This window comes from Trichosurus vulpecula, chromosome 7 (genome assembly GCF_011100635.1).
Source record: "Trichosurus vulpecula isolate mTriVul1 chromosome 7, mTriVul1.pri, whole genome shotgun sequence".
NCBI lineage: Eukaryota > Metazoa > Chordata > Mammalia > Diprotodontia > Phalangeridae > Trichosurus > Trichosurus vulpecula.
In genome coordinates, this window is record NC_050579.1 from 70475605 (window position 1) to 70619783 (window position 144179).

The window sequence follows — 144179 nt, forward strand, 5'->3', positions numbered from 1 at the left end:
AAGACTTGCTTAGACACAGGTGCTGAGACCTGGTTCTCTTGGGAGAGAACATTAGAGCCTTTGCTCAGATGAACTTATAACTTTTCCTTGGGACTCTGCTTATGTATACTGACCTAGAAGAAGGTAAGGGACAAGGAAGAGAAATTTTTAAAGATTCTAACATGAAGGAGATAAGCTCTTCAATTTATGAATATAGTTAAGTACTGATATACATATTCATTCCATAAAAAGCAATATTAGTTCATTTAGGAAGGCTGAATTTGTAGTTACAATATTCTAAATACTAAAAATATCCTTATACATACATTAAGTATAGTGCTATAAGACTCTGGACTTCATTGCAGCACAGTTTAAGGGGGTGTCGTCAGCTTTTCGGGGGGCTGGGAATAAGATTGCCCCTAATACACCTGCATCAATTAAATCAAGTATGGATAAATGTGGAAATAAATGATCTCCCTGAATACAGATCTGAAACTCATTCATAACTTAGACATAAAGAGTTAGGGAGAGATTAAATGATTTTTCCATGGTCAAACTAATATTTTTCAGATATAGGTTGTGAATCCAGGTATTCTAAACTCTAAGGACAGCCCTCTTTTTACTATACCATGCTGCCCCACCCCACATACATAGTACATGTGTTCATTCATTCAGCTGACACTTCTTGCTACTGTCAATGTGCATGCCTCTATCACCTAATGATTTTTAATTTGTTATTTTTATTCAAAAACCAGAAAGAGGCCATCTGATGTGTTTATAGTATTGGATACGGAAGGATCTGGATTCAAATCCCTTAGTCTGTAAACTATAGGCTATAATACTATCAAATATGGTAAATATATTAAAATTATATGTAAAATTAAACTAAATATGTCCTTATCAAGGAAATTCTAAAAAGCTTTATGGTATTATAACAACAATGTTACTAGCAGCTGCTGTGGAGGTATAAGACCAACAACACCACCACACAGGAGGGCTGCTAGCACAGATTCTAAGGGAAGCAACTTTAAAGGGTTTGCAATCTTACTTTAATTAAATTAATTCACTTAGTTCAGGGGGCAAAGCCAGCACACTGAACTTCAGAGAGTATACAAACAGAAATTTCAAGCATACATTATATAAACAGAGCAAATAAACACCAACCAGTTGTCTGGCTTCTAATCGTCTAACTATAGCAATACATACAGTTACCAGAGAGAGAAGTTTCAAGATCTGGGTTTTCAGATCTGGAGGGGCTCCATGATGGCTATCCAGAGTCTCATCTGTTCAAATCACACTACACTCTTCCAGTAAGAGCCCCAAAACAAAACACCAACCTCAGATCACATATACTCTTCTCAGGGTCAGAGGGCATCACAACCATGGGACTCAAACCCATGTGACCTAATCTTTCTTGTTTCTTAAGCAGGTCATCAAAGACTCTTGATTCAATCAAAGACTCCCAATTGAAACAAAGGCAAGATTCTTCAAAGGCATTTGATTATCTCAGTGCTAAGAAGGACTCAAACAAAAAACAGCAAAAAGTCCTACTTTGCTTGCCATTACATTTGAAAGGCAAGACTCAAAGGTATTTGATTACCTTAGCACTGCAAAAGAGAAAACAGTAAAAAAACAGTCCCACCCTTCTTACTATTACAGGTATGAATTGTATATTGTGTGTTTCCTTTACAAAGACTTTCACACATACACACACACACACACACACTTTTCCTCATTTCCAAGTTCATCATTGTATTCAACACAGTTGAGTTTACCACACAAGCGATCTCCTGATAAGTGAAAGGTACTGTGCTCAGTAAGTATTTATGTAGTCATATAATCTAGTCCATCACAGGATGTTGAAGTCAGGAAACCAATAAACCCAGAGTGATGTTTGTGGTGCCACAAATCACCTAAGGGCAGATAGTTTCATATTGATCGCTGACAGCAATAGCTAAGAGAAACAAATATCCTTAGTCATGGGTCACCAATGCTTTTGTCTAGAGGAGTTATTGTGATTTCTTGAGGACCAGAGAGAAATGTGTTGGGAGGGTAGAATTCTCCCAACTTCATTTTGCTATTCGAAATGCCAGTGAGCTTTGAGGAAGATAAAGTGGAGGCTAACAATCCACAATTGACTGATCTGGGTTCCACTGCTGACTGGTCAATCACAATCAATCTCTATTCTAAACAAGAGTCAATGACTCTATGATGGCTGAATAATCATGTTCAATTTGGCGCTGTAGCAAAACAGATATGACTAATGTGAATTCAGCAGCATTTGGTAAAGTTGTCCATAGTGTTCAACAGGTGCCATTTATATATTATATTCTCTGCCTTTGCAAAAACACTTGACGGAAATAGGTAAAATTTTTTTATTTACTTGGTCTTTCAAAGTATGCTTAGATCCCAGTTCTTCTAGCATTAATACTTCAATGGCAAAACTGAAGTAGTGCTCTGCATATTTCTATATGCAAGGAAGATTTTATAGCCATCTTTGTGTCATTTCCACAAAATAAGTGTACACTTACTGCATTCAAAATATGCCAAGTTAATATATTTTAATTTCTTGGATCCAAAAACCTAAAGTTGAACTGAACACCTTATATCCCAACCCTGGGAGATTTTTGCAAATTAAAACGCAATTCATATGCTTCCTCCTCTTGCCCCTCCTGCTGGCTCCCTGTAGGTTCACATGTCCAAGTCATTAGCCCCAGCAGGGCAGAGTGAGTCAATTTTACAGAATGCCATTATCCCTTAAACCTATTAAAATACAATAATATTGCTTTTCTTCTTTGAAATACATATGCTTGGTCCTTATTCAGGTCTTTAAGTTAGGAAGAAAAGTAAATGAAGCAAGTCAGGCAGCCAACACTCAAGTGTTCAGTTGAGATCATTATTTAAAACAACTTTAATATTGGAATCAATCATAAGTGATCATTATATGCTACTATTTAAGTTGTAATAATTGTTATACAGGGTACATATAAAATATTAATAAGAATGGAAGAATTCTTATTTATATAATGTACAGATGTTAACTTAAGTACTATTAAATACACTTTAATTTTTGAAGCCTATTTAGAGCAACTATATTTAATTAACATTTACCAGATTTTAAAATGCAAATTGCATTCCGAACGTACTATGACATTTAACCAACTACATATGATTTTTATGAAGTAAAAGCAAAGCATTTCAAAAGGTGCTAATTTGTAAGCTGAATGTATGTGTCATTACACATTTTCCCTCTTGTAATATCTATTGATTCCATATTTAAATTATGATGTTTACACAAGCTCAAAGCAAGTCTTTTCTTTTGGCGGAAAATTAATAGAGTAGGCCCATTTAAACAAATATTTTCCTTTTTACCATTAGTTCTCACAACAAAATACCTTTCAACCCAAATCAATGTTTCTTTTGATGAAGACAGGAAAGTAGCAGAATTTTCTACTTCCAACAGAGCAATAGCTTTTTACAAGTACAACTAATTTTATTATCTTCATTGTGATTTACTACACACACTTAGCATTCCTTAAATATAGCTTTCAGGAAACCAGAGGCGTTTTGTTTATCTGACCATATTTTCAGTACAGGAATAAACAGTTATCAGTATTGCAAATATTGATAAATGTTGATGGCTGGTAACATATGATTGCTGTTTCTTCTTTTGCATGGAAGCTGAAATGTAAACAGCTTTGTTGAATATAATGGAGGATCATTGAACTGACTCTTTCAACAAGACTACTCACAAATAATAGGAACGTTAAAAACAACAGCGTGAAATGAAATATAAAGAAGTTCAGTTACTTAATGAAAGGCCTTCATTTTTCTTGCTTCTTTCCTTCCTTTCTTTTTTCCCTTCTTCCTTGCTTTCTCCCTTTTTTCCATCTTTCTTCTTTCTATCTTTCCCTCTCCTCTTTCTTTTATCCATTCTTCTTGTTTCATTTCCTTTTTCCATTTTTATTTCTCCCTCTCTTTCTCTTTCCTCCCTCTTCTTTCTTTTCCTAGTCTTCCTTTTCATTGTCCTCCATATCTTCATCTTCATTCTCCTCCCTCCTTTTCCTCTCTCTTTTTCTGTATCACTCTGTCTCTATTTCTGATTTTCTCTGTCTCTGTGTGTCCCTCCCTTTCCCTTCTCTTCTTTCAAAAAAAATAGCCTACCATTCTTACAGTCGTGGAGATCATTCTAAAGGTGAAATTGCTTCAGGGAGACTTCTTAGGATCCTCTGAATTTAAATCTTGGAACTCGATGAACTTGTCAACTCTTAGTTTACATTAGAACTCTAGGTCCGAGAATCATTTATTTAGAGCTGGTAATGACTTCAGGGATTATTTAGTACAATTCTACAATTTTACAAATGAGGAAACTGTAGGGCAAAAAGGTTGTTACTTTCCCAAAATCATGCTGATAGTAAGAGGCATGGCCAGGATTTAAACCTTACTTCAGATACAGCACCCTTTCATCAAACTAAACTGAATGGTAATTAAAAGTATCAAGCAAGGTTTCTTAGTAAAAACACTAGTCCATAAGAATGTTAGATATATTGGGGGATTATAATAATAGGGAGTGAAATTTTACACTTCTTTGCACTCAAAAAAGAAAACTTGGAGACATATAAAGCTTCTGCAAGAATCAATGTGCACCTGAATGCTAGACTTCAGTCTATTATAATTACCGTGGAATATAATTCTGCATTTGAATATTATTTCTAAATTATGTGATGTTCTCTCCCCAAACAATATGACAAGAATAAAAGTATATAAAGTTTTCTTATATTTTTTTCCATTCTAACCTAGAATTTCTAGTAATTCTAACTGGGATATATGGATATAGGTGTATTAGGAGGGCAGAGTTTATAATCTCAAAGAGGATCATATACATGTCTGAAAGGTTCGGAACCGCTGGATATAAAAAACTCTCAAAGTAGAAGGCAGAAGAATCAAAACATATATTTAGGCTCCACAGTAACCAACCCATGAACCAGCAACCCCATTTTGATATATTGATGAAAAGCTTCCAGGCCCAATAAGTACGCCTTGAAAGAGTAACCAGGAGGCTACAGAGAAGCATGATTGCGTAAAGCAAAATCATGCTTCCCCCTCTATGGTAAAAAGATTACCCACTGGCCTGAAGTCCTTGTTCAGCTTCCTCCCGTAGGTCAGCTCTGCCACTGGCAGCTCCTGCTTCGGCTGTGGCTGTGGCTGTGGCTGTGGCTGTGGCTGTGGCTGTGGCTGTGGCTGTGGCAGCCTCTGGCTCCAACGGAAGCTGTTTTTAACCATCCAGCTTCTGCGGGGGGGGGGGGGGGGGGGGGGGGGGGGGGGGTGTAAGGTATGCCGGGGAAAGCACAGGTTCTTTCAATCTGCTTAAGCAAGGTGAAGGGGTTGACCAGGAAAGCACAGGTTCTTTCCATCAGCTTAAGCAAGAGAAGCAAGGTGAAGGGGCTGACAAGCTTACTCCAGTCCAACATACAAACAGCATTCAGTTCAGGGGAAAAAGCCAAACTAGTCAAGGCCACTTGTTGACTAAGTGCTAAGGAGCCCATTTTTGGTTGCCAACACAATAGGCATGTGTCCATATACATATATTCACATATACACACATATATATATGTAACTTTGAGAAAATTCTGCATAGTAAGTATTTATTAGAAGCAAATCCTTGTAAGAAAGGAATAGGCACCATTGGATATGGAATAATAGAGTCAGAAACAAGATTATGAAATCCACAGCAGAGTTGAATCTATACAACCTGGATAGATGTTCAATGCAGTAATTTGGCAATAATGTTGTTATATCCATTCACTTCTCTCTCTACCTTACAGTCACCACCTTAGTTAAGCCTCTGTGACCTCGTGTCTAGACTATTGTAGCAGCTTCCTAATTGGCTGCTCTGCATCACACTTCCCCTTTCTCCAATCCATATTCCACTAAACTGTCAAATTGATATACCTAAAGCTACGGTATGACCATGTCATTCCCTAGCTCAAGAAATTTCAGTGGCTCCTTATTTCCTCTAAAATAAATTACAAATTCTTTGACACTGACTACCAAATCTTCATCATAACAACAACTATATACTACTTTAAATTTGTAAAGTGCTATATAAATATTATCTCATTTGATCTTCACAACAACCCTGGAAATTAGGTGCTATTATTATCCCCAGTTTACGGATGGTACAATTAAGGCAAATAAAGGCTAAGGGTCATGTCCAGGTTCATGCAGTTAGTAAGTCTCTGAGGCTAGATTTAAACTCAGATCTTCCTGACTCCAGATCCAGCACTTTTTAAGTATTTAGTAAATGCTTGTTGGCTGACTTTACAACCTGGCTCAAAGTTTTTTCTTCCAGAATGACCTCATACTATTACCCCCTAAGTTCCAACCAATTTTGGCTAATTATCATTCCTCTTCCACGTCCATCCATTGTTTTGTTTATGGCGCTCTCTCTCTCTCTCTTTAGCTTTCCCTCTTCATCTCCGGCAAAGAATCACTAGCTTCCTCTAAAAGCACAGGACAAATGCCATCTCCTACAAGAGGCTTTTCTGGATCTCCCTGATAGTTGGTGCTCTATCCCTCCCCACAAATTACTTATTATTTCCTCTGTATATATGTTTTTGTCAGCTTAGACGTGTGAATTTTTGTTTTCTCTGAGAAGAATGTAAGCTCCTTGAAGGACTATTAGGATTTTGTCTTTTAATTCCCAGTTCTTAGTGTGGTGCCTGGAATATAGTAGGTCTCCAATAAATGCTAATCAAATATATTTGAGTTGAATTGCAGATAAATTGTCAGAGTATGTTTTGTGTGTGTGTGTGTGCGCGCGCACGTGCGTATGTGTGTGTGAGAGAGAGAGAAAGAGTTGGGGTAGCTCTTTGTCTCCTCCATCTCTGCCTTTCTCTTTCTGCTTCCTTGACTGCCTGTCTCTGTCTCTATCTCTGTCGCTGTCTTTGTCTCTGTCTCTCTCTGTATCTCTGTTTCTGGCTATCGCTCTGTGTGTCTCTGTGTATCTCTCTCCCTCTCTCTGCATGTGTCTATCTGCCTCCGTGTCTCTGTATGTCTCTGTCTCTTTGTCTGTCTCTGGTTCTCTTTGTCTTTCTGTCTCTTTCTCTCTTGCCCTTTGTCTCTGTCTAGCTGTGTGTGTGTGTGTGTGTGTGTGTGTGTGTGTGTGTGTGTGTGTGTGTGTGTAGTGATGACTAGTGCTCAACGTGGGATGAGAGTTAATACCAATGTCATTTTTATTTACCTACTCACTGAGAAGCCTATCAACAATCACAGGAATTTCCTGGAAATGGAAAGATAATACCAGAAAAAGACTTGAAATACGTCATAGGAGTTGGTAAGATTTATGTATAGGTTCTGATTCACTAGTGAGACACTTCTGACTAGTGCATTTTATCTAGGTCTTAACAACACAATGCATTTTGCAGCCTTATTTGTGCATATCAGAAAAATTTACCTTTATCTACATATTCAAATATATGGTATCATGACTGAGTAGGTACAAAATTCTCATGCACTGTACATAGGGTTCTGACTTTAACAGATAACACTTGAATACTGACAGTTTTAATTTTTTTTCTCATCAGACTTGTAATCACTTAAGGATGGGATAACATTTTCAAGTGTGTGATAACTTTCATTAATCAGACAAGAGCAGCATTTTGAAAAACCTTTATAAATGAGATTACATACCTTTCCCTAGCTACTTAAGTAGGAAGGGTATCAATTTCCAGGTCTTAGGGAAACACAGATTTGGAAAAATTCAGAAAAGACAATTAAATACAAGCCCATGTACAAAAATTCTAAAAGGGAAGGACATTGAACAATGAGAGTGACCCAAACATGAACTAAAGAAGGGAAAAAGGCTTAGAAAGTGGTGCCAAAGACTCTGATTTTCCTGAACTTGTGATGCATATACATCATAGCCAGATTGTCTGCGTGTCCTTTATCCCTAATACTTGGCCCAAAGGACCTCACAGCCAATAACTCATGATATGAGGAAACACAACCACACTTGAAAGAGAAACCTGTCCAGGAATATCCTTCCTCCAAAGCTACAATCATCCAATTTGGTCAACATCTTTTCTTCACTCATGGTGTTTACATTCTGAACAGGAAATACAACTAATTGATAGAACTTTGGATTTGAACTTAGGAAGACCTAGGTTCCAGCTCCAACCCCAAACACTAGCTCTGTGACTCTGGGCATAACACTTAAACTCTTACAGCCTGGTTCCTCATCTTTAAAATAAGGAGTTTTGGACTCAGTGAGGTCTAAGGCTCTAAATCTATGATCCTGGTGTTGCTAAAAGCAGCTGTGGAAATCCTTTAATTTCCTTATTTTAAGTGTCACCTGTAGGTAGTTTTAGAATAAGAGAAGTGACACCTCCTTCCTCAGAGCTGGGGACTAAAAGAAGCTGCCTTCCTACTCCCACAGTTTGACTGCCTCAACTGCTTTATTGTGTTAACAGTGAGCTTCCAAAAATATGAAATTCTAGCAATATAGTCCAAATTATTTCTGTGGAGAAAGTAAGAACAAAGGGTTACTTGATAGAACTAATTCATTTCTAGCCCTTCTCCTTGCTGTCCAAACTTTTTCACCTCTTTGTCAGGAGTCTAATCTTCATGGAAACCTCATTCTCTCTGACCTGGGTCTGCCATATCTCCTGACATTTTAATTATGTTTTATGTCTTGTTTCACTTCACTATAAGTTCTTAGGGGGTAGAGACTGTCTATTTTGCTTGCATTTGTTCCCTGACGCTTAAGACAGTACCTAACACATAAACAAGTCACTTAACAAAGGCTTTATTCATTTATCTATCTAAAATTCATCTGGAGGAAAAAATCAATAAGTTCAAAGGAAATAATGGCAATAAATCAATAAATGGGACCTCAGGGTACCAGACATGAAATAAATTACAAATCTGCAATTGTCAAAATGAATTGATGCCTATTAAAAGAAAGCGTGATCAATGAAAAACATTAAGTAAATAAGAACCAGCGTAAAATAAACACATTAGTATAATGTTTGAAAAAAATTTTGAAAAAATCCAAGGATATCAATTATCAAAAGAAGAACTCACTATTTTAAAGTATCAGAGAGAACTGGAAGATATTTGGGAAAAATTAAGTTTAGAACAGTATCTCATACTATATACCACTGTAAGTTCCAAATCAACATTTCCTGAATATAAAATGTTATATTGGTAACAAATTAAAAGAAGAGAGAAGGCAACACTTTTCACAGATTGAGTGGGAGAGGGAGATGTTTGACCAAATAAAAGATTTATTTTGACTATATAAAATTGAAAAGAAATTTAAAATGCTTAAGAACTCTTACAAAAGCAATAACCAATCAAAACATCAGAAAGCTGATGATGAAGCATGCTTCCTATCTCTCAACAGAGACATGATGTGCTAGAGATGCAGAAAGAACATATGGATATTGCCAATGTATTAATTTGTTTTTCTTGAATGTACTTACTTTTTAAGGGAGGGTTTCTCTTTTGGGGAGAAGGGGTGAGAAGGCAGCTTGGTGGATAGTGATAGTGATGCAAAGATTATAAGAAAAGAAAATAATTATCAATGAAACTTTAAAAAAACACAACAGAAAAAACAAGTGTAGAAGGAAACAGACAAGCAGGACCATTTTGTTACTATCATGTTAAATATTTTATGTATTTTAAAACGAAACTATATATAACAGAAGTCATATAGGCTCAAAACCTAGGTGTGTCATCCTCAGTTCTTTACTCTTTCTCACATCTCTATAAAATCAGTTTCCATGTCCTATTGATTCTAACTTTATAACATCTCTTGAATATACCCCCTTCCCTACACTGAAAATTCTACCACCCTTATGCAGGCCATGATCAATCTTATGGCTAGCCTATTGTAATATTTCTCCATTTTATCTCCCTGCCATAAGTCTCTTCCTACTCCAGTCAATCCTCCACTCAACTAAGTGATCTTCCTGGCCATGTCTTCTCTTATTCACTAAATTCCAATAGCTCCCTATTAATTTCAGAATGAAATATGAAATACTGTGTTTGGATATTAAAACTGTGCATAACATATTCCCTTCTGACCTTTCCAATATTCTTATATCTTACTCCCCTCCACATACTCTGGCCACCTTGCTCTTCCTAACACAAAACATTCCATCCCCCACTTCCTTTCATTCATAGTGGCTGTCCCCCATGGCTGGAATTCTCTGTTTTCTACTTTCAACTTCATGATTTTTCTGGCTTCCCTCAAATCCCAGATCAAATGTCATCTTCTAAAAGAATCCTTTCCTTATCCCTTTAAATGCTAAAGTTTTCCTTCTGTGATTATCTCCAATTTATATCTTGTATATATCTTATTTTTACATAGTTCGCTATGTATTGTCTTCCCCTATTACAGTGCTCCCTTGGGAGCAGGGACTGTTTATTTTTATTTTTGACTTTCTTTGTATCTCCTGTTCTTAGCACAGTGCCTGGCCGATAGTACACACTTAATGAATGTTAGAGAAAGATCATTCTATGCATTGATATGTGTTGTTTCTTAGGGAGAGAAGAAGAATTCTTCAAAAGATCAGATTTAGAGAAGTTTTTATCCACTTTAGAATAAGGGCCATTGCCTGTTTTTCACTATGAGAGTTTAGTGCTATTTCATCCTGAAGCTGGAAAGGTTGCTGTGGAGAAATGAGTCTGTCTGGACAGAGGAATAGCTTGGAAGCTGAGAACCAGAGAGGTTACGACGTAGACTGAGTAGTTTTCCTGTAATATCATTTGCAGTGAGGTGATAAGTACAACATGGATTAACTAGGTTTTAGCAATGGAATGTCTGTTCACCAAGAAGTTAAGTTTGTGGGTTTTCCTCAATCATAGGTTTCCCTATTATCTTTCCATAACAAGGGCCCACTTTTGCCTACAGACGCTGACTGAGTACATTAACGGAATAGTAAGACTCAGTTGTGTATACATCCTTGGATGTAGTCATTATGCCTTCATTTGCCTTTGTTATTGTGATCACTACTTTTTTCCTTACTGTTAAGTATGTTTTTACATTTTAGATCTAATGTGTTAAAATTGTGAATGGCTGGATTAGGGGAAACAGAAGTGTATTGGTAGAAGTTCAAGAGTTAAAATGGCAAGAAGGGGGAAGTATACCCCCCACAAAGGGTTAACCCTAAGCTCTTGAGGGAGTTTGAGCATATGATTACGGTCTTTCTCTGGGACCCCTTTCTGGCCAGTTTGAATGTGGGCTGGGATGAGTGAGTGAGTGTGGAATCCATGCCAGTCATGCCACATAGAAGTTACATTGGTAAATGACAGTGGAAAAAAGTGGAATTCCTAAACTTCTATTTTGTGTCTGTCTTGTTCTTTAAGAAAAACCATTTTCAAATAGATTAAGATTCAATTGAATTGCATAAAATTTTCTCATTTAGAGGAAACCCCCTCATGTAGAAAGGGGGTTAACTACATAGTCTTTAAATTCCCTGTCAGCTTAATTTATGATCTTACGAATTATTAAGAACACACAACTAGGAATACAAGGATGAAAACAGACCGGTCCTTATACTCAAGGAGTTTATGTGTTTTTCAATGTACAGCTTTTACAGAGCTAAATAAATACGAGGCAATTAAAGGAGGAAGTGTGCATTAACTACTGGGGGATCAGGAAAAGCTTCACAATAGTACAAAATAAAACAAAATCAGCACATCAAACATGTCTTAAGGGCAGACTATCTGTAAGAAATTGTGCCAAGTATTAGGGATACAAGAAACATAACACAGTCCCTATTCTCCAGTCACTAAGAATCTAGTTGAAAAGACAAGGTGCATATACAGGAAACAATAGAATTATAGTACACCCAAGTCAGATAGCATTTTAGAGGTCAACTACTCCAACCTCCTACCCAATGCAGGAACATCATCTGCAACATGACTAATAGGTAGTCATCTAATCTCTGAATATTTCTAGTCAGTGCTTCATGGGGCAATCTATGCTGGCTAACTCTAATGGTTATAAAGATGATTCAATCAATATATTAGTGTGGCATAGTCACTAAATGCTTTAAGGAGAATGGAGGGTTCAGAGAAACCCTCTATGAGGGTTATGAGCAAGAATAATTTCAGAGTTTAGGAGGAGGAGCTCCTTAGGCAAACTTTGAATAATTTAGATAGGTTGAAAAGGGTGAGGAAGAGAATTACAGCTTAGCATCTTGACAATGCACCATAAGCAGAGCCGAGGAAAATGTGTCCACAGCCGTAATAGAAAAAATAGGCAGGCTGGATCACAATTCAATTCAATTCAGTTAAGAAGACATTTATTTAACCATCTACCAAATGAGAGGTAGCATGTGTGATGCTCGAATAAAAAAACAAAAGCAAAACAGCCTTTGACCTCAAGGAGCTTACATTCACTAGGGAGAGGGGAGAGGTGGAAAAAGGATGCCAGGGGAAGGAGGAGGGAGTAAGTAATACAATGTGTACATGGCTAATTATGATGTATGTACAAAATAACAGGAAGAAATTCTAAGGGGGAGAGAAGAGAGTACTAATAACTAGAAGGAAATAGGAAGGCTTCATTGAGGAGGTAAATCCTCTGTGACCAGAGAATTTATAGAGGTTAGTAATGGGAAATAAGGATAGACAGTTTGAACTGAATTAGATAAAGGAGAACTTTGAATACCAGCATAAGGAAATTGGAACTGATCTCATAGCCAACAAGAAACCATTAAATAGCCGGACACAGGTAAGTGATGATATAATCTTAGTCTTTTGTCCTGAGAGCGAACCACAAGAGACATACTTCCCAGGGAAAATGTAAATACGTTTTTATTAAATATAAAAAAGTCTTTAGCATCAATACCAAGGACATAATTGGACCTCAGCAAAGCTGCAGGGAACCTCATCACTAAGGAGCTAGCTCTCCACAGGAGCCCAGAGTGAGATAAGCTATCAACCTTATGATTTCCTGACATTGGACACCAACAGCTGGAGATCAGAGAATGAAAGAAGACCTTCCTTCATCTTTTATATTCATTTCTCTCCCCCTTCATTTCACCTCAGGTGATGATCTCCAACTCTTCTCTTCACCCACTCCCATATTAAAATCAGTTACAGTAATGAGAGGAACCTAATTTGAGTATGAGAAGTACCAGGCAAAATAATGTCTTCAGGCAATGCCAGAATAGTTTACAGACTGGAATTTGTAGGAACACTTGGGTCAAAGGGAGTGAGTAAGGCTCGGGACTGGTATTCTAGGTGGCATATCTGGGGCCCATTTAAACGCAAAGGAAATAATGAACAATTTCATACCCACTTTATCTTCAGAGATACATGAATTATATTCCATGGTGAGATACTTGCAGATGAAATTAAATGAAGCTTAGTATATAGAGTGTTGGACTAGAATAAGGAAGACCTGAGTTCAAATCCTGCTTCATCTACTTGCTGTGTGACCCTGGGCAAATTATTTAATTGTTCCTTCTCATTTCCTCATCTGAAAATTGGTTACAATAATGGCACCTCCCCATTGCATTTGCTGTGTGATCATCAAATGCAATAGCCTGTGTGAAAAGTTGTACAAGCTTTCAAGCACTGTATATAAGTGCTAAAGATTATAAAAGGCAATATAAGTAATCTTTACAAAAATCATAGAGAGGAAAAGATGTGGTAAAAAAATGAGAGATGTACAAATGCTGTCCATTACTTTCTCCTTAGTGAAGGTCATGATGTTCTGTCATAAAGCATAAACTCAATTTGCTTCAATTAAAGATATGTATTAGTTATCTATTGTGAGCTAACTATTGGGGAATATAAAAGTATGGGTAATATGTGTGCTTTCCTCCTGGGAATTCATAATCTATTAGGGATTATTTTAATATAAATTAATGAAATTAATAAATTAATTAAATTTTAATATAAATAAAATAATATACAATGCTATATGATAAATGCATGACAGAGATTGGGCTCTACAAAATGCTCTGTGAAATCTGAAAGGTGCAGCAGAGAGCAATCAAGGGTGATCAGTAAAGGCTTCATAGAGGAGGTGGCACTTGAAATAAATTTTGATGGATGCAGTTGAGAAACTAGGTGATGAACATGGGAATGGTGGTGAACACAAGGGCAGCTAGGTGGCACAGTTGAAAAAGGGCTGGGCCTGGAGTCAAGAAGATTAATCTTCTTGAGTTCAAATCTGGTCTCAGATACTGACTAGCTGTGTGACCTTGGGCAAGTCACTTAACTCTGTTGACCTCAGTTCCCTCATCTGTAAAAAGAATTGGAGAAGGAAATGGCAAACCAGTCCAGTATTTTTGCCAAATGGGGTCAGAAACAGTCAGACAGAACTTGAAAAAGACCAAACAACAACAGTAACAGCCTGTTCTATGACAGAAACAAACAAACAAAAAGAAACCACCTCAGGAGCCAGATATTTTACTTCCACGCACTTGTGTTACCTGGCACAATCTCTCATTGAATTCTCCCTCACATTTCTAATTTTAATCCTAACTTCTCTTGTCCCTACTATGAATATAGAAAACAAATAAAGATAATTTTAGAGTTGAAACAGGCCTTACAGATGGCCAAATCTCCATACTTTACTTAGGATGAAATTAAGGCTTAGGTTGGATGCATGGCATGCCTAGTACCACCCAGGTAATGGCAGAGCAGGGCCCAGAAACCATTCTCTCATTCCCAGTCCACTGTGATTCCACCCCATTCTGCTGCTTCCTTCCTCTTTATCCAAACAATAGCCAGACACTGCTTCTATATTTCCCACCCTCCAATTTGAGTTGAAAAAAACAAGAAAAAAATGATTTCCCTACATAATTCCCTCTCCCTGCTACTTTTCCCCACTACTTTGAAATGGAACAACAGCTGCTCTGGGAGAATCCTCTGGGGGCTTAAGAGCATCAATCAGTTTCTCAGCAAAAAGCAGAGATAAAAGTACAAAAATTCTTCCTTTACAGTGCTTTCCTAATATTTTTTTCATTATAACTTTGTTGTTTTTACATTAGGGACACTTTCTTTCCCCTGTAAAGTTAATGGCCTGAGGCAGGATAAAGAAAGGGTTAAATTCAAGGATCAGTGAGCAGCACCTTCCTGATTGCCAACATAGGTAGGTACAGTAAGTTAGCATTTTAGCTGCCTTCTTCTTCCATGGGCTTTCACCTGCCTTCCTTTCAAACAGTCGCCAAACAGCAACCACTTATTAAGTACTCAAACTTTGAAAAAAAATGATATAGTCACTGCCCTCAAATAATTTACATTATATGGGAGAAAAAGAACAAATACACACACACACACACACACACACACACACATACACATACACACATATATAGATATGGGGGAGGGAGGGAGAGGGGTTGAGAGAGAGATGGAGGGGCAAGAGGGAGAGGGAGAGAGAGGTGGGGAGAAGGAGAGGGAAAGGGAGGAAAAGGGAGAGAGAGGGAGAGGGAGAGAGGGAGGGAAGGAGGGGTGAGGGAGAGAGAGAGAGAGAGAGAGAGAGAGAGAGAGAGAGATAGAGAGAGAGAGAGAGAGAGAGAGAGAGAGAGAAATGAAGGAGTTGCTAACTTGGGGACATCATGAAAGACCTCATGTAAGAGATGGGATTAGGGAGGGAAGGAATTTCAATCAGGGGCTCAGCGTATGAACAGGGACTGAAAGGAAAGATAGGAAGTCCTGTGTGAAGGACAGAAAGTAACAAAATATGACTGAACTGTAACCTTCAGGAAGGGAAGAAATGTAAAATAAGTCTGGACAGGTAAGCAGGAAAAGTAGTATAAAAAGTTGTAAATGCCAAACAATAGTTTATATTGGAGATCTATTTTCAGTTTTTCCTGTTTGTTTGTATATTGTACACAACTTATTTGTCCATAAATCATTTGCATGAAATCATAGGTGTCTTTGGTATGACAAGATTAATACTATAAATTGTAGTCATCTCTGTTTGTCTCAGCTTTATCAGACTATCGGCTCTATGGGGGCAAATACGTTTTCTAAACTTTTTATCTTTTCTGGTGTCTTAGCAGTGTTCTATGTACAATAGGAGTTTAATAAATATTTGATGAACTGAGCTAAATGTTTAACTTTCCACAGGCAGGCTTAGCTGGGATGCTCATTTGGGGTACTGGTGATCTTCAAACACTTAGGGGAGCAAAAAAACAGCAAGGTGTTAAGGTCATAACTGTTGTCTAGTTCTGCTGTATCTAGGTGCTTAAGTCTCTCTCTGTCTCTGTCCATCTGTCTCTGTCTCTCTCTTTCCACTCTCTTCTCCCCCTCCCCAAATATATTTACATGCAAACATTAATACTTTCACATAGGCAAAATTGCACTTCTCGCACAACATGCCTTTACTTCATCAATTTATCATTCTTTCCTTGTGTTTAATGCAGGCAGTTAGATGGCATAGTGGATAGAACATCAGACCTGAAATCAGGAGTACTTGAGCTGAGTTTGAAACCTGCTTTAGACACTCACTAGCTGTGTGACCCTGGAAAGTTACTTAACCTGTCTCAGCCTAAGTTTTCTCATTTGTAAAATGTGGAAAATAATAGCTCCTACCTCACAGGGTCGTTATAAGTGTTAGATGAGATGCATCTGTAAAGTCCCTTTCAAACCTTAAAGCATTATATGCATGTTAACTATTATTAGACTGAACTCTCATCAATGTTTATGGATCTCATTTAGAAGACTAAAAACTTTTAGGGCTTGATGCAATCAGCATGGTGCTATTTTAAAACAGGAGTATATTACAGACAGGGCATGAGCAAATGCTTTTGTTGAACATAAATCTCTCTGTCTTGTGATGGCATGATACTAATAATCAGAAGATCATTGAACACAGTAATTTCTGTTGTTGAAATTTTCGAGGAATCGTTTAGTCTTACTATATGTAGGAGAAACATCGTGTTGGAGGATATGCTTTAGGCTTACAATTTATTCTATCGAATCAAATGGTTTGTTTTTGTAGTCAACAAATAAGTACAACAGCATGCTACCTTCTCTGGACCATTCATTCAATTGTGTGACAATAAAGACTTGGTCTGTTATAGAATATAATTTTCTTAGACTTGCCTATTCTCTTATATCTTCATGAAAGATGCCCTTAATACGTGCGTAGCTACTTACAATTTTCTATAAACTTGTTTTCTTTTATCTCTTTTCTACTTCTGACTGTTTGGTGAGACCATATCTACTCTCCTGTTCCATAATATCTTACAACTGAGCTTTCCTACTAAGCTTATATTTCCCTTAGCTGCCATAGTGACACTAGTTTCATTTGTCAGAGATGAAGTGTTGTCTTGTGTTTCTTTCTGTCTAAAATGTTTTTTTAATTCTTTCGTGCTTTCTCATTGTGGGAATTGCCTTAGATTAGATAAACGTCCTTAGGAAAGAGTAATAATATGTCAATGTCTGTTCCTTTATCTGTTTCACATTTTTCAAAATTGATTAAATTCTTTAAAGAAGTCTGGTTAGAGCTGTCTTCAATATAAACCATATCTTCTGATTTTTATTTTCTATCTTGGTGTTAATTTTTATCTTTACCCTCACAAATCTATCTTCTGACACAGACAGTTTATTCTGAAATGATTTTAATATTAGTAACCATTTGATACCTGCCTATTAAGAGAGTTAATTCTATCTTTTTGCATGTTATTATGGTGTTTGCTATTTTTAATACCTCAGTACTTTGTTCAATTTTTTTCATGATATAAAGGTTTAAGGCATCTGTGTTCTTTACAGTCTTTGGCCTCTATTTTACTGTCTTAAGCCATATTTTCTAAAATTTGTTTTATCTCCTTCCTCAAAAAGGAAGGAGATGTTTAGATTGTTCCATGTTTTGTTAAAGATAGACACATAGTTTTAGTTGTGAAAGGTCTCTTAGGTAGCTTTTATTTTTTTTTAAATTGGCAAGCATTTGTTTTTTCTCCTGCCAACCTCCCCTACCTGCTGAATTAAAAAAAAACCTTGTAAATTTGCAAACAAAATTAATTTCCACATTTGCCATATCTAAAAATATATGTCTTATTCTGCACCGAGTCAATCACTTCTGTGAATAAATGGTACATTGTTCAGTCCAATTCTAAACCATAACTTCTACTTATAAATCCTAGCTCCATTTTTTGGTGTAGTTCCCATCATACTACTTTTCTGAGTCCTTTTTAGTTAATAAAGTCCCAAGTGTTTGAATATATAAGAATGGTCATTAGAGGGTAAGAGAAAAGTTACCTAAGAATTTGAATGTAATACTTAGAGGCATGCATTGATCATGGTCCTGCTGTGCCAGCACAACAGGGTATACCTGGCCCAATCTCCATGAATGCTTATGGAAATACTATCACTCCACCACTTTACATTCCATAAGGAGCAGTGAATATTTGTATGCCATACAAGAATACAGAATATTAGAGTGGTAAGCAAACTCAGAGGTCATCCAGTCCAACTTGAACTTGACCAAGAACCTCCTCTATAACATATTAGGTATATAGTCTTTCAGCAAATTCACAAGTAAATCTTCCATATGTTAGATTCTTTATTACATTTTATAGTCTAGGTTTCAGGGTTCCAGGAGCTAACTTCCCTCAAACCCTCCTCCTGAATAAAACATAGACACACAGACACAGACACAGACACAGACACAGACACAGACACAGACGCAGACACAGACACAGACACAGATGCAGACAAAGGCACACGTACACACACACAACCTGTTGTAAAATATTTATTGTAACATGAAATTATACTCCTCTATTATGTGATAGATTCAGTAGAAAAGGAATTCCTGTGATGCCATATGCTAATATTATTTGCATTTATCTATTAATCCTCCCAATCAATTTTATTTGCTTGTTAATTATTTACGAGAGATTTACACTGTTAAAAAAAACCTATAGGTGCAATAAAAGAACAGGCTACTCTAAAAATCTAATGAGTAAAAATATTAATCAATATATTTTAGCAGCCTAAGAGCATTATTGCACTGTTATATGGTAGGTCATATGTCTATTGATCTGGGTGGAGACTCTAAAAAAGAAAATAAATATTTAGTATGATTTAAGTTTAGAGAAAGGCTTCCCAAGTTATTAGATATAGTGGCTAATTGTCTACTGTTTTCTCTAGGCCTTGGGTTTTATGGAAAATAAATTTCACATATGGATATAGAAACAGCTAAATAAAGTGGAGGTATTGATTAAGGTCCCAAACAAAACCTTTGGTAATTATAAAGTGGTATGGTCCTGAATTAACTGTGTTTCTTATCTCCACAGTCTAAATTGAAGAGAGTTTCTAATTCTTCCACTTAGTAAAGCAGAGAGCTGGAAATTATTCCAAATTTGGACTGTGTAGATGATCATTTGGACTGTGTAAACCTGAATCCCAGTTATTGCATTGTTCATAGTCAGGGTCAGTCAGAGATTAGGGTCACTGGCTTTTTACTTTGCTTGGATGCCATTTATAAATCAGTCGAACTTGATGGCATTCCACTAAGCTCTTGCTTGTTTTTGTTGTTTTCATCCTGGCTAATGATACCACTATTTTCCCCTGACTTTCAATCCTATATTCTTCTAAAGAAGCTATTCTTTTTTGGACTGATAGTTCATTAATAAGTGTAACTGCCATCTGCCTTGTTGCATCTTAAATTATCTAGTAATTACTTTGTGTATTCATTTGCAATTTTAGAAATTAAGCTTTCAAAAAGACTTTTTTCCTTTATTGTCAGGTGGAGCTTCAAGTATAATCTTTACTCATTCAGGCTCTGAAACTCACTTTCAACTTAGCTGTCAACTCACTGGGATACAAATGAAATATTATTTAGCTCTAAGAAAGGACTGTTACTTGTTTCAAGGTCTAGGGAACTTACCAGCTTATACTATCATCTTTACTGGGTTCTGTGTTTCTTGAATTTTGGGGCAAAAAGGATCAATAATTGTCCATCTTTCCTCCTTTGCTTAAAAAACACAGGAAACATTTGAATTCAGTTTAAAGTAGTGTTGGAGATTTTTGTTTGATGTACCCTAGATTCTGGGTAGAAGTGGGGAAGATTTGAAAGTATTTCAGTAGTCAACCTAGTTTAATTCTGTTTACAGAAGTCATGGGCACCTACATGTCTATAAATATGTATCCCTTTCAATTTCATCAAAGATTTCTGTCCATATCTCCTGCCAGAGCCGCTTAAGAAAAATCTGTGTCTTTGGCAACAAAATCCTGAAACAAACAACTCCCGCACATTCCTTTGGGACTAAAACAATATTCTGTCTTCTTGTAACCAGGTTCCTTTCCATATGAATACCATTAATACATGTCTTGTACTCTGCTTGAATTCTTATTAAAATATACATATCATATGGAGGGAAATGGCATACAATTCCTTTTATTTGGGGCCTAATCTTTGGGCATAATGAGAGATTTTCAAGAAGTTTTTTTGTCAGCATTGTTCCTAATACATTAATCATGCTATTACATTACAGAACAATGTGATATGATAGAAAAGAGTATTAGATTTGTGAACTTAGAAACTGAATTTGGATCATGGTTTTGCTATATATTACCTGTGTGTTATTAATGTTCAGTCATTTTCAGTCGTGTCCAACTTTTCGTGACGCCATTTGGGGTTTTCTTGGCAAAGATACTGCAGGAGTTTGCCATTTCCTTCTCCAGCTCATTTTACAGATGTGGAAACTGAGGCAAACAAGGTGAAGTGACGTACCCAGGGATACACACTAAGTCTAATGCCAGATTTGAACTCAGGAAAATAAGTCTTCCTGCCTCCTGACTATCCATGTGCCACAAAGTTGTCCGATTAACTGTGTGATCTTGGATAAATCACTTAACCCATCTGGGCCTGAGTTTCCTTATCTATAAAATGAGAGGGGATGGATTACATGATCTCTAAGACCCCTTCAGTTGTAAATCTACCTTCCTATTAACTGAATCCTATGAAATAGATTATAGAAATTTATATCTGGGAGAGATGTTTGAGATCCTTAATGTAGTCTAATGTCTATTTTATCAATGAGAAAACAGACTTTAAGATGTTAAGTGACTTGCCTCAAATCACAAAGTAAATATCTGAGCCAGGAACCCACTTGTCTCTGGACTCCAAATCCAGGGATCCACTGCATAATGTTACTTCTCTGTAAACTTCAGTAGCTCCCTATTAGCTCTAGGATCAAATATAAACTGTTCAGTTTGGCACTTTAAGTCTTTCACAATTTGACCCCTATCAACTCATCTAGTCACATTATATTTTAATCCCCTTCGTGCATACTTTGGTCTAACCAAAGTGTCTTTCTTGCTTTTCTTTATACATAGCACTTCATCTCTCTCCATCCTTAGGAGATTTGCAAAGGTTTTCCCACATACTTGGAAGGAGGAAGGGAATAAGCAGTTATATAGAGCTTACCATAAGCCAAAGGGGCAGCTAGGTGGCATAGTGGATAGAACACCAGGCTATGGAGTCAGGAAGACCTGAGATCAAATCTGGCCTCAGACACTTGCTAGCTGTGTGACCCTGGGCAAGTCATTCAACCCTGTTAGACACAATTTCCTCATTTGTAAAGTGATCTAGAGAAAGAAATGACAAACCACTCCAGTATCTTTGCCAAGAAAACCCCAAGTGGGATCACAAAGAGTAGGATATGACTGAAACAACTGAACTATAACAATAAAATATGCCCAGCACCATGCTAAGCACTTTACAAATGTTACCTCATAGGAGCTCATTATTAATTTCTGACTCTTAAATCTCCATTTATCTCCAAAGGGTAGCCCACACACTATCTCCTATATAAAATCTTTTCTCATCCTCATTCAGCTGTTAGTGACCTCTCCCTCTCACAAAATAAGCACATATTTACTTTGTATGTACTTATATACTTTGTTCATACTTATATGCATTCATATGCCATCTCCCCCTGTAGACTATAATGTCCTTGAGGGCAAAGATTTTTATCTCTGTCTTTGTATTGCCAGCCTTACCATAGTGCTTGGTATGTAGTAGGTGCTTAATAAATGCTTGGGGGCTTGATTGATTGAAATTGACTGCAAGTGTCATAAATTCCCTGAAACTACATAAGTTAAACAATTTAGGGTACCTTTTCCAAAGAAAATACATATTTAATCAGGGGCCACCATTCTCTAGAGCACTTATACATAGCTATTATTTTGTTAGCATTATAGAAATCAACAATTTTATAACTAGAACAATTAACCAGTCAGCATTGAGTTTTATTCTATTCCTCTTTGGCTGTTAAAAGAACAAAGAAGAAGCAAGGCTTCAGGAAGTTTGCATTCTCATAAAAAACTATCTATCTACACATAGATGATATCTACATCCAGCTGCCCTAGACTTTTTTTCAGCTTTTGTTTTTGTGCTCTGCCTAAAAGCTGTTTGTTATGTCCCCAAAGACAAAATGTAGATATTAAGTTTGCAGCATAAAATGTGCACTTTGGCGGTCTTCCACAAAGGTGGATTTTTTTTTTAAGGATAAAGAGCAGCTGATTATATTCATATAACCCCCAGTGTGGACACACTGTTGGTGGTAACTGAGTATATAGTACAGCTTGGGGGATTTTTTTTCTCCTCCCTCCACCCAAGTGTTGATAATTACCAATATATTAGGAGGGGCTTTGTGGTCAAGCCAAATTTCTCTTAGGCAAGGGAGGGAGCTGTATACTCTACTAGGGGGTGAGGGGGCGTGCTTTCCCGGGTGATTAGATCTGGGAAAGTGAATCTGTTTTCATTCTGGAGATGTGGAGTGCTGCAGTCACGCCTCTCACTGCCAGCCCCGCACCAGGATCATAATCAGTCACTATGAAAACTCATTAGCTCCACAGCCATGAGTCCTCCACTGCTGAAGCTGGGTGCTGTCCTCAGTACCATGGCCATGATCTCAAACTGGATGTCCCAAACTCTTCCATCTTTAGTGGGACTGAACACCACCAGGCTTTCCACGCCAGACACTCTAGTAAGTAACTCGACCGTGTTTAGAGATCTCAGGGGGTTTCTGGTTGTTCAACTCTTTTGCTATTTGTGGTAAACCACAAAGATTGAGGTTGTCTATTTGCAGGTCTGCTTTCTAGCTGTTAATTTCTAGACTGTAACTCTATTCATGCATGTTTCTCTGTGACCACTTTACAGTTTTATACTCACACGCACACACATAGACAAATGTGGACTGATTCTTTTATTGTAAAAGAGAATATTAAATTAGGCTCATTAAATTCTTACAAACAAAAAGGTTCAACAATACTGATTGGAAGTTTGGATGTTTAATTTTTTTTAAAGAAATAGAGTGTTTGTTATTTGCTTTATTTTTTTCCTTCAATCAAACAAGTATATGCTGTTTTCTTTGAGTGTGAGGCATAGTACGATACCTTAGACTTTTTTTTCAGCCTCTTGCTTTATGTAGTTCTATTATTTGCAGCAAGTTCCTTCACAGGATGTAATGCCTGAATTCCTTTGCAAAGATTTCAAGGTAATCAAACTCATGGTAAATAATAATAAATGTAACTAAAAACCTCAGTAATTCTTAGTCTGTCCTTAAGACCTTTAAATAGACTAAGGAATAATACAAGTGGGAGGTGATTCATTTTTAAGGAGAGTCCTCTATGAATGTTTGACTCTTTAAAAATATCTTTACATCTACAATCTCAAGAAGTTTCCTTTCACCGAAAATGAAATGAAAAGTATTTTCATAACCCTTTCCACATCCTTGGAAAAAAACCTGAAAATGTGCTTTAATGTTCAATTAACTACACTGTAAATCTTACAGAAGGAAAATGAAAACCACAGCTTATTCAAACCAGATCACTTTTAGAGCCTTTCTCCAACCCCACCATTCAACCATACAAACACACAAATTTTGGATAGACAATTTCCCTGTTGCTGAATGAAGGCTAAAGAACTAGTGAAAGCTCTGTGGATGTTGTTCCCATCCTGACATTCTAGTTTGTCAGAAAAAAAGTTAAATATTAAAGAAAAAGTGACCTATGGTTTCCAAGACTGATGGCAGCTCTTAATGATGATAAATTTATCAATCAATATTTAATTAACAAATTGAGTATAGTCAGACCAAACTAATTGCATAATATGTCAGATTCCCCCATGTTTGAGGCACAGTCTGGGTATCTAATAGATGTTGGATTCTTAAGTTTCTTTTTCAGGTCACTTGGGGTAAGCAGAGCCAGGTGTACAGCCAGGTTGGGCAGAAAAAGAAGATACCTCACTAATGGACAGGTGTGAAGTAAGCAGGGCTAGAATCAAAAACAGTTTGGGGGCCCAAATGACTAAAGATCTAAGTTATAGGCACCTGAAATTTTAAAGTCAATATAAGTAAATTTGAAACTTACTGAACCAGATTCTTTCATTGCCAAAACATAAGATTAAACATATTAAGTGCTGAATTAACTCCTTCTAGCCAGCTGTCTATAATTATCCATATATTTTTCCACTGTTTTAAACTGACAGCTAAGTTCTTAGGATGTGTGTGTGTGTGTGTTTCCTTTGATTTTGCTTGGACAGTTAGGAGGAGGCTAGATATGGGATAGAAGAGATAGGATAAAATGTTAAACTGTAGATTAAGGAAAAATTAATTTTAAAATGACTATCATTAGTTGACTAGAACCCCTAGGATATTTGCGAGCACCATGGAGTTATTTTTTTCTCTCATTTTTCATTAGCTCACCTTTGGATTGAATAATAAGAGGCAATGTATTATTTCTGTGCATAAACTAATTTTGAATTATGACAGTCCTTTGAGCCAGGAAATACCAATAACACATAAATCATCGGATATGGATTGAGTGGTGGATGGTACTTTACATATAGTAAAGCCCAACCTCCTCATTTTGCACATGAAAAAACTGAAGGCCAGGAAGCTTAATTGATCTGTCCAGCATCACACAGGCAATGTGTGGTAGAGATGAGATTCAGACAGTCAGTTAGTCAATAAGCTTATTAAGCATCTCCTACAGGCCAGATACCTTGCTATGCACTAAAGACAGACAGAAAGGCAAAAGACAATCCCTTGCCCTCAAGGAGCTCACAATCGAGACAGCAAGTAGAAAATTATGTACAAACAAGCTGTAAACAAGATAAGTAGGAAATAATTAATAGCAAAAAAGTACTAGAACTAAGGGTTGGGGATGATTCAAACCCAAGACATCTGATTCTAAAGTCTTTCCACTATGGCACACTGAATAATAAGTAGTCGCTGTCAGAATTGGAGATGGGATACCAAATTAGAAGAGTGTTCTTTTGACACAACTTGTGAAAATATACCACCTGTGAAGCTGAATTTTCTTGGCCAATCAAGAAAATATCTTTGGATTCAAATGGTGGAAGTATTTAGGAATTCATCTTTCTTATAGCCCTAGACATGGAATCAAAATGCTAGAGTTGTAAGAGAATTTGAGAAATCATACAGTCTAATTCCCTTAATTTGGGAAACAGAAAACTGAGGCTTGTAGTGAGATGTTTTGCCTCAGATCCCACAGATGGTTAGTTAATAGCAGAATCCAGATTTCCTGACTAGGCTAGTATTCTTCTCACTGGACCATGTTGCCCTACACAAAATTGCAGGTTAGAGAGCTGATCTTTTGTGCTCCCACTCTCCCTCTTAGGCAGGAGTCAAATGATCTTGTTGCGCTAAATTCAACTCATCATCTCCACTCCTCCTGTATTGCTTTGTAGATCAAAATGATTCAATTATTTCTTCCTTCCTTTCCCCATATACCTCCCCAAACAAATATTTCCTCATCACACAAGAAACACATTTGCATTGTGTAAATTATGCTTGATTAGGAGTCAGAAGACCCCAGTTCAAATCCCAGTTCTGACACCTATGGAACCTTGGGAAAGTCGCTTCCCCTCTCTGTCTCAGTTTCCTCATCTGTAAAATAAGGGCTTTGAGATTTTGAGTAGATGACCATTCAAGCAGGTAGCTTCTTGCTTTTAATCTGTGGTCCTATAGTCATTCAGCTGACGTGAACTGATTGAAAACAGCTTAATATGTAATACCTTCTGATATTTGCCTTATAAAAGAGGGATGAATCTCTGTGGTCATGGAATTTCAGGTAGTGTGCCATGTGAATGGGTGAAATACTTTTGGGAGAGGCAAGATGGTGTCAACTTCCAGTAGAATATAAAATCCTTTAGTACATCCAGGTCTCTCTCTCTCTCTCTCTCTCTCTCTCTCTCTCTCTCCTCTCTCTCTCTCTCTCTCTCTCTCCCTGTCTCTCCCTGTCTCTCCCTGTCTCTCCCTCTCTCTCCCTCTCTCTCCCTGTCTCTCCCTGTCTCTCCCTGTCTCTCCCTCTCTCTCCCTGTCTCTCCCTGTCTCTCCCTCTCTCTCTCTCTCTCTCTCCCCCCTCTCTCTCCCTCTCTCTCTCCCTTTCTCTCTCCCTCTCTCTCCCCTTTCCTTCCTTTCTCCTCTCTCCCTTTCTCTATTCCTTCTTTCCCTCTTTCTCTCCTTCTTCTCTCTCTCTCTCCCATTCTCTCTCTCCTTCTCTTCTCTTCTTCCCTTTCTCTCTCCCTCCTTCCTCCTTTCCCTCTTCTCTAAATTTCTCTCCCTCCCTCCTTCTTTCACCCTCTCTCAATCTCCTTCCCTCTTCTGTTTGTCCTCTCTCCTTTTCTCTCTTCCTTCTTTCCCTCCCTCTTCCCTTTCTCTCTTTCTTATTCTCTCTCCCTCCCTCCCTCCTTCTTTGCCCCTTTCTCAAGCTCTCTCCCTTTGTTTGTCCTCTCTCTTTTTCTCTCTTCCTCCTTTCCCTCCCTCTTCTCTTTCTCTCTATCCCTCCCTCCTTCTTTCCTCCTTTCTCAATCTCTCTCCCTCCCTCTCTCCCTCATTCTCCTCTCTCTCCTCTCTTTCTCTCTCCCTCTCTCCTTTCCTCTTCATTTTCTCAGCATCTTGCAAACTTGGCTAGGTTATTTCATCCTCCTGTTGGGCTCTGGGTATTCATATTTCTATCTATATACTCTGGTATATCAGTATTCCATCTATGTTGGGGTGTGAGGAGGGTAGAAGGGAGGATTCTGCAGCTACCCTTCAGCTCTTATGCCTTCTAGCGCTGGTCTGTGATCATGCAGAAGGCAGAGTAACTTCCTCTCGAGGCGGGGCCTTAGTGCCAGCTCCCATGCTGGGGCCTCCTCACAGGGAAAGAACCGGCAAAGAGCAATTAAAAAAGAGAGCAAACATTCAGCAGAAGCCAGCTGTTTTCAGGAAGCTAGCTATACCACTGTGGAGAGAAGAGGCTTCAGAGAAACCTAATGGCAAACTCTATTTATTTTGGCCTTTTTAATAAATTTCATCCCTTTCACCTCAAACCAATTCTATCCTAATGAGTTTAACAACTTTCATAGGTAGAAAATAGTTATGAATGCCCAGGAACCAACCAAAAAAACATCTGCCCTTTCTCATTTCTTCCCCACTGAATATTCTTCAATCCTAGATCACCAGGCCTATCTTTACCATTTTTTTTCAGGCACAGTGAAGCTCTTTTGTTTTCTAAATCATTAGGAAAATCATGTGAATGTAGAAGCAAGGAATGTTAGTGGGGGAAAGCCCTCAATTTGTATTTGGTACATTTCATGGTAGTATTTTTCTCCCCCACTGGGTATCTTCTTAGGGAGGAATACAAAAGCCAGCATTGGTGTAATATAAAGAGACCTGGAATTGTAGGATTTAGGGAGGTGGTAGGCTCAGTGACCCACAACAGAAAGGGAACTCGGTCGCCCTCTTGTCCAACCCTTTCTGTTTGTAAATCAAGAAACTGAGGCCCAGAGAGGTCAAGTGACTTACTAAGGTCAAATAGGTAATAAAGATCAGAAATGGTCATTGAACCCAGGTCCTCTGAATCCAGAGGTCTGAGGAAAATGTGAGGTAAATAGGAATTATTATTAATTATAAGGAATTGGAAGACAAATTAGAGATCATTTAGTCAGAGGTTCAAAGATCCAGGGCTGGAATGGATCTGGGAAGCGATCAAGCCCAATCTGCCCATTTTACAGGTGAGAAAACAGAGGCTCAGTGAGAAGAGATGATTTGCCCAACGTCACATGGCAGCAATTGCTTGTGGTTGATTCTGCTAGGTCCTCTGCCTCCAGAGCTATGATGCTTCCATTGTACTAGCCAGACAAGCGTTTCACTTTACCGATGAGGAAACAAACCCACATAAGTTATGTCTTGTCCAAGGTCACACAGCTAGCAGTAGATACCTCATTCCCTTCAAAGCTGCTTTGAGGACAAAATGAAATGAAATCTTTTTAACTGCTTGGAAAGCATAAGATACCAGACAAATGTCAATAGTCATCATTAAAGTATGTGATAAATGTGTATATTCTCATTGAAGTTGAAGTGGTCTAAAAAAAAAAGAAGACAGTGTTAAATCTGAAAACATCCTGATGGACAGATAAGTGGTATCTATTTTAAGATTTACATAACCACATTTTGCTTCATCCTCACCTCTGTGTAAGTCAGGTATTATATATATATAATATTTATATATATTATATATAATATTTATATATACATAATATATATGCCTTACAGGTGAGAAAACTGAAGCTAACAGAGCTTAATAGTCATATATGTTGTAAAGACCAGGGACAAAATTTGAAGCTAAACCCTTGCAGATTCCAAAGCTAGCCTTCTCTCCACTATTCCACACTGATTCATTACATCCTCTTAGAACAAATTGCTCCTTAACAAAGTTAGCATCAGTAAGAATAAGTTTGAGGAAAGTTCAGTTTCCTCTTGGCTACATGATGCTTTTTGGAAGAAGTGTAATTCTGAAGCTGCCTAAAGGACTGAACGATTCATTGTGGCTCCCCCAACTCTTGATAGGACCACTCAGAATTGCAGAGCACATAACACCAGCAATGCATATGTATATAATGGTATACTGGTGAACACATATTGAACATATTTCTGATTTCTCTACTTGTTACAGATCCTGATGCCTTTTGCATGAGGCAGTCACCACTGCCTTGATAAGTTCTCATGAACTCATCTACCCCACCCTCTGTCGTGCTATAGGCCAAGTATCAGCTGACCCTCTAAGTTACTGTGAGGGACCTACACCTAGGAATTGAGTATTATAGCCTGATAATTAAAATGCAAGCAAAGAATCCAAACCCAAAATCCAGTTGTTAAAAATATAATTTTAATTCTGCTTAGAAGCTCCTTTAAATATTTCATGAGTTTCTTAATATTAAAAGCTACTGAATAGTTCATTGGTTCTTCTAAATAACACACAAGGTTCAAGGGGAACAGCATCAGCAATAACAAAGATTAGGCATATGTGGAGGTAACAGTGCCCAGTTCCTCATAAGTACAGATACTACTGTTAGATTCCATTACCCACAGATGATAAAAGTTCTCAAGCACTTGGAGAATGCTAAGAGACTGACAGAACTTGTCTCCAGTTTTTACACTGTTTCTGCCAGATAAACTGAGGTGAGTTTAGAATTTTACTGGCTCTTCAAATGGAATAAGTCTTTGAAGCTGGAATCTTGTCAGAATTTCATTTGCTCCTCCCTTTTTCAGTGTTATAAGTACCCTAAGAAATGAGGCTAGATAGAGTCATAAAAGTGGCATTATTTATTGGTGATTCCTAATCCTATCCCTTCCTCAAACACCACAGCCCTGTCAGGAACTTTCCTACTACCTTTGCCTCTCTCAGTTTTTCTTTCCCTTGGTAGAGAGGATTTCTTTTAATCATCTAGTCTAGACTAGAGATTGGCAGACAATTGCCAGGGGGACCATAATTTTCAGGCACCTGGTTTATATCATTCAACTAACTAGAAGAAGGGCCATTGCTTTCGCTAATTACTTTTACAGTTGGATATTTGGAAGAACCAATGAGGTCATTACTTTCTTCAGCAGACACTTGAGAGAATGATTAATGAACATGAACATTGTTTACCTTTCCACTTTTCCATTTACCCTCAATCTCAAGAGGAACTGCCACTTTCCCTTGGGATAATATGCCATGTGCTAAAGGATATAAAACTTGGCAAGTGAGCATTGCTATTCATGGTTGCTGAGTGGACTCACCTGTATATTTATAAATAGGTGATTCTTATCCCCTCCTCACAAAGGAAATCTCTTCAAATAACTGGTAATTATTTCTGAGGTTTTTGAAATAGTATATCTAATCATAGGAAAAGATATCCATACTCTCACATTTCTACAAGGCATCTAGCCATATACTCAGGACATATTATCATCAACCTGTTTCTGCTGGTCTTCTTAACACTCTCTGAACTAATGTCCTCTGTACTAAACCTTTGTATCCTGGACATCCAGAATCCATGCCCCCATTCTCATTCATCTTTAAAGAACCCTTCCTAGGACCCAACTATCTTGACTGACTATAGGCTAGTCTATTTAACCCACTCTATCTACCAGGTGGCCCTAGGTTCCGGATGATGCTTCACCTTCACACCCATTCCAGTCAGCCCTCTGGGCCACCTTGACATCTGTTTCCTGTCACATTTGAACCATTTTTTCTTGTTCTTGAAACAATAAAGAAAACGATAGTACTATTGCTTCTGGAGAGTGAATATCAATTGACTGCCCTTTACATCAACTCACTATCTCTGTTTCTCAGACTAAAACTGCTTTTTCTAGCTATTTCACCCATATATGCTGTACTTTCCTATTAGAATCTAAGCTCCTTGAGGGCATTATCTGTATTTTTTCTCTCTGTATCCAAAAGTACGCCAGAGCTAGTATGTAGTAAGCTCTTAATAAATGCTTTTTCATTCCAGGAAAAATGATCACTCCAATGTTTGCCTCAATAGACTATATTAACATGCATTTACAGAAGCAAAAGTATTTCTATTGAGACATTTTTTCAATTACCTTATTGAAATGACACTATAAAACCAGTTTTATGCCTACAGTGTGACTATTTTTCCATATCCTTTTCTCTCTCTTTAAATTAAGTGATAGAGAATTGATCATGCAAAACAAGCTGGGAGATAACTGTAAGATTTGGCTTGTTTATCAGATGAGAAGATGCTTATTTGTGCGTGTATTTGTATGTTATATAATATACATATACACATACATGTATCTACTAGTACATATCAATCTTAGCCATATTATTTGCATTTGTTTGGGTAATTTAATTATATGTTTCTGGATATGCCATTACTGAGTCCATAACTTGAAAGTAAGAAAAAGCCGTTTAACAATTTCTGGCTCCTGTCCTTTGACTGACACTATAAAGAACAGTTTGCATATTACAGATTTTAAGAGGAAACTAAAACTAAAAGTGATACCATAATGTTTGCAAGGTGGTTAGTGTCAGCACAGTGCCTGGCACATAACATGTGCTTCATAAGCATTTATTGACATGGCTTGACTTGACTTATGTGAAATATTAGACCTGTTCTTCTTGCCTCCAGAGGGCAAAAACTAGGATCGGTGTGTGGTAATTACAGAGAGGCAAGTATTGACTAAATATAAGAGAATGTTTCCTAATAATTAGAGCTATCAAAAAATGAAATGGGCTACCTTGAAAGATGGTGCATTCCCTGTCACTGGAGATCAAGAGGAATGTTGATAACCATTTGTTGGTGATCCTGAGCAGGTGATTCATGCTTTGAGTAAGAAATAGACCAAATATCTCTGAGGCTCCTTTCCAACAATAATTCTATGACTCTACAAACTGAGGCCAATGTTTGTGTGTGGTTTATATAGATCAGAGATGCATTGTATTATAATAATTATAATAGTTGACATGTATATGTGGTTACAAAATTATTATATATGCCCCATAGGCAAATAACAAATAAACAAATGATTTAGCTATGTAATCTGACTTATAATAAGCTGAAAGCTAGATAATTGAAATTCTATTTTCTAAGACTATTATGGATTTTTTAAACCAAGATCACAAAGCCAGAAATGGTGAAATTAGAATATGGAACCATGCTTTCTGTCTATTGTCCTTTCCACTTCCTCAAACTGCCTCATATAACAAATGGAATTCATTAAAATTTATGAAAACAGAGATATAGCTGTTATATGTCTCTATAATAGCTATTCAGCGTGAGTGCTTAACTTATAATACATTCAAATCATTTAAATGGGTTCTCCTCCAAGAGGCAAAAGGGGAGAAACTCAGGCAGATGCAAAAGTAAAACAATGCATTTTTCTAGCTGGAGGTAACTCAATATTATATTTATTTTATAATCCATTCATCCATTATGTTCAAATGACAGTGTATTTTAGGACTATAAGAGTAAAGCCCAGAAACAGTGGCTGTGTCCATAGGAAACCAAAGCACCCAAATGAAAACTGAAATGTCATCTGGAAGTTGAGTTTTCACAATCCCAAACAGCTATAAACTTGAAATACACAGATGGCTGCCTGAGGCTTTTTGTTTGTGTTTTGTTTTTGAGTGAAAAAACATCTATGGATATTATTGCAGGGTATGTCAATTTCTACTACTACTAAACCGCCCCACACAGCACTCAACAAAAAGAAATTGAAAGGCTCCAGGGAGGGGTGGAAGGAGTTTCCATCTTCCCACACACACGTGTCAGCATCAAAAAGTTGTCATGTAAATGGCACTGTTATGGATTTTATAGACTATGAAAGCATAACATTTTTACCCTTAAATAATTTGTAACATAAGGTATCACTTTATATTTAAGTTCAGGAAGAAATGAGAAGGGTTGTTCTACTTTAACCGTGAGTCCAGAGACAAAGAAAAACAAAACTATGATGTTTACTAGGGAACCCAGTGCATAAAAGTGACCACATGCTGAATAAAATGACCGTTCAAATACTCCATTAAGGTATCTATCATGAGAATACTGTTATCCTCATCACCACCATCATTGTCATCACCACCATCATCATCATCTGAACAATTTCAATTCAATAAATATTTTAAGGTACCCGTCTATGATACTGAAAAGTGAGGATTAAATACGTGAAATACAATCTTATTCCTTAATCATGCCTAAGGAATAGGACTATATACTCCAGAAACAAAAAGGTATGAGTTAGGCCTCTACCTGTAAGATATTTACAACTACATTGTAGAAGAGCCATTTATATAAAAAGATCAGTATTTTCTTACATATTATCCTCCTCACAAATTCTACAATCCAGGCATACATATTGGCCCGCTTGTTCCTTACAATACCCCTTCTCCTTTCTGTCCTCCACGCCTGGGATTCTATTCCTCTTCACTTCCTCCTCTTATAACTCCTTGTGTCCTTCAAAGCTCAATTCAAGTGTTCTCTTTTACATGAAGTATTCCCTGAATCCTCCAGCTTCTCAAACTACTTAGTAGTCATTTTCCATATATATATTTTCCTTCTATACTTACATATGCATATGTTTTGTCTCATAAGCTCAGGAACTGCTTCACTTTTTCATTGCATCATCTGCTAGCACTATGGGCTTCATGCTTATTGATTAAATGGTTGAATACAAGTTAGTACAAGGGCCAAATGAGTGGTACATCCAATAAATACTAGAGAAATTGAGGGCTGGGTGATTAAGTAAGGCATCCTGGGGCAGGAGCGACTTGAGCTGAGCCTTCAAAAAAAAGTTAGGATTCAAATGAGGAAAGGAGGGCAGCTAACAGTTAAGGAGGCACTTTAAGAACAAAAAGGTCATTAGCTAAGGTCCAGAGAAAGTAATACAGATAGGAACAGTGAGTGCATCAGTCTGGTGTTTAAAACATTGGGCTCTTTATGGGGTTAGTAGAAAATAAAAGAAGTGGAGAGTTATATAGAGCTAGGTTGTGTAGGAGCCATGGACGGAAGGGCAAGGAATTTGGACTTTGTTGTTTTGTTGCCAATGGAGAATTACTGAAAGTATTTCAGAAAACATCTAACACATTATCAGGCAAGATTGATGTGTTTACTTTTTTTTAATCAACTACCTTGCCCCCCCCTTTCTTTTTTTAACTCTTTGTTATAAGGGTTAGTTTGCTGGTAAGAGGAAGGGAAAGGCATAAATCGGTAAATGAAGATAACAGGAAAAAAAGATCTCTAAGAACTAGACCTATGTGATTTCATTGATTTAACAAAATCCCAGGTGATCCCATAGTCTCAGCTGGTGTAATCTATCTAGCTTAAGGAGAAAAATCAAAACCGAACAAAACACACTTTTGTTGGAACTGGAAGGTCTCTGGCAAAGATGTGAGCACTGTAGGATATTTTATTTACACCACTTAGAAAATAATTACTATTAATTGCTACATGCTTTGAAAAGCCTTGGCCAACACATCTCCTTGTGTAAAAGTACTGATGGTGTATGCACTTGTTTGCTTCAGGAAACTTTAGAGACTTCTTTTGTCAGAAACTTCCCAAGATTCATTGAAGTGTCAAAGATATGACAAAAATCACAGGGGAATTCTCTAGGATTGGTAAACAGTTTGTACTATGTTAAATGGCAAGTCTAAGTCCAAAAGGGAAAATTCAAACTTTGAGGGACATATATGGAGTAAAATGTGTCTGGGCTCTTGACAAAGTTGTTGATACAAAGAATGGCAATTTCATCTTTGATTACTCTTTGGAACCTTTGCCCTGTCTTTATCCTATTAACTGAGTTCTGTGTTTCTTGTGTTTGTCTTTGGTTTCCCTAGACTCAGATTAGCCCAAAAGAAGGGTGGCAAGTGTATAGCTCAGCCCAAGATCCTGATGGACGATGCATTTGTACAGTGGTTGCACCAGAACAGAACCTGTGTTCCCGGGATGCGAAAAGCAGGCAACTTCGACAACTGCTGGAAAAGGTAGGCATATTTGAATCTTTAACTAGGGTGGAGCAAACAGCTTTTTCCCAGGGGTGCCAAAATTTAGAGGGTGCAGTCTTTCAGCAGATAGAAACAACCAAGTACTCTTTTCTTCACCCTCTTCTTCCTCCTCCTCTTTTGCCTTCCCCTCCTCCTTCTCTTCTTTTCTCTATAAATTGAACACACACACGTGTGTGTGTGTGTGTGTGTGTGTTTAACTAGACCTGTAATTTTTTTTAATGGCAGGAGGAGCTTCCTCATCAATTTATATCAACACCTTCTCAACAAGTTATGGTGAAGCACCATATGCAATAACATATGCACCATAACCTGATGCAATTACAGGTTAAATGACTTGCCTAGGAACTGACACATCTAGTCCTATAGAGGGAGGGTGGGGAGTGAGGAGGCAACAGTTACATAGATAATTGAATAAAAGTAGAATAGAAAGTATAAAGCTTTCAAGTTTCACTTCTTTCTCCCAGTGGCCTCAACCCACCTTGCCTGATCTCCTCCCTGCTCTGGAGGCTTCCTCAACAATAGCTTTGGTGCACTAGAGACTCTCTATCCACCACAAGAACAGTGCCTTAGGATTTTGTCTTCCAAAGTGCTTTATGTTCTGAGTTCAGAAGTCTCCCTAGACAAGAACTCTCCTTCTCCTTCCCTCATATGAATGTGTCTTAAAAGGTCAGTTGATGAGTAAGCCAAAGCCTGTAGAAGAGCTATGATAATGAGCCTAACTTCTTTTCTGAGGGTGGAGAACAATGGCTATGAAATACTGCACTTACTGTTGGGCTTGGTTAGTTTTGCTGAAAACCCTTTTTTTCTTTTTTAAATTTTTGTCACAAGTAATCACTCTCTGAGTGGGAGAGGGGCAGGTCATATTGGACATAAAAAAATTAAAGATAGTAATAAAAATGTAAAATAATTTTTAAAGGTCATTTGAGGGTTCCTTTCCTATCTTTTGTACTGGGTACCAGAATGTTTCTCTGCCCTTCCTGCAAACCTGAGTCCCTCATCTCCAATATGACCAAGAAAAGCTGATTCTCTGTTAACATTCACTTCTGAATTTGGATCTCCTTCCGAAACTGCAGCCTGCACCTTTAGAGTAAAATTAAATGAAAATGCTATTTAAGCTCCCTGCTCCAGGAAGGTAATCACATCCATTTCTTCTTTCTCTCTGCCTCCAAACTCTTTCCCTTAATAGGAATAACTCTTTACCTTATGTCTCAATATCCAAGCAGTTGTTCCTTCAAAAAAAAGGAGGGGAGAGGAGTGAGCTCCAAGTCTGAAGCAACACCAGGAATTAAGCCTCAGCCTCAGATCACAGTAGGCCCCTTGAGCTCATTCTTTTGAATCATATTAACAGCCCTGCAAGGGAGATAAAATTATGGCCTTCAGTATGCAAGCGATTTGGAAGATAATGAATAATTCCAAGTATTTACCATCTTCCTCTAAGTCATTCCTTTGAACATTAGGACTCTTCAATTTCAGTCAATAGTCTCCCCCTTCTTGTAATTTGCTTAAACCAGAACCATAACAATTAGATGCCAAAACACCCTCGAACCCTTGATTTATTTCCCTCTACAGATTAAAAAAAAGTATTATAAAAGGTTATTTGTGCCAGGAAAAAAGGGAAAGATTCTTTCAATTATAAAGACAGGGGTTTGTACTAAACATTTTCCCCCCAATTTTAACAGTTTATGTTGCCTTGGGCTTTGGGTAGGGAAGACCAGTAAAAAAGGGGTGTGTCAATTTTGAGTACTTTAGGGAATCTCAAAAAGATAGATACACTCTGGCCTTGGAGGACATGATCTTCACTGAGTCACTGGCATGAGGTCAATTAATGTCATGTGCCTTCAGTGGCCCAGTCAGGCTAGTGTAACAATAACCATCATGGACTTTAGAGGAAATGTCAGGAGTGGAAGAATCAATCAAAGCAATGTCGGGAAACACGTTGAATCCTAGAATCCTAAAAGTCAAGTTCAGATCATTTTAAATCATTTCATTTCCTACTAGCTGAAAATATAATCATTTTCCTACACTTTAATGAGAAATAGCTTTCCAGTAAAGTTAAGACAATTGAAGTCATTCTTTCTCTGAATTTTTAAAAAGATATGATATGGGTATATAACAGTGAGGATAATAATAGATAACATTTACAGAGAACTTGAAGGTTTGCAAAATGATTAAATATATGATTATATATTATAAATGTAAATGAAATTATAATACAGATGTGAGTATATACACACACCTGTATAGAGTCATCTCATTTGACTCTCACAAAAATCTTGGAAGGTATGTAATATTATTTTCCCCATTTTACAGAGAAAGAAATTGAGGCACAAAGAGGTTAAGTGACTTAAATAGTACTATGAGTATCTGGGGCAGCTAGGTGGCATGGTAGATAGAGTAATAGGCCTGGAGTCTGGAAGACTCATCTTACTGAGTTCATATTTGGCTTCAGACACTTACTAGCTGTGTACACCTGGGTAAGTCACTTAATCCTGTTCACTTCAGTTTACTCATCTGTAAAATGAGCTGAAAAAGGAAATGGCTGGACAAGACCAGAAAGGACTGAGCAACCACAACAATACATGTTTGAGGCAGGATTTCAACTCATTTTCCTTACTCTAAGTTGAGTACTCAATCTACTATTCCATCTAGCTGCACCCATAAGGATCATAGAATTGGAAAATACTATAAAGGTCATTGAGTCCTATCTACTACCCAATGCAAGAATAACCTTTATAGTATCATTGACAGATAGTCATCCTATATTTTCTTGAATACCTGCCACGACAGGTTGCTCAATACTTCCAAAATCTATTTTCAATTGGGAGCAATTGTAATTGTTAAAGAGTTCTTTAAAATGAGCTAAAATCTACTTCCCGGGAAATTCACAGAGTCACAGAAGTAGAAATTCAAGGCCCTCTAATCCTATCCCCTCAATAGATAAGGAAAAAAAGTCTCAGAGAGGTTACATGACTTGCTCAGAGCAGTGCCCAAGCCCAGAACCCAAGTCTTCTTGTTTCACCATTTCTTCTAATTCCAGATCCCAAACTCTTTCCATCGCATGATGGTTGCCTGCAGTTCTACCCTGTGGGCTCAGTTCTGCACTGTGAGGCCACACAATACAAATCTATACCATTTTTCACATAGCAATGGAAAAATACACACTCCCTCATCATTTTTCAAGGATTAATGGTCTGGTAAATTTGCATTTGAATCCAGGAACAATAACACATCTGTGTCAAATTGGTATCCATAATTGAGCCCAGGGCTGTCCAAAATGCGGCCCACGGGCTACATGTGGCCCGTCAGTGGAATTTATGTGCCCTGCCTACAAGCATAGAAATTTACCTAAATGCTTTAGTAAACAAAGCCGAGCTACCGCAGAGCTCTCCCTAAAATGGCAAATCAAAATACATTGTCTGTTGTTTCAATAAAAACCTAAGGTTGGACAGCCCTTATCTAGTCTATTGGTTTCCAAATTGTATCCTTTAGAACTTTGGAGTGCCACCAGAAACCTTTGTGGTTTGGTGGAAGAAGGGAGTGAAGGATGAAGGACCTTGGTGCCAAAACATACTATAACCTTGTACTTTTATTATCTATAGACCATGTCCAAAATTGCTTGGCATTAGGTTGTTTGAGTTACAAATAGCCAATGTTGCAGGTGGTGATACCCTGCTCTAGAGAACAAGCCAGGAGCGATTTTAGCTGATAGAAGTCAGAAAGGCTGTACTAGAACTGGATCTCATAGCCCTGCTTTTTATCATCACAACAAGACAAGGTCTAACCAATACCAATATCCATTACCCCACCACACTACAAGGAAGATAATGAAGACCAGTCTTCTGCCATAACTCAACACCCCTCCACTACTTACTCTTCCTCAACATTGACTCTTCTGTAACCAAGTAATCAATACATTCTACCCTCATCTGCAAAGCCACACTGAATTGTCTTTGCTTTCAGCATTATTTACAAACTAATAGCTTTCCCTGATACCCGAAGAATACCCCTGTAGTCTCCTTACTCCTTGACACATCATCACTTCAGAAACCCAGTAACTCTCTGAAAAATGATACCACATTGGCAAGGGCTGCAGAGGGATCTTTTCCTTCTTTCTGAGAATGCCAACATCTCCTTGTCTTGCACACCCCATGCCACTTCCCATGAGGGTCAATGCAGTATAGTAAAAAGAGCGATAGATTTGGAGGCAGAGCACATGACTTTATAACTTAACTCTGATGCTTACTCCTTGTGTGACCTTGGACAAGTTAGCTAAGCCCTCTGAGGGGTTTGGACTAGATAGTCTCTACAGATCTTTCCAGTTGTGGACCTGTGGCTCTGTGCAAGAAGTTGAGATTCCAAGCTATTTAAACCTACAAAACCTTAAAAAGAGTTTGAAAAGTACTGACATAGAACATAACTTGCTAAATGCTTATAAAGCAGTTAAGGATGCTTATTTGTGTTTAAAGCACTTTGCAAATCTTAAAGCCTCTACAAATGTCAGCTTTTAGTATAGTTGTACTTTTGTTTTTATTACTCAACAAATCCAATATAATCTCATTACAACAGTATAGGTTCAATTGGCCAAGCACATTAACATTAGCAATTTGGGAGATATAATTCTCCTAGTGATACAGCAAATAATCAAGAGGAGCACTTTTCAGATTATTCTAGAACATATTAGATCCCCAACTGCAGCAAGGATAAGCAGAGTCACCCCAGTGTAACTGGGTAAAGTTTGATGTCCTTCAGTATTCACCTTTTTTTTTTTACTTCTCTGCTATAACTATCAATTTTATTTCTTTTTCTATGTAAGGAGCATAAGTAATACCATTCTGGGTCAGGTCTATTGTATATCCACTCTAGTACTGTGTCCCCATCAATGGACACCCAGGGACATATTGTGGAAAACAATTCTGTCCACTTTGAAATCAACCTCAACTATTAGTCATCAGGTCTATTGTATATCCACTCTAGTACTGTGTCCCCATCAATGGACATCCAGGGACATATTGCGGAAAACGATTCTGTCCACTTTGAAATCAACCTCAACTATTAGTCAGGGACCCCTAAACATAAGTTCCACTACTTTACTTAAACTGTTGGGTATTTCAGCTGAATTCCTCCTACATTCATTCTTGTCATGTTCCTGCTAAGAAGAATACTTTGCTGTTGTTATTTTGATTGCAAGATTAAGAGAAGGTTCTGTGACTTCATCATCATGGGGAAATGTCTACTATAAGAAGTCCTTCCAACAAAATGCAATCCATCATTGACTCAGCAGATCATAGGGTCCCAGATTAGAGTTGGAAGTGACCTTAAAGACCACCTAGTCCAATCTCTTCATTTTACAGTTGAGAAAACTGACTTCTAGAGCAGTTTAGTGATTTGTCCATGTCCGCATAGACAGATAAGTCCTAGGAAGTTATCTGAGGTACAGGAAGGAAGGAAGGAAGGAAAGAATAAAGGAAAGAAGGAAGGAAAGTAAGAAAGAAAAAAGGAAGGAAGAGAAGGAGGAAGGAAGAGAGGAAGGAAGGGAAGAAAGTAGGGAGGGAACAATGAAGGAAGGAAAGAAAGGAAGGGAAGGAGGGAGGAAGGAAACAAGCATTAATTAAGTGCTTGCTATTTGGTGCCAGGAACTGTGTTAAGGACTTTAAAAATATTATCTCGTTTGGTCCTTACAACAATTCTGGGAGATAGATATTATTATTGTCCCCATTTTACAGTTAAGCAAACCAAGGCTGATAATGATTATGATTTGCCAGGGTCACATAGCTAGTAAATATCAGAAGTGGAATCTGAACCCAGATCTTCCTTATTCTATCCTCAATATTAATGCACTATGCCAGAGTATATCTTTTATATTGAGTAGTATCCTTTCTGGTTTCTTTACTAGGGTTTCAGATCCAATGCAATGCATTGGGTAATTATGGTTATTTTCTTACACATTTATTAATTCCTTTACTCATGAAAATTTGAGAGCTAAATCTCAACAGTTTCAGCAATATTATAATGCCACAGAGAAAATGAAAAATGCATATTTCTCATTCTGTGACAGGTAAATGGGAGGGCAGTTCAGCAAGATAGCCCATCAGTATGTATATCTTAGACAAGCATTGCAGTTGGATACTCAGCTGGACCCCAAATTATCAAGGAAAACTGCCCTGATATTCTAGAACCAGAGGGTAAAATAGAAATGTCAAGAATCCACAGATCACCTCCTGAAAGAGATCCCAAAAGGAAAACTCCTAGGAATATTGTAGCCAAATTCCAGCGTTCCCAGGTCAAGGAGAAAATATTACAAGTGGCCAGAAAGAAATAATTCAAATATTGTGGAAATACAATCAGGATAACACGAGTTTTAGCAGGTTCTACGCTAAGGGATTGAAGGGCTTAGAATATGATATTCCAGAGGTCAAAGGAGATAGGATTAAAACCAAGAATCACCTATCCAGCAAAATTGAGAATAATATTTTAGGGGGAAAATGGAATTTCAATGAAATCAAGGACTTCTAAGCATTCTTGTTAAAAAGACCAGAGCTGAATAGAAAATTTGACTTTCAAATACAAGAATCAAGAGAAACATGAAAAGGTAAACAGGAAAGAGAACCCATAAGGGATTTATTAAAGTTGAACTGTTTACATTCCTACATGAAATTTGTAACTCAAGACCTTTTTCAGTATTAAGGTATAGGTAATGTGTGTGTATGTATGCATGTATATGTTTATGCATGTAAGCATATACATGTGTACATGTATGTGTATGTATATGTGTGCATATATATAGACAGAGTGAACAGGGTGAGCTGAATATGAAGGGATGATACCTAAAAAAGAAAATTAAGTGTTGAGAGGAATGTACTGGGAGAAAGAGAAACAGAGAGGTAGAATATGGTAAACCATCTCACATAAAAGAGGCAAGAAAGAGCTTTTACAACGGAGGGGAAGAGGGGGGAGGTGAGAGGGAATAAATAAGTCTTATTCTCATTGGATTTGGCTTATGGAGGCAAGAATGTACACCCTCAATTGGTATGGAAATCTATCTTACTTACTGATATTATACTGATAGTATACATCAAAATAGATTCCATTTTATAGATGGCTATATTTTCTATACTTAGGATTGCAAGTTTTAACAGTTTTAGTAGGGGGGAAGGGGATAAGAGAGGGGAGATAATAGAAGGGATGGCTGATTCAGGGAAAGGGCAAGCAGAAGCAAACACTTTTGTGGAGGGACAGGTCAAAAGAGAGAATAGAAGAAATGGAGGGCAGGACAGGATAGAGGGTAATATAGTCTTTTACAACAGGACTGTTATTGAAATTTTTGCATGACTACACATGTATAACCTATTGAATTGCTTGTTTTCGCAATGAAAGTGGGTGGGGAGGGAGGAAGAGAGGAACGTGGAACTCAAGGCTTTAAAAATGAACGTTAAAAATTGTTTTTACATGCAACTGGGAAATAAGATAGGCAGGCAACGGAGTATAGAAATCTGTCTTGCCCTACAGGAAAATAGAAGGGAAGGGTATAAGAAAAGGGGGTAGGGGTGGGGGGGTAATAGAAGGGAGGGCAGATTGGAGGAAGGAGTTATCAAAATACACACTGTCCTGGGGTGGGGGGAGTGGAGAGATAGGGAGAAAAATTGGAATTCAGAATCTTGTGGAAGTGAACGATGAAACTGAAAATAAATAAATTTATATCCTAAAAAAGGTAAAAAGGTGTACATGACATTATCTAGTCTAGGGCATGTACATCCAGAAGATTGTGTTGTGAGGAGGCGTTCGTTTAGTGGGAATGACAAGAAGCAGACCACATATCACCCCAGGATATGATGAAAGCTTAAAGCATGTCTGATGGGTGCTCTATGGAAGATAAATGGAAAGGCATGGACAAAATTCACAGAGGACGAGAAAACATGAAAAGACAAAAAATTGCAGCAATGGGAGGAGTAGCCATGTGGATGAAATCATGTTTCCATAATTATGATTCTTTCCTTCATCTTCTGTCTGAAAAATGTGACTATAATCAACTTTCTGATTCAGTTCCATCCATGCAGGGCCAGAGAGGACTAAGTGAGTCTTTGAAATCTTCCTCATTTTATATTTATACCTCCTGATTTGGCAATACTTTTCTGTTTTGAAAATATATAAGATAATATTCTATTTACAAATATTAATGCATACTAGGTTATATGTAACAATTAAAATATTACATATAGTAATTAAAATATTTATTGAATTTATGTAAATTTAATTATTTTGTGGACTGGGATTAGGGAAAGGGGAAAGAAGCTAACCTATTATTTCTTTGGCACAGGGACCTGTTGGTATGGAAACTCCATTAATACAGATTAGTAACTCATCTCTAAGTTAGAGAATTTACTTGAAGTTACTGAAATAGTGACTTGTCCTTAGATACTTTGCTTGTACGTATCAAAGGCAGGCCTCGAAGTTAGGTCTTTTTCAGACTTGTCCCTCTGTATACTTTAGCAGGTTGCTTCTCTAAATTATTTATCACATCACAAGAAATGAAACAACAAATCATATGTACCTGAAGAATCCCTTATAGAAATGAAATGGGAAATGACTGATAAGCTTTGGAGGGATCAATATAGCTCAGACTAAGACTTTTATGCAAGGGAGAACAGATATCAACAAAGCTATTATTGATGGTGGTGTCTTCTAACCCTAAGATAATATATGCCTTCTTTCTGTTATATTATCATATTCTTCTCCTAACACAAATAGATAGTATACATCAAAATAGATTCCATTTTATAGATGGCTATGTTTTCTATACTTAGTAGGATTGCAAGTTTTAACAGTTTTAGTAGAAGAAAATATGTACATGTCATCAAGGTAGACAGTATTAATGGCTCAGACTATATGTTTTCATGAAGTATCTTTGTTATGTCCATGTGTTGTTGAGAGCTTCTTGTACTATTTATGTAATAAATCATAGGTTTTTTTTTTTACTTTCTAGTTATGGTTTTGACTGATCTAGTAAACCTTTGCTTGAATATCACCTACATGATAGGTGCCATTTCCATATTTCCTCTGTAAGGAGCTTTATCTCATACCAACAATGTTATAGGACTTGAACATTTGGGGGCTTCGCATATATATATATGTATGTATGTATGTATGTACATGTATGTGTGTATATATGTGTGTATACATATATATGTATATATGTATATACAGCTATATATGCCCAGAGTTCCAATACCTTTTGTGGTTATGATGATATTCATTATAGTCAGATTCTGACTCTTAGAAAATATGATTCATTTTGTGTTGCTGGTTATTCTGAAAGCAATGGATTTTGTCTTTTGTTTTAGTTTTTATTTTTAGCAAAATTGATTTTAATAGCTATATAATTGCTACAAACCCTGAGGTTTTTTTTTATTCTGGAGACTTTCTGGACACAATGTTATGAGGACTAGACATCTCTAATTGGTATAGCAACCCTCCAAGAAAAGAAACTACCTCTGCCAACAAGGTCAAATATCTCCACAACTAAATAATCTTAGAGTTGCCTAGAATACTGAGAGGTTTTGACTTGTTTGGGATCACACCGCCGATGTGTTTAATAATCGAGACCTGAGCTAGCTTTTTTATCCATTGTGCTATGATGCCTCTCTATATCATTCCAAAAATATGGTGCCCCCTACTGGTAAAAGATTATAGGTATGGTCTGACCAAGGTAGAAAGCAGCAGATCATCGTAGACAGTGTGGCTCAGTGGAAAGGGCATTGACTCTGGAATTAGTGGACCTGGATTCAAATTCTGCTTTTGATGCTTACTACACGACCTTGGACAAGTTCCTTCCTTAACCTCTCTGCATCTCAGTTTCTTCATCTGTAAAATGTGAAGGTTGCAGTAGGGAGCTGTAAGGTTCTTTCCTAATTGAAATCTATGTTCCTATAACTTTCTTATCCTTAAATCTTTCTTTGCTACTTTATCATACTGGATTCGTTGAGGGCCACCTCCTCCCAGACCCAAATGAAATACAACTGAAACATGTACCAAGTATAGAATATGCATTTAACAGTTGAGCCCAAAGAGTGTCAATTAATGGATCGATGTTAACTCAGAGCAGGCATCTTTAATCTTTTTGTGTATCACATACCGTTTTGACAGCCAGGTGAAGCCTACAGGCCCTTCTCAGAATAATGTCAAGAGCATAAATTAAAATACATAGAATTAAAAAGAAAACAATTATATTGAATTCAATTATCAATTTTTTGTTTAAAAGTTAAAGAACCCCAGGTGAAGAACTCTTAGAGGAAGTGTTTAGTGGAGTGTTATTTTTATCAGCAACTTGGAAAAAAAAACAATGCTGGATGACAAAATGGAGATCTAAAAATATCTCATCAGAATACAAGCTCCCTGAGATGAAGCACCTTTTGTTGTTGTTTTTTATTTATATACCAAGAAGAGGCAACAATGTGGGGCACTTAATTACTTCTTATTGATTAGATGATTGGTTGATCCAGATAGTCTTAAACAGGGGACAAAAATCTAACAACATAAACGTGGTAGAGATAGATGTTAAGATATCTGCCACATTTGAAAAATTCATCTTTACAAGTACAAAATAGAAAGCTGCTTAATAAAGCCCACAATATTTTGGTATCTTTCAAAGTCAAAATTAGTTAAACATGTGGCATGGCAGCCTAATAAGCTTTGTCCTTAGGCTGCATTGATGGAGTACATCATCAGGAACAATGGAAAGACACTGAGGCATCATGGAAAGAACCTTGGATTCAGAAGTAGAGTAATAGAGTGCTGTGGGAAGATGGATGGAGTTGAAGTCAGAGAACCTGGCTTCATATTTGGTTTCTACCACTTACTACATTTATATATCTTGAGAGTGATGCTTGACTTACCTGTGCCTCACCTTCATTTCTAAGAAATGAGGTTAGATTAAATTACTTCTAAGGTCCCTTCTTCATCCAAAACTTTGAGCCTATGAGTCCTGGGTTTGAATCTTGCATCTCCTACCATAATGTGAGGATGTTAAAATAAATACTCTTTGAATTCCCCTCAAGCTTTAAATTTTATGCTAATCCTATGATGCTCTTCCTTGGTCACAACGTAACTTGAGCATGACATTCATTTCTTCTTGTTGCTTATATTAGAAAGGACATTAATGCTAGATGTGTTATTGCATTCCTGAAACCCCTGCCATTAGAGCAAGTTCAGGTTGGTGGATCGCTTGAGTTTGGGAGTTCTGAGCACCAGTAGGGCTAATTCATCTAGGGTGTTTGAACTAAATCTGGCACCAGTGTGGTGGAACCCAAAGAACATAAAGCTTCCAGGCTGCCCAAGGAATAGTGAATGGACTCAAGTCAGAAATGTAGCAAATCAAAATTTCTGTGTCAATCAGTAGTGAAACTGGGCTAAGAGTGGCATCTGTGCTTCCAGTCTGGACAAGATTTGGTATCTTCTAAAATTTCACAAAGGCACACACACACACACACACACACACACACACACACACACACACGTATGTGTATCTATATATATATATATATATAGATAGATAGATAGATAGATACACATATATATATATGTGTGTGTGTGTATATCTATATCTACATCTATCTATCTATCTATCTATATATATATATATATATATATTCAGTTGTGTTTTTAAGAATATCAGCTGTGTTGGGCTTCCTGTCTTTGGGAAGGAGTGGCACAAAGACCTTCAATTTGGAAAATCCATAATTTAGATTTGTTTGCCCTCTCCTGTTCCTTGGTTTTGGCCACCTGCCACCTCTCCAGTACCTCCCTCAGGTCTTCTATGGAGGTATAGGTGTCCAACAGTGCCCACTTTTAACTTTATTTCCCTTAATGTAGCACAGCATCTAGCCCATAGTAAATGATGGATACATTCTTTTTTTAATGAACGATTGAAAAGAAGAGGTATGAAGGTTATTCTGTTTGTACCAAGAGGACAAAGCAGGAAGTTTCGTCATAACATAAGGACGAACTTCAGTCTAAAACTGCAGGGAAAGATCCTATGGTGGAAGTAAGTGCCCCAAACCTGGATGCTTTCCAGCGGAAGACCTATGATCACTTGTGTGAGATGTAAAGAGCCCTCATGGTTCAGCTAAAGGTTGATCTAGATAATTTCCAAGGCTCTTTCTTGCTCTATACTTTTATGAACTCTTGAGGTGATAAGATTATCCATCTTTTGGGGGAATCTTTATCTTGGGAATATTGTGTTATTATGTAGTTTTTGTTTCCTTAACTATTCATAGCTTCCCAAAATGTGTTTTAATTTTTATAGATTTGCATGGTGATAGGTTTTTTTCATTCATAATCATTGTTGGTTCTTCCTTAATTTATCTTCATCATTCTGGGAGCAATGATGAAGGAAACTACGAGGAAGCTAGCCTGATGGAGGTTAGGTGACCCTGTGCTTGGCGCACCATCTAGCATATACTATGCACTCAATAAATATTTATTGACTGACTGTCTTGTTCAAGGTCATATAGATAGTAAGTGCCTTAAGTTGAATTTGAATTCCGATCTTTCTGACTCCACGTCCTGTACTCTATTCACTGTACTACGTAACTTTCAGCTTCAGCTAGTTAGTAATTAACCCTCCACTCATCACTTTAATAGGTGCTGGGGTTGAGGCTGTACATCAGGAATATAAAAGTCATCTTATTATTTATATGACCTGATGTTTCATGAAACTTAATTTTAGTTACAACAAAAATCATAGAATCATAACATTTTACAGTTGGCAGGGACCTAAGAGATAATCTTGTCCAAGCTGCCCTTCAGTGAGGAATCCCTTCTGTAGAATCACTGACAGATGGCCCTCCAGCCTCTCTGTGTGAACACTTCCAGTTAAGAGGAACTCATGCCCTCATGTAGTAGCCAGAGCAGTAATTTACTATTGAACTGCTTCCTTTTTTATTTTTTTTCTTTAACTGAAGGATAAATTATCACAGTAACTAGCTAGCATTTATATAGTGCTTTGAGGTTTGGAAAGTACTTTACAAATATTATCTCATTTAATCCCCACAACAACCCTTGGGAGGTGGGTACTATTATTATCCTCATTTTACAGAAAAGGAAATTGAGACATAAAGAGGTTGTCACTTGCCCAGGGTCACACAGACAGTTGGATGTCTTAGGCAGGACTTGAACTTTAGGTCCTATGCTCTCTACTGTACCACCAAGCTGCCTCCTAAAAAAAAAAACTCAGATTCACTTCCACATTAAGCTTTTAATTAACCCTGTGATGTAGGTAGTTCAAGATCTGCTATCTCCAGTTCTTTTGCTAAAGGCTGATCTTGTCTTTCTGATCACAATGCAATATGCTAAAGCTTGTCTAGGTCTTTTAAAGCATTTATAGAGTGCTTACTAGGTGCCAGATACTGTGCTAAGCATTTTACAGCTATCATTTCATTTGATCTTGACAATCACCCCAGGACCTAAGTGCTATTACTATGTTCATTTTATAGATTAGGAAACTGAGGCAAAAAGAGGTTGAGTGACTAGCTGTGACAGGGTCATACAGCTAGTATTTGAGGCCAGCTTTAAATTCAGTTCTTCTCATGTCCAGACCTATTACTCCATCCGCTGTGCCACCCAGTTACCTCCAAAGAAAAATAATATGATGCTATTTGTAAAGTTCATTGAAACTTCAGATAGAAAGTGTATAAATATTTGTTTCTTTTTAATTCAGAAGCATTTAACTTGCACATACAGAAAAAAAAATACTTGATTATTCTTTGTGCTATAAGCATTTGCATTTTCTTATATGAAATATATTCTTTTTGTATTTATGTTTACAAGAATTTATTAACACTCCACTTCCCTCCAATTGATCAACAAAATAAAAATATAACCCTCATAATAAATATGTGCAGTTAAGGAGACAAAAACAATTCCCAGATTTACCACATCGAAAAAAAAGGTTGCCCAATTCTGAATTTTAAGTTCATCACTTTCTGGCAGAAGATTAAGTAATATACCTCATCTGTAGTCCTCTGTCACTGAGGTTTATCATCGCATTGATCTGAATTCTAAATCTTTCAAAGTGGTGTTTCTTTATAATGTCATTGAATAAATTGTTTCCCTAATTCTGCCCTCTTCACTCTGTATCATTTCAGATGAGTTAGGACTAATCAATCTATTACTTCTAGTGAGGTGGAAGACCACCAGGTCTTATTATCTATTGTTTAACTGCTTCCTAAGATCCTCTAGGTTTTACCATCTGACCTGCCTCAATGACTTTCAGACCTTAGTCACTATCATTTGACCTATTCCTAAAACCTAAGGGCTCTATTTGTCCCATCACCATACCCTTTAAGACTTCTAAGCCTTTCTGTCTGCCCTACTGCCAAAATTTATTTTTAGCAATGTCCGCCCCGCCCCCCACCAATGACAGTGTAAGCTTCTTGAGAATTTCCATTTTAGTACTTGGCACAGGGTTTTTTATTATTATTCATTCATTAATAAGCATTTATTGAATAAATTGAGTATCATCATGCAGAGCTACCCTCTTCATTATTGTAGGTTTCTTAACCTTTTATGTTCTAGCCCATCCAATTTAAAGATGATTATTTTTAGGGTAGTGAAAAGAAAATCTAAATTAGAATTGAGTAGCCCTGTCTTCTCCTTATCATACACTATTATTATCTCATCCACCACAAGCAGTGTTTATGTCATCTTCCTCCTGCTTCTGACTTCAATCAATTCAGCAATCATTTATTGCTTTTTTTGCCCCCAGATCAGCCTCATTTATTCTACAAATTAGTCAATTTCTGCCAAAGTCCCAACATATAAAGGAGAAAGTCTCAACAGCTGTTATCTGAAAAACAAGATTATGTAGTAATTCAGTAATTCCTTCCTTTCTTTTCTTTTCTCACTGCTGAACCTACTTTAGAAACTTTGTACATGATTTTTCCGCTTTACCCTCAGTATCTTCATTCATTAGAAAGTGTTCTCCCTCTTAGTATTCCTTCATTTTATTTTTCTGTTTCTCTTCTTGTTTTCTCCTCTCTTGTTTTTTTTTCCTTTTTTCTTGTTTTCTCCTTTTCCTTCTTATTGTCATTGTTTATTGGCTGGGTTTTTTGGACTTCAGGTTAAACTGTTAGTAGGCATAGAAAGGGATAAACATTCTAAAAGTCACCTTGATCAGAAGCTCCTGTGATTCAGAAAATTACAGCACATAAATGATGGGAATTTCCCTATATTTTTATGAGCAAGTATGCAAGGAGACTTTAAATTAAATAAAATTCTTTGAGAGAGGAAACTGACACTCTACCTTGTGAGCTGTTGGCCAAAGAGTGAGTAAAGTGGGACTCCTGGTAGTACATTTAGAGAGTTTGCTAAGCAAGTCACAGGGGATCTTTTCATGTAAGTTCAGACATGAAAATAAAGAAAAGGTAATACTTATTATTAATCATATTTATTATTTTTAATTTATTATTACCATATTTGTCATTATTAGTTTGCAAAGCTCCTTATACAAATTTTACCCTTTGAGTTATATATTCCAACAACTATATAAGGAAGGTTGCTAGTATTACACCCATTTTACAGATTTTCAACTAAAGTTCAAAGGTTTTAAGCAACTTGATCAAGGTCATAGACTTAGTAAATATCTGGGATAGGTCTGAACCCAGGTACTGCTCATTCTAAGTCCAGAACTCTGTCCAAGTCCAGCACGCTATGCTGTCTCTCTTGGGTCATGTGTTTCCTCTTACAATGGTCTTTTCTATTCTGATGCATTTTGCTTACTTGCTGTATCAATCAATCCAGAATATTTGGTGAACTAACAGCAGTGGGGGTGGGGTGGGAGTTCAAAATAGTAATGTATTCTATTCGGGTTCATTTCTGTTGTCCACTTACTAAGGCCTCTGGACTGCCCCACTCTGGAATTTAGCTATTTTTTCTTTTGTCAAAACAGGACACTTTGATCAATTTACTGTTTCTTTTATTTCCTCAGTGCACCTAACCTTTGGTCAGGGTCACTCCTTTCATTGTCATAAAATCTGGAACTGATTTCCAGTGAAAATAATGGCTTTTTGCCCTTCTCTCGCCCTCTTTTGCTTGACATTGTCAATCATACTATTCAGTTTTGCCCAAACCCCACAAGGGGGCAGTGCTACAAGACCTCACAGAGAGCTATAACTAGAGAAAAGTAACTGGGGCTTTGCCAATGGGTGCAAATTAGAATTTAGAGGCAGCACTTGCAGTCTTTCTGCAATGCAAAAACAACAGAGTGAAGCACATAGGTACCAAGAAGAATTAACTAAAATAGAAAGATAGATGGCCCATTTCTTTTCTTGGTTTCTGTACTCTCCTTTAGCAACTTCCTCAGCGATGTTACAATATATTCACCATAACCCCCTCCTACCCTCTTCCCACCATTATGGCAAATCTAGGAATGTCCCCAGGGTCTCTACTTCCGTACCCTACCTCCCCAGCTATGTCCCAGGATGCTTATCTATTTCCAATTGAATAAAGGGTGCCATTTTGGTTGGTTAGTACTGGGTGCAAAAAAACTGCTAATTATGGTATGATTTCAAATATTGCTATCTCAGTATATAGAAGAAGAAAATAACATTGAATTATGACAGCACAATACGAAATGTCTAGTAATGATGTCCAATATTGTATATTCCAATTGTTATGAATTCCCTAATTTCATTTGGATTTACAGGAATGATTTATAGAGTATATAGAATGGCAGCCAAAAAGAAATATAAAATGATATTAGGGTGTATTAAGAAAAACATAGTATCAAGGATGAGGGAGATCATTTTTTGAGGTATTCTGTCCTAGTTAGACTACATTAGGTTTCTTGCGTTCTGCTCTGGTTGGCACATTTTGGGAAAGCGTTTGACAAGCTAGAGTCCACATAGAAAAAGGTCACCACTGGAATGAGGAAATTGAAGACAAAGATTGATTGACAGAACTAGGACTGTTTAGCTTAAAAAGGAAAAGCCTTAGAGGGGGCACTTGATAGCTGTCTTCAAGTATTTAAAAGATTGCTATGTATAAGAGGGGTTAGTCTTGATTCTCTTGGGTCTTTAAAGCATAAATAGAAGGGATATATGGAAGTTGCAGAAAGATATTTTATCTCTCTCTGTAAGGAAAACCTTCCTTAAAAAATAGAGTTGTCTTGGTGGAACGAGCTGCTTTATAAGATAATGACTTCCTCATCCCTGAAGATCTTCAGGCAGAGGTCAGATGATCCCTTCCTCATGGAAGTTGTAAAAGATTCCCATTGAGGTCCAGGCTGAGCTAACTAAACTAAGTCCCCTCCAGCTCTAAGAATATGTGATTCTTTGAATGTCCAAGATATTATTCATGAAGAAGTATTTAACTACTGTTTTCAAGAAGAAGAAATAAAAGTTTCTCAAGAATATCTTACTCATAACAGCGCCAGCTTGGACCACCAGGATGATAAAATACTGCAATTATGTAATGCTGAATTGAAAAGAGGCATAATTCTTAATATGTTTCAATGACTCCCCAGGAAGAAGTATCACACTCTGACATCATGGGAGCAAAATGGTCACATGTACCAGAAGGATAAGACATAACCAGGGCAACTAGGCAGTGTAGTAGATAGTGCACCAGCTCTGGAGTCAGGAGGAACTGAGTTCAGATTCAGCCTCAGACACTTGCTAGCTGCATGACCTTGGGCAAGTCACTTAACCCTGATTGCCTCTCCCCCCCCAAAATAAATAAATAAATAAATCAGCCTGCTAAAAAAAGACACTTCTAAAACTCAGAATCTGATCTTTTAAACAACAGATTCAATTTAAGCCAAAAGATAGATTTAATTTTACATTTTGATAACATTCTAGCTGTGCCCACATAGGGTATCATAGCAGGGATTAATCTGTAAAATCAGAGTATCACAAATCAGAGCTGAAAGGATGCTGAAAGTCCTGTCGTCACCAAGAATCACAATGGATCACAGACATGGAGCTGGTAGAAAACTCACAGGCAGGCCAGCCATTCCCACCACCTCATTTTACAGGGACCTCAAAATATTATCCCAGAAAAGCCAAATGCTTGCATTTATAGTTTCTCTAAAGCATTTAGGAGGCCAGGTGCCTTCCATATTTTACCATTTATGGATGACAGAGCTAATCCAAGAGAGTGTGAGTTTAAATTTAGGAAATTTAAATTTGTACCATCTAGGCAAAGAAACCTGGTTAAATTTATAGTGAAATGAAAATGGTTTGTCAGAAAAAGGAATAGGTATACCAGCTGAGTCTAGGAGTTCTAAGTACAAGGAAATATATGGAGAGTTATTACATATTATCTCACATGAGATAACCAGGACAATCAAACAACTATCATAGACTGCCCCCCAAACTAAACAAATAGTTGTGACTACTCTAGCTCATCACTGAGTTTATCGTAACTGGAGTGAATTCCTTTATAATTTTAATAATAGTCACTAGTCTGTGAATTATGTGGCCTGTACCACACACAGATTAGATCCAGGTGTGGCCAATAGCAAAAGCAAAATGGAACCCAAAGCCAAACCCAAAGCTATTTGAATTAGCAATTCTATCTCTGTGTATTTGCTAGCATGTAATCCTTACTAACTATACTTCATTTCATATTACTGATAGTCATAAAATACTTTTATAGCAATTCTTCTCCCTCTGGCTTCATTTTCTAACGTAGTGCAGTGAAGATAAGGAATTTTTTGAAATTATCAGGAAAACTTAATGACATCATTAATAAGGACATGGTTGTTCTTGGGAGGGATCAGTCTGTTTCATGAGTATATGTCATGGAATCTTTCTTAAAGAAATTTTAATACCTAATCATTACCAAAATTTAGGAAAAAATTATGAATTACAGCATTTATTCCAGTACTGTTGACATATTTTCAGATTTCTTTCTATGATTTTGCTTTAGTGGGAGAGAAGACAGGGAGTCATCCAGACTTTTAATTTCATTTCTTAAAAAAAAAATTACCTGGAGATAGTAAAAGCCTAAGTGATTCACCCAAGGTTGTATAGCCAATATGCTTCAGAGATAGGACTTGAACCCAGTTCTTCTTGACTCTTAGGTCAGCCATCTATCCACTATGCCAAACCGTCTCTCAAATTTGCCTTCTACTAAAGGAAAATAAATAATAAAGACTTTTTTAGCATGGGCATCATGACAAATGAAAAATAGTAAAGATCCATGAGGAAAAGTGAATTACCTACTATCAACAAGGAAAAACTCCTTACAAGAATTAAATTTTCATTATTAGTTATTTTTAACAAAATCACATAATAGGGTTTAAATATGTCAGGACCTCATTTTTAAGTAGCAAAAACAGACATCATTGGGGAATGGCTGACAAGGAGCTAGAGGAGAAGCCAGGAAAGAACACAGCAGAACCCAGAACCTTTCTGTCTAAAGTTCTACTATTTATGTTAAACATAAGACTGGATATCCAGTCTATGCTGTGAATTGCTATTTGCCTCTTTGCCACAAAGGCCACATGCCACACTCATGACGATAACTTTCATATCTATGCCGCAATCCTCAAATGATTCTTTGTACCCAATGTAGTAAGTATCGGCTTTCAATGGGGCTATGATATTTGCTTAAAGTACATTTTTCTTCCCCCCTAATGTACAGATTTCATTTACCAATTTTCTTAAGTAGCATAAACTATTGGGATTCACTATTAAACATCACATTCAACCTCTGACCAATTCACTCTTGCCTCTTTGAGTGTCATGGAATGAATATACTGAGCAAAATAATTCTTACCTTCGCTGGATAACTAAACACCACCCACACTCCTAAGCAACCATATTTTTTTCTAATTAAAATATTTTAGCACTTTCCAGGTACTATGTGTAATTTAAAAATAAATAGAAAATAAAGTTTCTTCTAAAACACCAAACTACATCAAGGTATGACTTGACATCTGTCAATTTAGTACCAGTTTGACAGATTTAGGCATAGTTAGTTAACCAATTTATTTACCATTTTGATTGATTGAAGGCTTATTTGTGATGTTGGAACCAATCCCTATTTTTTATTGATTCCCATCTATATACAATTTCTTTCTGCCTGGATTTTCCAAATATTTATGATGTGAAATTATTATTCATGAAACCTGTCTTTTTATAGTCATGAATATAGACTTTTACCACAGAAAAACATTGCTAACTAGTTCTTAGAATAAGAATGTCATTATAAAACTTAACCAATAACTGTAATGTGTCTCTTAGTGGGCAATATTTCTATAGCCAATTTTCTTCTTTCACCAGGTTCAGAATATGTCCCAGTCCATTGAAGTCTTAAACTTACGGACTCAGAGGGATTTCCAATATGTTTTAAAAATGGAAACCCAAATGAAAGGACTGAAGGCCAAGTTTCGGCAGATTGAAGATGACCGGAAGACGTTAATGACCAAGCATTTTCAAGTAGGTTTTACTTCCATAGTCTTTGGAAAAGCAAGTGGGAGCAAAGCACTGAACCATGATGCATGAATCTCCACTAGAAATAAGTGCTCATACAATGTTAAAGACTCATTTGGGAAAATATTCACTTAACTGCTAAGAGTGACCATTAGTTGCAAGATGGTAGAGAAGGTTCTCTATAAATAGAACCATTATGGAAATGTGGATACTATGTCACGATTTAAATGTATTTGAATATATGTGATGATAACTAAATTGACAAAAGTTTTTCTTGCTGTCAGCTTTTCTATTTCTGCATATGGTACCTCCTTCCTGTCAAAAACCTAAGTTCCTAACCACAGAGGCATCTTTGACCTTTCCTTCTCTCTCACCGTGTCCACAGTCCAATCAGTTACCAAATCTTATTTCACAATCTATCTCTTCCCTTTTATTAGCTCACCAATGTCTTAGACCAATGATTCCTTTAACTTTTACCTAGACTCTAATGGCCTGCTAATTGGTCTATTTGCCTCCAGTCTCTCCCCCTTCCCAGTCTTTTCATTTACATACTTCTTCATAACTGAAAGATGTGAAAATGTCTCTCCCCCTTCCTCAAAAGCATTGGTTAGCTCCCTAATACCTATAGAATAAAACTAAAATTCTATAGCCCAATACCAATGGGTTTCTATAAGTCTGATGGTAGCCTACATTAATAAAGCCTACCTTTATTTCATATCAATCCTCTTTATAGACATCACTATGCAGCTCAACAGGACTACTGGCTGTTCTCTGATTTCATCCCACCTTCTCCCATTTCTATGTCTAAGGTGCAATCCCTTCTCAGCTCTATCTGTTGAAATCCCCTTCCTTCAAGGTTCAAGCTCATTTGCCTCCTCTTGCAATAAATTTTCCCTCATCCTAGCTGAAAGTCATCTCTCTCTCTCTGTTTCTGTCTCTGTCTCTCTCTGTCTCTCTCTCTTTCTCGTCTCTCTGTCTCATCTCTCTGTCTCTCTCTCCCCCCCTCTGTCTTTCTGTCTTTCTCTCTCTCTCTTCTCTCTCTCTCTCTTTTCTTAGACCATTTTAGTTGAATCTCTAGTTTTTCCATTGTCACATTCTACCTCAAATTATACCTCTTTAAAGACATATTTGACTTCTCCTCATGGATTATAAGAGCAAAAATAGTGTTGCTTTTTCTCTTTGTAGCCAAAGAACCTAGCACACTGCCTTGCTCCCAGCAGATATTTATTTTTGTCTTTTTAAATAAAGTTTTTATTGATTTTTTTCACATCATCATAGTTTTCCTTAACTGTTTGGTTGGTGGTTGTCCTTTTGTACTTAAAGAGAACCAAAATGACATCATTACATCAGGGTCAAGGTATGGTGTGTCTGACTGTGGCTCATCAGACCAATATGAGCTTGGAAGGCTCTACCAGAGGTTGGGCACAAATAGTCCATATGAACATTTGGAGTGAAGATGTCTCTAAACTTGCACATCTCACATTTCTTTTCCCCAGTATCCTTTTTCCCAGAAAGCCATGTAAATATAAAATAGTATTTTAAAAAAGAAAAAGAGGGAAAATCAATACAACCAATAAACTCACTGAAAAAGTCTGAAAATGTGTCAATGATGTGCAGACTCAGTGGAATTCCTGTGACCATGAACAGTTGGTTGGGGATGTCTTCTCATAGCAGGGATTTATTTTCAAATGAAATTGAATTAAATTGTAAGGTGGGTGCATAAAAAGGTCCCAAACCTTTTGGATTCCATGTGTTCTTTAGCTTAAAGCTAAACCTCACTGAAGGTTTTCTATCCTCATGCCCCATATTCAAAATGGAGAAAAATAAATTCTAGAATTTACCATTCATATAGACACAAATAAAATACAGATTATTTTTTCATAATGAAAAATGTATTCAGTACACAACAAGATTTTTAATATTATAAAGTTGTTAAATGCCAGGACACAGTCTAATAAATTAGTGAGATACTTGATTCTTTTTCTTATTAAATAATTAATAATAATAGCTAGTATTTACCAAGTACCTACTATGTGGCAGGCACTATGTTAAGTGCTTTACAATTACCTCATTTGACTCTCACAGCAATCCCATGAGGTAGGTGGTATTATTCTCCCCATTTTACAGGAAACTGAGACAAATAGACATTAAGTGACTTTCCCAAGGTCATATAGCTAGTAAGTATCTGAGTCACGGTTTGAATTCAGGTATTTTTGATTCCAGGCCCAGCATTCTATTGCTGCACCACCTAACTGCCTTATTAATCAATAGTTTTATTCTCAATTTAGTGCTTGGGAGACATGCCTAAGTATCATATTCAGCCTCTGATTTGTTTCTCACTTGGAATTTGATGGAGAAAAGCACTGAGAATGCTGATTCACAGAGATAAGTCATTATAAATGGAATTAAGGCGTTTTGAGCACTTTAAGTAAGAACAGATTATGTTTCTCCAAGGATACTCCCCAAATTTTGTAACTCCATTGATTGCAAATCAATTCAGAGTTTCTGGTTATTGCAGAGATAATTAGTTCATCTTTCTCTGGGTCATTGTTAGTTACTTTTTTTCTTTGCTCAGTATGAAAAATGTCTCAAATCTCTAAATCATCTGCTTCTCTTTTGGTCAGTAAAAAGTTTGTCTATACCTTTCTTTTTCATGATTTACAGATGTTCCATAATGATCTTTCCTCTCAGTCCCCTCAACCCGATTGTTCTCTTTGGAATCCACTTTTTTTTCCAATAACATTACAACTTTTTCAATATTTCAATAGGACAACATAACTATTTACCAAATATCCCCAGTGTTGCTTTGACAAACTTCCTGTACCACCTGGGGTCTCTCATACCCTAGCTTGACAACCCCTGGTGTAGAGGATATAAATTATTAAAATCGACAATTAAATGTAATAAGAAAATAAGCAGATGCTCAAATCATCAGATATCAATGTCCAAATTTCTAACAGTTTGGTGGCTACAACTAAGACTCTTTGAGAGGAGTTTAAAGATGTTTTCTGGCCTCCATGTTTAATAATGCAAGAGGATACCATGAAAAGAATCTGACTTCTACAGATGGGGGGGGGGGCTTTGTCTTGCAGGTTTTCATACCACAACAAAACACAAGAGAAACAAAATAACATAAAACAAAAGAAATATCATGGTTATGTCACCAAAAATACATCTTAGAAGTATTCAGAATTCTAGGATTCCATGGCCATAGGTTTTATGACCATATTAGTTTGGGAAATTTCTGGTGTTGATATTGGGTTAGTTCCATTCAATTTCTACTTACATATGCCTCAATATCTCTTCATCTCTCTCTTCTTTCACCTATCTGCCTACATACGCACATACATATTGTATATATTATGTAAAAACATGTAATATGCATTATATATTTTATGAAACCAGTCTTATAAATTAAAATAAGAAATAGGAAAAATACATTTTTATCTTAAGACGTAGGATATACGTATCTTCATTATGTCCAGTTCTAGTGATCTTGTTTTAGGAATGACAAGATAGTCCATGATCAGAGAAGGACATGAGAATATGCCATATGAGAATAGCTCAAGGGGTCAGTCTAGAAATGAGAAAACTGAGATGGACATAAGAGCAGTCTTCAAATGTCTGACTAGCTGCAATATAGTAGACAGATTTAATCTTTTTTACTATCCTCTTTCCTACCAGGGAGCAGAACTGTACCAATGGGTAAAGTTGCAGAGAGATACGTTTTGACCCAATATAAGAAAAAAAATTCCTAACAATTAGAAATGGTCCAAAAATTGAATGAATTTTCTTGGTAAATCGTGGTTTTGCCTCAGAAGTCTTTAAGCAGATGATAGACAATTATTATTTGGAGACTTTGTAGATTGAATCTATACTTTGATATGGGAGACAACAATAACTCAGAAATTCTAGAATTATTTGTTTTCTCATCTGATCCTAACCAAAAACAAAGCAGTAAAAATAGCAGCAAGATAGATATTATCTATTAAACCAATTCTACAAATAAGGGGTCAAGACTCAGATGATTTAAGTGACATGTCTAACCAGTTAGTGGAAAACCTGGGAATATAAGTATATCCCCTGACTCTGTATAGCAACCCCAAAGCAAAAAAACTGAGGTATCTAAAAGAGGAACAAGACCAGAAGAAAATGGCCTCAGTTGTTAGCTGCTGTGTGTTAAGATCCATAAAAGGAAAACAGTAAACAGAACAACTTGGAACATCTCATTGGTGCCATTAAGAAGTATTTGAAAATATACTTTGTTTTTTTAATTTAAGAAACTGTCATCTTGAACATATCCATTAACAGTGAGCTAACTGTTCTCTTTGGTAGAAGTTTGAGTTTTTGTTATTGTTTGTTTGTTTGTTTTCCCCTCATGGAAAAAAAAGTCCAATCCCTTTTCCACTGACACACTGCCTCCCAAGAATGAAACATGTCTCCTAAAAATGAGGTATTTTATTCAATCGTGAAGTGAAAAAAAACCAGACAACTATGCCAATAGGAATTGATTAAATCTTTTCATAGCACTGCATTTTAAATCGCTTGTGAAGTGGTAATAACACACACTTTTGATCGATCTGCTCCTCGAAGGTGACTAACCTTTCAATGAAGCCCCACTTCCAAGACTGATAGCTTGCTGTTACATTGTGAGGTCTGTGGTATTATATTCCATCACAATGGAAACAGTGCAAATTTTGCTCTGGGGTGTCAGAATGTTGCCATCCTAGATGAAACAGGCTCCTCTCCCTCAATGGCTTTTGAAATCATCTTGAGAGAAGCTTCCTGTTGAAGTGTTTAGTGTTGCCTCACTTCCTTTATGGCTCAAAAAGATTCAAAGATTCTTTTCAAACATCTGAATTTCCCAGAAAACACCCTTTCAAAATAAGAGGAAAAGTATGTTTCCCACAATTTTATGGTGGTTGTAGGGGTATTTCAGTCTGTTTTTTTTCTTCACAGCTAGGCCCCCCAAAGTTTCAGTTTTTGTTTCTAGCTGGAGCACTTTTTTATATGACAGTCTTTCAAATATTTCATGGTAGCTGCCACGTTCCACCTGAGTCTTCTTTTCCCCAGTCTCTTCTACTGATCCTTATAAGCATGAATTCGAGTTTTGTGGCTGGACTAAGAACATATAACTCTCTGAACAGTAAGGATATTTATGATTCACAGAGTTAGCAAGCACATGGATTTTTCTGGGAAATTTCTGGTTCAATGCAAAACAAATCTATTGAAAATGTCATCTACAAATTGAGAATATAATTTTCAGTGCTAATTCTCAAGGTTAAAACATGCAATCATGCACACAGCAAAAAATACATCAGTTTCTAAAGTGAATCCCAAATGCAGTCTAAAAATTCTGGGACAGAAACGGGGAGAGAGAGAGAGAGAGAGAGAGAGAGAGAGAGAGAGAGAGAGAGAGAGAGAGAAACAGAGAGAAACAGAGAGAAAAAGAGAGGAGAGAAAGATCCACTGAAGGAAAGGAAAACAGAAGAAAGGAAAAAGGAAAGAGACAGACAGATGGAGGGAGAGAGAGAGAAACAGAGAGAGAAATGGAAAGAAAAAGAGAGGAGAGAAAAAGAGACATTGAAGAAAAGGAAAACAGAAGAAAGGGAAAAGGAAAGAGACAGACAGGGGCAGCTAGGTGGAGCAATGAGTAGAGCACTGGCCCTGAGTTCAAATCCGGCCTCAGACACTTGACACACTTACTAGCTGTGTGACCTTAGGCAAGTCACTTAGCCCCAATTGCCCTGCCTTCCCCCGCTGCAAAAAATAAAGAGACAGACAGACATACAGACAGACTGAAGGAGAGAGAGAGAGAGAGAGAGAGAGAGAGAGAGAGAGAGAGAGAGAGAGAGAGAGACACTAAGTGAGAAAATACTAGACCATTATGGATACTATTAGTTTCTCTGGCACATTCTTCCAATTCCTTTAAGATGATTTAAAACTCTAACCAGCACCAAAGAAAGGTATATTTTGGCACTTCTAGGGAACAATACGGATGCTGAAAGCATCACTTAGACCTACAAATGAACACTGGCTGTATGGACTGTTCAAAATAGCCAAATACAATAATTGACCAAATTTCTTTTTCACTCATATTTAGGGGTATGCTGATAAATGTTTAACAACAGCCTCTCTGGTAAAAAAAATGTATACACAACCGGCTTTTCATCTACATTATTAACACTTTCTCCATCACTTTCTCAAGTCAACAAAATAATAAATTAAGCGCTGATTTATTGTGTTTGTCAATAGCCAAGGTATAAACGCTTACACAGAACATTTAACAATCAGTTCTCCCAAGCCAGTTCCAGCTGGCACCATTTTTTTTTAAATTAGGATCTATGATTTCGTCTGTGTGGAGAATCCCCATTGTGGAAACTTCCTCCACCAATAGATTGGCAACTCATGTGTAGTTTTTAGTCCTACAGACCTAAGGTAGTCAGGAAAATATGGGTTCAAATTCTGCCTCTGGCACATACTAGTTGTGAAAACATCAGCAAATCAATTAATTTCCAAATGACCCCCAATATCCCAGGCTGGGACACTGAGAGATCCAGAATTTTGCCTATAATCCTGCAACTGGTGCTTCTGACTGCAGCGCCAGACATTGATCTAATGCCATGCAGCATCTCAAAAGAAAAGCCTAAAGCAACTTTTATTCCTAGATGACCTTCCATTTTAGTGCTTTGTCTAACACAGCACCCAGCACATAGTGGACACTTTTGTTTACTGACTGATTTAGATTCATCTAGATATAATGAAAACAACTTTGTAAATCTAGAGTTTCCATATCATAGAAAATCACAGAAACTGAGACTTTAAAGATCACCTATGCTAATCCTCCCATTTTGTAGATGAGATAACAGAGGAATAGAAAATATAGTTAGCTGGTTGATTGGTTGACTGATTGGTTGTTGTCCTTCACTCTCAAAAAGGCCCAAAATGACATCACTACGTTGGAGTTAAGGTACAATGTGTCTGACTGTGGCTGGTCAGACCACTATGACCTTGGAATGCTCTATACAGGTTGGGTACAAGTAGTCCACATGAAACTTTGGAGTGGAGATGTCCAAATTTTCATATCTCCCCTTCTTTTTGAGCTGCTGAAATTCTGCTTTGCTCATGGAACACAGATCCTTCTTTGATGAGAGCACACCACACTGGGTGATCCTTTGCCAGTATTTGCCATGTCTCATGATCTATTTCAAAGTTCTTCAGAAAGACGTCGAGGGTGCCCTTGTTTAGAGAGATCTTAAGAGAGAATATAACAGACTTACTCAAGGTCAAATGATTGATGAGTGGCATGGCTATCACTTGAATACAGTTCACCTGATTTAGCTGGCTAGTGCTTTCTACTATGCAGGACTATCTCTCATTTCAAGCATTTCAAAAATTCCAAACCATAGAATAGGACCCCCAAAAAAGAAAAGAAAAGCAGATGATTTTGGGACACATGAGGGAGTCTGTGGCCTTTGAATGTCATAGATGGCTAGCATTCTGTAGTAGTGAATGATGAATCATGACAGAATAAATAGAAGGCATTAAGGTGGTCAGAAAAATATTCGTTCAAACTCTGCCTCCGGCACATACTAGTTGTGAAAACATCAGCAAGTCAATTAATCTCCCAGTGACCCCCAATATTCGTCTTTAAGGCCGTTAGTTACAGAGGAGTCACAGTTCTTTATTTGTGGAAGATGTTTCTGTGATGGTTTCTTAATCTGATGAAATTATAAATCTGGACCTGTATACAGAAACATGGAACATTTTTGGTTTTGTTTTGTCTGAGCAGCTCAGTGCAATGCACTGGAAAATTCCTAGGATTGGAGTCAGAGGATCTGAGTTCTAATCCTGGCTCTCCTTCTCTCTATCTGTGTGACAATGGACAGATCTCTTCAACTATCTGAGTCTCCATTCATTGTTAAAATGATTGGCTTGTATTATATGCCTCCTAAGGTCCTTGTAACTCTAGATCTCTAAGTATGGTCTGTGACTTCACCGATATGGAGAAAGTACCTACTATTACCCCATACTTTGTCAAACATGGTTAGTAAAGGAATGGAAGAATATTGGAGAATAAAATTTGTGCTAGGCTCTACCAATGCAGATCTATATGTTTTTAAAAAGAAATGTAGCAACAACAACAAAAAAGCTAATATGATTTGGCACTACAGTAAGTGGGGCGAGCTTCTAGGAATAGGGAGGTGATAGTGCCATTGCACTCTGCCTTCAACATTCTTCATCTGGAATATTGTGTTCAGTTCTGGGAAACAGGGTACCAGGACGATATTGATAACCCTTGACTGTCCAGAGGATGGCAAAGAGCCCTATGACAATATTACAGGAAGAAGGGAGGAAGGACCTGAGGACACTTAGTCCAAAGAAAAGAAAATTCAGAGAGAACGTGATAGCTGTTCCCAAATATGTGAAAGACTGCAATGCAGAGAAAAGGGTTAGACTTAATTCTGTTTCACTCCAGAAAACAGGAGCAGGAGCAATGGGTTGAAATTGAAAAGAGGTCAGTGTAGGCTCTATGTCAAAAAAAAATCCTTCTAATAATTCAATCTCTCCAATCTCCACTACCTTGATAAGCAGTGGGTTACTCATCCTGGGAGCCTTAAAGCAAGTGCTGGATGACCACTTATCAAATATTTTAGAGAGGGAGATTCTTTCAAGTAGAAGTTAGAATGGATGAGCACTGAGTTCCTTTTCAAAGCTCCGCTTCTATGATACTCTGCAACTTCCTGGAGCAATGAGGGGCTGATTGATTTCCCCAGGGTCACACAGATGGTACATGCCATAGGCAGGCCCCAAGACCAAGTCTTCCTTGGTTCCAAGGGGAACTTTCTATTCCATTTGTCATGCTGACTCTCATGATGTATTTAAAAGAAAAAGACAGGTTATCCCCTCATCCATGTGCTAGAGCAAGCTTGAATTGGCTTATGAGAGTGATTGTTAAATTTTAAGTGTAAACATTTGTTGTTCAGTCATATCTGACTCTGTCCTGTGGGGTTTTCTTAGCAAAGATACTGGAGTGATTTGCTATTTCTTTCTCTAGTGGATTAAGGCAAACAGAGGGTAAATGACTTGTCCAGGGTTACATAGCTGGAAATGTCTAAGGCCAGGCTTTAACTCAGAACTTTCTAATTCCAGACCCAATTTTCTATCCACTGAGCCATCTAGCTGGGAACATGTTTATCTTGAAAATTGTAAATGTGAACGTGTAAAAAGGTACAAGAATCAGTGATTGATTTAGGATTTTATTGATTATCCAGACAAGAAGATGATGGGGTCATGCAGCTAAAACTAATAATATAGTTAAATGTAAAAGTATGTTGTGGGTACAGTTTTAGGAGTATTTTTTGAGAGCTTGTTGTTAAACATTTATCAGCATGTCTCTGTATCCCCTGGTTAAAAGAAGAAAACAGACAGATTGCTTTTGAAAATACTTTTAAATCAAAAGGAATTCATTTTCCCAGTCAACTGATGCAGACAGTATCTTGTATCCTACTTTCAGCTCATCAAAAAGACTAATGGATTTGTGCTTCTAAACTTAAGTTTGAACAATTGCACCCTTGCCCATTCCAGTAGCCATCATTTTTAGGCAGGAGGATTTCTGCCACACAATTATAGATTAGGCATTCGTGTTACACCTTTTGTCAGAATAACAAAATTCCTGGAGGACAAAGCCCAGCATAGGTCATTAAGCCCATCTCTGTGTTGTTGTACTCCAACCTTTTAAATATTCGATTTTGTTCTGGTCTTTCTTTCTTCCTCTTTCTCTAACAAGTTGCCAGAGCTGGAAAATGGATTGGTAGCAATCAAATTATGGAGTATTTAAAAGGTCAAAATAATACAAATACCCTGTTTTCTTTCAGAAAGAAAATGAGTTCATGAAGCTGTGATATGCCATCCCAGGGCTCTACCTTCCCCAGGGCTTGGTCTTTTCCACCTGAGGAGGGTATTCACATTACAAGGACAATACTATCTTCCTGATAGTGCTTATGATGCATGCTGAATGCTATCAACAGAACTATTTTCATTAAAATCGTAAGGAGCAATCTTGCCATCCTTTAGGAATCACATGATACTCTAACTAATAACTGCATTTCCAAATAAGACTAAAAATGAGGCTAGCTCTCCATTTCAGGCCTTTCGACTGATTTTTTGAGAGATCTCACTCATAATGCAAACTCCCTCCTCCCTCTCATTTTGCACACATGCCCTAAATTCAAGAATTTCCAAGGCTATATAGTAAGTGGAAATTTCCCCGAGTAACATCAATCCATAAGTCAGGGAAGCAATAGGATCTCCTGCTATTCTAATGCATTTATCGTAATAACGGCTTCTAAATGTAATTTAAAAATGCAATTTTCCACTGCTTAAATTAGTTAGCTGTACAATGTGCATTCTGATGGCACCTATGGATTATTCTCAAGTGATCATAATAATGGCGATTTGTTGCCCCAAATTATATAGTTCTGCAGTAAATGTGAGGCTGAGTTGAAACTGTTATATTGTATGAAAACTGACAACCACCCAGTTTTTGAAAGTTCGGGAAAACAAGGTGGAGTCTCATGAGAGCAGCAGTAATATTCTGCTTTTCTTTGTCCTGGAATACCATTGAAAACTATAGGGATTGTGAGGCTCCCCATTTCCTCCAGGATAAAAACACAAACATCTCTGTTTTGCATTTAAAGTCTTTCATAATCTTGTTCCTACCTATTTTTCTGGACTGATTTCTCATTGTTTTTGCTTCACACAGTCTATGTACCAGACAGGCTGGCCTCCTGAATGCTCTCCATATACAGCACTTCTATGGCCCAACACTACCACCACATTTTTGCACAGGCAGTTCCATACACCTATAATACCTATACCTTTTAGAAACCTTAACTTCCTTCAGGGTTCAGCTCTTCAAGCTTCAGCTTCCTTCAAGGTCCAGGAATTTCTAGATCTTTCTAATTATTAGTACCTTACTGCTGCCACCACCCCCAACCCCCACCAATGCTTTTCTATTTTCAGTTTATGCTTTGTATGAACTTAACCATTTATACATTAATCTCCTCAATCCCTCTCCCCAGTAGAATATAAGCATTTTAAGGGCAGTGACTGACTCATATTTGCCTTTGTATCCCCAAAGTATAGCAGACTGCCTGGCAGAGACAATTCTTAAATGTTTGTTGAAAGAATGGATTGGATCTGGCCCTTGAAATGAGGGAAAATGAGTGCGGTTGATTTCACCTAAAAGGCCTCTTGATCTAGAGAGGCAAATCAACACGTTAAAAGTGTGGAGTGCTCAGTTGGCTGAAATAATTTCCATTAGTGAGAGCAGTAAACTAGTGTCCTAAAAGAGTTAATTTACCTCACATGGACAAGCAGTCATTCTAAATGCAGTTAGCTTTCAGTTCCCCATGCTAATGGAGGAAAAGTCTTTCCAAATAGTACAAAAGCCAATCTTTTCCTTGTTTCTTTTTCCTCTTTTCTTTCTTTCATTTCTTCCTTCTTTTCCCCTTTTTTCTCTTCCTTCTTTTTTCTTCTTCTCTTTCTCTCTGTCTGTCTCTGTCTCTCTCTGTCTCTGATTTTGTCTCTGTCTCTCTTTCACCCTCTCTCTGTCTGCCTTTCTCTCTCTCTGCCCCCTCTCTGTCTCTCCATTTCTCTCTCTCTCCATTTCTCTCTCTCTCTCTCTCTCTCTCTCTCTCTCTCTCTCTCTCTCTCTCTCTCTCTCTCTCTCTCTCCCTTTCTTTCTTCCTTCTTTACAACCTTTATCTCTCTGCTCTCTCTATCTCACACTCAGGCTGGAATTGCCACGTCTACTCAAGGGCCCAACCATACTGCTGATGAGAGCAGAAGCTTTAACCTGCTCCATTCCTAGCCTGACGCATATCACTGCTCTATGGCAGCCTGGTGCATCACCTACCTCCTCCCCACCTCCCAGGAACTCACCACATTGGTGCCAGACTTAGTGTGGACACCCGAAGAGCTTGAGCTCTACTGTAGCTCAGAATCCCCATATTCAAGTTTTATTTAGCTTCCCTCAGTAGTAGGGATTACAAAGATACATCACCATGCCTGGCCAAGATCAATTTCTTAAGGCTTTGGAAAGTTGTGTTTTGCTTTGTGGTCATATGAACAGTTCATATAGATATATTATCTAGTGGGAAAACTCCCTCCACTGATGTGGAAACTGATTGGGAAGTAGCAATGGTCATCATTGCTCTAACAAAGTATTTTAGGTGCCTCGGGAAATGAGGATGTCAGTAGTTCAGATCCAATGAGTAAATGACGTTCCTGGACCAAAGACATAATTTGTAGCATTCTGCAAGCATTGAGCCACAAGTTGACCCTAGAACTATTTCTCTCTTCTACTGTAGTATGTGGCTTAGACTTTGTTGACATCTGCATCAGCATCTAGTCATGACTACTTCACATATTTGATGATTTAGTGATTTAAGCCCTCCTAGAATTCTTATGTGTAATAGAGGGACAATGAACAGCTGGCTAAGCACTGAAGTGGGAGGGATGGTGAAGTACCCTTAAGAACTACTTCTAAATTGTTAATAGTAACAATAATAATAATAATAATAATAATAAGTGATTGCATACAGAGGATACTCCAAGGAGAATTTGGCAATTCAGTAACTTCATAAAAATGTTTCCCCAGAGTGGCATAAGACTATGTGCTAAAGCAGGGAGCAACCTGAAAAAAGGAGTAACCATTTGAGGGAAAACAGAGAAGACAGACCTGAAAAAAAAAAATTATAACTTGACTATAACTTATAGTCTTTAGGGAGTTGCCTAGGGTACTGTTGAGCAATTTCCCATGGTCACATAATTAGTTGTATCAAAAATAGGATTTGAACCCAGATCTTCTTCACCCTAAGGCCAATCCTCTATCCACCAAGCCATGTTGCCTCTCCTTTGGAAATATTGCATGATTTTATATGTGTTTGTGGTAGACTTACTTCTTTACTGCTGATATTTTATTTAACCAAATATTTTTAAATAATGTTTTATTTGAACACATACAATAATAACATAGCTTGACAACATGTGTGTGTGTGTGTTGGGAGGGGGAAGGTCACAGTAAAGGGGGAAGTTGTGGGAAAGAGGTAGTTTGTAGAGGGATGAAAGAGGAAGTTGGACCTGTCAAGGTTTCCAATAGATTATCTACCAAAATGTGCAATTCCCAGGTGGATAACTGATAATCAGCTACAAATCTTTTGTATCTAGGAATAGTTTATGCCAAACTTGTTACCAAGTCTCAAAATAAAAGAAAAGCAAGAACTTTATTTTGTGGTTTTGTTTGTTTGTTTGTTTGTTTGTTTTCTCGAATGAATAATGATTGGTCCAGTCCAAACCTATGATTTCATCAGTATGGGGAATTCCCAGTACAAAAATGCCTTCCTCAGACACAGATAGGCAATTGCCAGCAACTTAAAAAGCTGCCGGGGGTGAGGGAGGGGGGGCAATGAAAGTTCAATGACTTGCTGCTTTCATTTTTACAAAGCATGAAAAACACAAAACCAAAGAAAAATTTGGACCTAATGCATAAATCCTTAATTTCCACCACCTTAATTTTTCTAATTACAATAAAGATTGATTTCTTCTCAGAAATTTTTTATCTTATTTAAAAAAAAGAAAAACAAAGAGGCTTCTTGCACTACCACGCTGGGATAAGTGGATTTATGGCTCATAATCCTGGGGTCACTTACATTTTCCCTAAACACCAATTTCTCCCTAAAATCAATAAGGAATTCTGAAGCCATTCCAATAATCACCCTTAAGTATCATATTAAAGGGATTTAGCAGTGTGATCTGTTTTAAACTGCTCTCATGAACAATTGGCTGCTTTTCACAGGAGTTGAAAGAAAAGATGGATGAGCTCCTGCCCTTGATCCCAGTCCTGGAACAGTACAAAACGGATGCCAAGTTAATCACCCAGTTCAAAGAGGAAATTAGGAATCTGTCTGCAGTCCTCACGGGAATTCAGGAAGAAATTGGGGCCTATGACTATGAAGAACTGCATCAGAGGGTGCTCAGCTTAGAAACCAGACTTCGAGACTGCATGAAAAAGCTAAGTAAGTTGAATGATTTTATTTACTTTTCTGAGTTATATGTTTATCTTTATTAAAACTTATCTTTTGCTTTAGTAATATTGAATATAGTCACTCTAAGAAGCCAAGAAAGTCTTCTTAACCTCAGGTATTGAGATGATGAAAATGATTTCCTCAACACAAACATTTGCCATATGATTTGGAAAAGAAAGTCCCTTTAATTTTGTTTTTGTTTTTGTTATTTTAGAGACAATCAGGGTTAAGTGACTTACCCAGGGTCACAAAGCTAGTAAGTATCTGAGGTCTGATTTGAATTCAGGTCCTCCTGATTCCAGGGTCCATGCTCTATCCACTGTGTTACCTAGTTACTCTGGAAGTCCTTTTAATTTAAAACATTTTTTTTAGAATTTAATTATTTTTTATGGAAAGCAGTGCCTTGTTTCATGTTTATTTGGCTTTCTCTTTTTTTAAATCATTATTTATTTATTTAATATTTTTAGTTTTCAGCATTAATTTTCACAAGAGTTTGAATTACAAATTTTCTCCCCATTTCTACCCTCCTCCCCCACTCCAAGATGGCATATATTCTGATTGCCCCTTTCCCTAGTCAACCCTCCCTTCTGTCAGCCCACTACCCCCCCCATCCCCTTTTCCCTTACTTTCTTGTAGGGAAGGATAGATTTTTATGCCCCATTGCCTGTATATCTTATTTCCTTGTTGTATGCAAAAACTTTTTTTTGAACATCTGCTTTTTAAAACTTTGAGTTCCAAGTTCTCTCCCCTCTTCCCTCCCCACCCACCCTCCCTAAGAAGGCAAACAATTCAATATAGGCCATCATTATGCAAAACCCTTCCACAATACTCATGTTGTGAAAGACCAACTATATTTTGCTCCTTCCTATCCTAACCCCCTTTATCTAATTTTCTCCCTTAACCCTGTCCCTTTTCAAAAGTGTTTGTTTTTGATTACCTCCTCCCCCTATCTGCCCTCCCTTCTATTGTCCCCCCTTTTTTATCTCCTTCCTCCTTCTTTCCTGTGGGGTAAGAACCCAGTCGAGTGTGTATGTTATTCCCTCCTCAGGTCAAATCCAATGACAGCAAGATTCACTCATTCCCCCTCACTTGCCCCCTCTTCCCTCCCAACAGAACTGCTTTTTCTTGCCACTTTTATGCTAGATAAAATTTACTCCATTCTATTAAAACATATTTTCAAAAGTAAACTGTTTTGTTTTATTTTTTAATAACAGAATAATGTTCCATTGTTTCTTCTCAAATGTGTCTTGAGAGCCATCCTGGAAGAGTGGATAGCAATCCAATCTCTGAGTCAGAAAGAGTTGAGTTCTGATACTGCCTGTAATACGTACTGGTTGGGTGACCTTCGGAAAATGATCTAACCTCTCAGGGCCACAAGAAGTTGATAAGGATATAGGTGGCAACCACAGAGCAAGATGCAAGATCAACTCCAATAACAGTTGCAGTCAGTAGACAGATTCCTTGTGCTTCTCTGTTATTCCACAGAGGCACGTATTTCTGATCTTAGTCTCATTACAACTGGTACAAGGTAAGGTTCTTGTCTCATCAGGGGAACAACGACTCTTCTCCTTGTGACCTTCATAGGGAGGGAACCCACTACCTCCTCCAAAAGCCTTTTGGATAGCTATAATAGTAATTTTGTTCTGTCATGAAATCTAAATGTGCCTCTTTGCCTCTCGTAAACACTGTTCCTCCTTCTGCCTGGAGGAGCCCAGCAGACAAATCTACAAATTCTTGAGAACAGGTGTTGTCTTCCCCAAGCTTTATCTTCTCCAGGCTAAATTACCCTGGGTCTTTCAAATGATCACCATGAGCTCAAAACATCACTCAAGGCTCTTCACCATCCTAACTGCCCTCTTCTAGACATCTTCCAACATATCAATGTCCTTCTCTGACTAAAATGTTCCTGAAATGAATTAAGTATACATGAGTACTTAATGATATCTGATTAGAAAATGGCTGACTTTCTGGGAAGCTAGGTACCATTTTAGTAACAAGATCAAAAATACAACTAAATATAGAATAGAGCGGAGATCCGTGCTTGCATTACATAACATTTGACGTCTCTTCCAACTCTTAAGTATCTTTAATAATATAGATACAATAAATGTATTCAATGATTTAAGCTTTATAAAGTGCTTTCCTCACAGATTTGTGGGATATAGGGACTGAAAATATCAACAGGCACAGGAAAAGGAACATTGACTCTAGAATCAGAGGCCTGGATTAAAATTGTACTTCTGACACATACCTCTGTGACTCTGGGAACCTCACTTATCCTCCTTGAATCTTACTTTCCTAATTTGTAAGATGAAGGAGGTGGGGTAGGTGGCCCATGGGATCCTTTCCACCTCTGGATCTAAGATTCTATGATACTCCTTTACAGATGAGAAAAACAAGGCTCAGATAAGTGATAAGTGAAGTGAATTGTCCAGGTTCACACAGCTTGATGGTGTTAGTGCCAGGACTCAAGTCTAATGACTCCAGAAACAATGCAGACACCACTATACCTGTATAGTCTTTCTAATAGCCTTGTTAATGGAAAAGCATATAATAGATATGGAAAATGATCTATTGGCTAGAAGGTGACTGAAGTAGTGGGAAAGCTTCCATGTAGAGAATGAAGGACAATATCCTAGAACTGTCTGGAAAACAGCAGTGAGTGAAACTCCTCCACCAAAGTACACTCAACATCCTGCAGAATGGTGAGTTCAGTGGTTCAAATCCATAGGAGAGGATAAAAGCCAAAGTGGATATTCCTGGTTCATAGACAGATTTCCTAGCACTTGTCAATGAGTTGACTACAAACCATAGCTCTCTTCTATAGGAGGATATGGCTTGAATTTTGTTGGTAGCTACATCAAGATCCAGTCATGACTACTTCGTAAACTTTATGAGTTGGTAATTTCACTTAAGCCCTCCTGGGATTCATGTCTCCAACACAGATATAAAATGAGCTGTTGGCCATGGACTGAAATGGGATGGAAGGTGAAGCCCCTTCAGGAACTGTCTCTATGTTGTTAAGCAAAAGGAATACTTGCACATAGAGAGTACTCGAGGGAGTACTTGGTTCCTCATTAACTTCAGAAAAATGTTTCCCCTGAGTCGAGTAAGACTATGTGCCAAAACAGGGAGTGAACAGAGAAGTAACAGTTTGGGGAAAATAAATGGCTGGGCCTGGACTCAGAAAGACCCTGATTTCAAATCTGGCCACAAACATTAACTATCTGTGTAAGGATCTGGGCTATCAATATAAGCTTTGTTTCATTTTCTTCATCTATAAATGGTGATAGTACTAATACCTATATCCCAGACTGCTGTGAGAAGAAAATGAGTTAATACTCGCAAAGCACTTTGCCAACCTCAAAGTGCTATATGAATTGTAGCTGCGATTATTAGAAATAGAGAAGAAATACCTGAAAAAGAAAAAAAAGAATCTACACAGAATTGCAGAGTTGGAGGGATGCTATGAAGCCAGCTAGACTAACCACTAGCTAAATAAAAATTTCTCTGCAAAATAACAAATGAATAGTCTCCCAAGACTCAGCTTCCTCCAAACAGTTTGGAGGAATCCTCTCTGACCTGTTCATAATTATGCCAGGTTTGTTCTATTCATCTAGCTATGACCCTATATGGCATCACACTTCATATTCAGACAGCTATAATTATTAAGAAGTATTCCCTTAAATCAAGACAAAATTTGCTTCACAACTTCCTCCTATTTTGTTCTTCCCTTTTTTGTTGTTTTCAGTCATTTTCAATCATGTCCAACTTTTCCTGTCCCCTTTGGGGGTTTTCTTGGCAAAGAGAAGGGAAATGATTTGCCATTTCATTCTCAAGCTTATTTTACAGGTGAGGAAACAGACAAACAGGGTTAAGTGACATTACCAGGGTCACAAAGCTATTGAGTGTCTGAAATCACATTTGAACTCAGGAAGTTGAATCTTTCTGACTCCAGGTCCAGCACTCTATCCACTGCGCCACCTCTGGGATTAAGCAAAATAAGCCTGATCACCTTCCCATATGACAGCCCTTAAAATATTTCATGATAGCTACAATGTACCCCTTGAATCTTCTTTTCCCCAGTCCCTTCTACCGATCCCCACAGGCACGAACTGTATACTGTTTATCATCCTAGCCGTGAATTTGTTAAATGGCCTTGCTTAAATCAACACATGTATGTTCCTCTTATCTTATCAAAGGTTAGATAGCAGTTGTTTAGGTATATATGCTATTTCAATTTTAAAGAATGTACATAGTTATAGGATAAATAATTTAGACCTTAGACCTCATCAAGTCTGATGACTTCATTTTGCTGATAAGGATATTGAGAAGTAATTTACCCAGGGTACACAGCTAGTAAGTGTCTGAGGAAGTTTCCAACTCATATTTTCCTGATTCTAAAACTAGGGCAACATACACAACATCACATTGGTAATGACCTAGGCAAAGTGTCATAAATAAAATGTGGTGTCACCACACAAGGAGACAGTTGCAGAATAGTCCATTCCTTAGATGTCACATATAGTCCACTCTATCTCATCAATAAAATGAAATCTGGAAGCTTTGCTTTATGCTGACCTCTACTACAGTAATCACAGAAGAACACTCTCTTTCATAGCCATTACATAACACTCTTTTCCATTTTGAATCACAAGAAATGACATCACTGAAATTAAAAATAGAAAGAGAAACCCTAAATTAGTAGTGAAAATCAGCCAACTCCTCATCTCATATCAGTGGCCATCATTTTGTAGGGAAAGAGCATGTAGATTGCCTTTTATAATTATTGTTTGCAGAGATAAGGGAGCAATTGCCAAACTTGTGCCTTGTACAACACACACACATGTATGTATGCATGTATGTATATGTATATATACATGTATGTGTGTATATAAACACATGTATGTGTATGTCTGTGGTTGTATGAGTGTGAGTATGTATGTGTATTGTGTATGTATATATGTGTGTACGTAATACATAGGTTATATATATTATATACATGTAATATATGTATGTATGCACATATATATGCACATATATGTGTGTATGCAGCTGTGTGTGTGAGTATATGCGTGTATGTTTATATGTGTGTATATATATATATTACATATATATATACGTACTCATTTTCAGCAGAAATGTAATAGTTGGAAAAACAGGAGAATTTATGTCTTTTTCACAGGATTATTTAAACTAAATAACTCCTTGTTATATTATGTCTTCATGATAAGAATAGCTTGGTTTACTTGATAAGTTATGCTATTTTTAGCTGAGATAAAGAAAAATATGAGAGTCATCATGACATACTAGAGGTACAGCCTCAGACATGGGAAGATGGGCTCAAAGATGTAGATAGAGCCTTTGAGGATATTTATTACAACACCCACGTTTTACAAATGAGGAAACTGAGATTAGGGAATATTAAAGGACTTACCCAGAATCACCTAAGTATTTGGGGTCAATGGTAAGATTTGAGCCCAGGTCCTATGCCTCTAGAATCAGTGCTCTTGTCACTCTATCCTGCCTCTGACATATGGCTATGTGAGCACTGTGCATGTCCCAAGAGACTAGAATTGGAATGCATCTTCACAGCAACCACCAACCAAATAAATCCCTTCTCTGTCAAAAGAGAAAACATTACAATACTGAGAGTATGGAAAACAATGTAAAAAGCTAAATATATGCCTTCCAGGAATGAGGAAATAACCTGTTTAAACACATAAAGATGTTAGCTGTACCTCCATCCTATATTCATAGACATCCCTTACCCACTTAGTGCCCCCAGTATAAATTGCAAATCCAATACCAGCTTGCACTGATATAGGGAGATTCCTCACCATGGTTTTCCTATATCAATAAAATCACAGGTTCGGTCTTAAAAAAAGAGGAAAAAATACATATTTATAAGTTAAGGTTTAGAAGGGGCCTCAAAAGTTTTCTAGTCGACTGAGCAGGAATCCCCTCTACAACACCAAGGATAAGTTTATTCAGTTTCTATTTGAAGATCTTAAGTGATAAAGAACTCTCTAAATTATTTTAGATAGTTCTAAGCATTAGGAAGTTTATCCTTATATCATGTTAAAATCCACCTTGTTGTAACATCTGACCTTTGTTCCCAATTCTACCTTTCAGTGCCACCTAAACAAATCTAAACCCATTTCCTTTTTGAAGCATAGGGAAATGTCCTGAGATGACCTATGCCCATCATCTAGTTTGGATGGTTTTTTTTTCCTTTTGTTCCAATGTAACTGGCATCACACCAAGGTGGAAAAGAGGAGACTCTCAAATCAAATTAAAAAAAAAAAACTACATAGGGTGCCGACTCTGTGCAAGTTCCCATCAAGTGGAGAGGAGATTTTAATAAAACTATTACAGGCTAAGATATCTGGCTATATTTTCAGTAAATACTAATACAAAATATTGGTCCATATTGGCTGCTGTCCTTGTAGGTTTGCCATATAAGAACCTCTTTTTTGCCTCCCGTGGATATGTTGTCACCAATGTAAGAGCTCAGGCTGTGGGAATGAGTTCATTGTTTGTTTCCTGGACTCATACCATAAATCCTAGCCCACAGTCCCTCCCACCATGCAGAGCCTAGGCATCTGTTATGGACAGATGGACTCTCCTAAAACAGTGTGGCAGACAATAGAATGCTCTAACCTAGAAAGATCCTGAGATTTAGAGGAAGGTATGTGAAGGTTAGTGGAATGTTGGAGTGGACAGCTTTTTAGTATGAGAGTAGGACTGAATTCTAACCGTTCACTTTGGGCTTACCTAGCCTTGTTGTGCTGGAAGTCCCGCCTCTTCTTTGGTCATCTGCCAGACCTCTCAGCAATATAGGCTCAAGGGAATGTATCTCTACCCCTCTGCCTCTGCTCTGGCATTTACTAGAGGCATTTGGTATTTAGACATGAAATGAATAACCTATGTAGCCACCCATTCCAAGCTGTTTCAATTATTATTGGAATTGAGGCTCTTTTAGTTCAATAATTGAACAATTGATTAAGTATCCACCAGGTCCTGGGGACACAAAGAGAAAAATAAAATAGTCCTTGCCATCATGACTTTCATTCTCCCTAACAGGCAGTATGGATAAGCCAGTACTCAAACAAGCAAATAAATGGGTATTTGAGTACAGTAGAAAGGATTCTGTTATCCATGGCACTACATTCAAATTCCACTTTTAGCACTTTTACCTGTGCAAAATTGGATGGGTCACTTCATCTCCCTCTATCTAAGTTCCCAGAACTTTAAAATGGAGTTCCAATGGCTGAGAGCCCTTCCAGTTCTGGGTCAAGAATTACAAACCATGTAACATCCATGAGCTTCAGTTTCATCAATCCAGTGATTCAATGGCCTCTAACGTCCTTTTCACCTCTAGATCTCTTACGCATGCTGTTGTGGTTCCAATGATGTAAATGTTTCCTTTAATGATGATCATAATCTATCCATGCCTCCCTATCCTGTGTAACTCTTTTCCATACCCCCCAAAGTCATCACAGAGCATGCTGAAGTCCTTGCTTGTGTTGTCCCAATATTGCAAAGATACCATTGAAATGCATAAGCTATCCAAGAATTATCTCTTACTCAACTGGTAACCAGCCCATATCTTTTTTTCCTGACAAAATGTAAAGTACACATATAGCAAATGCAAAGTAATAAAAGAGTACTAGCAACTGGGGAAAATCAGAGAAGATCTAATTGACATTGTAACTAAGCTTTGAAGAAAACTATGGATGTTAAGAGATGAAGGCAAAGAGAGAGTAGGTTCTAAACATGCGGACTAGCCTCTGCAAAAGCATGGTGGTTAGAGTCATAAAGCCATCTATGTAGTCATTAGTAGGCCAGCATGACTGGAATGCAGAGTGTGTAAAGGGCAAACACTATGAAATAAGTCAGAGAAGTAAATGTGGGCAACAACATGAAGGGTTTTTAATGCAAAAGGTAAGAATTTTATATTCCTTTTCTTGGGGCAGTGTTGCTGTGGGATCTTTATATCTTATAATTGCGTAGTCATAAGGTTAATCGTGTCCATTAGCATTTGATTCAAGTCATATCTGCTTTATAAAGAGAAATGGAACTATGCAAATATTTTTCTTCATATGACTTATAGGCTGCATGTCATTTCTAAGCAGACACTTCTAGGTATAGGACACACCTGTAGGGTGGAACATAGCCACTGGCCATAATCATACAAAAATACAATCCATATCTACGAACCTGTCTTCCCATGTCTGAGGCTGTACCTCTAGTATGTCATGATGACTCTCATATTTTTCTTTAGCCCAGCTAAAAATGGCATAGCTTATCAAGTAACCCAAGTTATTCTTATCATGAAGAAAGAATATAATACAAACAGGTATTTGTATTAATTTAAAATACAACTGTGCATGTCCCAAGGGACTAGGGTTGGAATGCATCTTCACAATAACCACTAACCAAATAAATCCCTTCCTTGCCAAAAGAGAAAACATAATATGGAGAGTATAGATAACAATGTAAGAAGTTAAATATATGCCTTCCAGGAGTATTTAAATATATAGAGATACTAGCTTTTGCTCCATCCCATATTCATGGCCCCAGTGGTGAGGAATAACTTGAACAATTTCTAATATGAGCATTTTGTACTCATTTTGCCACTCAGTGTGCAGCCCACCAAAAGAGATCCAATTAACTTGGTAAATACCAATTGGAATGCTCTACCATCAGATACCTCACAGAAACACAGAAAAAAGAATGTATAACATGGGCTCCTACCCATCATCTACTCCACCCAGTGTTTGTATTGTGTAACAAAATGTCCTCACAGAGTTCAATGTTGTTAAAACCATAGGATGCTAGTATATAGTCAATCGATAAACTTTTACTAAGCACCTACTATATACCAGGTGCTGTGCTAAGCATTGGGGAAATGTGTGTGTGTGTGTGTGTGTGTGTGTGTGTGTGTGTGTGTGTATTCACACATATATAGCAAAAGGCAGTCCATACCCTTAAGGAGGTCACAATCTAATGGGGAGACAAGAAACTAATATATACAAACAAGCTATAGACATAATAAATAGGAAATAAGAGAGAGAAGAAATTGGAATTAAGAGGGGTTGGGCAAGGTTTTCTGTAGAAGAGGGATTTTAGTAAGAACTTAAAGGAATCCAAGGAGGCCAACAGGCAGAGATGAGGAAGAAGAATATTCTAGGGTTGGGGGACGGCCAGAGAAAATGCCCAGACTTGAGTGATGGAGTGTCTTGTTCATGAATGGCCAGAAGACCAGTTTCATTGAATAGAAGAGCATATGGTAGAGAGGAAAGTGTAAGAAGACTGGAAAGACAGGAAGGAGCTAGGTTATTGGGGTTTTGAATGCCAAGCAGGATTTTGTATATGATCCTGGAGGCACTGGAGTTTATTGAGTAGGGGGAGTGTTTGACATGATCGGACCTGGAAAATCATTTCGGGGAAGGATCAAAATGGAGAGAAACTTGAAGCAGACAGAGCTACCATCAGGCTATTGAAATAGTCTAGGCACGAGATGATAAGGGTTGTACCAGAGCAGTGGCAATATCAGAGGAGAGGAGGTAGCATATTTAGAACTGGAATATAGCTTAGAGATCATCTAATCCAACCCATCCACTGTATAGATGGGGAAACTGAGGCTCAGAAAGGTTAAATGGCTGGTTGCCCTAGTAGTAAATTTGAAAGCCAGGATTCTATCAAGTTTTTTTTTTTAATTGAGAGTCATTGTGGGTTAGTGGCAAAAGCCTTGCACTTGGAGTAAGAAGAGATATGGGTTCAAATCCACTAGCTGTGTCACTTAAAATTGCTCTACACTTCAGTTTCCTCTTACTAAAGATAAGTACAATATTTGTACTGTGCACCTCACATGCTCATTGTGAGAAACATGCATATAGAAATTTAATCTATTATCAGTATCAATGACATTTAGTTAACAGCATAACCATCTTGTTCATTTTTGTTGTGATGTGTAAAGATTTTGGGGAAAAGCATAAAGTAAATACTTTAGCAGCAATATTCCCTCTTGGCCCCAAAGAAAAAACACAATAAGGCATCATAATGCAACATAAAGAGTGAGGTACTTGGAGGCAGAACACCTGCATTTAATTCCTACCTCTACCTCTCCTCTACTTGTATAACCTTGGATGAGTTCTTTAAAAACTCGTTTCCCTCACCTTTAAAACCAGAGAGTAAGGCTAGTTAATATCTAAGGTTCTTTTGCACTTTAAATCTATTGTCATTATAATCCTTTAACCCCCTCCTTAAGTGCCCAGCTTACTGCTATGGATGGACTCAGCTGAATAGAGGCATTGTGATTAATTCAACAGTGGGAGATTTTTTTTCAAATACTATAATTACATGCTTTTTTTAGAATTTAGCTAAAACGCAATGATTTTAAGTCCCCCCCTCCCTTTTGAAGTGTGTGTGTGTTTAAAAGATGTGACTCAGGCTTTCTATTTCACTTTTTTTATCTCTTCAATAACTTACACTTTATAGTACTGTGCTAGGGCAATGGTTTGGTGCCATCTAGTGAGTCCCCAGATATATCTTTCCATTTACATAGAGGTTCATGAGAATTAATATTTAATAGGGATATAAGTAGTAATTAGAAATCAGAGAGGAACGTTAGATTTCGGTCATCCAACTTTGTAGGAACATTTGTCTCCCAGGCCATTTTTGCACACATCCCTGTCTTTTGTTTCCCTTCCTGCATAGGATGCAAGTGTTTGGCAGCAAAGCATTCTTTGACTTATTGAAACAGAAGCTATTTTTTTTAATTAAACTGTGACTGATTTTTGTCTTTCTTTGCATCCCAGGACTTGGCATAGTGCCTTGTGCATAATAGTTGTTTAATAAATGATAGTTGGCTAAATATACTGAAAGAAAGGAAAAAAAAGTGATTTCCCTGTCTATTTGCAACCATTTATGTGCTGTACTGACGGACAGGAAACGATAACTCATCTCGATGTAATACTCTGAGGTTTTCAAAGAACCATAGCCACAGCAACCTTATGAGTTAGGCAATACAAGTATTATCATCTCCATTTTACTGATGAACAAACTAAGATACAGAAAGGTTATTTCCCTAAGGCCACAAGGAAAAGGTGCACCCAGGATTCCAAATGTGAGTCTCCTGACTCCATGCCTAGGTATTTCCTTAATGCTATTCTGTCGATAATTAGTATTACAGTCTATCAAAGACAAGATTTTTAAAAGTGCTGATTTAATAAAGTTTCTGACACATCATTAGTATAGATTTACTACTTTAAAAAACTTGAGTCATTATAATTTAGTCGTCGATGGCCATTCAAAATGAGAATGGATCGATGTTCACAGTTGTCTGCAAGATTTCCTTCCTGAGTTCATAAATTATTATTTCTTTTTTTTTTTTTACTTTGAAAAGCTTGTAGCTACTATCTAGTCAAACCCTTCCCTGAAGTATGAATATTATTCTACAACATTTGCCAAAAGTGGCCCAATAACTTCTGCTAGAAGACCTCTCCTGACAAAGAGATCACCACCTTTGAGGCAACCCTTGAGTTTCTGGACGACTTTAGCTGTCAGGAAGTTCTTCTACATACTGAACCAGAAACTGTCTCTCTGGGGCTTTTCTCTATTGGTTCTATAATTCTGCCTTCTGACCAATCAAAATAAGTCTTCTTTCTTACATGTGACACCCTTTAAATACTTTAAGACAAGTATAATATTCTTCTCTGCTGAGTCCTCTCTTCTCTAGTGTAAGCCTCCCAAGTTCTTTCAACAGATGTTCATATGGTCGGAAGACAGAATTAGAATTTTTCAAAAGGAACTTTTATGAGGAAACTGAGTGGAAAACAAAGACAAATGTAAAAGTAATTAAGTTTAAGGGGCAACTAGGTGGCACAGTGGATGGAGTGCTGGACCTGGAGTCAGGAAGACTCATCTTCCTGAATTCAAATCTGCCCTCAGACATAGACTAGCTGTGTGACCTGGGCAAGTCCCTTAACCTTCTTTGCCTCAGTCTTCTCACCTGTAAAATGAGCTAGAAAAAGAAATGACAAACCACTCCAGTATCTTTGCCAAGAAAACTCCAAATGGAGTCACAAAGAGACAGAAATGACTGAAACAACTGAACAACAATCAAGTTTAAAATATGGACACAGATTACTTTAGCTGGGCTCTGTTTACAAGTGTTCTTCATTTTTTAAAACATGAACAAACATTTGCTAAATGTTCATTATAAGAAGCAGAATTGAATAGAGATAGACAGTAGGGAAGACCTGAATCCAAGTATTGCCCATGTCACATGTTGGCAATATGACCCTGGAAAAAACATTTATATGCTTAGTGCCCTGGCCAACTCTCTAAGACCATAAGTTGCAAAAAAGATGTTGAGCTGAGTTGGGAGAAAGGGTTCCCTCATCAAGAATTTCCCTATGCCAAGTAAATCATTCTCTTTCCAAAATAAATAATTATGTGCAGAGTTCTTGACATACACATTATTTGAATTTTTTTACTATGATAAGGAGATGATCCAGGGACCTTGAAATCTATGTCAATGGTGCAAAGGCTCTAATGTTCTATCTACCATGTTATAAGGCTTTAGGTACAGGTCCGGTGACAGACTTTACAATCTAAGGACCTGCCCTTTCTTTTTTTATTTAATTTATTTAATATATTTAGTTTTCAGCATTGATTTTCACAAGGGTTTGAATTACCAATTTTCTCCCCATTTCTACCCTCCTGCCCACTCCAAGATGGTGTATATTCTGGTTGCTCTGTTCCCCAGTCAGCCCTCCCTTCTGTCACCCCACTCCCCCCCATCCCCTTTTCCCTTCCTGTCTTGTGGGGCAAGATAAATTTGTATGCCCCATTTACTCTGTGTCTTATTTTCTAGTTGCATGCAAAAACTTTTTTTTTGTTTTTCAATATCTGCTTTTAAAACTTTGACTTCCAAATTCTCTCCTCTCTTCCCTTCCCACCCACCCTCCATAAAAAGGCAAGCAATTCAACATGGGCCACACGTGTATCATTATGTAAAAACCTTCCACAGTACTCCTGTTGTGAAAGACAAACTATATTTTGCTCCTTCCTAACCTATCTCCCTTTATTGAATTTTCTCCTTTAACCCTATCCCTTTTTGAAAGTGTTTGTTTTTGATTACCTCCTCCTCCTACCTGCCCTCCCTTCTATCATCTCCTCTTTTTTATCTTCTTCCTCCTTCTTTCCTGTGGGGTAAGATGCCAATTTGAGTGTGTATGTTATTTCTCCTCAGGTCAAATCCAATGAGAGCAAGATTCACTCATTCACCCTCACCTGACTCCTCTTCCCTTCCTACAGAACTGCTTTTTCTTGCCACTTTTATGCAAGATAATTTACCCCATTCTATCTCTCCCTTTCTCCCTCTATCAATATATTCCTCTCTCATCCCTTAATTTGATTTTATTCTTTTTAGATATCATCCCTTCATATTCAACTCACCCTGTGCCCTCGGGCTATGTATATGTGTGTGTGTGTGTGTGTGTGTGTGTATATATATATATATACACATACATATATGTATATATATATACACATGTATATATATACACATATATATATACATATATATATATACACATACATATACACATATACACACACACACACATATATGTATATGTGTGTGTGTGTGTGTGTGTGTATATATATATATATATATATATATATATATGCATATTCCTTTCAGCTACCCTAATACTGAGGTTTCATGAATCATACACATCATCTTTCCATGTAGGAATGTAAACAAAACAGTTCAACTTCAATAAGTCCCTTGTGATTTCTTTTTCTTGTTTACCTTTCCATGCTTCTCTTGATTCTTGTGTTTGAAAGTCAAATTTTCTATTCAGCTCTGGTCTCTTCACTGAGAAAGCTTGAAAGTCCTCTATTTTATTGAAAATCAATATTTTGCCTCTGTTTTTCTGGGTAGGTGATTCTAGGTTTTAATCCTAGCTCCACTGACCTCCGGAATATAGTATTCCAAGCCCTTCGATCTCTTAATGTAGAAGCTGCTAGATCTTGTATTATTCTGATTATGTTTCCACAATACTCGAATTGTTTCTTTCTGGTTGCCGCAGTATTTTCTCCTTGATCTGGGAGCTCTGGAATTTGTCAACAATATTCCTAGGAGTTTTCTTTTTGGGATCTTTTTGAGGAGGCAATCGGTGGATTCTTTCAATTTCTATTTTACCCTCTGGCTCTAGAATATCAGGGCAGTACTCCATGATAATTTCTTGAAAGATGTTATCTAGGCTCTTTTTTGATCATGGCTTTCAGGTAGTCCAATAATTTTCAAATTATCTCTCCTGGATCTATGTTCCAGGTCAGTGGTTTTTCCAATGAGATATTTCACATTGTCTTCCACTTTTTCATTCCTTTGGTTCTGTTTTATAATATCTTGAATTCTCATAGAGTCACTAGCTTCCACTTGCTCCAATCTAATTTTAAGGTAGTATTTTCTTCAGTGGTCTTTTGGACCTCCTTTTCCATTTGGCTAATTCTGCCTTTCAAGGCATTCTTCTCCTCATTGGCTTTTTGGAGCTCTTTTGCCATTTGAGTTAGTCTATTTTTTAAGGTGTTGTTTTCTTCAGTATTTTTTTCAGTATTTTGTTTGGGTCTCCTTTAGCAAGTCATTGACTTGTTTTTCATGGTTTTCTCACATCATTCTCATTTCTCTTCCCAATTTTTACTCTAGTTCTCTAACTTGCTTTTCCAAATCCTTTTTGAGCTCTTCCATGGCCTGAGACCAGTTCGTGTTTTTCTTGGAGGCTTTTGATGTGGGCTCTTTGACTTTGTTGACTTCTTCTGGCTGTATTTTTTGGTCTTCTTTGTCACCAAAGAAAGATTCCAAAGTCTGAGACTGAATCTGAGTCTGTTTTCGCTGCCTGGTCATGTTCCCAGCCAACTTATACGACCCTTGAATTTTTCGGGGCGGGGGGGAGGGGGGAGGCGGTACGACTGCTTGTAAAGAGTACTTTGTTCCAAGCTTGAGGGGATACACTGTTGTCTTCAGAGCTATTTCTATACAGCCAGCTCTGCCACACCAGCACTCCTCCTTCCCCAAGAACTGCCAACCTGGACTGTGACTCAGATCTTAAGCAGGCTCTGCACCGCCGCTCTGATCTGCCACTTTATTCCTCTCACCAAGTGGGCCTGGAGCCAGAGGCAACTGCAGCTGTAGTTCTGTAGCTGAACTACCTCCCCTGCCCCCGGGCCGGTGGCTGAACCACGAACTCCTTTCACTCTGTCCCCGCAGCTTTTACCACTAACCTTCTCTGTTGTCTTTGGTGTTTGTGGGTTGAGAAGTCTGGTGACTGCCACAGCTCACTCATTCAAGGCACTAGGGCCTGTTCTGCAGGGCTCCTGGTCTGGTTGGTCCTGCCACTGCCCAGGCTGTGCTCAGCTCCCCTCTGCTCCCCTCCGCACTCCCAGCTCCAAGAGCCATAGACCTCACCCAGCAACCATACAGGCTGGAGCCTTGCTTCCCTCTGCTATTTTGTGGGTTCTGCAGTTCTAGAATTTGTTCAGAGCCATTTTTATGGGTTTTTGGAGGGACTTGGCAGGGAGTTCATGCAAGTCCTTGCTTTCCAGACACCATCTTGCCTCCACCCCTGGACCCGCCCTTTCTTTGTTGTTGTTTGTTGCAACAATTTGGCCAGCAGCTGCTGTGGGAGTGAAAAACCAACACAAGCCCAACAACAGGAATGCTGCAAGCCCAGGTTCTTTTGATCTGCTTTAGTAGAGAAAGCAGTGTTAAGGGGTTAACAATCTCACTTTAATCCAGCATACAAATATCATTCACTTAGTTCAGGGGAAAAAGCCAGAACCATGAACTTTAGAGCAAATACGAACAGAGCAAATAAACATGAATCAACAGACAGATTTCTGTCTGACAAAATCACAATATACAGTTACCAGAGAAGCATCAACATCAAAGCTAGGGAGCTCATAACAATGAATGGCCGTGCCTGGTTTCTGCCATGATCCCAATGTAGGCCATTCCCCACTTTTGCATTCACCTCACCAAAGTAAGCTGGAAGGCAGCTCACTGCTCTCACCTTTCCAAAGTTCTCATGCAGGCAGTCTTCTGCTCTGTCTGGGTCAATATTTCGGCAGCCACTGTCAGCTTCTTCCTTCTCCTCACCAGCCGCTCCTGCCAAATCTGCAAGAAGGCAATTCTCTAATTTTTCTCTCATGTCTGTATGAAGGCAGTTCTCTGCTCCTGTTCCAAAACTCCTCATAAAATATGGTCTCAAAACATTCACCCTTTCAGCACAGTCCTCAAGAGCCAGGCTTATCAGCTCAAGCCCTTGCTCTGGCCATCCAACCCTCCCCCATGCCTGGGCTTTTTCTCCCACAGCCTTTGCTCTGGCCTGTCTCTTCCAGAGTGCTAGTACCATGGGGAGAGGGAAGGAGGGATTATCTCCCAGATTATCTCCCACTTCTACCAGCCTGTTTTCCTTCAGGCCTTTGTTGCTCCTGGGGTTCCATAGAACCATAGCCACCTCAAGTACAAAGAGCAATCCAAAAACTGGGAAACATTCAACCACCCCAGTACCCCAAAACACCACACTTTCCTTTTAAAATGCAGATCTTGAAGACTACACCATTTGTTGCAACAATCTGCTAGTGGCTGCTGAAGGGGTATAAGATCCACCAACAACCAGCACACAGAACACTGCAAGCCCAGGTTCTTTTGATCTGCTTTACTAAGGAAAGCAACATTAAGGGGTTAACAATCTCACTTTAATCCAACATACAAATATCATTCATTTAGTTCAGGGGAAAAAGCCAGCACCTTGAACTTCAGAGCAAATACAAATTACAACATTAACAGACAGACCTTGTCTGATTCAAATCTCAATTCATAGTTACCAGGGTTTAACAAAGTCCGAACATCCAGGTTTACAAGCTGGAGGGCTCTTAACTACAGCTGCCCAGAGTCTCCACATCAGTACACCACCAAGAATGACAGCTCTAAGCAAACAACTCTGTCCTCTCTTTTTATGCACTCTTTAGCCATCATCAAACGTCATCTAAGTGACCAGGACTTAAGCTCTTACTATGGGCTCTGGTCCTAGCAACTCCCCTTAGGACCCTGGGGGCTTCACGCCCACATCTGCTTAGCACCTAGTAGCTAGGGGTTTGGGGCCTACTTGGGAGTGAAGATATAATCAGACCTCCCTTCACTGGCCCCACCTGGAGCTCCACCTTAGTTACCAAGGCACCAGGTAAGAGCTACAGGGTGATCAACAGAATGTTGGCTATAAAGTGATACATTTTTGTAATGATCCATGAACCAAGCAAAATTATAAAATAGTTCTTAAATCTCTGCAGGCATTTCTTGTTCCTACAATGGCAGTGCTAGAATGGCAAAGAATGGGCAGAGGGTACACACAAAATCACACAGTTTTTTAACTTATGTTGACATTAACTTATATTTTTAACTTATAAAGGGCAATGGGTTGACATACCAATACCAGAACTGAAATACACCCTTTCTTGTCATAAATGAAGAAGAAAAGTTGCAAAAAAGTCACTGCTAAATGGAAGATTGATTCTCAGGTTTTCCTCTGAGAGGCAAATAAAGAAGTCACAGGAGAAATAGCAAAGGTTTGGAGTTGGAAAGGACATCAGAAGCCATCTAATCCAACCCCTTTCATTTTCTAGATAAGAAAACTGAGGTCTATAGAAGATGTGACTCTCCTAAGGTTATCTAGGTAATAATAAGTATCATCAGCAAGATTTGAAATAAGCTTCCAGACCTCCACATCAGAGCTTTTTCCACTGCACCACATGTACCCAAAGGGAATGAGGAACATCATGTCACGAAACCTTTGTTCATTCCACTTTACAACGATTATGATGAATATAAGCAAACAGACAATCTTGAAGGTAATTGTTTTAATATACAAACATTCACAGAAAAGAGGAAGAAGCAGCGCTGTTCCATGAACATCTTGAAAAGGTCCTCCATATTAAGTCAACCTGTATTTTAATACTTGATAACTTCATTGTAAAAGCAGGTGCAGTGAAAGACATTAAAATCTAGGCTGGGATCATGGTTCAGGATCAAGAAAGCAAGGAGTCTTAGAGACACTCAAAATCCTTGCCCCTGTATATCATGAAGCTGATTGTTCAATAAGAGTTTTGGAGGGTGATGGAACTGATGAGCACTGAACATCATTGTTGGCATCATCATTGTTGTTGTCTTTTAACATAAAAGAAATGACCATCTATCGACATAGAGACCCTTTGAATCTGTCTGTGAAAGGAAGATGGTTTTGTGTTCTAGACTCTTGAAAAATGAAGTGAAGGATAGTAAAATGATATGGGCAATAGCCAAAGCAATTTTGGCATCTATAATTATCAAGCCTAAAATCATTTTCAAAAACCAGTAAAGGATAACAAATTAAAAGAGTGCTCTATGGTTTTATTTCACCAGACTGAAGATCAGCTTCCAGGAGGGGACAGACACCACTGGAAGTATCCTCCTTGCTCCTCCTCCCCAAGTGAATATCGTAGTCACTATCTGAATTAGCCACAGTCAGGCAGTACACATTAACCCAATTATTTTGATATTTTAAGGGATATTATTTTAAGTCCCTGGATTATCTAGATAATTGAAACAGACTTCTACTTCAATTTATCTGGGTGGGGAGACATAGCCTCCATATGAGATCAATGTGATGACTTTCTATAAAACATTTCAAGCTATTGCATACTAAGAATTGCTTTCCAATGAGAAAATCATTTTAAAATGCCCAGAGGGAAGCTTGAATAGTCATGATCCCTGGGAATAGTATTCATTGTCTGTATCTTATCTGATTCACATTTCTAATTAGCCTCCACAACAGCAATGACTTAGGATACTCTGGCTTTGGCTCTGTCTCCACCTGGGACATGGATCCTGGAGAGTTGTAGGTAGTTTGGACTGTTGAAATAGAGCCGAACAAACCCAAAGGCTATAGCCTGCTGGCTCATTAGTTACAAAAGAAATAAGTATTTTCTATACAGCACATCAGAAGGCAAATCCTATACTCAATGATTAAATATGTGAGTGAACCACTGGTAGCTTCTCAGAATTCCATTCTAATATTTATATTTTGTACATTAGAATTTACAAGGAAACTTGCTCATACAAAACCTTCAGGACAAACATGTAGAAAGAAGAAAGAGAGAGAAAAAAGGCTTTTAATTGAAAAATATAACAAATTTTGCTGAAAATAATAATAGCAGCTAACTCACAGGGTTGTTGTAGGGGTACAAATGAGATAATGTACCTGAAGCACTTTGCGAACCTTAAGGCCCTACATAAATACCAGCTATTGTTATCATTATTAAAATTGCTCAAGTTCACAATCCATACTTATTCAACTCAATTCAACATTTGTTAGCTACCATGGGAAATACACAGTACTGAGGCATCCAAAAAGATGCCAAAATACACAATACATGCTTTCTCAAGGAGATCAAATATGTGCACAAATAATTCAGATAGAAAAATGTTAAATTATAGGCATAAAAACTTGGATCAGCATAGCCTCTTTTAATGGTCATAAAGTGATTTCAATTGCCTAGTGCCATGGAACCAGGTCTTGGTCAGGAAATCAGGTCTTGGCGACAGGGAGGAAAACCTGGGTGAAACTGGGATGCAGAAGAAAAGCATCAACTTGCGTGTAGGAGATTTATCAATAGCAGTGGTGTGTGTGGGTGTGGGTGTGGGTGTGGATGTGGGTGGGTGTTTATTGAGGGGGATGGAACATAGTGAGAGGAACCAAGCAAGTATCAACCAGTTATATAAACATAAGAAATCAGTAGGATTTTTAGGTGTTTTGCAGAACTGGCAGCTCTAGTTAACAATTTAGACAATCATCTTGTGCTATGAACAACCAGCTATTTCAGGCCTGCTCTGCCTACCCAGCAATGATCTGCCAAGAAGTCTCAGCTGGTGTTGACAATAAATGATAAGAAAAATGCAAACTCTTAGAAGAGTTCTAAGGAAGAAATGGTCATTTCTTATAGAATCTCTCGCCTCAAGGAAACTAGAATAAAAATGGTTTAAAAAGATGCCAACATAAGTAGGTTTATCATCATTAGGATGATGAGTACTTTTTAGAAGCTCAATTTGGTTATTTTGAGTTACCAGAAATGACCAAAGTGATCAATTGGGATGGAAGTAATAGGTCAAAAACATAACACTTCTACATAGCACTGAGGAATGTCCAACTCAAGATTCTTCCAGTAAAAAATTGATCCTTTGGGGAAAACAGTGAGGGGAAAACCCACACCAACCTAAGTTAACTTTATTACCCCTTGAGCAAATAAAATAGAAATGTTGAAGGCCCAAACTGTTAAAATTTGAACTTTCCATCTCAACGTTTGATTTATTTGCTATATGCCATTACTGTGAAAAAGTCACGATTATTTCTAAGTGTTTTCCTTTGTTCCTGCTCTATATGTGTGTATGTGTATGTGTGTGAATTATGAAATACATAACACTTCTATATAGCACTGACAATTTCACAAGTCCGGATTCTTCCAGTAATAAACTGATTTCTTTTGGGAAAACAAAAAAGGAAAATTCCACACCATGACGTATATCATGCTAAATAAACCAGTTCCCTTCCTTTGTTTTTTAGAATCTGATCACTTCACTTCTCAAATTGTGAGAAATATTTAAGCTTTTTGCTGTGGTAATGAGGAAGAAAGCAGCATTATTTGATGAAAGGAGAGAACAAGAAAGCAATAAAGAGGCCAAATGCAGACAAGATAGTACAAGAGAATAAAAAAAATGAGATATCTTAAATTGCCTGGGAGATGAGTCTACATTTAATGCCACATACCCCTGGTTATAAATATATTCACTATACAGATTTTATTCAAAATCATTTCTTTGGTCTTACAATAAATACTTCAGATTTCTGTTGTTGTTGTGTTTTTCCCTTAGACCTCAGTATTTTTGAAGGATTTTTTTCCCCTTGAACTCCTTCCTGGATGGTACTACATAGTTCCAGCCAGGTCATTACATTTTCACCTTTCATTATCTCCTGGCAATTTAATATGCTGTTATGTACTCTATAAAGCCACAAGTCTCAGACTTTGAGGGTTTTCTTGCATATTCTGTACTATTCTGTTTAGACTTCTTTATGCTGCAAAAACCTAACATCTGTTTCAGGTACTCTAGAAGAGAAATTGCATAGGATTCTATTTCAGGGATGTCCTTCTCAGGAAATATATATTTGCTAACTGAAAAACCACAAAATCATTGAGGACTTTTTGACCTTTTATAGTGGTAGTCAGTGGTTAATGGGACAGCAAAGAATGGGAAAGAAATGCAGAGCATTTTTGAATCAAGCACATCAGAAGAGACAGCTGCTGAGCTGGCCTGAGTCTCCTTTTTATTTGTCCAGAAAGCACAACAAATTACTTTCAAGTCTTCTCAGCCTAAAGTCAACTTTGTAACCCCTTGAGCAATGAAAATATAAATGTCCAAAGACTGAAATGGTAAAATGGAAACTCCACATCTCAAAGTTCCATGTGTTTGCCACATGGAAACTCATGCTTGTCTCTGGACATTTTCCTTTTGTTCCCACTCTGTTTGTGAATGTGAATTGTTGGCCATGTCCATGAAATGTATTTATGTTTTTTCTAATTTCAGCATGTGGCAAGTTGATGAAAATCACAGGTCCTATTACAGTCAAGACGTCTGGAACCCGATTTGGAGCTTGGATGACAGATCCTTTAGCATCAGAAAAAAATAACCGAGTATGTTGTTGCCCCAAATGCTTTTGCCTTTCTTTGAAGTTTTCTTTACACTTTAATTTTACAAGGATATAAACTTTCTTCTGGGGTATAGAGCTCATTTTAGAAATATATTACTTCTTTTGCATATTTTGCTTAATTCATGCTACCGGTCACTCTAAAGGAGAATGTCAAATGATACGGTATGATACGGTATTCCTCCCTAGAAATCTTCAATTTCATTGAATCTAGCTTTCATTAGTCTTATTTGCATGAATAATCCTGGGAAACAGTTCATTAAAATTATATAGATGCTTTATATTTATATTTCTAAAATGTATTCATTGAAAGAGAGATTGCCTGTTGCAGTGGAAAGTGAGATAGAGTCAGGATCTAGGTTCAAAACCCGGCAAGTCATTTGGGGCCTCAGTTTCCCTATCTGTAAAATGAGGAGGTTGGACTAGATGACTTCTAAGGTCTCTTCCAGTTCTAAATCTCTTTTTCTTAATAACTGAGGATGACCTTTTTAATCATATATGCAAATGGTAGCATAGAATGTATAACAGAATCAGATCTTTAGGAGGGTAGATCAAATAGTCGTACAGAATCCAGTAAAATGGTATATAGTCTCTGATGGTCAGTGTAATCACTGAAGCAAGATCCATTAATATAACTTAGTCCAACTTGATGAAGCTGATGTCTTTTGCATACTGCCGGAAGCACTGACGGCACACGTTCAGGCCATACTTGTGGATCAGGCCATGCCGGTCCGAACAGACATGGCATGACCGAGACCCCTGGCCAAATTTGCGAGGGTGACTGCAGTAGAGCTGCTGGTGACCCATGGCGCCACTAACAAGGACCGGAGACAAAAGCTCTAAATCTCTTATACCATCCTACAAGATCCTATGAACTTACACAGTGAAGAAATGACAAGACAATTGATGATGGGCAACTCAGAAAGTGAGAAAAAGAGATAATGGTGAAACGAGCGATTAAGGTGATCATCTAGGTACAAATGCTGGCTCTGCCACTATCTGAATGATATTGACCAAATCATTTAAGATCAATAGACCTAAGTTTGCCCACCTATAAAATGAGGGGGCTGTCCTAGCTTACCTCTAAGGTGCCTTCCAGCTCTGAAGCTATGACAGGATCCCTGATGAAATGTTCCAGGGGAAGCCTTGAGGCAGTATTAAATTTGGCAGTGTTGACTATTTTGTTGCTTTTCCCTCTTATATTTTCATTAATTGGGAATGGCAAACCACTACCCTGGAACTTTGGAAACATGCTATCTGGATTTTTGAATTCAGTATAATTTAACCCTTTGGGGACCTGATCTAAGGTGTTTTGGTTACTGGAGCAAAAGGGAAAAAAATTCATTATAAGGCATTTTCTCAAAATAAAGTCATCCCATAAACCATAAAGTTAGTGTTAGAGGGATGCTTCAATGTATGCATACTCCAAAGGCAAAGAAAATAGTCTTTAGACCATAAAATCTTAGACCTTTCTGTAAAATGTAGATTCTTGCTCCAGATGAGGAAATAGAGTAAATACGAATCACTAGGTAATTTTTTTCCCCATAATTATCAGTGACTACGTCAATACATCTGAATTATGGAAGTGAAAATGATCACCTCAGGTCTTCTGGATATAATTTTATATGAAAGGCTATGAGTCAGAGGACCTGGGTTCAAGTTATATCTCTTCTATGTACTGCTTGTGTGACTATAGACAGACCAATCTCCATGACCTCACATTCCTTATCTGGAAAATAAAGGGGCTAGAACAGGGGTGGGGAACCTGTGGCCTCAAGGCCACATGTGGACCTCTAGGTCCTCAAATGTGGCTCTTTGACTGAATCCAAACTTCACAGAACAAATCATACTTGAACTTAGTCAAAAAGCCACATTCAAGGACCTAGCAGGCCACATGTAGCCTCAAGGCTGCAGAATCCCCACCCCTGGGCTAGACTATATGACCTTTGAGGTCCTTTCCAGCTGGAATGTGCTATCATAAGATCAGTACAGTGAGCGCTGTGAAATGGCAGTAACAAAGGAGAGAAAATTCATTTATTCAGTATCCATGTCAAATGAGATATTTGTAAAAACAATTAGCACAGTATCTAACACATAGTAGGTGCTTAATAAATGCTTGTTCCAACACATAGCAGGTGCTTAATAAATGCTTGTTCCCCTTCCAAACACTTGTTGTCTCCCTCTCCCAATATAAGGATAGCTAAAATGTCTGTAAATAATGCTTTAGACTCTTCTTTTAATTCTGTTTTTTGGAAGCTGGCCAAGAACTACAATTTCATTGACATAGGAAAAACACTTAATGAAACAAATCTCTATACCGGTGCAGTCATCACCTGTTTCTTAGAGCATTGACAGACACTAAAAGGTCATATGACTCACCCAGGGTCACATGACCAGAATGTGTCATAGGCGGGACTTGAATCTAGGTCTTCCTGACTGATGCTGACTATCTATTAAGACATAAACTGGCTCAGATCCTTCTTATATTATAATAATTAAATTGAATGATTTCAAAAAATTTTATTAAGCATCTACTGTCTAGATACCAATGCTAGACACCATGAATACATTAAATCAAGATCCTTCCTGCCCTTGAAGAGCATATATTCTACTGGGGGAAGGTAAACTAGTAGAGGAAAGCAGGAAAATAATTTGGTTTTCAAGATCTTCAGATATAATAATAATCTGTATTAACATCTACTGATTTTCATGTTTTTAGGTTCTCTGATGGGTATACAAATAAGCTGAGTTGATTTTTTTTTATTCTCTCTAGGTCTGGTACATGGATAGTTACACTAACAATAAAATTGTCCGTGAATATAAATCAATTGCAGACTTTGTCAGTGGAGCTGAATCAAGGACATATAACCTCCCTTTCAAATGGGCAGGGACTAACCATGTGGTCTACAATGGTTCCCTCTATTTTAACAAGTATCAGAGTAATATTGTCATCAAGTACAGCTTCGACACAGGGAGAGTACTGGCCCAGCGGAGCCTGGAGTATGCTGGCTTTCACAATGTCTACCCTTACACATGGGGCGGCTTCTCTGACATTGATCTGATGGCCGACGAAATTGGACTGTGGGCAGTATACGCAACCAACCAGAATGCGGGCAACATTGTCATCAGCCAGCTTAACCAAGACACCTTGGAGGTGATGAAGAGCTGGAGTACTGGCTATCCCAAGAGGAGTGCTGGAGAATCCTTCATGATCTGTGGGACCTTATATGTCACCAACTCCCATTTAACTGGAGCCAAGGTTTATTACTCTTACTCCACCAAAACCTCCACATATGAGTACACAGACATCCCCTTTCATAATCAATACTTTCATATATCCATGCTTGACTACAATGCAAGAGATAGAGCTCTATATGCCTGGAACAATGGACATCAGGTCCTGTTCAATGTCACTCTTTTCCACATCATTAAAACTGAGGATGACACATAAGTGTTGCTTTATTTTTATTTTATTTTTTTTATTTTTCCAATTACCTTAGTGTCATTTGTGATAGACTCTAAAGCATCTCACTTTTTTTCTGTAGTATGTGTTTTTTTTTTCCCATCATTTGCCAAAAAGCATTTTATACTATAGAGTGTGACAAGAAAAAAAAAAACACCCAAGACTGTCCTAAGATGACCTGTTGGAAATGCATCTTAATTATTGGATCTGCAAGGCCTCTCATGACCTTGTGTGAAAAGCACTAAGGAGAGTTTGAGTGACTAAAGTCATAGTTTTCAAAAGATTAATGATCTGCCTTATATTTGAGTCAGAGACTGATGGTGGCTTAAATGCATGAATGTCTTTTTTTAACTTCTGTCCTTTTTTTAATCTGTCAACTTGTTGCTCCACATCAGGAAATATTTTGGTAGTAATTGGAACTGAAAAGAGCACTTTTCTCCCCATTTATTTCTTAAAAGACAAAAAAAAATCAAGGATCTGGTTTACTTGGGAAAATTAATGTCTATCATTTTGCTGTTACCTAATTCTCTGATGCGGTGCTGTAAAGTACATTTTTAAACCTCTTGCTAACATTTTACTGGCAATATGTATTTCTACCATTGTAACCACCATTGTGCAATTGTATCTCTTCAATTCTGTGAAAGTAAACTAAGTACTATTTTTTATAAAATACATTGTAGTTGAATCTCAGTGATGACTATGGTTTGGAAGTACAGTGGATTGTGCTCTCAGCTTGGTCCTTTTCTGTAAGGATTGTAAACCTCAAAAAGATAAGAGGAAAAAGTCCCTTTCCATTAATTCATTTCAATTCAAATGGACTGAAGAAACATCACTTAATTATGTAGCATATGCAAGGCATTGTGCTAGGGATGCAAAAGCAAAAATGAAAAACCACCCCTGCCCCCAAGAAGCTTATAATCTATTGAAGGAACACTTGATATACACAGATAAAACAAAAGATAATCTCAAAGCAGGAGGAATTTTACCTTTGCTGTGTATACAAAAGCAAAAATGAAAAACCACCCCTGCCCTCAAGAAGCTTTTTATCTTACATAATCCATTATCATTCCTAAGTGAATTTACCCCTCTCAAGAGAAAAACTTCAGTGCTACTTTCCTATGCTAAAACCAAGTATAGCTGATTTAATGCAACATTGATCACCTACCATCATTGTAGCTGTCTGCAGAATCTGCGTCCCCAAATCATATATTGGAATTAATCTTCCCATATCTCAGGCAAACAGCAAAATGTATATTTTATGGTTAAATATTTTACCCCTTAATTGACTGTTAACAAAGCAGGAACAAGAGGGGTAAGTACACATACCTAGATTCTCATTCTGCAGGAGGAACATAACACTATTGTCAATAAGGATTTTTCACAATATTCTCAAGAAACATTTTGTGAGCTTCGGGAAAGCGTGCAGTAGGTCTATACAACAACAACAAAAAAATTGAAGTCTTGCTTATCATCTGGGCTTTCAACTAGATAGGTATCCAATGGAGAGTGGGGGAGTACAGCATCATCTGCTTATGTTCCATAACCCATTATCTTTCCTAAGTGAATTTACCCCTCTCAAGAGAAAAAACTTCAGTGCTATTTTCCTATGCTAAAACTCAGAACTTGCAATTAATGTAAACAGATGGAATAATTATACTTCAACTATACTTCTACAAAGCTGAAGATCATAGAAGCATAGAGATTTGGTATTAGCAAATATTTGGGCCTGTTTTACCCAGTTCATAATTTGAATAAGAATCTCTGCTAAAATACATCTGATAGGTGATCATTTAGCCTTTACTGGAAAATCTGCCCTTTGGGGAAAGCTGCTACTTTTGAAGGCAAACCATTTATTCCATTTTGTGATAGATCTAATTGTGAGGATCCTCTTTCAACTTCCATGCATTACTTCTAGTTCTGCCTTCTGGGATCAAGCAGAAAAAGTCCAGTCTTTCTAGGTGACAGCCCTACAGACACCATGCCTCCCTATAACCTATTTTAAAACATATAGTTTTGGGAAAATGACATATATTGTCAATGGCAGATATAAGGGATTTATGTGATCTTCTGTACTTTTTAAAAAATATACATGTATATACATACACATACATAAATATATACATACATATAAATATATATGTGTGTAATATATATATTATATATAATATGCTAAATTCAGATAAACATAATGGCATGTTTACACTAACAAATACTGACAGTCATACAAAGTATTGAAAACATAAATGTTAAAGTTTAAAGTTAACATCTCAAACTAAAGTCAAATTTCATCAGCAAAAATAATCATTTAGTAACATTTTAACTTTAGAAATTATTGTAAATCTTTTTGATTTTATTCAACTGATTTTTCATTCCTTAATGAAGATTGTATCCATACTTACATGAGGCTAGCATAAATTTCAGTAAATGGTCTGTAGTTTTCAGTTTGGGAAAATTCTGATTACTTGTATTTGAAAACTGTTTTTTTTCCTCTACACTAGAGATCAGTGACTTCTCTTTCAAAAGATTTATTCTTAATAGTATGGGTTACTCTGGTAGCAAGACTTGAAAAATTCTGGAAGATGCAAACAACCAAGGCATTAATATTTAGCCCAATAAAAAAAATCATCAGATATGGATGACTTAAGATAGTAAACCTTTGTATGAGGAAAGAAAAAAGCTACATCAACTTCTGAAACAAAAGCTTTCTAAGTGAGTGACTTCAATTAGATATATGATTCTTCATTTCCTTTTCCAGAATTGCTATTATGTGGTACATTCAACCCCAAGATGATTGTAGTTTATTTGCCAGGTGTATAGTTCTTAAAGCACTTTAGGATCTCTTAAGACCTCTTTGTTGTTACAATGAGTGGGGACCCTAACATCAGCTTTTGTGTGATTTGTATTAAACACAAATAGAAATTCATTTTTTCCTCAATGAATTATTATCATGTTAGTATCTGAGATAAAAATCTTGCACTTTCAAACTTTTAACCAAGGGAATTCACTTTATAGAGAATGATTTAACATTTCTGAAAGATAGAGTGATGGAAATTGATATTTAACAATACCTAACATTAATATGGATGGCATTTTAAGGTTTGTAAAGCACTATATCTATCTATCTATCTATCTCTATACATATATATGTATATATATATACACATAAATGTTTACATGGATAGGTAGGTTACTTCATTTGATCTTCGCAACAACTCTGTATATTATGCCCATTTTATAGATGAGAGAGGTTATGTGAATTGCCCAGGGCCACCTAGCCAATATAAGTTAGGATTTGAACACCAGTCTTCCTGTCTTCCAGTTCAGGACTCGATCTACTGTGCCACACTAATCAGTGTGACAGCAACACTAAGTAATTCATAGCCTAGAATGAATCCTTTTGACTCTCTCCTCACTGATGTCCCTGTTGATATAAACCAAATTACCTACATAATTGGCAAATATCTGTCATAATGAGGTGTGTAGCCATAGCCTGAAAACAGTAACTATCACTATTTAATAAGTGATCATTTAAAAAATGTATCAATCTTCCTATTATCGACTGCACCTATGATTGCCTTAGTATAGAGCAGTGGTATCGAATTAAATAGAAATGGGGGCCACTAGACCATGTAAAAGGATCTCTGTGCACCACATATTGACTTAGAAAACCCAATATTAACATTATTGATGTCCTGTTATTTTTTTATTCGTTTTGTTAAATATTTCGCAATTATATTTCTAGCTCTCAAGAGTGTTGTGGGCAACACAGACTTGAATATTTGACATCTTTGTGTAAAGGACTCCTGGAAGAGGGAACATCTTTTACTAATTTAGGTTGATATCTTCTCTGCAATTTACAGTCTTAGAGAATTACCCAGAACACTGTAAGTTTAAATGACTTGCCTAAGGTTACATAGTCAATATGTGTCAGTGGCAGTAATTGCACTGACTCCACAAGGCTAGTTCCCTGTCTTATCTTGTCATTCGTATAATACTTCAAAGTGTGCAAAGCACTTTAAATATAGGATTAATTTTGAGGTGTGTAACAACCTTGTGAGATAGGGACCATCTCAGGAAACTGAGATTCACAAAGGTCAAGTGTTTTGCCCAATGTCACATAATGATTAAGACCAAGAGGTATGCATTAAAACCTATGTCTTCTTGCTTCCAATTCCAACATTGCCTCCCAAGAGACAATAAAATGATGCAGATGACTATTTTGTGTTTCATGGCTTATCAGTCCACAGAAAAGATATCTGTGAAAAAGATTTTCATCTTGTAATATATTCCCAACATGCAGACCAAAATGGAAAGAAAATGATAATTACTTAGAAATAATATGAGAAGAGATAAATAGAGAAATTAAAATAATCCAAGATGTTTTATACCAAAGTTCATACTTATCCGTATAAGTCAATCGATTCATTTAATCAGACAGCATCCAATTTCTCTTAATTATAATATCAGTGACATTCTTGATAATGAATATGTTTTTAGAAAGAAGGCAAAAAGATGACAATGTCTTTCTAGTTCTCTTTCCCAGAGGCAGCAATAGCTATCTGGCCGAGTAGCCAGAAGTATTTGGGTTTGAGGTCCTCATCTGTCAAATACTATCTTTGTAACCTTGAGGAAATTGAGTCACTTCTCAGTGCTTTGGGAAACTCTCTAAGCCTGTAAGCTGCAGAGAAGACACCCAATATAGGGAATCATCTTGCCAAGAGTTCCCTGTATCAATGAAATCAGAGTTCCAATCTTTATTCTTTTTTTCCTATTAAGTAAAAACTCTACATTCCTGAAAGTCACAAGTAACCACCCAACTTACAACAAAAGTTTATTAAATAGAAATAGATGATCTAACCAGAAGATTCTTTTATATTTAAAAATGTTAGATTGAAGCTTTTTTATGTTCCCTCAAAATAAATAGCATTTTGATAAAGGCAAGTTGGACACATTATTAATAGTAATAGCTAGCAATTAGTAGCATTCATATATCACTTTAATTTGCAAAGCACTTTATATATGCTATTTCATTTAATACCCACAAACACCCTGTAATGCAGATGCTATTCATTTTCTGCATTTTCCTGATTAAGAAACAATGTTAATTAAGCAGCTTTGCCAAGGTCACATAGTAAATGCATGAGTCAGTATTTGAACTCAAGTTCTCCTGATTGCAAAAACTATCTTGTATCCTTTCCAATACCTCATTGCCTACTAAAATCCCTTGGTGTTGTCCACTTTGAAAGATAGGTTTTAAAATAAAGTTTGCTTGGCCTCCTTGTAAAACAAAAATATCAAATTGTCTTTGCAAGAACCCTAATATGGATATTATTGGTAGGAAACTGAAAATCTGTCACTCACGAGAGATCCACCATGGGAAAGAATTTCAACCTGTCTCCTTACCATCTGCATATTATTGAAGTCAGCACAGGTGATATTCGACTGACTTCTGGGGGTGTGTTTGATTCATTCTCATAGTACATTTAATATCCCTAATACATGTTTTAATAGCACTACCATAGACTGAATTCATTTCATCTTCTCCATTGTAGCCAGTTAAGCAGCCCATGGGAAGGGTTATAGAGGAGAGTCTCCTGGAACTCTGGATATTCTGAATTCTATATAATAATCAATTAAAAAGTATGGTGAGACAGAATGATACAATGTGGTAATTGTTGGCGGCTTATATTTGGGAATATTCATTTCCATACAGACCTAGAGGTACTAAATGTCATTTAGCTCAATAGGCTGTATCCACTGTGAAAACAATATGTCTGTAAACAATCAAAGAAATACAGAAACAATAACTGATTTATCAGCATGGAGCCAGTTTTCAGATAAGACATATGAATTGCTTGAGGTGTACAATTGTGAGAAAACTCCTTGCATCAATCTTTGGATCTGACCAGATTTCTGGTCAGCATAACCTGAGCCTTTGGTTAAGGGTCTCTAAGAAGCAGGTAGAGGTGGTCCAACTTCCTAGCCATGAAGGGATAGGTTTAAACAATGCAATAAGGTTTTCTCCCAGTTCCTACTACTGAAAAAAGTTTTCTCACAAGACAGAAGTTGAACTACACCCATAATTGAAAACAGAACTGAGCAAAGTTGAACCACAAGATGGAGTCAGTGTGGTTCACTCAGTTCCCACAATTAGCCATTTGCTGTCCTAATCCCCTCAATTTCCTCATGTCCAAAGTTAGAGGTAGTAAGGAATGATGGCTGTATGCTGGATTTGGAGTGAGGAAGACAGAAGGTCAATTCTCACCTCTGACACTTGCTGAGGAAGTCATTCAACTACCCTGTGCCTTAGACAACATTCTAGGTCACCAATTCTTAACCTGAACCTGTGTGGGTGTGCATGTGTTTGTGTGTGTGTGTGTGTGTGTGTGTGTGTGTGTGTGATGGACCCCTTTGGAAGCCTGGTAAGGCCAATAGAATACTGTTTTAAATGCATAAAACATATAGGATTATAAAGTAAAGGAATTTCATTGAAGTAGAATTATCAAAATTATAATAATACAAAAATAAATTCATCGACACCATCCCCAGCCTCCACCCCCAATTAAGAACACCTACCCTAGATCGCATTTACTAAATCATAGATGGGTTTGTTCTGCCTTGGTGGAGGGCATTACCATAAGAGGAGTTCTAAAAGTTGCTCAAAATCATACTGATCCTTTCTGTATTCATGTCCTATGAATAAGATCCATGACATATAAAATCCCCTGGAGATTTCAAAGGAAACTGTGTGTTCTATTTAAGTCTTTTTAGCTTTTCAAAAAACAAACAAACATACTTTTACCAAGTAAATTCAACCTGAAGCTGTGGATTATAGGAAACATAACTATGCAACTTATCCCTTCATATTTAATCTGACATTTTTCAAATGGATGAATTTTTCCAATCCATCATGTCTAGTGTTTCTCCACAAATATGTTTCATTCCTCCAGAAATGCAAGATCAAACTGGTTAGCCAAAATCTCACCCTTATTTAACTGTTTAATAGGTTTTGGGGAAAGAAGGTATTATTATACCTGATATGCACATGATAAAGTTTCCAAGCTTTTGTAATCGTGTGTGTGTGTGTGTGTGTGTGTGTGTGTGTGTGCGCGCGCGTGTGCGCGCACATAGTCATTCAAAGAATTCGGGATATTTATTGGTCAGCACACACTGGGGGAGGTTTGCTATTGGTCTTTCCCAAGGCAGTGGTCAATGAGAATGCTTTCTCAGGATATGTCAGCATACAGAGCCCATATTTTATGCGTGCCTATGATTTTATGTTGTAATCTTCTTAGAACTCCAGAACTAATCAGGGATAGACTAGATTAGCATTAGAGAATTAGAGATTAGCATATGAGAATTAGAGATTAGCATATGAGAATTCTCAGGAAAAAAAAAGGGTACCTGCCAGAGTGGCTAGGCAGCTGACCTTTGAGTCAGAAAGTACTTGGATTACAATCCAGCTTTTGATACATTAGCTGTATGAACATGGCCAAATCACTTAACTTTGAAGTGTCCCTCAGCAACCATCTAAGACCATGAATTATACAGAGGAGTCAACAAATCAGGGAAAATGTGGTGGTGGTGGTGGTGATGAAGAGGATGATGACGATGAAATCATATGGATAGACTCCTCTCCCTTAGACCTATATGTGTGTGTTTCAGTGTGTATATTATATATACATATATATATGCATGTGTGTATTGTATGTGTATGAATCCTGGCAAATATACAAAATCATCCAACTTGGTACATTCTGTGTTTCCATGCTTGATTCTAGAATTTGGTCAGAGGTGTTCTCTGCCATTTTAAGTACATAATTATCAAAATATTCTAAAAGAGTAGGCCAATACCATCCAAAATGGCAATGCTAGCCTGTTAGCAGCAAATATACAGTGTATAGTCAAAACAATGTATGTCACTGCACATTTCTAAAAATAGAATTGTGATATATTATAGACTTTACAATGTTAAATTCCATTAATGAAAAAAAAAAGTCCTGTACCTTCAAGATTAGAGTTCGTTAAACCAACCTAGATAGTTCTAGCATTGCCAAGTTATTAAGTAATATACTAGGTCAAGTCTCCAACTCCCAAATCATGTATCGCATGAAATATGTTGATTTTTTGGCTTTAGGGGCCACTTTAACAACTTTTAAATGAGATAGTAGCAAATGGAAGGACATTCAAAGAATAATGATAATAACTGTCATTTACATCATGCTTTAAGGTCTGTAAGGTATTTCACTATATTATTTAAGGCTCACATCTATTCTATAAAGTAGGCACTACAGGTATTACCATCCCTATTTTGCAGATGAAGAACCTGAAATAGTAAAATTAAGTGACTTGCCTAAGTGACAACTGGTAAGTCCTAGTGTTAGGTTTTGGACCCAGATTTCCTGCCTTCAAATCCAGCAATCCACCTCTAGGCCATATTTCCTCTAAATAAATGACCTTCTTTCTCTTTCTGTCAATGAATATCAGTGCAACCCAATATTGCCTTATACCTCCCTGTAACACTCTTGTATCCTGCCCACTAATCTCTCAGAATATCATCTTGCTTCAATGGGAAAAAAGACAGGTTTCATCGTTTTAGCTGTTTGTTCTATGATGTAACTTGTAAAAATCAGTTTTTCCCCTTTAATGGCTCTCTGAGAAAGGGATAACCTGCCCCCCCCACACACACACGCAAGGCTCTCAGTATTTAGAACAGAGCCAGTGAAGACTTTATAGAAGAGGCAGCAGGAGGTCTGTTTTCTCTAGAGTTCCGTGACCTAGAACTTAGCAGTATGAAGTCTGGCCTCCATCTTGCGGGGCTTCAGAAGTAGTCTTTTGAAATTCTATGTTAGTCTTTTGACAGCACCTTTAGACACTAACTAGTACTGGGCAGAGGGGACGTGCTCCATCAAATTTAACTCCAAACTTCTGAAACTAGCTGTTGTACAAACCCATAAGCAACAAAGGTGCCTAGAAGGTTTCTTTATCTTAGGAACGATTGTATTTGACTCACACAATCACCAGAAGAAGAAAATAAATAAAAAGTGCTTTGTTTGGTTTTGTTTCTGTTTTTAAAAAAATCTATAGGAATCCTTACAGAGTGAGCTGCAATGGTTAGTGTTAAATTGAGGCTATTTTTAGCATGGGATAGTAAAATCTTAGATTGGTTAGACATATCTCCAAGACATCATTCCATTTTGAAACCCAAATAATGAACGTAAATAAACATTTTCTTTTGCACAGAGGTCTTCATTAGCCTACATTAGCAATTGACCTTGAAATTTGTTACGTGTACTAAAAAGGGAAAGCTAGGTGGCTCAGTGGATAGAGAGCTGAGCCTGGAGTCAGGAAGACCTGAATTCGAATCTGGCCTCAGCTGTATGACCTTGGGCAAGGCATTTAATGTCTGTTTGCCTTAATCTGCTGGAGAAGGAAATAACAGACCTCTCCAGTACCTTATCAAGAAAACCCCCTGGACAGTACAGTCCACAGGGTCATGCAGAGTCAGACACCACTGAATAACATCTGAAAATGGAGGCCAGACTTTCCTATGCCAGGAGTATTTTCTTACAATTGGCATTCTGATGGTGTTTCTTTGATACTTTTAGTAATCTGTGATCTCATCTGTGAGCATTCCCTCCAATAATACAAATTAGAGCCCCTGCATCTTCTACCTATGTGCAAATTTTTGTTTTACCTTAAAGCTTTCAGAGAGAAATTACCCAGAAAGCCCAGAAAACCTTTTTATCTCTAGTGTACCAGTGTATCACACAGCATTTTTGTTGTTCTCATTCTCACAGACTGACTCTCCCATCTTTTTCATCTAAATATATCCTCTGTGGTGCCTTCAATCTATCACTTAAGAATTTTTTTTTAACCTCATGTGGCTTTCTACTTAGATTCTTTATATTTTGATAGGTCTTTATGTTCTTCAAAGAGTTTTCATATCTATTTCCTTATTTTATCCTCCTGCTTGGATATCTCATCATGGTGTGGAGGTGACCTTGGTTTCTCAAAGCTTATGCAAACAGACAGTGAGCTAGGACAGGTTCTGTGATGGTGGAAATGCTTCCAGTATGTCAACACCAGACTGAGGCTGTATTCTGAGAACTAAGTGAGGAGTTTGTCACCAGCAAGCTGACAACTTGGAGCTCTGAGACACATGGGCTAGGTGTTGCCAAGCTCCATTTTTTTTTCAAATAAGCAAGTTGGAAGACAAAGCATTTCCATGGCTTACCCGAGGTCACTCAGACAGCACCAGAACTAGGATTAGAGTTCTCCAAAAAGTTCAATGTTTTGTAAACACTACTACCTCAGGAAAAATGATAAATGGGAACATTCAACAGGTAAAAAGCTGAGAACACAAGTAACATTCCAACAACTTTATACACTAAATAGCCCAACTTGTGGTCTTATTGCTCTACTTTGAGAAAGAATTGTTCATCTTTTATAATGGTTTAATTGCTGAAATAGCAAACTTTTAAGGAAACAAAACTACATTCATTTTACTACAAGGGAATGAGTTAGGGTCTTTATGATGCGTTCTATCCCATTCAGAAATGGGAAGAGTTACTTGTATGGCTTTAGTTAGGTGGTTAGATGGCACAGTGGATAGAGGACCAAGGCCTGGAGTCAGGAAGACCTGAGTTCAAATCCAGCCTTCAACACTTAGTAGCTGTATGACCCTGAACAAGTAACTTAATCCTGTTTGCCTCAGTATCTTCATTGGTAAAATGAGCTGGAGAAGGAAAAGGCAAACCACGCCAGATGTTCAAAAAAAAAGTCTTTGCACGCAACTAGGAAATAAGATATACAGGCAATGATGCACAGAAATCTATTTTGCCCTACAAGAAAGTAAGGGAAAAATCTGCTTTTAAAACTTTGAGTTCCAAATTCTCTCCCCTCCTCCTTTCCCACCCACCCTCCCTAAGAAGGCAAGCAATTCTACATATGCCACATGTGTATCATTATGCAAAACCCTTCCACAATACTCATGTTGTGAAAGACTAACTATATTTTGCTCCTTCCTATCCTATCCCCGTTTATCTAATTTTCTCCCTTGACCCTGTCCCTTTTCAAAAGTGTTTGTTTTTGAATACCTCCTCCCCCTGTCTGCCCTCTCTTCTATTGTACTCCCTTTTTTTATCTCCTTCCTCTTTCTTTCCTGTGGGGTAAGATACCCAATTGAGTGAGTATGTTATTCCCTCCTCAGGTCAAATCTGATGACAGCAAGATTCACTCGTTCCCCTCACCTGCCCCCTCTTCCCTTCCTACACAATTGCTTTTTCTTGCCACTTTTATGCGAGATAATTTACCCCATTCTATCTCTCCCTTTCTCCCTGTCTCAATATATTCTTCTTTTATCCCTTAATTTGATTTTATTTTTTTTAGATATCATCCCTTCATATTCAACCTACCCTGTGCCCTCTGTCTATATATATATACATGTATATTCCCTTCAGCTACCCTATTACTGAGGCCTCATGAATTATACACATCATCTTTCCATGTAGGAATGTAAACAAAACAGTTCAACTTTAGTAAATCCCTTATGATTTCTCTTTCTTGTTTACCTTTTCATGCTTCTCTTGATTCCTGTGTTTGAAAGTCAAATTTTCTATTCAGCTCTGGTCTTTTCACTGAGAAAGCTTGAAAGTCCTCTATTTTGTTGAAAATCGATATTTTGCCTTGGAGCATGATACTCAGTTTTGCTGGGTAGGTGATTCTTGGTTTTAATCCTAGCTCCATTGACCTCTGGAATATCATATTCCAAGCCCTTCGATTCCTTAATGTGGAAGCTGCTAGATCTTGTATTATCCTGATTATGTTTCCACAATACTCAAATTGTTTCTTTCTGGCTGCTTGCAGTATTTTCCCCTTGACCTGGGAGCTCTGGAATTTGGCAACAATATTCCTAGGAGTTTTCTTTTTGGGATCTATTTGAGGAGGCAAACTGTGGATTCTTTCAATTTCTATTTTACCCTCTGCTTCTAGAATATCAGGGCAGTTCTCCTTGATAATTTATTGAAAGATGATATCTAGGCTCTTTTTTGATTATGGCTTTCAGGTAGTCCAATAATTTTTAAATTATCTCTCCTGGATCTATTTTCCAGGTCAGTGGTTTTTCTAATGAGATGTTTCACATTGTCTTCCATTTTGTCATTCCTTTGGTTCTGTTTGATATTATCTTGATTTCTCATCAAGCTTCCACTTGCTCCAATCTAATTTTTAAGGTAGCATTTTCTTCAGTGGTCTTTTGGACCTCCTTTTCCCTTTGGCTAATTCTGCCTTTCAAGGCATTCTTCTCCTCATTGGCTTTTTGGAGCCCTTTTGCCATTTGAGCTAGTCTATTTTTTAAGGTGTTGTTTTCTTCATTATTTTTTTGGGTCTCCTTTAAGAAGTCATTGACTTGTTTTTCATGGTTTTCTCACATCATTCTCATTTCTCTTCCCAATAGTTCCTCTACTTCTCTAACTTGCTTTTCCAAATCCTTTTTGAGTTCTTCCATGGCCTGAGACCAGTTCATGTTTTTTTTGGAGACTTTTGATGTGGGCTCTTCGACTTTGTTGACTTCTTCTGGCTGTATGCTTTGGTCTTCTTTGTCACCAAAGAAAGATTCCAAAGTCTGAGTCTGAATCTGAGTCCGTTTTGCTGCCTGGCTATGTTCCCAGTCAACTACTTGACCCTTGAGTTTTTTGTAGGGGTATGACTGCTTGTAGAGCAGAGAGTATTTTGTCCCAAGCTTGAAGGGGCTGCACTGTTGTTTTCAGAGATATTCTCACAGCAAGCTCTGCCACACCAGCGCTCCTCCTCACCCAAGAACTGCCAACCCAGACCGCAACTCAGATCTAAGCAGGCTTTGCACTCCTGCTCTGATCCACCACTTTATTTCTCCCACCAAGTGAGCCTGGGGCCAGAAGCAACTGCAGCTGTAGTTCTGTAGCTGCACCACCCCCTGGTGCCCCCAGGGCAGTCACGGAACCATGAACTCCTTTCACTCTGTCCCTGCAGCTTTTCCCACTAACCTTCTCTGTTGTCTTTGGCGTTTGTGGGTTGAGAAGGTTGGTAACTGCCACAACTCACTGATTCAATGTGCTAGGGCCTGTTCTGCCTGGCTCCTGGTTTGGTTGGTCCGGGTGCAGCCCACACTGGGCTCTGCTCCTTTCCGCCCCCAGCTCCGTGCACAATAGACCTTACCCAGTGACCATCCAGGCTGTTCTGGGCTGGAGCCCTGCTTCCTTCTGCTATTTTGTGGGTTCTGCAGTTCTAGAATTTGTTCAGAGCCATTTTTATAGGTATTTGGAGGGTCCTGGGGAGAGATTTACGCAAGTCCCTGCTTTCCATCCGCCATCTTGGCTCTGCCCTCTCCCGCCATAATCTTCATTTCTTACCACATAGTAATATCCATTATGTTATTGCATATGATCATTTGTTTTGCCAATCACCAAATAATGTATATTTATTTTGTTTCCAGTTCTTTTCTACCAAAAAAAATATGTTCCAATGTTCTCATCTTACAGATGATAAATCTAAGGCCCAGAGAAGTTAAGTAATTTCACTATTCCCAAGAATATTTTGTCTGTCTAGATCTTTTTTTTTTAATGTTAGCTCTGTCCTCCAGAGGTTATGATCTTTCCCAACTTTGTTTCATCTGAAAAATTTGATAAGCATATTATCTATTGGGGAGCTGGGTGGGACAGTGGATAGAGTGCTGGGCCTAGAGTCAGGAAGACTCGAAATTCAGCCTCACACACTTATTAGGTGTGTGACCCTGGGCAAGTCACTCAACCTCTCTTCACCTCAGTGTCTTCAACTGTAAAATAGAAATAATAATAGCATCTACCTCCCTGGGATGTTGTGAGGACCAAAAGAATATAATAATTATAAGGCATTTAGCACAGTGCCTGCCACATAAGTAAAGTATATAAATGTTAACCATGATGATGATGATGATGATGATGATGACGTCTTAGACTCCTGGTTCTTCTTTGTACTTTAGCACCTCATTAATTCCTTGAAAGCCACTCCCAACTTCATTCCCTTCATTCACTAATTACATTGTCTTACCAACTATAGTCTTCTAACCCTTTATTCCTTCCTTCTATCTTCTCTTCTTCCACTTGAAGAAGTGTTCCTTCTTCATCTTTCCCACTCTCTACCCCTTTTGCTTCTCCTCCTCAGGTCCTTTAGTTTAATCCTTTCTTTTCCTTCAATCAAAGTTGTGTCCTCAATTTCAAGCCTTCAGTTTCTTTTTTTCTTCCAAATTTCTCCTCCCCAAATTAAATCCCTCCAACTTCTCCACCATTACAAAGCCCTTACTCTCCCAATCACCATTCCACTTCCCTTTCCTCCTCTCCTGCTTCTTCTCCCACAGATACTTTCAATCTTTGATATGTTTGTTAAGATAGATAAGATATGTTTGTTCACAAATCTTTGTGTAGGGTGCCTCCAACTCCTTAAATGTCTTCCTTCCTGTGCCTTCTTGTTTCATTTTTATTAATATTTTCTACTGCCTTAAAGCAAACTTTTATCGAGAACCTGTACTGCAGATCACCTCACATGTCCTCCTCTCTAGGTTTTCATGACAACATTCTTACCTGCTTCTCCTACTACCTTTTTGCCATTCCTTCTCATTTTGCTTTGCTGGATCTTCCTCCAGGTTATACTCCTTAACCTTGGATGTCTACAAAGGTTCTCTCCCGGGCCCTCTTCTTTTCTTTGTTTACTCTACTTCACTTGGCTATCTGATCCGTGCCCATGGATTCTGTCATTATTTCTATACAGATCCAGCCCTAAACACTTTTCTGACCTTCAGTCTCAGTTCTCCAACAATCTCTTGGACATCTAGAACTGGATATTCTATAGTCATCTTAAACTCGAATGTCCAAAATATATCCATTATCTTTCTCCCCAAACCTTCCCCTCTTCCTAATTCCTCTCTCTCATCACCTCCTACATCTATGATCTGTTGTGAAGGCTCATCATTTCTTCCTTCATAATATCTTGAATATCTCCCTCTCCTATAATACTACCACTCTGGGGCAGCCTCTTATCAACTCAGGCCAGGACCATTGTAAGCCTTCTAGTTGGTCTTTCTGCCTCAAGTCTCTCCTCACTCCAGTCCAGCTTCCACTCAGGTACCAAAGTGATTTTCTTAAATCACAAATCTGATCATGTCATCTCTTCATTCAATAAGTGCAGTGGTTCCCTATGACCTCCAGGATCAAATATGAAATACCCCCATAACCTGGCCCCCTCTTACTTGTCCAGTCTTCTTATACTGTACTCATTCTGACATCCTCTACAGTTCAGTGATACTGACCTCCTTACTGTTCTTTGCATGAGATATTCCATTTCCTGACTGTATTTTCACTTGCTGTCCCACTTACCTTCAATTCTTTCCTTCCTTGCTTCTGTCTCCTGGATTCTGTCAAGAGCCATCTAAAATCTAGCCTTCTACAAGAAGCCATTTCCAGTTCCCCTTAATGCTAGTACCTTACCTCTGAGACCGCCCCTAATTTTGACTGTATTTACCTTGTACGTATTTCATTTTTGCATGTTTTCTCCTCCATTAGACTATAAGCTCCTTGAGAACAGACACAGTTGTTTTATTTTCTTTAGATCCCCAGTACTCAACATCTTCTCTGAAATATGCTTGTTAATTGACTGACTACTCTGATCTATGGAAAGTATTAAAAGTTAAATACTGATGAAATTAGCATATTTGTTCTGTATTTATGGGTGTGGTAACTGAAAGTTTCTTGTATACAAGTTTCAGTTTAGAAGACTACAATGATTCAAACCAAACATCTGGATTATATATGTGTGGAAAGCAGACTTATTCCCCATTAAAAATGATAGGCTCAACAAAACTCCATTGCCCTCACCTATATACTATTGACTAATTACTTCCCAAAATGCTCCCTAGTCTTTATGTTACATCAACCTCTGTCAGGGACTGATTAATGATACTATAAAACCTCCATAAATGAAACTCCACGTTTGAACCATCATTTTACTAGGCTCAACTCACATTGGTTATGTTACTCTGGAGGAATGATACAATTTCTAGCTGTTCTAAGAAATACAGTGAAGCTCTCCTTTAATGAATCCCCAAAGGGAAGAGGGATGTTTATTACAAAAAACAAGTTTGGGCTGCGTCAAAATTCTTCCTTGGAGTTCAGTCCCTCCCCAGAGCTTCCCTCTGGCTGATTTTAAAGTTGCTCCAGTCCAATGAAAGCTTTGTTGAACACTGATACTGTATTTTCATTCCCCTCACAATCAGGAGGTTTAATCTGGATCAGATAGAGGCAAGAAAGGAGGGGCAACCAAAAAGCCATTTGATTATTGCATCATGTTTATGCTTTCATCATCAATTTATCTATGTGATACCAATAATGGGGATGAGTATTTTGAACTGATGTTACCATAAGTCCTTGGCTTAGTTCCCCAGCTCAGTTTCCTTTTGAAGCCACTTTGCTAATCAGAGGCAAGAGGGTATTTCTGCTCTATTGCTGTTATTTTTTTTCTATCTTTTTCACAGGATGCTATAGGCTAGTTATCACCAACCAATATATCTTATACATCACCCATTAGCTGGACAGCCACTATGACCCTCTGCTCATTGTTGTGATTCAGTTCAGTTCAATTTAGCATCATTTATAAAGTGTCTTCTGTGAGTCAACCACTGTGCTAGGTGCTCAGGATGCAAAGACAAAAATTAAACAGTCTGGGTCCTTGAGGAATCTACAGCTTATAGTGAGGGAAAGGGAAAGGAGGATAAAATATGTATATAAAAAAGTGAAAAAATATATACCAAATTAATGCTTTCCCCCTCACAAGGGGCAATGCCCTAACAACTGGGAGACTTAGGAGAAGTCTCCTGAAGAAGATGACAGGAGTTGATCCTTTAAGGGAGCTTTGGCTTCTAAGTAGCAGAGATGAAAAGAGTTTGCATTACAGTCATGAGGGACAGTCAGTGCAAAAACTTGAAGGTTGGGGATGGAATGCCACATGTTGGAGAGCTGTAAGTAGGTCAGTTTGCCTAGAACATAAAGTGCTTGGGATAGTACTGTGTAATCTTGAACGTAATATGATGGTGTTTATGAGGATGTGTTATCCCAATTAAAAAACCAATTACTCTGGCTAGGACTATAAATATAAGCATTTTTCTTCAAGTTAATTGTTTCTAAACAGAACAATGTTCCTGCACAAAGTCCCCTGGAATCAAGGGAACCTTTCTGATTTGTAACCCCTCCCTATTACCATCAACTGATTCCTTGACCATGGGTTGAGTGGTATCCTTGCCTAATGTCTACATTATTAGCTTCTTAGGTGTTACTAGAGTCCATTTCAGTGGCGGAAGGGGAAGGGAAGAAGCAATCATATAGTACCTACTATGTGCTAGGCACTGTGCTAAGAACTTCAGGAATATTATCTCTTTTGATCTCACTGTTCCTCTAGCCTATCACTGAAAACATTCCTGAGTGCACTGAAGCAGAGGTCATCAGTCTTTAAAGAGGTTTCTCCTCCCACTTACAATGCAAATAGATTCTCCAATTTCGGAGGCAGTGAGGTGTCATTGTAGATAGAGTAACGGATTTGAGTTCAGGAATTCCAAAGGCCAAATTTTACCAAAGGTCTCAGTCACCTGATTTGTGATCCTGGATAAGTCACTCTCCATTAAAAAGGATATCCATATTACACCTATCTCATAGGATTTCTATGAAAATTCAATGAGATAATATATTCAAAGCACTTTGCAAACCTCAAACACTATGTAAACATTAGTTTTCATTATTATTTTACCACTAAGTTGTTTAGCCTTTCTGTTCCAAATGGGCGTTAGGTAATGCGAATTTCCTTATATTTCTCTTCAGAGAGAAAAAGGGAGAAAAATACATGATATAAACTCAACATTTCCCTAAAATTCAGCAACATCTGTTGCAGTCCTCAGTAAGTCGCCTGAGCTTCCCCAATGGGTCCTGCAGGGTTTTGCCCATACAATTGTTTCATTCCAATAAAAAATTCTTCTTGCAAGAGCCATTTAATGGCATAAAGTAAATGGGATATAGTTGAGTAAAGAAGGCATCTAGTTTGAAATACAGCAAGACATAAGCATTGATTCTGATTAAATTAGATATATCAGGCTATTTCCCCTCGTTCTCAACCCATATCCTCTCTGTTTTCCCTCAATATCACAGAAGTAGCACATCATAAAAAGGGGGATGCTAAACACAAAGCAAAGTGCCAGAAGGTTATCTTCCCCATCCAAATGCTGCTTCCATTTTTATTTGGGTCCTCTGTTCTTAAATCAAGCTCCATAAAGTATTCAATTCCTGCTGACATCGCACATTTGTCTTTTCTATAAGTGACACCCTCAAAGCCAGTGGGAGTTGTAAAGTCCCATCTCACCAGCAACTTGGATGTATTCAAGTGGCTCTGCATGGCAGAAACTGAAGCTCAGAAGATTTAGACTTTGCTTTAGCCTTTGCCAAAGAGACTTGACTCTACAAAGTGGCATGGCAGTCAAAAAGTCAAAGGCAGGATTTTATGTATAATCTCAATTACTATTATACACACATACATATACATACACATATGTGTTGTATATGTGTGGATTTGTGTTTGGTGTGTGTGTACATATATATGGTATTTTATTAGACCTGTTAGTTTAATGGTATTGGTGACTCCCAGTGAAAAGCCTCCCTCCACCCATGCAAATCTTCACTTGCTCTGCAATTTACACTCTGTTGAATGGAGAATTTAGAGATTAAGCGACTTGCCTAAGGCAACAGTCAGTGTATGTCAGGGGTGGGACATGATTCCAAATCAGCTTTATATTCACCACATCACCACACCTCACTTCCATAACTTGATCATATCACACTTTAGTAGAATTATCTCCCCAAATTGCAACTCTCTAGAAAAGGAGTTTTTAAACTTTGACTTCCTTTGGGAGTCTGGTGAAATCTGTGGACCCCTTTTCAGAATAAAGTTTCTAGAGACATAAAATATAAAATACTTTGAATTGAAAAGGAAACCAATTATACTGAAATATAAGTATATGTGTACACATGTACATGTTCATGTATGTATGCACACACATATGTGCATGTCCGTGCAAACGCACTTTATATATATATATATTTGTGTGTATGTATGTACACACATACGCATACACACACACACAAATTCATAACCTCTTATCTAGAACGATGGACTAAATCTATTAAAATGAAATGTAACAGGGATAAATATACAGTCTTCCGCTTTGATTTTTTTTTAATTGATGTCCCTTAGTAGTTACTGAGAAGTGCAAAGTGCTTGAGGGTTTCCATAACAACTAGGTACATTATGTCATTTATCCCTCACATCATTGTTAGTTAGGTAATATCTTCATCTTACAGATGAGGAAGCCTGTGACTCCCAGAGGTTAAGCAACTTGCCTATTTCTGCCAAGGGCATTGGCATCCTTTCAGTCTCCCAGGTTCCTAACTTTGGCACTTTTTTCAATTCCTCACTCTCCCTCAACCCACAGACCCAGTCAATCATCAAATCCTGTTTTTTCTACATCCTCAACATCTCTGAAAGCTAGCATTCTCTCTCTACTCATGCAGCTAACATCTTCATTCAGTCCCTCATCGCCTCTCACCTATAGTATTGCAAAAGTCTCCTTGTTCCCCCTTTCCTCAAGTCTAATGCTATTTCAGTCCATCCTTCACACTTATGCCAAAATGGTTTTCCTTAAGTGCAAACCTATGCCACCCCCCAACTCAGTAATCCTCAGTGGTTTTCTACTTCCTTTAGAATCAAATGAACAACTCTGTTTAATTTTTAAAGCCCTTCCCAACTAAAACCTGAATTATCTTTCTAGACTCATTTTGCAATACTCCCCCACCCGCACTCTGTAATCCCACCAATTGGCCCTTTCTCTCTGTTCCACATGACATTTCATCCCTCGTCTTCATGCCTGGAAGACATCTTTCTATTTTTCCATACTGCAACTGTTATGGCAAGCAAAGTGGGACTTTTTGTTTTGCTCTTTTTTCTTTTGGAGTTCTGGTTTTTCTCAGCACTAAGGTAATCAAGTGCCTTTTACTGAGACTTGCCTTTGTTTGAATCAAGAGTCTTTGATGATCTGCTTAAGTCACAAGAAAGCCCAAGTAACATGAGTTTGAGTCATATGGTTGTAACGCGCTCTGACCCTGAAGAAGTGTACATGTACAGTGAGGTTAGCATTTTGCTTCTGGGAGGCTCACTCTTTGGAAGACCAAGCCTGTGATTTCACTAGACGAGGCTCTGGGTAGCTGTTAAGGAGCCCCCCTGCTTTGGAAACCCAGATGTTGGTGCTTCTCTCTCTGTAACTATGTATGTATTTTTATGGACAGAAAGAAAGCCCTGCCTGCTGATTTGTGTTATTTTCTCTGTTTATATAATTTCTGCTTGTAATTTCTGTTTGTGTTTTCTCTGAAGTTCAGGGTCCTGACTTGTTCCCCTGAACTAAGTGAATGATACATGTATGTTTCATTAAAGAGAGATTGTGAACCCCTTAAATTTGCTTTCCTTAGAAAAGCAGATCAAAGAACCTGTGCTAGCAGCCCTCCTGTGTGCTGGTGTTGTTGGTCTTACACCTCCACAGCAGCTGCTAGTAACATTGTTGTTACCTTATTAATTACCTTCTACATAAATTCCTTTCTAATTCCATTAACTGCTAGAACCCTTCTCTAAGCCTGTTACAAAGTAGGTGCTTAAACGTGATTGCTTGTTTGACTCTCATTATTTTGTATTTAACTACTTTGTATTATTTTTAATTGCTTTTATTATTTATTACTTTATTTTTATTTTTATTCTCTTTATACTTATTCTGCATGGGATAAGGATTAGGACTAGAACTATTATTTCATTCACATAAAGGAATAGGGGATGAAGCTTTTATTGAACACCTACTATGTCTCAAGCATTATGCTATTTACAAATAGTATCTCATTTGATCCACACAATGACACTATAAGATAGGTACTATTATTATCCCCATTCACAGCTAAAAAAGCTAAGACAGACAGTGTTTAAGTGACACAGCTATTAAGTGTCTGAAGCAAGATTTAAACTCGGGTCTTCCTGATTCGAGGCCCAGCACACTATACACTGTGCCACCTAACTTCAGAAAACCTGAAAGTGAAGACAATCTCTCTTCCCAATCAGGTTGGCACCTTTACTACCTATTTCAGGCTCAATGAATTCCCCTTTTATACTCATATACTTATACATCCTCCTTGTCTGTTTTAACAATCAGCTAGCAGCTCTTGTGGGGGCGTAAGATCCCCCCCACAGCCAGCACCCAGGAGGCTGCCGGGACCCAGGAGGCTGCCGGGATGCCGGGAAAGCACAGGTTCTTTTTATCTGCTTAAACAAGGAAAGCATGGTGAAGGGGTTGACCAGCTTACTTTAATCCAGCATTCAGTTGGCATACAGACAACATTCATTTAGTTCAGGGGAAAACGCCAGCATTCAGTTAGCATTCAGTTAGTTCAGGGGAGCAAAGAGACAAGCATCAAGAGACAGACCAAATACAATTTCATTGACTTACTTCGGGGGAAAAAACCAGCACCCTGAGGTTCAGAACATTCATTTAGTTCAGGGGGAAAACAAACCAGCACCCCAACCTCAAAACCAAAATACAAACAAATTGCAAATATCAACAGACAGACCCAATGCAATTTATAGTTACCAACATCTGGGCTCAGCCCGAGAGCAAGGGCTGGCCCAGAGTCACGCTCCCTGCTGCTCCCACACCAACTGGAAAAGGAAAGAAAGCTCTTCAAGCTGTCCTCTCCCCTCTTATAGAGTTTTTGACATCATCAAGCGTGGCCTGAATGACCAGGGCCAACTGGTTCTTGAGTTAGCCCCTCCCCCTAGCGTAGACTAGGTTAACACCCAATAGGGCGTGGCTCTGGAGTCAACACCTCCCCTCAGCCAGCCCCATGACTCATCACACAGGAAGTTCTCTTCTTCTTGGCATGGCGTCTGGGCTTCCTGCCCTGGAAGAGAAGCCCCCAGCACCCAGGGAGGCTCAATAAGGTAAGCTGAGTCCCTCAAAGAAAACAAAGGTCACTCTGGTTACATTGTCTCTCCCATTACAATGTTACTTCCTTTTAAGTAGAGATTGTGTTCTTGTTTGCATTTGTGTCCCCGGTGCCTGGCACATAGGAAATGCTTGGTAAGCACTCTGAATGAATGATGGATTCCCCCAAATCTACTACATGCTGCTGGAACTAGACATATTTAACCTAGAAAACAGAAGACTTAAAGGAGAAATGATAGCTATGTTTAAATATTTGAGGGTTGTCAAATAGAAGACAGGGAAGACTCAGTATGCTTGACTCCAAAGGACCAAACCAGGAACAACAGTTACCAATTAATAAAAGGCAGTTTTCAACCTCCAAGGGAGGAAAAGTGACCTAACAATTAAAGAAAAAATGGAGTGACTTGCTGCAACAGGTAATAGGTGCCCCTCATTGCAGGTCCTTGCAAGCTAAAGCTAAAAGATCACTTGTGGGACTTGCCAAAGAAAAGACTGTCATTCAGCTACAAATTAGAGCAACTGGCCCATAAAGGCTATTTCCAATTTCAATGTCTGTCATTCTGCATCTTGTACTAGTCTTCCAGGATTTTCTGGGATTCCAATTCTTTTCTCCAATGTGTTAGACATCTTCCATAGCTTCATGTTATCTAAAAATTTCATATAAACATAACTTCCATTCACTCATGTAAGTTATTGATGAATATGCTTCATACCATAAAATGAAGACAAGTGCCTGGGTGATCCCAGTAGAGACTGCCTTTCCAGGAAGATGTTAATCAATTGGCCATTCGATGAAATCAGAGTGGTTCCTTATTTAGATTTTGATGGTTTAGAATGAGGAAATAGTCATTGTTTTTGGATCTTCCAAGAAATTTTGAAGGTCTCCTCCTCTCAGATTGATGTTTTTGTGACAGAAGATTAGGACATTTTTGTTTTGATTCTTACCTAGTCCTTAGTCATTTAATGAGCATTGCCTCAGACAAACTGAAGCCTGGGGAAAAAAAATCTTAATTTTAAAATGCCAAGGTCATCCACTGCATCCTGGGCCATTGTCAGTCATCTTGACTTTTGTCTTGCCACTGGGCTTCAATGACTCTGGAGAAGAGAGTGAACCTGATGACTTTGCCAACTCTGCCTCACTTGAACCCACGAGTCAAGACATCATCCTCATGATGTCATTGGTCCTCTTCAAAAATATTAATCGATTAATGGCAGTTCACTTTGCCTTTCTGGCTCTCATTTTTGTTACCTACAAAATGAAAGTGTTAGGATACCTTATGAAGTCCTTTCTTAAATCTGTGATTCTGTGAACCAGTTTTTAGTCAATAAAGCCATGCTATTAAATAATGGCTTCCAGTTTCCCAGCTTGTCAACGACAGCACCATGCTAAATCTTGTAAAATGTCCAGTTGACATTCTGAGAGAATCTTACTATGAAACTTAACCACCAGTCTATTATTCCTTTGATACTTCAATGGAACTACTGTTTTCCTTAGATAAAAATAAGGAGGTTGGAATAGATGCTTCTAAGTTCTCTTCTGGCTCTAAAACTATGCCCCTATGATGATAATAAAAATAAGGATTTTATTAATGCTTTAAGATTTGTGTATGACTTTACAAATATTATCTCATTTTATCCTCACAACAACCCTGACAAATAGATTATTGTCTCCACTTTACAGATGAAGGAACTGAGGTAGACAGGAGGTAAGTGATTTACTAGCACTCACAGCTAGCAAGTGACTTGCTAGCACTTACAGCTAGTGACTTACTAGCACTTACAGCTAGTGACACAGCTAGTAAGTAACTTACTAGCACTTTCAGCTACTAAGTGACTAAGGTGAGATTTGACCTCAGGGTTTCTGATTCCAGTTATATACTCTATCCACAGTGCCACCTAGCTGGAACATTGATCTTAACAATTAAGGGAACTATTCCCTTCACTATTCACCATCCCTACAATACTTATCAACTATCTCCATGTCCTTCCATAAGTCATCCATAGAAGGTCCTTCCAAAATGCTTGAGCCCTTCCTCTCATACTTTTTTTTTATACGCTAGTGGTACCAGATCATCCTTTGGTTTGTCCATCTGTTCTCCTTCATTTTTGCTACTTTGCTTACCTGCCTCCTTTTCCAATCATATCTTTCCTAGATGATTCCTTTTTCATCACTTCTCACATACAAATCACACATGATACAATCTTATGATATTTTGAAAAAGATCAATCAAGTCTAGCATGATCTGTCCTTGATTAATCCATGGAGGCTTTTGGCAATCATCACTTTTGAGCTGTGAAATGTGGCATGTGAGCATAATCTCTGCTACTGAGAAGGCTGGAGTCTGCCACCAATATGGTGAGCCCTTTAGCAAAGGGAAAGGGGTGGGACCAAGCTGTCTAAGAAACAGTGAGTGAACTGGTCCAGGTTGGAAACAGATCACCTTCCATATTGCAGTAGGATCAAGAGCCACTGTATTTCCAGCCTAGGCAAAAGAGGGAGATTCAGTTAGCACCCTCCCAACTCCCCCACACAAAAGAGGAAACAACACTTTCTTTTTGTAAATTCTTGCAATAATGAAGTTGGGGGTTGTTTTGGCAGGAAGTGGAGTCAAGGTCATTAGTCTATATTTTGAGGAATCTATATTCTTTCACTTTTGTAGGAAAAAAATCAGAACATTCTCCACTTTTTTAAAGATCACCAATAATAGCTCAGCAATAATATCCATAAATTCTTTGAATATCCTGAGATATCGTTCATCTGGGCCTTGTGACCTGAAATTATGAGCATAACTAATACTCATATCCTCTTGCTGATCTTGGGGTAAATAAGACCAATGTGAATTCATGGGAGCTCATCAAACATCCCTGTTTTTTTTAAGATATATAGAAAAGATGAAAGTAAAGTCTGAGAAGGAAAGAAAAATACAAAATTGTTGAATTGTCTTTTGCTAAGAATACTAAAACTCACAAGAATCCAAGTCTGGCAAAGAAACCTGAAGACAAAAAACAGAATAATTGTTGTTTAGCTATGTTGAGGAAAAGAGAAGAAACAAAGAAAGAAAAAAACTACTGCTCACAGTGGCTGAGATAAAAATAAAATGAAGGACAGAAGGCCAAGCTGTCTTCCTCTTATTTGCTTCTGTTTTATATCCTAAGTGGAATGATCTTTGTCTAGGAAAAAAAACAGAATAAAATACAAGAGAGAAAGAGAGAGACAGACAGACAGACACAGAGACAGAGAAAGACAGAGGCAGAGACACAGACAGAAAGAGATAAAGACAGAAAGACAGACAAACCCACACACACACACTCACTCACTTTGCTTTGGATGAGTTTAAGTCACCAGGGCTGAATGAAGTATATCTTAATTCAGCCTCTGGCTGCCTGCAGAGGTAATGATTTCTACACAATGTGAGATCTCACAGCAAAGATTGGAAAATCATGTTAAATTTAACATTCTTCAGTTTAACATTGAATTAGATGACCACTAAGATTAGATCCCTTCCAACTCTGAGGTTCTCTGATTCTGCAAAGCCCATTATTTCCTCTTTGAACACAGGAGCTATTTTGGTTTTGACATTATATCCCCAATAGCAAGTAGTGACTGGTAGATAGTAGGCACTTAATAAATGCTTGTTAAATTGAATTATTAGAGAGAAATATATGCTTGTATTATGTTCATTGTAATAGACTTTCAACAATTGGTCCATGTTTCAATATACCAAGAATAGAGCACTCATTAGACAATTAGTCACTTTTCCAATTAAAATAAAAGTGAAAGTCAATCATTATGTCATCCTGGGAAAGAGAAAATTACTGCAATCAGTACTTTGCATTTCTATAACAACTTTCATCTGAGAAGTTCAAAGCTTTAATTTAATTAAGCTTCTGAACACTCTTATGAAGTAGGTATTATTCTATCTATGTGACATAGGTATAAATGGATTCACAGAAAAATTAATTCATTTGCCTATGGTGATAGAATATGATAGGAAAAGAGCAAAAATTCAAGTTCACAAAGCTTAGTCCCAGTTACCTACTTAGCCTCTAGAATATCATTCACCTCTCAGAGATGAAATTCATATTCCATAAAGGTGTGCATCTGAATTTTTCATTTGTCCGTTCTGGACTTCATACGAAGTGTGAATGCACAGTATTTGGATTCCAGGTTAGTCCAGGGATTCCGCTGATTCTCAACGTCATATCATGCTGTCTAAAAGTTGGGCTCCTTAAAGTTATGTGCTTTTCTTTTTACTTATGCACACTTTACATTAGCATATTCTCCCTCCCTTCTCAGCCAGATAACATGCACCCCCAAAGCAGGAGTGTTTACTTTTAATTAAGGCATAAATTGTGCATCAAAGTGCCAGGGGAAAATTTCTGATTCTCCACCTAATCTTTTCTTAATGAAAAGGATTTGATAGGTGCTGTGTTTGGATTAGTCACAGTACATGAATTTAAGGAATGTGTTTAAGCAAAGCAACTTAAAATATCCCAAGAACCAGTGGTTACCCCATAGGATGCAATATGAAACATCTTCAAAAACAAATAGCAAACCTACTATCCTGTTTGAATTACTTTATAATGCTGTTATGTTATGTAACAATGCCTACTTTTATCTTCTAACATTTCAGCCAAAGGTCAGGAGCTGTCTTAAGATAGCATCTATAGCCAATATGCCATTTGAAGGTGCCAAAAACCTCTTCACTTACAGATAAATTAGTTTAATTTGAAGATTTCCCTCTAATACACTTTGGCTCATGATTCTCCTCAAAGAAACCCTAAAAATATCTAAATTTAACTCCTTGTTTCTAACTTTATTCTAAGGATACTGTGTCCCTGCCCCATTCAAGTGACAAGCTTCCAATAAAATTTTGAACAAATAGCAGACCAATTATAAAACATGTGAGGAGCACCTATTGTACAGCATTTACATTGCATCTAATCAAACCAGACTCCTGACTACCCCATCTTCTTTCCACGCCACCCAGGATTGCCACTCTTACTTCTAAAACCTTCCAGCTCAAGCTCCATCTCTTACCCTATGATCACAATGAATGGCGAGTTCTCACTACATATAGACAGCCAGCCATGCCATCTTCTTGGCAAGACACTATATGTGTATCCTTATGATACCACTGACTTTCCACTTCTTGCTCTGGGAATGGCAATTAAATCGTCACTACCATTGCTTCTGGAAAGGGCACTTTAGTGAATTGTTCTATAATTCCAATCATCATCCTTGGGATTTCACCTTCCTTATGTGGCTACCACTTTTCTGGCTAAATGGCATCCTCCTATTAGAATGTAAGAGCTCTATGAGGGTAGAAAGCATTAGTGTTTTGTATTTGTATTCCCAGCTCTTAGAATAGTGCTTGGCATGTAGTAAGTACTTACTAAGTATTTCTGTTCATTCATTCATTCAACTCTCCACTCTCCCTGAGCCCACAAATCCAATCAGTTATCAAGTCTAATTGATTCTATTTTTTCTCTAAGATATCTCATCTTCATCCCCTTTTTCTCCACTTAGAGTCACCTAGATTATTGCGATAGATTTCTAATTGGTCTACCTGCCTACACTCTCTCCCCTCTCCAATCTATACTCCCCTGAGCTTCTAGAATAACATTTCTAGAAGACTACATTACTCCCTGTATAAGATGCTCCACTGACTCCCATTGGCATCTAGAGTAGCAAAGCAATAAACCAACAAGAACCATTTAGTAAGCATTTAATAAGTACCAGGCCCTGTGCAAGATACAAATTCCTCTGGTTGGCATTGGAAGCCCTTCACAATCTGGCCTACCTTTTAAGACTTATTATATATTACTCACTTTCACACATGCTACTGTCTAGTCAAGTTTATCTACTTTCTATATCTCTCATCTATCATTATATAACCAAGCCTGGCTTCACGTCTTCCCACTTTGCTGTTCAACATGCCTGGAATACACTTTCTGCCTTTTAGAATCACTACCGTCTTTTGGGCACCATATTATACATAAGATTTTTCATGACTTCCCCAGCTGTAAGTACCTACACATACACTCACATGTACATGTACACACACACATACACACACACATACACACAAACACACGGTATTTACTTTATATGTGCTTTCTATCTACTTATTCACATCAATGGTTTCCTGTAATAGAATATAAAATCCTTGAGGGCAGAGACTTTCATTTTTGCCTTGGTAGTTCCAATGCCTAATGGAATGTCATAGTGGAAAAGAACTCAGTGAATCTGAGTTCAAACCCTGATTTTTGGTACTACTTGTATGACCTTGGACAAATCATGCCTCTAATCCAGATTTGGTGAAGATTCCACCACCTGTGCCTAAAACTGAAAAGAACAAACAAAAGAAATCAGAACACAATCCCATGCCTGTTTCCTGGGGCCACAGGGCCTAGAATGGAGATGGGAGAAGGTAGCTCTTCCTCCCACCCAGCTCAGTTCATGATGCTCATGTTAGAGTAAACAAGATCTTCACCCTATCCGGATGCAACTAGAAAGAGAGAGACTATCCCCATTTGGCAGCATTAAAGAAACAGCCTGTTCCAGCTACATGGCCAATGCAAAAAGGCTCCTCCCACTCACACGGAAGAGGAACATAAAATGTATGCTCTGAGAAGCAAGTCCCAGATATTTCAAATGTGGGCGCTCCATGTTATGAGACCTGGGCATGTACAAAGCAAAGCCCTGGTGTGTGTGTGTGTGTGTGTGTATGTGTGTGTGTGTGTGTATTTATGTGTATATAAAAATTTCATTTCATTAAAGCCTCATAAACAAGTCTATGAGGCAGATACCACAGGAATTATTAACTCCATTTTATAGATGAGAAACGTAAGGTGAGAGAGGTTAAGTGATTTGTTAACTTTCACATAGTAGTTAATGTCAAAGACACATGGAGGTAGGAAGACCTATTAGAAGCCTATTACAATATTAATCTGTATAATGAGAGCCTGTGGTAGGCTCATAGTAGAACGTGGAGAAAGGGATTTGTGGGACATGTTGTGAAGGTGGAATTGATAAGACTTCCATTAGGATGAATGGTTATATATTTTTTAATCAAATCTGTGATTTTATTGGGATAGGGCACTCCCATGGGGAAATTCCCACTTAAAATGCAGATCAACACCTGATAGTCTATAGCTGTTTAGGGCATTAAACAGGTGACTTGCTAAATGTCCCACAGTCCATAGGTGTCAGAAGTGAGACCTGACCCCAGGTCTTCTACATTCTGAAACCACCTCTCTAGATACTACACCACAGCCGCTTCTTGTATTTATTTTTTAACAGACTGTAAAAATAATTATTGCAATAAAAGGAGAAAAGTGTGAGTCCAAGAAAAGGCAATCTTGCATTGTAATATTCACCTTTATAGTAAGAAAAAATATATACACCTGATCCTTTTGTTAAAAGGCCATCCATTTGACCTCAAATATCTCTCACATGAGTTCTCCTCCTCCCTATTCCCAATGCTACTGCCCTACCGCAGACTCTCATTAGTCAGACTGCTTTAATACCTACCCTGCAAAAACACAATCCTGGCATCTCCTGATGGGACCAAAGGATACTGACCCCTTCTGCCTGGCAACTTCAGTTCTGTCATAATAATGCTGACAAACAAAAAGAAATCACAACCACCGGGTCAAGAGGTGAAAATCGTGGGTGGAAAGAGAATAATTGCCATCATTTACATGTTAGTACTTTATAGTTTTCAAGTTTTATTGTTGTTCAGTCATTTTTCAGTTGTATCTGACTCTCCATGACCCCATCTGGGGTTTTCTTGGCAAAGACGCTGGAGTGGTTTGCCATTTCCTTCTCCAGATTATGTTACAGATGAGGACACTAAGGCAAACAGGGTTAAGTGACTTACCCAGCATCACATAGCTAGTAAGCATCTGAAGCCAGATTTGAACTCAGGAAGACTAGAATTCCTGATTCCTAGCACTGTGCTCTATCCATCATGCCAGCAAGTCGCAATTTTCAAGTTACTTTTGTATATTTTGTCATATTTAACCTTCACAATAGCCTAGTATGGCAAAATGGAAAGAAAACTATCTCTGGTATAAGAACTGCGTTCAAATCCTGCAGCTGATGCTTATTTCATGAGTGATCCTAGACAAGTTACTGAACTTCCTGGGCTTCATCTGTGAAGTGAAAGGGTCTTACTAGCTATCATCTTAAGTCCCTTCCAGCTAGATCTATGGTCCCTGTCAGGAATTTAGACATTAGCAGAGTCATTTTACAAATACTCTGTTGATGAGAGACTTTAGATAACTTTCTCATTATCATTAAGTAATGGTCAGAACAAAGGTTTCCTATTTTCTTCATAATAACTTGAAAGTTGTGTTCTTTCAGTCCTACAATATTGAAGGTATATAACATTCAACAAAAATGTTATGATGTTGATGACAATGAAAATGAGGTTGATGAGGATGACAAATACCCTCCAAGATTAGAGCCACCTAGGTCAGCCAGAAAATAGTATAACCATTCTTCATTTATGACCTTAGAAGGGGCCTGGTGTATAAGAGCAGCAACTCTCTACTCTTGATTTCACTAAATTCTTTGTATAAGTCTTTCCCATGGTCCTATGTTCATCATGTCCTTTAACTCTCTCCAGTTCCCTCACTGTACTTCTGATGATTTCTTTTATTCTTCTCCCTTCCTTCTCCCCACCCTTCCCCTTTCATCTCTGTCTCTCTGTACTTCTGTGTGTCTCTGTCTTTGTCTTCGCTCTCTGTCTTTCTGTCTCTCTGTCTGTCTCTGTTTCTGTTTCTCTGTCTCTCTCTGTCTCTGTGTCTCTATGTCTGTGTGTGTGTGTCTTTCTCTGTCCCTGTCTCTTTATCTCTGTCTCTCTCTCCATCTCTGTCTGTGTGTGTGTCTCTCTCTGTCTCATTCTGTCTCTCTGTCTGTGTCTGTCTCTCTCTTGTTTGTTTATGTTAACTGTGATCATTGCTTACACCTGCTTTAGTGCAGCTCCTCTTCTCGAGCAAATTTTAATGCTGAGTTGTTTAGATGGATCCTGTAACTGCTTAGAAGATTTATAGTTCAGAGAACATCACCATGAGAAGGCCCTAATTTATTTTCACAGTTATATAAAATTTAGATTTCTTGCCTGTGTAATGCTGCCTGGAACCAGCACCAATTGTATTTCACAGACTGAGCTAGAGGAATAATCGAAACTGGCTTCTAGAAGGTGACCTTTTTTTTCCCTCTTTTAACCTCCCATCCCCCAGTAATTAAAAAGAAAGAAGAAAAGAAGAGCCCTGCACCTACACCAAGGGCCCTGACATAGTAGTCCTTTCCCCCAGTCTCAACCCTGAAAAACATATTTTCCCCAATCTCTGTGCATCATTATATATAGGCTGATGGATGACATCCTAGCTCCACTGTTACTTTCAATTCTCTTAAATTCCTTAAAGGATGGATGCGCCATTGCTAATTACCTCCAACTCCACTTAGCTTTTATTGGAGCTATCACTAAACCATTGCAATTGGAGCTTTGTTCCAGGGCAAGGCACTTGGAAGGGCAAGGATAGCCCTTGAACACACTCAGAACCATAGAAACAACTGAGCTTATCCCCAGGTGATATAGAGGACTCAGCAAGTAAAAAAAATATGTTGAAAGCCTCAGGACAGCCCACTGATAACTTCCATAACGTCCAGCCCAATTTTCCCCTTCTAACTCTACTATGTATATGCAGAAGAATTGGAATCAGAATTCAGGGTATAGAAGCTACTCTCCACTGGCTCTTCCTAGAAAGGGTGCAGGAAAAATCCAAGGAGAGTTCTAGCTTGAAGTTGTCTAACTTCGTGTTGGAATTCCCTGCAGTGTGAGAGTCTTCCAATGAGTTCCATCTTCTCATTATGTCGCTGAAGTATTTAAGCTTCAATTTCAGCATTTAACCTTCCAGTGAAGACCCTGAATTAATTTCTTTAAGTATTGACTGATTTGATCTCCTTGCTGTCCAAGGGATTCTCAAAAGTCTTTTCTAGCACCACAATTTGAAAGCATCAATTCTGCAGCACTCAGCCTTCCTTATAGTTTAACTCTCATGGTCATACATTGCTACTGGAAAAACTGTAGCTTTGAGCACATGGACCTTTGTTTGCAAGGTGATGTCTCAGCTTTCAAGTATGCTGTCCAAATTTGTCATAGCTTTCCTTCCAAGGAGCAAGCATCTTTAAATTTAGTCAGCAGCAGCAGTGATCTTTGAGCCTAGGAATATAAAATCTGACACTGCTTCCATTTCTTCTCTATTTGCCAGGAAGTGATGGGACCAGTTGCCAAGATTCTAGGGATTTGGTCTTTTTTGTTTGTTCGTTCGTTTTTTTATGTTAAGCTTCAAGGTAGCTTTTACACTTTCTTCTTTCACCCTCACAACTTTCTGCCCTCAGAGTAGAATCATCTGCATATCTGGGGTTGTTGATATTTCTCCTGCCAATCTTAATTCTGGCTTTTAATTCATCTAACCTGGTATGTTACATGATGTACTCTGAATATATGTTAAATAAATAAAGTGACAATATGCAGCCTTGCCATACTCCTTTTCCAATATTAAAACAATCAATTTCCCCATGTTCAGTTCTGTTGTTTCTTGGCCCACTTACAGGTTCCTCAGGAGATAAGTAAGATGATCTGGTACTCCCATCTCTTTGAGGAACTGCCACATTTTGTTGTGATCCATTCAATGAAAGGCTGTAGGGTGGTCAGTAAAGCAGAAGTAGATTTCTTTTTTTTCCAGAACTCCCTTACTTTCTTTGTAATCCAGTGAATTTGGCAATTTTTAGTTGGAATCTCTAGTTCCTCTGCCTCTTCCCAAACCAGCCTGCTTTTCTGGTAATTCTCAGTTTACATATTGCTAGAGCCAAGTTTGTACAATCTTAAGCATAATCTTGCTAGCCTGTGAAAAGAGTGCCATTGTTCAGTAATTTGAACATTCCGTTGGCTCTGTCCTTCTTTAGGATTGGGATGTAAAATACTCTTTTCCAATCCAGGGGTATTTTCCAAATTTGCTGGCATGCTGAGTGAGGCACTTTAACAGCATCGTCTTTAAGGATTTTAAATAGCTCAGCTGGAATTCCATCATCTCCACTAGCCTTATTGCTAGCAGTGCTTCCTAAAGCCCACTGGACTTCATTTTCCAGGATGTCTGGCTCTAGATCAGTAACCACACATTGTGGTTAGTGGTTAGTGGTGATATTAAGATCTTTCTCACATAGTTCTTTTGGGTAGTCTTGCCATCTCTTCTGCTTCTGTCAAATCCCTCCCATTTTGTCTTTTATTATGCCCATTTTTGCATGAAAATTTCCTTTGATATCTCTAATTTTCTTGCAAGTTCACACGCACACACATACACACACACACACACACACACACACACACACACAAGCAGTCCTCCGTCCAACATCCTCATTTTACAAGCAAAATTACTGAGACCCAGAGAGGAGGAAAAATTGCCCAAGGTGACCCAGGAGACTTGGGGTTCACCTGCTCCAGTTTCCTCATTTTACATTTCTTCCTTTCTGAAGAACCCGAGGCCCAGATATAAGAAATGAGTTGCTTGAGGTCATATATTGACCTTGGAGATAATCTAGTCCAACTTTCTTTTATTGCAAAAGGGGAAACTGAGGCTTATAGTAAATAAAGGACTTACCTGAGTTTACACAGAGATTTAAGGCTCTTTTCTAATGTATATCCTCTGATTACTGACTGAACATCTTGATATTTAAAAAATATACAATATATGACATTTAAAAATGTCAAATAAAAATTACACACACAATTTCTTTAACTACCATGTTTCTCTTGAATAAATGATGAGATTTGAGAACTGTATTTCAATTATGGGTTTATCCAATCACATTTCAGTAATACCTGCAAGATGAAATAAGCATTAGGATAAATAGTTCATCCTGCTTGTATAGCAGAGTAGATAAGGGGAAACTCTAACTGATTTGGTGTAATTTCCCTATGCACATGAGGAGATTACATGGAATGGGCCTTTGTTAGATGGGAGCACCTCCCATAAAGTTGGGTATCTACACTTGGTCCCTTTCTGATGCACATGAACTTTGCTGGGAGGATATAGTGAGTTCTCCCCAGTGACTGAAGTTTTCTCATGATTGGTTGGCTGACACCTTAGGAAGACAATCAATCCAGAAGGATTTATTAAGTGTGTAATCAGGCACTGTGTTAATTGATGGGTATACAAAGAAAGGAGGAAAATGTTCTCTGCCTTCAAAGATTTTACATTCTAATGGGATAGAAAACATGCAAATAGATACATACCAAATATAGATGGAGTTCATGGATGGTAATCTGAGAGAGAAAGGTACTAGCAGGTGAGGTGACCTGGAGAGATACGTTACAGAAGGTGAGAATCTTGAAAGAAGGTAGAGAAACTAAGAGGTAAAGGTAATGGTACATAACAGGCTAGGCCTGAGGGACATCCAGTGCAAAGATACAAAGACAGGAAATGCAGTGTTACACTCAACAAACTTTAAGTGGCCTAGTTTACTAAACTGCAGAGTATCTGAAGGAAAGCAAAGTATAAGACGGCTTGATAAGTAGCAAGGAGCTAAGTTGCGAGGGGTTTTAAATGTCAAATAAATGCATTTATATTTGATCTTGAAAGTAATGAGAAGCTACTTGAGCTCCTTAAACAGAGGAAGGGGAGGTGAGGGAAGAGACGACATGGTCAGATTTATACTTCAGTAAAAATTACCCTGGCAACTAAATAGAAGACGGATCGGGTTGAAGGGGTACGTAAGGCAGAGAAACTACCCAGAAGGTCACTGTAATGGTCCAGGAAAAAAGGTGGAGACTGAATGAGGATGGTAAACTAGGGAGGAGAAGGAACTATATATAAGATATTATAAATGACAAAAATTGGCATTGGGTTGGAGATATAGAGTGAGTGTAAGTGAGGAGTCATGAATGACCTTGAAGTTGAGAACCCTGGTGTCTGGAAGAGATAGTGGTACCCTATGCAGTAATAAGTGAAAATTGGTAAATAAGAGGGCTTTAGGGACAAGATAATGAATTCTATGTTGAATGTATTTCATTTGAGATGCCTGTGGGGCATCCAGTTTGAGACATCCAAAGGTCAGTTGGTAACACATGACTGTAGCTCAGAAAAGAGACTAAGGTTGGATGTAAAGAGCAGGGAATCATATAGAAAGGTGACCATCAAAAACCTTGGAGCTTATAAAACCAATATGTAAGATTGCATAAAGCAAAAAATGAAAAAAATTCAGGGGAGAGTCTTGGAGGAGACCCACAGTTAACAAGGATGAAAAACCAGGAAAGGAAAGTGAGAAACAGGTCAGAAAGCTAGAACCAAGAGAGATCCCTACCACACAAACCTAAAGAGGAGAAAGTATCCAAGAGGAGATGATCAATTTCTATCTGATTCTAAGAAAGCACCTTCCTTTTATAGTTTATCCCCAGGCTGTCACCAGTCATCTTGGCCATTGTCTTGCCACTGCACTTCAGTGACTATGGAGGAGAGAGGGAAGCTGATAACATTGTATAACTCTGTCTCATTCAAATTCAATTTATACACAAGACATTACCCTCATAATGTCATTGGTCCTTTTCAAGAATGAAGGATGAACAACAACCATTCACTATGTATATATTTGTATGTACAAAGCTACTTTTTTGGTGTCTCTGCCCATTAGAATTTAAGCTTCTTTTAGCCAGAGGCTCTGTTTATCCCTTTCTTTGTAATCCCAGTACCTGGCATTGTGTTTGTCAAATAGTAAATGCATAATATGTGTTTGTTGACTGAGTAACTGAGCAAGGAGCAAGCATGACTAGAATTGTAAACATGGAAAATTGATCTTGTAGCAGTTAGAAAGACAGTGTAGAGGACAAAGAGAATGCAGTTGGGATGAGCTGGAAGGAAACTATGACAATGATCCAGGGGTATGGTAAAGAAAGACCATAAAGGGAAAGTAGCAGTGAGAACAGACAGATTGGGGTATATTCAAGAGGTATGGTTGCCTGTTATCAGGATCTAATGGCTTAAGAGAAAGAGAAAACATTAATATTGATAGTTATAAACTCAATCACTAATTGTCCCAGATCCTGGAATAGCAGTGGCAGAAAGGGTGGGGATTTAAAATCTAAAAAACTCCTTATCATTGACTTTTATTTGTTTGTCATCATTCCACTCTGCCAAAAAGAAAAGAAAAGAAACTGTGGGAAATATGCTGAACAGAGAAAAATCGTGGGCTGGTTAAACATAAGAAAACATCAACTTGAAATAATGCTCCACATATTGATAGCTTCCAGTTGAATCTGATTCAACAGCCTCTGAAAAGTGAAGCCTTCTGTGGCTCTGGCTGTGATGTCCTCCAGGCAGGATAAGATGCAATGAAAGTAAATTCTTTTTATTTCAATCACACCACTCACATGACCAAGTGCATGACCTCCTTGTCTCTGAATATATGACCACCATAGGTGATATTTCATTTGCCTCTTGAAGGAGAAGTCATTGCCTTCATTTTGCTTCTGTAAATCCTGCAAAATGCTTCATTATCTCCAGTTCTTGCAACAAGAAATTGGAAGGCAAACCCAAGAGAGAGAAGGAGAGAAGAAACACTTAGCAATGATGAGATGCTACATGATTAAACACCTTCAGATTACTCTTGGGCAGGAGAGAAGAGTGCCCCAAGGAACAGTATGGTTGGCTTTTTCACCTGCTGTCCTTTCTTCTTGTTATTGTTTGTTTTTTCTCTTTTTAAAAAATTTTATACTATTTTATTTTTTCCACAGTTGCATGTTAAGAAAATTTTTAGGATTCATTTTTACAAGTTTTTGAATCCCAAATTTTTCTCCCTCTCTCCCCTCCCCTCCTCCCTTCTGAAAATGGTAGGCAGTTTGATATAGTTTATACACATGCTATGATGTAGAGAATATTTACATATTAGTCACAGTTGTGAAAGAACAAAAAGATCAAAAGGGAAAAACACAAGAAAGAATAAAGTAAATGAAAAAAATATGCCTTGATCTTCATTCAGAGTCCATCAGTTCTTTATCTGGATATGAATAGCATGTTCCTTCATTATTACTTTGTACTTGTCTTAGATCATTGCTTACTGGGAAGAGCTGAGTCATTCATAGTTGATCACACAATGTTGTTGATACTGTGTACAATGTTTTCCTGGTTCTGCTCATTTCACTTTGCATCAGTTCATACAAATCTCTCCAGGTTTTTTCTGAAAACTGCCTGTTCATCATTTCTTATTGCACAATATTATTCCATTATATTCCTTTACCACAGCTTGTTCAGCCATTCCTCAATTGATGGACATCCCCTCAATTTCCAGTATTTTGCTATGATGAAAAAGGCTGCTGTAAATACTTTTGCACATGTAGCTCCTTTTCCCCTTTTTTGTGATCTCTTTGGGATATAGATCTAGTAGTGGTATTGCTGGATCAAAGAGTATGCACAGTTTGGTTGCCCTTTGGGCATAGTTCCAAATTGCTCTCCGGAATGGTTGGATTAGTTCACAACTCCAACAACTGTGCAGCAGTGTCCCAATTTTCCCACACCCTCTCCAACATTTATCATTTTCATTTTTTGTCATGTTAACCAATCTGAGAGGTATGAGGTGATATCTAAGAGTTGTTTTAATTTCATTTCTCTAATGAGAAGTGATTTAGAGCACTTCTTCCTATGCCTATAGATAGCTTTGATTTCTTCATCTGAAAACTGCTTGTCCATATCCTTTGACCATTTATCAATTGGGGAATGACTTGTATTCTTATAGATTTGAATCAGTTCTCTATATATTTTAGAAATGAGGCCTTTAGCAGAGACACTTGAAGTAAAGATTATTTTCCAGCTTTCTGCTTTCTTTCTACACTTGGTTGCATTGGTTTTGTTTGTACCAAAGCTTCTTAATTTAATATAAACAAAATTATCTATTTTACATTTTGTAATGCTTGCTATCACTTATTTGGTCATGAGTTCTTCCTCTTCCCATAGATCTGACAGGTAGACTATCCTTTGGTCTTCTAATTTGCTTATGGTGTGACCCTTTATGTCTAAGTCATGCACCATTTTGACCTTATCTTGGTACACAGTGTGAGATGCTGGTCTATACCCTGTGTTCTATTATTTTCCAGTTTTCCCAGGAGTTTTTGCAAATAGTGAATTCTTATCCCAAAAGCTGGGGTTTTTAGGTTTATCAAACACTAGGTTACTATGGTCATTGACTACTGTGTCTTATGTACTTAATCTATTCCACTGCTCCACAACTTTTTCCTTAGCCAGTATCAAATAATTTTGGTGATTACTCCTTTATAGTTTGAGATCTGGTATTGCTAGGCTACTTTCCTTTGAATTTTTTCATTAAAGCCCTTGATGTTCTTGACCTTCTGTTCTCTCAGATGAATTTTGTTGTTATTTTTTCCAGCTCTATAAAATAATTTTGGTAGTTTGATTGGTATGGCACTGAAGAGGTAAATCAGTTTAGGCAGAATTGTCATTTTTATTATATTGGCTTAGACTCCCCTTGAGCAATTGATATTTTTTCCAATTTTTTAGATCTGACTTTATTTGTCTGAAAAATGGTTGGTAATTGTGTTCATATAGTTCTTAGGTTTGTCTTGATAGGTAAACTCCTAAGTATTTTATATTGCTTACAGTTATTTAAATGGAATTTCTCTTTCTGTCTCTTGTGGCTGGACTTTATCAGTCATATAAAAATGCTGATGACTTATATGGGGTTATCTTATATCCTGTGACTTTGTTAAAGTTATTAATTATTCCAAGTATTGTTTTAGTTGATGCTCTAGGATTCTCTAAGTATACCATCATATCATCTGCAGAGAGTGACAGTTTTGCTTCCTCAATGCCTATTCTAATTCTTTCAATTTCTTTTTCTTCTCTTATTGCTATAGTTAGCATTTCTAGTACTTTATTGAATAACAGTGGTAATAATGGGCATCTTTGCTTCACCCTTGATCTTATTGCAAAGGCTTCTAGCTTATCCTCATTACAGGTAATACTTGCTGATGGTTTTAGATAGGCACCGCTTATCATTTTAAGGAATGCTCCTTTTATTACTATGTTCTCTAGTGTTTTTAAGGGAATGGGTGCTATATTTTGTCAAAACCTTTTTCAGCATCTACTGAGATAATCATATGATTTATATTGGTTTTGTTATTGATATGGTCAGTTATATTGATAGCTTTCCTAATATTGAACCAACTCTGAACTCCTGGTATAAATCTCACCTGGTCATAGTGTATAATCCTTTTGATATATTGGTGTAATCACCTTGCTAGTATTTTGTTTTAAATTTTTGTATCACTATTCAGTAGAGACATTGGTGTATAATTTTCTTTCTCTATTTTAGCTCTTCCTGGTTTAGGTATCAGCACCATATTTGTGTCATAAAAGGAGTTTGGTAGGACTCCTTCTCCACTTATTTTTCCAAATAGCTTATATAGTATTGGAATTAATTGTTCTTTAAATGTTTGATAGAATTCACTTGTGAACCCATCTGGCCCTGGGAGCCTTTTTCCTAGGGAATTCATTAATGGCTTGTTCAATTTCTGTTTCTAAAATGGGATGATTTAAGCATTCATTTCCTAATTTGTTAATCTAGGTAATTGATATTTTCATCACTATTCATCTATTTTACTTAGATTGTCAGATTTACTGGCACATAATTTGGTAAAATATTTCCTAATGATTCCTTTAATTTCTTCTTCATGGCTGGTGATTTTACCTTTTTAATTTTTGATATTGGATATTTGGTTTTCTTTTTTTTTTAATCAAATTAACCAATGGCTTATCTATTTTATTGTTTTTTTTTCCTCATAAAACCAGCTGCTAGATTTATTTGTTAGCTCTATAGTTTTGGTTTCTTTTCAATCTTATTCATCTCACCTTTGACTTTCATGATTTCCAATTTGGTACTTAATTGGAGATTTTTAATTTGTTCTTTTCCTCTTTTTTTTAGTTATATGCCCAATTCATTTATCTGTTCTTTTTCCATTTTGTTGATGTAAGGATTTAGAGAAATAAAATCTTTAAGTACTGCTTTGGCTGCATCCTATAAATTTTGTTATGTGGTCTCATTGTTTTCATTCTCTTCAATGAAATTATTGATGGTTTTTTTTATGATTTGTTTTTTGACCCATTATTCTTTAGGATTAGTGCTACCCCACTGGTGAGCCAACTGGCCAGTTCCAGTTGGACAATACAGCTTGCTCCTCCTTCCTTCCTTCCTTCTTTCCTTCTCTTCTCTCTCCCTTCCTTCTTCCCTTCTCTTCACTTTTCTTTCCTTCTCTTCCCTTCACTTCCCTTTCCTTCTCTTCCCTTTCCTCCTTCCTCTCCCTTTGTCCACATAGGGTATCATACCTTTACCTGCTGGTACTCTGCCCCAAGGAATATAAATTTTATGGCTGCAACTAGCAAGATGTCTTGGGGTTTACTGATTAGATTTCTTTCTTGAAGACCATGCCTTAAACCCAATTCACTCTGGTTCTTATTGATTAGCCAATAATAAGTCCCAGCCCAAGCCCCATTAAGTGGTCATTCTGTGGGCACCAATGGCTCAGAGTGAATGTAAAAAGTAATTGTTTTTGTTTTGGCCAGAAACCCTAAGGGTCTTTCTTTCCCAGATTGATTTATTTTTTGATTAGGTAAAAGGAGCCATTCCTTGGCTCATTTATTACCTAGTCTAAATCACTGAATGGTCATTGCCTCAGTCAAAGGAAAAACTTAGAAAGACCTTAGCTTAAAAAGGCCAAGGTCTCCTATTGAATCCAAGACCATCTCCAGTCTTTCCCATCTATATCTTCCCACTGGATCCAGATAACTCCAGAAGAGAAAGTGAGGCTTGTGACTTTGCACAACCTTCTTGAACTTAAATCTAATTTACTTGCAAGTCATGGCATCACCTTCCTGATGTCATGGTTCTCTTCAAGAATGAAGGACAAAAAACAACCTGACAACCTTTAGGATTAATGTTTAATCTACATTTCCACTACCTTTTCTTGAATGTAATTTTTATTGAATTATGATGTGAAAACAATACATTTACTATTTCTGTCTTTTTACATTTGATTTTGAGGTTTTTATGTCCTATTACATGGTTAATTTTGTGTAGGTACCATGTGTTGCTGAGAAAAAAGATGTATTCCTTTCTGTTCCCATTCAGTTTTCTCCAAAAGTCTGTCATATCTAACTTTTCTAATATTCTATTTACCTCCTTAGTTTCTTTCTTATTTATCTTGTGGTTGCATTTATTGAGTTCTGAGAGGGATCCTCCTATCTATGCTAAAGTATGTTGGAGCTCTTGGTGTTAACATTTGCCTGTTCCACCACACTGGGGCTCAGAATCTCCTACTGGTTTGCTGAGGTGGGGCTTGCTGCTAGCTTGCTGGGACACTTCATGTCCTGACCTGTGCTCCCCTTTTACCTGATGGATGTTTCTTGTTGATCCTTCAGGTCTCCTAGGCTAAAAGACCACTCCACCCAGTCTTTTTGCTGGTTCTGATGTTCCAGAATTCATTCTGGGGTGCTATTTTATGGTTTTTCAGAGGTGAATAGGGGAGAGTTGCAGTTATTTACTGTTTACTCTGCCATCTTGGCTCCTGGAAGTCTCTCCCTTTTCTCTTGTTACATGCAATATGAGTATTAATAGAATGCTATAGTTTTCTGTCTTGGAAATTAGAATGCTTGACATAGGCACAGCTGCGTTTTCCTCTTGTCAACCCTAAATACCTGACCAGAATGTCTGACCTCCAGAATTTTGAATTGAAATGAATGTACTTCCAAAATAGTATATTTCCCTTTCTGGATAGGTCTACTCATTAGAAAGTTTTTCCTAATATCAAGCCTAAATTTGCCTCTAAAACAAGTACCCATTTTCCCCTCATACTTCTCTTTGGGCCCAAGAAAAACAAATATATCCTATCTTCCACATGACAGCTTTCTAAATATTTGCTAGAATGTCATCTAAGACTAACACTCTCCCACTCCTCATTGGCAGATCTTTTCTTCCAACAAAATATTCCCAGCTCCATCAACTGATCTGTAAATAGCGTGGTTTCTAATTCCCTCATTATCCAATAAATTATTTTCTACTCCATTCTCTTCTATTCCACCCTGAGGGTTGTCTGCATCTGTATGCCCTATTATCTATTCGATTCAGTTTAAGTCAGTTCCATTCAAAAAACATTTAAGTTTCCCCTTCCCTTTGTTTGTTTTCACTGAGCTCTATAAATTACGAATATAAGAAAAGAAATGACATTGAGAGAAACATCATAATATGACTTGTAGTTCAAGTATTTTTCAATTGTGTCTGACTCTTCATGATCCTATTTGTGGTTTTCTTGTCAGAAATACTGGAGTGGTTTATCGCTTCCTTCTCTAACTCATCTTACAGATGAGGAAACTGAGGCAATCAGGGTTAAGTGACTTACCCACAGTCACATAGCTAGTCAGTGTTTGGGGCCAGATTTGAACTCATGAAGATGAGTCTTCCTGACTCCAGGAAGACTTCCTGACACTCTATTCACTGCACCACCTAGATGCCCTATGACGATGACACAGTCCCCTCATAAATATGGTTTCATCATTCATCGCTGTTGATTATGGGTGTGATACAGTAGAACCCCTTTGTAATTTTAGTATTTAAGTACAGCACACTCATCAGTGGCAAACTCAAGAACACCTGGATTCAAGCCTTGCCTCTGTCATAGACTTTGTGTATAGCCCTTGGGAAATCCTTGGACCCCTCAACGCTCTAGGCAACTTTCCAGGAATGAAAATTGCAAAGTAGGTGCTATTCTGCAATGTCAGAGGGAGCTTGCTCACACAAGATTTCCTATAGCAATAAGTCACAGGCCCAAAAAAAGGGGGAACAAATAGCATCTCTGGATAGAAGGGAAAAGCTACTTCATTCCCTGACAGCCATAGTAGTGGCATTGCTATTGAATTAGATGAAATTGTACATATTGCAATAGAGAACATTTCCATTTATTATGATGATAAAGGAAGGAATTTTCTTCATATCACGATATGTCTTTGGAGTATAACCAGTGCCAATCTCCTTGATGAAACTGGAAATGGAATAACAATATTCCAAGTTCAACTGGGGCATCAGAAAACTGAAACTGAACCACTCCTTAGCACAGACTATGAATCTCTGAAGAAGGAAGCCTGGCTGTACCATTGGAAAGGTTTTTGTTGTTGTTGTTATGTCATTTTTGGTCCTGTCTGACTCTCCCTGACCCCATTTGGGCCTTTCTTGGCAAAGATATTGGAGTAGTTTGTCATTTCCTTCTCCAACTCATTTTGCAGATGAGGAAACTGAAACAAACAGGGTTAAGTGACTTGCCCAGGGTCACACAGCTAGCAAGTATCTAAGGCTGGGTTTAAACTCACAGAGATGATTCTTCCTGACTCCAGGCTGGGCAAGGTTAAACATTCAAAGTAATTAGAATCATCATTTTTCTATTGAAAAAATCAAAGTTTAGATTTTTGACAACTGCTGTGACAAACTAAAAATAAATTTTTTTCAATGTAATGAACTGTACAGAATCCATTCTGGAACATTACCTAGATGAGGAATATGGAATGAACATAGACTGAGATCTTTCTTGATTTTTGACTTCACATCTATGTCAGCTCATAATGCAAATTTAGAGAACTGTGACAATTATCTAGGTAATTTAAGTTAAAAAGGGACACATTCAATAACTGGAGAAGCTTTGCTAGGTTTGCTAGGGATTTGTTTACATTATTTCATTTGAGGCTCATAGAAATCCTCTGTGACAAGTATAGAAAGGATTATTAGACACTCCTACTTTTTCTCTTGCAGGACCTATGATTTCAATTCTGGGAGAGATTCCTGTCACAGAAACCCCTCTACAAGAGTAGATCTTGTCAGAAATTTATAGTCTCAGAGAGTAGTCCAGAGAGCCAAGAACTTCAAATAGTCTGTCCTATTTACAAAGAGTCAGAATCAGGTTCTTTTGTTTTGTTTTGTTTTGTTTTTCCTGAAGGCAGGTCCTGTCTGGGGAAGAGTCTATTTTAATCCATATAATGACAAGCTTGGGCAATTAGGCGGCTTAGTGGGTAGAATGCCAGGCCTGAGGTCAGGAAGACCTGAATGCAAACCTGAGTTCAGACTTTTACTAGCTATATCACCTTGGGCAAGTCCCTTAACCCTGTTTGCCTCAGTTTACTCATCTGTAAAGTGAGCTGGAGAAAGAAATGGCAAAACATTTCAGTATCTTTGCCAAGAAAACCCCAAATGGATCAACAAAAAATCAGATGCAACAACAATGAAAAGCCATTTCCTAAATGATGTATACTGAAAATTAAATAGTTATACTTGTAATGAAATTAAAACATATTGTTGGTGCTTACTATGTACCAGATATTGTGCTAAGCACTGGAGATACAAATATAAATGAGCAAGACTCTTCCTGTCCTGAAGAAGTTAACATTCTAGTAGGGAAAGACAGCACATATCAGAAGGCAAGAGTTGGAAGTGCTGGAGAGGAGGAGAGGATGAACACATTAGAGGGTCTTGGAGATGATCAGGCAAGTGGCTGTGATGGTCCCCGGTTAGCTAAGAAAAGGTCAAAGTTCATCAGTTAGAGCCCAGGATCTCAGGTGGGGAAGTCTTGGACAGCAATTTACTTGGGATACACCCGATGCTGGTGTTCCCAAGTCTTTCTGTGCAAAAATACAAGTGTGTTCAGTTTGCTACTCTGAAGACAGTCTTTCTACAAAGTCTTCTCTAGGTCGTGGTACATAGAGCTAGTTAGAAATTGTATGACCTCAGTTTAACTCTAAACATGAAACATTTCACCTTAAAGGAATTTCTAACATTTGCTGCAGGCCCATGGGCCTACCCAACTACAGCAAACACACATGGCTGAGCACTAGAATGAAAAGGATGAGCAGAACAGAGTTTGCATATGATCTTTTTGAAAATGAGGAGAGGGGAATGAAAGGGCTCCATTGCAAGTAGTTTGATAAATGAACAGACAGCCATATCCAGACCACAAAAAATTAATCAGGCTTTGGTACAATTTTATTCCAATTTGTATTCTTTGGGGATAGTTTGCCTAGCCACTGCTAAATGGGGATTCCTCCAGCCTGCCAAACATCCCATTTCAATTAGCATATATTTACATATGTTGACATAACAAATATACAGACTGTCAGCCTTAGGTAAGATACGATGCAGCACCAGCAGGTAAGTTGGTTTTTATTGGTGGAAGCTTAAGGAAAACTTGACCACAGCTGTCCATTTGGGGGGCTGTTCACATAAGTCAAAAATTTCAATTAGCAGTTCACTTTCGCATGACCTTATTTTACATTTTAGCAATACCTCTTCCATATGGTTAAATTCACAAAGCATCAAGCCTAACCCTCTTCATTTTTTAGATGTGGAAACAAAAATACACACAGGTAAACTGACTAAGGAGACCACAAATTGAAACCATATGTTTTTATCCTCTTTTATGCAGTTTGCCACTATACATTTTAGCAACATAGATCATCCCACAAACTCACTGTGGCTATGGCCAAGGTAATTCCCCTGGGGGCCAGCTGGGGTAATCTAGAGGTATTATTTCAGTTGACAGGAGTTCCACAACATATGAACCGCAACTATGCAGTCCAGGATGTTTAATCATATAGGAAGCTAGAAAGTCATAATAATGTGGTAGAACTATCTGAAAACCAAGTTAGACCAGTAAATAGGCCAATGGGTCAATGTACACTATAGGAACCAGCAGAAGATTAAGATGGGGGAAATGGAACTGGTGAAGGCTAAGACACACATTGTCCCCTCTAAACCCTTCTGCTCTTGGCCGGTCTATAAATATACCCACCTATGCTGCCCACAATGCCTTGCATCAAGCCACAATTGGTGAAATCAAGTAGAATTTCATAATTTTTTTTGTTTTATGTTTTTTTGCAGGGGGCAAGGCAGGGCAATTGGGTTAAGTGACTTGCCCAAGGTCACACAGCTAGTAAATGTGTCAAGTGCATGAGGATGGATTTGAACTCAGATACTCCTGACTCCAGGGCCAGTGCTCTACTCACTGTACCACCTAGCTGCCCCGAGTTTCATATTGTTGAAGGAGACTTACCATAGATTGATATTACACTGCCACAGTACACTTATTGATACAGATTAAAATGGCAAAGGTATTTGGCAATTACAATCAGCCCAAGAATAAGAATGGCATGATGTCTGCCTTCTGTATTCACTAGTTGCAGAACATATTTGAAAGAGGTTATTCTTTGGTTTGGGGGTAATTTCCAGTATATTTATGGTTAAACTCTCATGAATTGGATCTTACAAGTAATTTCTGTTCAAACCAGTACTTTGTTGTTTTTTATATAGTTATTGCTTCAAAAAAAAGTTTTCTATGTGTTTTTCATCTAAAACTCTGTTAGAAGATAAATAGCAAAAGTTTGACCATTTTTTTCTTCTATAGTCCACCCTCATAAAAAGGACTTTTGAGAGGTTGCCTAGTAGAGTAGAAGACACACAGGATAGGGAGTTAGAAGACCTCAGTAAAAGCCATAGACTCTTTGATGTGGAGTTTGAAGGAATGTTAGATGTAATCTAGAGTGAAGAACATCATTGATTTACAGATGTAAGGGAACTTAGAGGCAACTAATCCAATACCTTCTGCTTAAGGATGAAGAATCTGGGATCCAGAGAAGTTCAGTGACTTACTTAGTTGTACTGGTTATAAATGACAAAGAGATGAGTTGAACATTTCTATTTATATACACATACATACATACATACATAATACACACACACACACACACACACACACACACACATATATATGAGTAAGGCAAAATTTATGACCTTGGAGAGGACCATGAGCATGCCTGAATGATACAGAATTACAAAGTATAATGAATTCTCCAGGCAGAAGGCAGAGGAAGTATAACATTTATTTAAACTCAAAATGATCAGACTCAAGGACCAATGCCCCCAATTCCATATTGTGGCAATAACATTCCAAAACCCAATAAGCTCCCCTCTCTATAGCAACAAACAGATTATAACAAAATATTATAGCAGCAAACCAAACAATAATTGTGCTTCCCCTCAATGCTAGGGCCCTCCTGTAAGAAAATCACTCATGAATCCTAAGTCCCTGCTCAGCATTCTCTCCTGCAGCTCCAGTAACTCCAAGTTCTGAAACTCCCTCTTGTGTTCAGCACTCTCCTCTCTACACACCCTGGAAGCTGGCTTCTGAATCCTGCTGCTCTCCATTCCACTCTCAGTCCTCAGTCTTCAGTTTCTCCTCCTCCTAGTACCCTGTCCTCAGTTTCTACTGTTTCTGTGTTCTGTCCTCTCTTTTTATACAGTCCTTAGATGTCATCTGATTGACTAGAATGTCATCTGATTGACTGGAACTCAGGCACATACCATTGGCTCTGGTTTTAGCAACTCCCCTTAGGGCCCTGAGGGCTTCTTGCCTCAAACTATGGAACATTTGCTAACTAGCCTGGGGCCCCAAACCTAATTAGTGAAAGGGTGTTGGCCTATCTCTAATCAGACCTCCTTTTGTTAGCCCCACCTGAAGCCCCACCTGAAGCCTATTCAATGAGTGGGAAAGATCTTTTCAATTACTGATTGTCTTTACAATATATACATATACACATCCATACATACACATGTGCATACATATGTATATGTATGTGCATGTATATCTATATGTGTGTATGTATATATATTTACATACATATGTATGGAAATTCAACATCTTTTCAACCGTACTACTACGCTATGTCTCCCATTTACAGTTGAGGAAACTGAGTTCTGGCTTTCTTATTTACTTTCTATGCATCTTTGGATAAATCCTTTAGCATCCCAGATGCTTAGTCTCCTTATCTATAAAATCAGCTATTGTAATACTGACATTGTAATAGGTACAAAGATAAAACTGGCATTCCTTGCCTTTAAGATGATTGTGATATTTTCTTTTATTTTGGGGGGGGGGTGGGGTTTGAAATATAACATATACACAGATTAAAAGTAATCCAAGCCAAGCAAAGTGCTCTAGAAATGTCTGAGGAATAAAAGAGCACTTTTAGCTGAAGACAGTTTAGATACCATAAAGCATTATTTAAATTTATTACTGTTTTCCTTTCCCATTTCATTCTTAAAACTTCATACTTTCCCAGTGATAAAGAAATATAATTCTTTTCCAATAGTTACAAAGTTGAATTTAATGATTTTTCAGATAATAATGGGTCATTTTCATCTTTCACTTGATTCTAATGGGTATCTCTTTTCCCTTTACCTTTATAAAATAATAATAGTAGATAGAATCCCAGATCACTGAAGCTGAGAGCCTGAAGGGACTTCAGAGGCCAGAGTCCAACCTGTACCTCAAGGAGAAAGCCTTCTGTTAAATGGTTTCTTCCATCATGTCTACACCTGCCTCTTTGCAACTTCTACTGACTGCCTCTAATACTGCCTTCTGAGACCGAATTGAGTGAGTCAAATCTATCTACCAAGTGACAATCCATTTAAGGTCTTGAAGGCAACTTTAAGTCCCTCCCACCCTCACTCCCCCTACCCATCATGGCTTATCGCATTAGGCATCTCCCACACTCACTAAGTCTTTTCTTCTCCAGATGGAGTTTCCTCCATTTCTTCAATCAGTTCTCATGTTGAAGTCCTGAATACTACAAGGCATTATTACGCCTCATTTTATAGATGAGGAAACTGAGGTTCAGAAAGATTAAATACATTGTGTCAGAGGCAGTAATAAAACCCATGTCCCTCCTGATAACCATCTTCATGTTAATCCCACTGTTCCATGCTAGAGTTTTGTCAGTCCTGCCGTACCATCTACTTTTGTTGGATTCTAGCCAGGTGGCTCTCTCAATTAACTTCTTGTCATCTGCCAAAGGAAATTTTTTTTAAGCTTCTAAACTAAATTTTTGCTAAGAACACATACCTGTTCCCTGTAAACAAGAAAATGAGACTTATTCTCTAAGACATTAGCAATAATATTACAACTCAGTGTGCCAAAGATATAGGCAATGGGAGGCCAATAGTTTATGAATGCCTCATAGATCACTGTGACTTAATTATTCTTGACAGTTAGCCTAAGTAGTGGTTAATTATACTCTACTTTGCTAGGTACATCGAGTGTAAATTCACAGAATATATTAGGCAAAGTCAATACTCAGGAATAAAAGAGTTACTTCAAAGGCTTAAGAATATTCCGACTTCTTCTTGTCAGTTCAATTAATTCTCATTTGCCGATATATTCCTCTATTTCTTGTATTTATATACCTATGTACACATAGATACATACATGAGTATGTATTCATATATCTGACATTAAACTTACCTATGAATATTTCAGATCATGTCACAATTTAAAATATCTTTTTAAGAAAGAATTCCCATCAGAAGTCTTGGTTTGACTTCAGGCTTTTCATTGAGATTGTCACTAAATCCCATTAAATCCTATTTTTCTCTCA

General features: G+C 37.8%; 2 protein-coding genes across 4 annotated transcripts; one reads left to right on the forward strand and one right to left on the reverse strand.

Moving 5' to 3' along the window:
* Positions 1–22820: 22820 nt before the first annotated feature.
* OLFM3 (olfactomedin 3) lies at positions 22821–94543 on the forward strand. Of its 3 annotated transcripts, XM_036769048.1 has the most exons (7): positions 22821–22936; positions 27165–27200; positions 34605–34740; positions 55041–55196; positions 69052–69271; positions 90972–91078; positions 93866–94543. In XM_036769048.1, exons 1-7 carry the CDS (start codon positions 22821–22823, stop codon positions 94541–94543), a joined length of 1449 nt encoding a protein of 482 aa, XP_036624943.1. The 3 variants fall into 3 exon arrangements, with proteins under 3 accessions (XP_036624943.1, XP_036624940.1, XP_036624941.1); XM_036769045.1 differs by lacking the exon at positions 27165–27200 and having other exon boundaries at positions 22821–22994; positions 34600–34740; XM_036769046.1 differs by lacking the exon at positions 27165–27200 and having other exon boundaries at positions 22821–22949; positions 34594–34740.
* On the reverse strand, positions 91729–91923 carry LOC118858509 (40S ribosomal protein S29-like). Its single transcript, XM_036769049.1, has one exon. It carries the CDS (start codon positions 91897–91899, stop codon positions 91729–91731), a length of 171 nt encoding a protein of 56 aa, XP_036624944.1. The 5' UTR covers positions 91900–91923.
* Positions 94544–144179: the final 49636 nt, after the last annotated feature.

Bases quoted from the DNA above. Each gene is read 5' to 3' on its own strand.
- OLFM3 (XM_036769045.1), top strand. From the start codon at position 22,821: ATGAGTCCTCCACTGCTGAAGCTGGGTGCTGTCCTCAGTACCATGGCC. The intron at 55,197-69,051 runs GTAGGTTTTACT...TGCTTTTCACAG, and splicing joins TAATGACCAAGCATTTTCAA to GAGTTGAAAGAAAAGATGGA. The intron at 91,079-93,865 runs GTATGTTGTTGC...TATTCTCTCTAG, and splicing joins CATCAGAAAAAAATAACCGA to GTCTGGTACATGGATAGTTA.
- LOC118858509 (XM_036769049.1), bottom strand. From the start codon at position 91,899: ATGGGTCACCAGCAGCTCTACTGCAGTCACCCTCGCAAATTTGGCCAG.